At 53.1% G+C, this 142,664-nt stretch overlaps 1 protein-coding gene across 2 annotated transcripts; it reads right to left on the bottom strand.

Moving 5' to 3' along the window:
• Positions 1–47,079: 47,079 nt before the first annotated feature.
• BMP7 (bone morphogenetic protein 7) lies at positions 47,080–130,582 on the bottom strand. 2 transcript variants are annotated; one of them, XM_045808424.2, is made up of 7 exons: positions 129,652–130,582; positions 98,074–98,266; positions 71,095–71,243; positions 57,670–57,867; positions 52,366–52,442; positions 50,827–50,937; positions 47,080–47,498 (listed from the first exon to the last, which is right to left on the bottom strand). In XM_045808424.2, the coding sequence occupies exons 1-7, from the start codon at positions 130,067–130,069 to the stop codon at positions 47,349–47,351; spliced, it is 1,296 nt and encodes a 431-aa protein (XP_045664380.1). In that variant the 5' UTR covers positions 130,070–130,582; the 3' UTR covers positions 47,080–47,348. The 2 variants fall into 2 exon arrangements, with proteins under 2 accessions (XP_045664380.1, XP_045664381.1); XM_045808425.2 differs by lacking the exon at positions 57,670–57,867.
• Positions 130,583–142,664: the final 12,082 nt, after the last annotated feature.

The raw sequence follows: 142,664 nt of genomic DNA, 5'->3' as shown, positions 1-142,664 counted from the left end.
GTGGCACGCACACAAATTCGTCCGTTTATTCAGTGAGCATTTATGAAGCACCCACTGTGTGCTAGTCACTGAGCCTATCACTGAGGGGTGATGGAGATGAAGACAAACAGGGTCACCCTTCATGGAGCTCCCAGTCCATAAACACTAAACCAAAGAAAAACTAATTCATTAATTAATCCATTCAACCAATACGTTTTTTAGAGGGGGGAGGGGCAGAGGGAGAGAGAATCTTAAGCAGATTAAGCATGCCCAGCGCAGAGCCCGACCTGGGGCTCGATCTCACAACCCTGAGATCATGACCTGAGCCGAAATCAAGAGTGGGACGCTTAGCGGACCGAGTCACCCAGGTGCCCCTCCACCAATATTCATTAAAGGCCCTATTGCTAGACCCTATGCAAGGCTCTACTGAATGGGACAGACCCGGTTCCCGTACCCGAGCAGTGTCCACTCTATCTTGGAAGACGGTTGCTGAAGCACGAGATGGCCAGGAGGATTGGATAGGAAGAAGGACCAGCCAGGATGGGGGTGCTGACAAAAGGGAAGGGGGTGTGAACCCGTGACCCCCAGCTGCATAACGAACCACTCCAAAACTGAGTGACTTAAAACGACAACCACTTATTGTTTCTCAGAAGTGTATAGGTCAGCTGGAAAGTTCTGCTGGTCTAGGACGGTCTCCACTGATCGAGGCTGGGACTGAACTTGTGTCCCTGGTCAGCTGCAGAGAGAGGTTGAGGGCTAGCCGTTCTAAAATGACCCCAGGCACATTAATGGAGGGGGCTGGGGTGGGGAGGGACTGGACCCCACGTCTCTCCTTCCCCAGCCAGCCAACCCGGCCTGTTTCCCAGCAGTGGGGGCACAGCGGACCGGGTGGAATGGAAGTGTGCACAGCCTCCCATGGCCCAGGGTTGGAATGGGGACAGCATCTCTTCTGCCAGAGGCTCTTGTAAAAGCAAGCCACACGTCAGCTAGATTCCAGGAGGGCGGCACAGACCCCTCCCTTTGGTGGGAGGCACGACGCTGTCCCGGTGCAAAGAGGGACGCATTTCAAAATCGAGCGCAAGGAGGACAAATGCAGAACCCGTGGGGTACGTCTGTCTCTCTCCGCACCTCTAGTCTGTGGGAAGGTTTCCCCTCATTCAAGTCTCCCTGCCACCGCCTTTTGCGTCATCCTTTCTTGTTCCTGCCCAGGTCCCCTTTGCGGGGCGAACCTGCCTCTGCAGAGCCCTGCCAGGCTCGTGCGGCCCCAACGCAGGAGACTCCTGGCCACCGGGGCCAGCGCGCTGCTGACTCAAAGGGAGCCAGTGCATTCCTTGGCTTGGCTCTTCATTTTCCACCCACCGAGTCATAAAATCTCCCGTGAAAATGGCCAGGAAACTCCCCCCGCCCCCGGTAGCCCTTTCACAGAGCCAGTTTCTGGGTTGGCCTGACCAGCGAGGATCTTTCTAGATTTGCAGTAAAACCTGACCTTTGGTTCAACCCGCTGTCATGAGTGCGTGAGGCTGACAAAGGCCCAGCGTGGTCCCCAGAGCTGCTCTGGGGCGAGGCCTCCAGCCCGGGGCCGGCCCTTCCCTGTGATCTCAGTGCCCCCTCCCAGTCCCCACAGAGCCCGCAGGGGCGGCAGTTCGGGAAACAGACTGCACTCTTCTGGAAGGCGGGCAGTGGACATGCTGGGGGTGGAGGGGGGGGCAGAGCCTGCTGGGCTGGACAGCCATTCGGGGCCAGCCGGGCTTCTGGAAGGCCTGCTGGGGGGCTTGGGTGGGGCCTGAGGGCCTTCAAGCCCTTCTGGTGGGTCCCCTGCGATGTGGCTGTTAGGAGGGAGGCCCCTCGTGTCAGAGCCCCGGGGCTCGCTGCCGGCCACCCAGCAGCTCTGGGAGTCGAGCAAGTGGCTTCGCCTCTCTGAGAACAGATGGGTCATCATCCGCAAGAAGGGGTGAAGACCACCCAGTGTCCGGGTCCCTGTGAGGAGGAAGGAAGAGGCACGTGGGAGTGCTCGGCACATACTCGCTCTAATTGCTCTCAGCGGCTTGGGGTGCATGTCGGTGACTTGGAAGGGGGGGGAGCTGCCCCCAGCCCGGCCATGAGAGAGCTTGTGTCCTGGCTCCGGGTCGGGTACTGGGACACTCGGGAGACACGCCCTGGAAAAGAGGGCTCATCCGCTCTATCGGGGAGGACAACGGGCCAAGAGAGGCCGCGGGCTGTGCCCGAGGCCACCCAACGAGAGCGTGGCACCTCGGCTGTGAACCACGCAGCACCCCCGGCCGCCCCCCAGGGGCTGGGCACTGGGCCGGCCGCTCGGCCCACACTCCACCTGCATTATCTCATCTGGTTGTCTCTGCGGCCTCCTCCCTGCAGATGGGGAGAGGGGGGCCCCCCTGCAAGGATCGGCCACCCTGGCGCCTGGGCCCCTGATGTCTCTAGTCACGGGACTCAGGGCTGAGCGGTCGGCAAGGCCAACGGGGGATAGACTTTGAGGGTCGGGGCTGCTCTGCTCCTGCAAACAGAACCCACTCTCCATTGAGAGAAAATCCCCGGACAATGGCTGCTCCTCTTTAGGGGGCCCCTGGGCTCCAAGCTGGCCCTCCGGAAAGAGCCAGAGGCCTCCAGAAGACAGCTGGCTTCTGCCCAGCACCTCCTCAGATGTAGTGAGAGTCGCAGGAGCAGGAACGACAGCCGGCTGGCGGCGAGCTGCCGAGAGCTTGACCTAGTGCGCCTGCTGCATCGTGCCACCTCCCCGACCTCAGCCACCGCAGCGAGATAACGTTCCTCATGCCCATTTTACAGAGGGGGAAACTGAGGCCACCAGAGGCTAGGTGGCGGGCTCCAGGTCCGCCAGCTAGGAGGACCACCCAGGCCCTAGGCCCTCACATCCCTCCCCCTGCATGGCGCTGCTGATGAGAAGGCTTTCAGGGTGCATCACTCGGAGCTGGGGATGCAGATTAAGCAAATCGGAGTGGGGCTGTCAGGCAGGGGGGTGCACTGCTGGGAGCACGAGCTCGAAACCGGGCTGGCTGGGGTCCTGTGAGCTCCACGCGTAGCTCCTGGGGGCCACCCGTGTGACCTCGAGGGCAGCAGGGGAGGAGCACCCCCCACACTGGGACACCCCAACAGCTTCTGTTACATCTTTACTGCTAAAAATAAAATATTACTTTCTGATTATAAGAATTATGCATTTACACTGGAAAAGCAGTTCAATCAGACGCTAACAGGTACAAAAGCAATTTTAAATGCTTCTATGTGCCACCGTTTGGTGTCTCTCTCCCTCTACCTATTTATATATTTTTATAATACATGTGGAAAGGCACACATATAAATACATTTGTAATACAAAACTGAGCTCCTACTTTCTTTATTGTTTAATAATTTGCATTTTTACTGATATTATTTATAGAAATACAGCTCGAAGTTCAAACTGCCTGACATCACCAATATCCAGGTGTGCTTATCTGTCAAACGGCAATGCCATATCGTTGGACCAGACACATCCCTGGTTTTCAACGACTGGCTAGTGTTCCATTTTGTGACTATGCTACTTTTCTTTGCTTTCTTCTTCTCTTTTTTTAATGTTCCCCATCACTAGGCATTTGTGGTATTTTGATTTCGGATCTATTCTGAGCCCCACTACACTGAATTTTTTTTTATACCATCTTTGTGTGTCAGCCCCATTAGTTCCAGAGCTTTCTTTAACCACGTGCCTCTGCTGGGGCCACCAGAAAGCAAGGATCAGCCAGGGCACAAAGTGATTCTAGAATTTGAGTGAGTTCCTGCTGCTCTCAAGGAGAGTTTGGGGATTCTGACCCCTTCACTCCCAGCCGGGGATCAATCGCACACAGCAGGTGACCCAGCTAGGGCACTCTTGCCTGACCCAGGCCTCCAGGAAGCTGAGTGTTTAATCCTTGTCCGGGAAGGGGCAGTTTCCCGTGTGCCAGGGAAAAGCAGGCGCTGGCAGCCCTGAAGGTTAAGTTCCAAGGCTCCTGGATTGATGGCTCCCTCTCAGGACCCCTCCAGGCTGCACGTAAACAGGGGCTCTTCACAAGCGGAACTTCCCGGTGCCTCTGCCCCTACACTGCCCCCTCCCTGCCCTGCTTCCCTGAACCGCCAGCACCTGCAATCATTGCAAACGTGATCTGGCCCCGGAGGAGGGTCCTAAAGACCAAGCCGCCAAAGGCCAGCTGTCGGGACGGGAGGATACGCTGCTTCCCATCCAGCTGGGCTCCATCACAGCCTGGGAGAGGTTCCCACACACCCCCATACACACCTTTCACCCTGAGCTGTGGGGGTGCTGAGAAGCCAGCAGTGGCTGAGCAAGGCGGGGCTTGCTGCCTCCGATGGAGCCCATCATTCCAGTGGTTTCTGAGCAGGGACCCTGTTAATCGGAGGACTTTGGGTTCAGAGTGCCTTCGGGGGCTTTGGGTAAGAGAAGGCAAGACCTGAGCTGGAGGGGGGGCTCTGCAGAACTTAGGGAGAAGAATTTGGAGCTGGGGACGGGGACGATCAAGGCAGGAGGGGTGGAGGCCAAGATGGACAGGGATGGGCAGGCAAGGCAGGTGCTGACCATCCACGTGCAGGATCCGACACCCACTTACCCGAAACCCAAAGATGGACACAGGCGGGGCAGCACCTGGGGGGCATCCTGGTCACCCCACATGGCTTCTTATTAGAGACATGAATCTGTATCCAAAATGAACAGAATTTACATTCTCACAGAGAGCTCGTGTACGCCTCCTAATGATCCTGGACAAGCCCCATCATGAGTCAGGCACAAATGTCATGCCCCAGAAGGAAATGTGATGCTCTTTTTCCGTAACTCCACCCGCGGCTTCCTGGTGCCCCTCACTCAGTGGGTGCAGGAGCTCTGCATCTGCCCTGGATGCACCAGTCTGAGGCCACGTGTGCATTCCCGAGGCCCTGGGGGGGGGCGCTGTCAGACCTGGGGGCACACGGGGTCGCCGGCCGTCATCACCGCAGACCGGCGCCCACCGGGATGGATGACGTCCTGCCCGTCCTGGGTCACAGGCTCTCGAAGGCAGCATTGGCAGCAGCCTTCACCCCGTGCGTCCAGACTCCAGTCTCTCCAAAGTCGCTCTGTCCTCCACTACTTTTTGCACCTTCACCGGAGATGCAGGGGTGAAGACAGCTCTCCACCCTCAGGCAGAGGCAGGCACTTCTCACCTGCTCCGTGCATGGTGGGGACTCTCCAGGGGCTGCCCCGCACTGGGTCCCACCCAGAGAGCGCTGCTCAGTCCTCCTCTGGCCTCAAATCTCACCCGGACACCTCTCCAGGCCTCTGGTTCTTTGTTTTTAAACTGGGGGACTTGGAGCACCTCCAGGAGGCAGAGGGCGGCCGCAGAGCCTTCGGAGTGGCTTCCCACCGTCAGGTCAGGTCCTGCCCTTCCATGTCCTCACTTTCTGTCGCCTCCAGACGGGGACCAAGGACACTGGCTCATGCACACTGTATTCTTCGTACTTGGATTTCTGTTAGGGTGAAAGCTCTGAAGAAATCTTGTTTCAGATAAGGTTTTGCAAATGGTTCCATTTACTGTTGACATTTTAGAAGCCGAAGTGGCCAACCCATAGGCAGGTGATAATCGCTTTAGGAAAAATAAAGGTCTGAAATACTGCTTTGCACATAGAACCCAGGCACAGTTGTGTTTTCCCATGACAAAATAATAGGAGTTTTGATTAAGCTACTAGAAACTCCCCACAAGTTTTTGAATCCATACTTGAAAAGCAGATTCAACCGGCTGACATTCTGTTAAAGTGAGTATTCACAGCTCCATTTGCCCAGTGGGGCTCGCGATCCCACGCGAGTATCTCAGCTAATGGCCGCTCCATTCTTGCAGTTGCCCAGGCCCAGAACTTAAAGTTATTCTTGATATTCTCCTTCTCTACACCCCATATCCAATTAGCAAATCCTGCCAAGTCTTCCTTCAAAATATATCCCACAGAATGAGTTTGCAATTAGGAAATGTCATTTGATGGGAGCCAGGATGAAGCTGGGGGCTCCTCTCAAATGGCTTCTCACCCACCAAGGACTTTCTGTTCCTTTCCCTTGTGCATAAGCTGGAATGTCTTGGTTGTAAGTGACAAGTACCTTGATTTGGCTTAAGAAAAGAGTATTGGCTCATGTGTTTGAAAAATGGAAGGGTAAGTCGGCAGGGAAGACTGGATCAGGAGCTTACATACCATCAACAAGATCCATTTTCTCTCTCTCTCTCTATTTTATCGCTCCACTCTCTGCCATGTTGGCTCTCTTCTCAGGCTCTTCCCTCATAGCAACAAAATGGCTGCCAGCAGCTCTAGATCCTACATCCTCTTCAAGCTCTTGCTTCCAGCAGAATAGCCCCTGAATCACGGGCTCTGCTTGGGCAGGACCCACGTCCCACGGCCAATCCCCATACGCAAGGAGCATGTGAAGCCACAGCCATGTGCTCAGGCTTTAGAAGGAGGGGCAGACAATAAGCTTTGCTCAGATCCTGTGAACCGAGATTGGGGGAGGTTGGGTCTGCAGAAGGAAAGTGAGACGCAGTTACGGCAGGGAGGGTCCAGGGAGGAGGTCACCGAACATCAGACGGCAATCACACCGAGGACACCGCCTACCTGCCTTGGAATAAGAAACAAGAGGCTCCCCCATCCCCAGAGGCCATCTCAGTGCAGAACTGGAGACATTCCTGAGAACTGCTTTTTCAGAGATGCAGAGATAATTCCTAGGCCTGTCACCTGCCCGGGAATCCTGCTTCCCAGCAAAGGCGACTGTAATTTCAGCCTGTCAAGAAGGTCTCGTGATAAGCAGGAGAGAAAAACAGTGGCCGTGACAAGGAGCTGAAGTGTTTCTCCACAAGCCCTCCTGCACCTCGACGCGACAGGAGAGCGATTCTTTGGCAGTCTGCTCCCGACACGAGCGTCTCCCGGTATTTGCTCCCAGCAAATCTACCCGAGAGCGGCAACATCTTGTCCCTCCCGAGGGATGCTGGGATGTGGTGCACACGCAGGGCAGTTGGTTTCGTGTGTGTGTGTGTGTGTGTGTGTGTGTCTGTCTGTCTGGGGTTCCAGGGTGCTGTGTGGCTGAAGAGAGAGGAGAACGGTGGGATTATGTAAGGACAAGAGGCAGTGCAGACAAATAGCCTGCAAATTCAACGTCACAAGGTTTGTGTGTCTCTTCGAGGGGCACAGAGTGGGGGACCCTGCGAGTTCACCACACCTGGGCTCCAGTCCAGTTATTCTCTGCAAATCAGGGGTTCGAGGGGAGGGTCACATGGTGTAGACGATGGAAAATCCTCAGGCCAGTGCCTGACACACTGTGTGTGCTCAGGAAACGGTCTGATTTTTTTTTTTAATCGTCCTTGTGCTGAGAGTTAGATTTATGAAGATGAAAACGGTTCTGCCCTGGCTGCACCTTGACCGCCCCCAAATTAATTCAAAATGATACACTTGCCAGACACTTGGGAATGAAAAACTGAACAATGGACAAGAAACGGGATCAGAAAGGTGGGACAAACGTGGCCACAACCCACCTAGAAAAGCCATCAGTCCATGTGAAGAAGAGACAAAATGGGCCGGTGGGGAGAGGGATGGGTTTGGCATGTTTCCGGGTGGGTAGAGGGGAGGCTTGGATCCGCTGAGGGGTGCCAAGGAAGGAGGGGGGCGGAGAGCATTTGAGAAGTGAGCTCATGAGTTGTGAATTGGATACTTGTCCGCGTTGTGTCGAGATGCCCGTGGACGTGAGAATGCCGCGTGGGGCCCAGCTGCTGTTAGGGGTACACTGCTGATCCCTTTTTAGGGTACACGGAGCAGGGATGCCTTCAGGTTACCTCAGATGCTGGGCATCTCTTTTCAAGATACCAATGAAGTAAGAATTCAGAGAAGAATCTTAAAAGCCAGGCATCAGAGTAAGAAGCTTCCTTGGGATTCCAGATAACACTAGGTCCCAGTTCTATAGCTTCCCACACAAAAATGGGCTTGTCATGACCCTACTTTAAGGGGTCACCATGGTGAGTCAGCCACAGAATTGCTCTTTTGAATGCTCCTCTTTTGAGCTCCCTGAGAGAGATGAGCTGATGGTGTGGCCGTCACCACCAGCACTGCCTGCCCCAGGTGGGCACAGCTGTCCTGGCCAGGCCCCTGGTAGCTTCTTTGGGGATAATCCCTCAGGCCTGCAGTAGGCGCCATGATGTGTCTCGGGCTGTTGGGGGTACCAATGGCTGATCACTCCTAGCTGTGTCGCTCTCCAGGAATTGCCGTCAGCCTCTGACAGTTATAACCCCCATGGTCAGGCTCCTTCTTGCGTGTCCAGTGTCCAGTGACTGGGTGGAGAGAAGGTAGAAAGGCCCAGGCCCATCGCCCTGTTCCTGAGCCCTCTGCAGGGAAGCCCGTCCCAGAGCTCCCCCTGGGGTCAATGAGGCCTTCCTTGAGAACACAGGGCAACCCAGTCCACCTTCTCCTCCCCAAACTTGGCCTGCGAACCTCCTGAGAGGTTCTGAGGCACTAATTTGGCTTCCTCAGAAACCCAATCCATGAGTTTAGGGAGAGAGGAGTGGGGTTGCCAGAGTTAGCAAAGAAAAATTCAGGATTCCCACCTAAACATGGATTTCGGATCAACAGTGAACAACGTGTTAGTATAAATATGTCCCCTGAGATATCTGGGACACATTCATACTTTAACACTATTTCTTGTTGATCTGAAGGTCAAACATTCTGGATTTTATCTGGCAACCTTAGAGGGACTGTGGAGTCTAGAACATGGTGTCCAGGTCCGTCCGAGTGGGCCAGGGGCTGTGGAACATTCAGGGCATCCCAGACTCACATTCAACATGCAGGTCAGTTTGGGTTTCTTTTGTGAGAAATACAATGACTCAAATGTGACCCTATTTTTGCTTAACAAATAGTACAGGTAATAACCACCATATTGAGGTGGTTGACTGTCTGAGACCGTGTGACTGACTGTCTGAGACCACGTATCAAGCACTTGAAAGCCGTTAACCCCTCTCTGAACACATCTAAACTGCACAACAAATTTTTGAAGTGAATGTATCAGGATCAAATCCAAAATGAGTGACAGAAAACCCAAGCTATGGGTAGTTTAGGTAAAATTTAAAAATTCCAAGGTAAACTGTGGAACTCCCACCCCTTCCCTCTTGGTCTACCCTGTATGTGGCCTCCATTTCCAAGGTCACCCTCATAAGTCAATATGGCTGCTGGAAATCCAGCCATTACATAAAATTCCAGCCAGCAAGAAGGAAGAAGCAACAAAGTAGGGCACACGCCCTCCCTACAGACACTCTCTATGCATAAGCATATTGGTTTATGCCCCCTTTAACAGAACACGGTCACAGGGCTTTGGTTTAAAAAAAAAAAAAAAGCTGCAAAATACAGCTTCTATTTGAGCCGGCTATAGGTCTAGGTAAGAATCAGGAGTTTTCTTGCTAAGGGAGAAGGGAGGAAGCAAAGTGAGAGATAATTAGCAGATTTTGCCACAAATAAATGCTATTTTTATTCCCATTTTTTGGATGGAATTGAGGCTCAGGAAGATAAAATAACTTACCCAAGGTCACTCAACTGACAGCCTGCCCCCAGAGCCTGCATCTGCAATAACCACGATCATATAATTCAATTTAATTTTACTTCATACAGGACAATGATGCAAGCAGGATCTGATCATTGGCAAACCCTGTTCTTTAGAATATAACATTCAAACAAATCATGGACACACAAATCTTAGTACTTTGCAAAACACTCGAGTGATTGTGGCAAATGCATAAAACCAGGGGCAAAAATGACACACACTGAGATATGAAAAAGGGAAGACCGTCTTCGCACAGCCCAGCAGACCTGCCATGTCCCATAGGTCAGGATAACGAGGGTGATCGAAAGGGAATAGCAAACATGGTGAGGTGGCTGTGGTCTGGGCCGGCGGTGCTTGAAATCAGCATGAATATAGGTTGGAGCCCTTGGGTGGGAGTGAACACTGAGTGGGGCTCTGTGGGTTTAAGAAATACAGTTCAACAACATCCTGCAATGTCTTTGAACTCTTGGGTCTCAGGGAAGTGGCCTTGGGAATGAAAAACGGCTCCAAGAGAAATATTGTTTGTATCGTACGGTTGTAAAGTCACTAGCCCTCCCCCGTCCCGAAGCAGAGGAAGGGAAATTTGAACCGTGTAATTTAGAAGCTGGGCTGCACGTGGGAGGGCCTGACTCCCAGGGGAAAGCCGCCTGCGGCCTCCTCAGGCAGGTCTCAAGGCAGAGCAGCTCGAACTGTTAGGAGAAATGTTCTCTGACTCCACAACCTGCTGGGCTTTAGTTGCTCACAAAATCACGATTTCATAGGATGCAAAAAGTTAAATAGAACTTCGAGACCATCTTGGCCTCTGAATTCAGTGGGGTCTCATCTTGCTCATTTCCGAGCAAGCGCTAACGTTCAAGCTGGATTGAATGAGATGGTTGCTGTGCTGCGATCCATTGGTTATGTCTGCTGTGGGCACAGAATGGTACAGGGGGAGTCCATGTGCCTTATGTTTTCTGACCCCGAACTTGGCAAAGTCTTTCGTTTTACAGAGGAGGTAAATGAGCCGCTCTGAGGGAAAGCAAATTGCTCTGAGCCTTCTGGTAGCTGAGTGGGAATGAGAGGTGCCTTCTTCTCCTGAATTCTATTCCCATCTTCCTTTTACCATTCACATCTGAGGTTGGCGACTGGAACCTTCTCCAGAGCAATTCTAAATGGGGATCCACACTCCACTCAAAGAGGAATCTCTGTCCTTCCAAGACAATCCATTTCATTTTTCCTTGATTTACATTCAGGTCTGAGCATGGCTCCATTAGAAGATAGAGATTTCCGGTTTTGGTATCAACCTGCACTCCCCTGGGCAGTAGTAAGAGTAATCCTGTGTGCTGCTGGAAAAATAATTTCCAAATCACAGTGGCTAAAACAGTATGACAGACTAAAGTAAGGGTCCCTCAAAGATGACCACGTCCTAGTTCCCAGAACCTGTGAATATGATATTTAAACGGCAAAAAGGATTCTGTAGATATGAACAAATTAAAAACCTTGAAACGGGGAGATTACCCTAGATGATCTGGGTGGGCCCAAGGGTCCTCATCAGAGGGAGGCGTGAGGGTCAGAGTCACAGCAGATGTGACAATGCGTAAAGAGAGAGATTTGAAGACGCTGTGTTTCTGGCTTTGCAGACGGAGGAAGGAGCCAGGGCAGGAGGGCGCCTCCGGAAGCTGGAAAAGACACGGAAGTAGATTCTCCCCTAGAGCCTCTGGGAGGAACGCACACCAACCAAAACCTTCAGTATAGGATTTTTGATCTCCAGAACTGTGAAATAATAAATTCGGGTTGTTTGAAGCCATTGTGTTTGGGGTAACTTGTTACCACAGCCATTGGGAACGAATCCATGCAGGAAAAGTATACTTTTTTTTTTTTAAAGATTTTATTTATTTATTTGACAGAGATAGAGACAGCCAGCGAGAGAGGGAACACAAGCAGGGGGAGTGGGAGAGGAAGAAGCAGGCTCACAGCAGAGGAGCCCGATGTGGGGCTCGATCCCAGAATGCCAGGATCACGCCCTGAGCCGAAGGCAGATGCTTAACCGCTGTGCCACCCAGGCGCCCCGGAAAAGTATACTTTTTGCTCCTATTTGAACACAAGAAGGGAGGCAATCTTTCCAGGTGGCTCTCCACCAAGTCGTGATCAGGCCTTCAGGACCCTCCCATCGTGAGGCTTTGTGGCCCCCAGGGCCCATGTGCCAAGAGAGAAGGTGAGGACGGATGTCCTGCAGGACATCAGGTGCCAGGCATGGACTTGCCCTCCACTTGCATTGGGCAAACCAGTCACACCCGAGCACCCAGCTGCCTGTGTTTCCTGGGGGTTCGATGAGTATGTGGCCCTGTCTTTGTGCTCACCCATCTCCTTCCCCCTCCTTGCAGTCACCCTTCTCCTAATATTGAGGTCTTGGAGCGTCATGCAAATTTAGCTCTGGTCCCAGTTTGCCACTCAATAACTGTAAGCAACTCAGTGGGCCTCTCTGACCCACTGTGTCCTCATCCATAAAATGGCAGTTGGTTGGGGGGGGCAGGATTATTATTGCAATTGTGAATATATTATATAATTATTATAGATATATCATTATACAGGTCTAAATGTTAAATGCGATGATGGGGTACAGAATAAAACAGTTTCCAGAGGTTCTCAGGCTGGGGGCATCCTTAGAATTACATGCAGAATTTTAAAGCCACAGACACTGGGCGCCTCCAGGTGGAGGGCTCACCACGTGTGGGGATTCTGCGGCTGGATTATTACTGCTCAGTTCAAAAGAAGTGTCAGGAGCTTCATAGCCACTCTCCAGAAAGGACTCGATATCTGTCATGGAAGACACGACCTTACCGTGCCCAGAAGCACCCGCATTGTCAATCTGAGCTCGAGCCTTGAAAACATCACGCTCAGTGAAAGAAGCCAGACACACAAGGCCACACAGTAGAGGATTCAGTTTCTACGAAATGTCCAGAAGAGGTAAGAAGACAAGTCTTCTAGAGGGTTCAGTCTGCTCTTTCTCTGGAGCTAAGGGAAGCCAGCTCCCCTGAGCTGTGCAGAGGGGCGGGAGGAGGGAAGGTGGCAGGGGGAGGGTTTTGTACGGGCAGAGCACACACGGGGTGTGCATTCACAGCGAGACGTTAGCGCTACTCCCCCCGGTGAAGGGCTCGTCATCACGCTGCCAAAAGCCAGGCTCCAGGCTAACCTGTGACCTCAAAGGTGTTTCTATTCCCTCAAACACTCTCTTTTGATCACCCCCCTAGAGCTGCCTCTCTTCCAAGGCTTGAAGATAAACTGTTATTTTTATGGGGTCAGTTTTACTCCCACCAGGAAAAAAAACAAATGCATGACTTTGTGCTTTGGGAAATCTGTGCATTTCTCAGAGCTACGCCTCCCTTTCGCCTAAAGACGACGTTCCTGCGCTGTAAGGATCTGCCGTCCACCTTCCACCCGAGCAAAGGCTTCCTCTCCCCGCCGGCTCCAGCGGCCCTGCTCCCCCGTGCACCGTTTCTTGTTCGGGGATCACTCACAGGAACGGAAAGCAGCAAGCCGGATTCTGGGTGTATCCCCCCTGGACCCACGTGCAGGGAAAGGATAGGACATCGCTTTTTGAACTGAAGAGAAACTTCCAGAAATCTAGAAGATACAGGTCTGGAAACAGTGATGATTGCACATCTGTTTATACCAGAAAGAAAACGGAGACAGTCAAATGTCGAATGCCATAGTGTCGCAGCCTTTATGAGCCCATACTCTGCAGCCTTGACAATGGATGTTGAGAAAGTGTATCCTTGAACCCGGAAAGACATTTGTTTTACATCCAAAGGGAGGTGGCTGAGGGATTAATGAAGAAGACTCTAGCCAATGTTGCTGGGGCCCCACCCATTTTCCCCTGGGCCTTCACACTTCCCAGGCATGTGACATCCCGCCACGCCCTCACCCCCGCCCCAGCTTCCAAGGCTAGCACCTGCATGCCCTCCTGGAATCACCTTCACGCAATGACTGATGGGAGGGCAGGTGGATAGTGACGCAGTGTTCCAGAGATCCCGGCAAGACTACCCCCCAGGGGCCCCCAGCAGGAACCGCTCACTTCCGCCCAGGACATGGGCGGGAACAATGCCGTTCCTGTTAGTTTCCTACCGCTCCCCAATCAAATTACCACCAAATTAATGGCTGAAACTGCAATCATTTATTATTGGCAAGCTGCTGCCCCTTCCGCGGGTCCGAGAGCCTCCACTTGGGGCTCACGAGGCCGAAATCCGGGTGTTGGCGGGACCGTGCTCTGTGCCCAGGGATCCCGGGAAGAATCTGCTTCCAGGCTCGCCTGGGTTGCTGGCCAACTCAGTTCCGTGGCGGTGGGGCTGAGGTATCCATCCACCCCCTGATGGCTGACAGCCAGGGACAGGTCTGTGCTCCTCGACGCTGCCTATGTTCCTTCTCGTGCTTTCCACCTGGCCCCTTCTAGCAACAGTGGGTCAAGCCCCTCCTGCTTCAGAAGTCTGTCTTCTCATCTGCCACATTTCTGACTCCAACCAGAGAAAGTTCTCTGCTTTTAGGGGCTCATGGGATTAAAGTAAGCCCGCCACCTGGAACCTTAATGGGGTCTCCAAAGTCCAGTTTGCCAGGTAACGTATCAGACTCATGGGTTCCAGGGATTGGAATAGGGGCATGCTCTCTGGGGGCCCTCTGCCCTTGACAGCACTGTCTCACGACGCGATTCGCCGTCTCCTGTCTCGACTCCAAGGATTCTCCACTCAGGGCCTCTGTGCCGAGACCAGGAGGCAGAGGAGTCGGGCCGGCAGGACTTGATAGCAAAGACTTTCCTGCCTGATAAGAGCAAGGGGTGGGAGAAGAGCCTGCCTTATTCTCCTGCCCGGAAAACCACCGGGAGATAGCACCGAGCGTGGGGAGGGCCGGCCGGTAGGAGCCCAGGAGGCCGCTGCTGACGCGAAGGTGTCAAACCAGCCCCGGGACCATCCGTCTCCGGATGATCAGCCAGATTACTAAATCGGCCGTTTAAGCTACGTGGAGATGAGCGTTCTGGTCTCGGCGGATGAAAGCCCTATCCCTCCCCACCCCGCTCACCGTGGACTCGGCGGTGGTTGTCACTTGCTCTGACCGGTGAGCCCTGGTGGATGTGACGTAGCGGTGGCATGTTCGGCTTGGTTCCCGTGTGCGGGATCACCTGCCGCCCCTTCAGCCCGGGCCTCGGAGCGGACACACCTGGGGCTGTGATCCCAAGTCCTGTACCCCGGCCAGGCAGGCCCTCAGCCCGAAGCACAGACCCCAGCAGAGCCCAGCCTACGTCAGCCAGACCACGATCGAGCCCTCCTGTCATGCAAGCCACCGGGCTTCGGGACGGTGTGCCGTGTGGCTACGGTGTCACCTGTGATTAACGAACGTGCCAGAGGTGCGCACCCTTCCCTTCCCCCAGGACCCCCAAAGTGAGGTAGAGGTGGGTGACAGAACTTCCTGTTACTTTGGGGATCCGAGAGTACAGAAAGCGCATGCCGACCATTCGTAAAGGAGGGTCCAGGGAACTGGACGGCTCCCAGCATTTTCCCAAGACACACAAAGGCGCCGCTGTACAAGAAACGTCTGGTGGGTGTGCTTGGGGGCCTCACAGACTGTCTTCAGCTCAGGGCTCCACGGTGTCCAAAGAGAGCTCCCTGCGGGCCCTGGGGCTGCTGTGCCGGGTGTGGCCCCGGGACCCAGCCCCCTTGCAGAGGCTTTGCTCCCAAGATACAGAGGGGGCCGGTGCGGCTGGTGAGCACTGAGGGGAAGGAGCCGGGCTCGGCAGGTGCTCCGGGAGTCAGGGGAGAGGCCAGACCAGAAACCCCAGGCACATCCGGGGCCACGTGGTCCCCCTAAGCAACATTCCAGAGAAAGGAGGAGCCCAAATCCCTCAAGTTAGGTTTCTGCCACCTGGCACAGGCGCCTTGAAAGGGACATTAACTTCAGTTGGAATGACAGCCCCTGCTCGTCAGAGACAGAAGACCGAAGTGCACAGCCACTCCAGACAGAGAACTGATTTAGTCCCTAGGGAAAGTGGCCAGCTTGCTTCAACTTTGTGTCTCCTTCCCACTGGGCGAAACCAGGGTTGGCAAACTAGGGCCTGTGGGCCAAATCCAACCTACTGCCTGTTTTTGTGAATAAAGTTTTATTGGAACAGCCTTGCCCGTTGGTTTACATACTGTCCAGGGCTACAAAGGCAGGATTGAGAAGATGCGAAGGTGAAAATATTCATTATCTGCCTTTTGCAGAAAAAGGTTGTTAATCCCTGCAACAAAACGTCCCTGCCTTTCTTACCAGCTCTGCATTCGAAATCCCCACCTATGGAACTCCACTGCCATCGCAGTAACTCAGCAGAGGCTTGGGAACGATCCGTAGCATTAACAGGAATAAAACTGGCTTTATAAAAGGAAACCAAACCCTTCAGCGGGCCAGGGAGCTATTTCCCACATACCACAAAATTCTTCAGACTTCCCCCTCCAATTAGCCAACGGGATGTATCAGGGGCCTGCCTGGATCGCATGGGGCTCGTACCCATTCCTGTCCAAGAAAAATGACTTTTCCTCTTACAGTTTGCACCCCACCCCCTCCCCAGTGCTCCTTACGGTCCTTCCTCACCCCAGTGTTCCGAGGGAGAGGCCGGAATGAGAAGTCCCGGGGTTTGAGCTGCTCTGGCCAGACCCCACCCAGCCCTGCGGATGCCAGCAGAAATGCGATGTTGGTCTCTATTCATCACAGACAGAATCTGCAACTTGAGCCTCGTGCACCAGAAATGAATGGAAAAAGTGCAACCTGACCACAAAAGTATTATTTTATAAATAAGGCCCTTCAGTAGTGGCTAATTGGATACACATTTTGCAAGATTTGGGGAACATTAAAACTATCATACGCACGTTGACTGGCTGGGTTTGTATTTCAGCAGTGACCATTTTCCACGCAATGTCAGGCCCCAGGTTGCAAATTCTAGCTCAGAGACTTTATTTTTCCCTTAAGGATGTCACTTCTCCACCCCCACCCTTCAAAAAAAAAAAAAAAGCAGGTTGATTTACTGTGTATTTAACAGCTTCATAAATCACTCAACATGCTTGAATCTCATCAAAATTCTGCCAGAAATGATTTTCCCTGAAGCAGACGGCCTGTTTGGGAAACTAATGTGGCATACTTTAATTTCCACCAAATTTCGATGAGCTCCTACTGTGTGTCAGCCCACACCTAGCCTGGAAGGAACCCAGGGGAGCTGTGTCCAATTCCTGGCTCTGTATCCCAGAGGAAGCGAACCCTGCAAACGCCTGAGCTGGGAGCTATTCAGGGAGACAGGCACGAAGCTACGAAGTTCGAAGCTCGTGAGATGCAGGTCACGCCGCCATTTGTCCCGAGGCAGCTGAAAATTCACATACTTCTCATGGGAACAGAAGATCAAATCCAAGCCAGGCACTGAGTGCCGTCTGCCCTGTGCTAGTTATTGCTCTGCGGGTGGCACGGGGACAGTGAAGGGACTCGGGTTCCCCTACAGGGCGTGGACTGGAAGGAGGGGTGGCATTGCGGGGGAGGCCAGAAACAGCACCCGAGTTGTCTCGTTGATTCCTCAGAATGACTCCATGAAGGTAGGCACAGTTATGATACCCAGTTCACAGGTGAGAAGAGCAAGTGTCTCGGGTTTCTCAACGTTTCCATCAAAATGCTCCCGGTAGAGCAGGGAGAGGAACATAGAAGCTGGGGACCTGGACGGGTTTCCCAAATCTACCTACTGCAAAAGTGGCATTTCTTTGAAGTTTCTTTTTTTTTTTTATTTGATTTGATGTTTACACTCTGTTCTGTAATATAGTTTCTTTTAATATAAAAATGGTTTTAGTTGTCTATCAGTGAAAGCCCACAAACTTTCGAAAGAACTTCTAAAGCAATTACTTTCCCAGAGGATGTTCCTCATTTCTTCTGGACTTTTCTGACTCCTTTACCCACTGACTGTACCTGGAGGCTAAATGTACTTCAATTTAAGAAGCTCGGCGGGAGAATAGGGCTTGTGAACCAGAGGCCTTAGGGCCCTTTGGTTTTGTTTGGCTTATGTAGTATTTTCAGTTCTTCACCAAAATAAATAAATAATCCAGATTTCCAGGTTCTCTTGAAACATGGTCCTCAAACAGCCATCGTGTGGCCCTGAGTAGTGGCAGTCCCTTCTGGGTGCACCTGGGTTCTGCAGGGTGCCGCAGTCCCCACCACTCCCTAGTGTCTTATACCTAGACTATGTCACTGGTTTATATGCTCATTTGGACCCTGGAGGCATTGAGGAGGTGTTATTCTCTTGGAATGACTGGTATTTGGGGTACAAAATGCTGATCCTCCCTGGAAAGGCAGAGAGGGCCACAACAGGAGGAAAGGGAAGTCCATGCATGAAGAGCCTTGCAGAAGCTTGTCAACATAGACGGAGGAGGAAAAAAGCCCAAATGATGTTCAGCGAAGCCTTTTTATTTTCCACTCTACCTGTGAGGCTGCTTGAAGTGATGGATTAGAGAAGCTCATTTCCTTTGGTTGGGAAAAAAAGAAAAGAAAAAGAAAGAAAGGAAGAAAGAAAGAAAGAAAACCAGAATGCAAAAGAAAAAGGCAGTGTTTAATAAAACACGGAGGAATGACGCAATGGGGCTCGGAACCCTCGGGCGGAGCTGTTAATTGCTTCCTTCCCCGGGATGCTGGTCAGCCCCTCTCTGGTGGACTTGGATGTGTTTGTCAAAGAAAGTATCAACCCCCCATAACTCTCCGAAATGATACAATACATCACTTGAAAGTAAGCTAGGATCAACACGTTGTTAACTGTTTGATCTCGCAAGTCAGAATTAATGATAGGTATTTTGCACAAAGAGAAAAAAATGAATGTTAAAAGCCTATTTATGTTAACTCAAGACATCCCTGCAGCATCGGGGTTGACTTGGAGGCGATTTCCTGCGGCACAGCTGTTCCACGTTTGTTCGTCTGCGGGTGGGTGGCAGCAACTGTAATGAGAGCCAGATTGAGGGTGCAGGAGCTGAAAGCAAGGGGGGCAGGAACCCTCAAATAGAAAATCCCAGTGACCGACTGGAAAAAGGGGGCCCCGCACGAGAATGCAGAGCGAACCCCTTCAGAACTTTGGGGAGAGTAGGGGATCAGTTTCTTGACCTGAAAAATGGACTTCATGCATTCATTCTGAAAATACTTACAGAGCCTGGGCTGTGCACGGGGATCCAGTGGGGGGCAGAGTGGGTCCCTATCCTCGTGGACCTTACATTAACCAATAAGGAAATAGATAAACAAGAAAACTCCCAAGTCATGACGAATGGAGTAAGATGTGCCCCAAAGGGACCAAGAGGAGTGATCAGGAAAGGCCTCTCTGAAAAGGTGACACTGTGGTTGAGCCCTGAATGAAGTGAAGATGGGGTAAGCTAGGCAAACACTCTAGAACAGAATGTTCCAGCAGAGGCCGTAGCCCGTGCAAAGGCCAGGAGGCAGGAACAGGCATCGGGGCGTTCAAGCTGCTGCCAAGTGGCTCATGTGGTGGAACTAAGGGAGGGAGGAGGGGGCTAGAGAAACAGGGACAAGAGTGTGAGGTTCCAGAGGCAGAGTCTGGCTGCTGTTCTGAGTGTGAAGGCCCCATTTGAATAGTTTGGATAGAAGAATCATGAGATCCGATTTTCATTAAAAAAATCTCTGTGGCTCTGGGTAGAGAACGGGTGGCTGGGACGTGGCGGGGAGGGGTGGTGGTGATGCAATCAGGGGGACTGGGTACAGGTACCCGCGTTGTCCAGGCAGCCCAGGGCCAGCACATGTTGAGCCAGGCTGGAATCAGGGGGAGGCGCAACGTTTAAGATGGAGGGGAGCGACTGCCAAAAATCTGAGGAGTCAAGATGACTAAAGACACCATCGGTATTACTGATTTTTGCTTCTTCCTTAGGTTCTGGGCTGGGCTGGCACAGCCCTGGGACTGATCTTGTCTTTAATTAAAGTTTTAATATTTTGTTCATCATGGATTTTTTTTACATTACTTTTGATTTTTTTTTTTTAACAGTGCATCAAAACACTGTCCATCTGGATGACTGCAGTTTGGGTGCCCCTCAGTCCCAACCGCACGCCTGCACGGAGCGGTCAACAAATGTTAGCAATCCCCGTCCTTGCGGCGGTTACTTGGCTTACCAGCAAGTATGGAAAATCTCACCGGGCTACCAGGAGAGGCAGGGGCACGGTGGCTTCTGGAAGCTTCCCATTCTCCCCAGTCCCCCCAAGTTTATGACTGAGGTGGAAACGAGCAAAGCCATGTTGGTCCAGAGTCCCTGGGCTGTGAGCAGCCGGATGCACTCGCCTGGAGCTCAGGCAGAGGGGAGATCTGGGGGAGCGAACCTGCCGGGCAGCTGGACCTGTGCTGGCCGCACATGAGTCCTCACCTGGGGAGCTTCACAGTTATTTGGACGCTCGGGCCACACCCGAGACCAGTCAGTGAGAACCCGGCCCCCGGGTAATTCCAACTTCCAAACAGGAATTGAGAAGGGGAGTCTGAGCATTCAGGCCTTTGTGAGGGGGTCTGTGGACCTCCACTCTTCTACTTCCATTCAGGAAAGATTCAAGGGGTGTCTTGGGGGTACGAGGGCCTGTCCAGGCTTGGCTGAGAGGAGACAGAGCTAGGAGGAGAGGCAGACGCACTACGGTGGCCACCGGGGAGGCTTTCAGCTCTAGCTCCCCAGCTCTGGGTCTCTCAGTTCAAACTGCAGAAAGCGAGGCTCTGATTGGACCAGTGGAGGGTCACATGTTGCCCCTGAGCCAATCAGCTATGGCTACCCAGGCGGGCTCTGCGGCACAAACATGGCTGCCAGGGGGGCACCCTGTTGGGTGGGAATTCTCTGAAAAGAGAGATGTGATTTGGGGAAGGGTGACTGCTCCGAATATCTTTTTACAACACCATTCCCTGCTTTTTGGGGAGCTGGAGATTAGGATTTAGGAAAGGCTGGGGAAGTTTAGAAAAAGCTATTATCTGAGAGGTGAAGGGGGAAGCGGAAGCAGCTCTGAGCCCCAACATCCCACAGAGAGCCGCCTTCTTGGACGAGCGAGTCCGCTTCTCCCGTGCTCCTTTCTCCTTTCTCACTGTGACTACAAGGGCCTTGCTTGGAGCCCGGGTAATTTCCCGGGCCCAGGAGATTTGCGGTCCCTGCTCAGAGAGAGGAGGGACTTTCTGGAGAGCCCCAGGGAGCTTGGGAGGACTTCCCAGCCGGGCTGTCCACCCAACAGCCCCCATGTGCAGAGCTGCAGCGGGCCACCACTGTCACACCTCCGCGTCCTGAGGCCAGAGGACTGCGAGGACGCCCTGCGCCAAAGCACGGCGCCAGTCAGCCAGTCTCGTCTGTCTCTGGTGGTCCACACCAAGTCTGGTATCAAAGATGGTCTTGACTGGATCCGTCCTGTCTTGTGTTCATAATAATGTTTTTATATTGCCAAGGATTGTCACCTGCAGGAGTTTATTTCGATGTTTCGCAGAGGCTGTTCCAGACATCTTTGGCTGTGTGTGCGATGGTTCTAAGTAACACACAGAAACCACTCTTTTTCTTTTATGTATCTACTTTGAACTGTATTAGAAAGAACCTAGCAAGCCTAGCAAACACATGACTTAGAGGTGATCGCTGACCTTGAGACTAAAATGGGTATTTCAAGGAGAGGAAAGAGGAGGGGGCAGAGTTGTTGCATAAAGTGTCGGACGATAATATGGTTATTTTACAGGGACAGGTAAAAATCGTGGACGGGAGCGAGGGAGGTTTGCGGCTCACTCGTCCAGTTGATGGCCACAGCTCTGGAGAATCCCTTTGACGTGTGCTATGGTCTCCAGGTGACAAAGGACGAGGCAGAGGGAGGGCGATGAGAAATACAGCACACCTATGGTGATGAACAGCCAGGGGCCGAACGCTGGATTTTTTTAAACTCTTGGTTCAAAAGTCTTGTCACCTCCACCGAACTGAGAAGTCATCTATCACCCTAAAATGTGATTTTTACAAACTCCCCCCAATATAGTGTTTCTCAACACTCCTAAAAGCAGAGGGAAAAAAAAAACCCAATAAAGTGTGCTGTCACTTTGTTCCCGTTTTTCCTTCTAGGGCAGTGTTTCTCAACCAGGGTTGATGTGACTCCCAGGGAACATTTGGCAATGTCCAAAGACATTTGTGGTTGTCACGGAGGAGGGTGGGGTGAGCTGAGCAAGCTGTGGGTAGAGGCCGAGGGGGCTGCATAAAATCCTGCCACGCACAGGACAGCGAAGGACTCAGCTCAAATGTCAGACGTGCCAAGGTTAAGAAACCCTGGGCTATAAAAATGATGACCCATCTCTCTCCACGAAATCAAATCTCAGCCGGAAGGATTAGAAATCTGCCTCTCCGTTGCATTCCTGAAGTTTGCCCAGAAATTAACTTTTTTGCGGGGCTAAAAAACAGAGAAAAATATTATACGAGTGGCAATCATATAATAATATCTTTGATAGCAGGAAACGTGTATAGGCCCTTCATGTCGTGCCACATCCTGACCCGATGACTTTGCAAGCAGGCGTCACACCCCCCTCCTCGGGTACGTGCAGAGGACGGTCGGAAGGAGGCCCTGCAGCCTCTGCCTCAGAGGCGGGGTTCGACCCCAGCCATCAGTGCTCCTCACTCCACTGTTACCCACAACAGCAGGTGGCCTAAATGGTGAGATTATATATTTTCTATGGGACGCACTTTAATGATTTTCATGATTAAGTGGGGAAAAAATGCCACACGAAGCTTTTATTTTTCCTGAGCTGGTCTTCGTGAAGAAAGAGGACACACCGCTGTGCCAGTTATTCCCTTTATTGTGGTTACTTCCTCAGCAATTTCCCTGTTTGGCCTCAATTTCCTTTTAGTCCTCAAGTGCCACGTAAACTAGATCGGAGGGGTTCGCGGAGAGGGCTTCTGTTGAGCCCAGGACACACTGTGGGCTCCTCGGAGCGAGAGTCTCAGGTCTGATGGTATGAAGAAAAGTTCTAGAACCATGCCAGTCAAGCGCTTCCTTCCGGGGAGCTGAATTCTTATTATTAATTCTCCTTATTACAGGCCGGGCATTCTGCAAACACCTCATGGGTGTGTCTTCATGTCAGACCCAGCTCTTTGGGGGTGCATATTGTTTGTTTTGGGGTTTTATTGAGGTGAAATTCCTATAACAACATTCAGCGCTTCCGCCATTATGAAGTGTGCGATTTGGTGGTTTTCATGCCTTCGTGATTTTGTGGGTCAGCACTATCTCATTCCAGAACATTCTCGTCACTCCCAAAAAAGAAGCCTCAGACCCATGAAACAGTCGCTCCCCATTTCTCCTCCCCCAGCCCCGGGCAACAGTGAATCCACTTATTGTCTTTAGGGACTTGCCAGTTCTAGACATTTCCTATCAATTGAATCATCGAATTTGTGGCCTCTTGTGTCTGACTTCTTTCACTTAGCGTTGTGTTTTCGAGGTTTATCCGTGTTGCAGCAGGTGTCAATCCTTCCGCATTTTTGTGGCTGAATACTATTCCACTGCATAGACCACAGTTTGCTTATCCATTCATCTGTTGAGGGGTGTTTTGGTTGTTTTCCCTGTTGGGTTATTGTGGATAACGCTGCTATAAACCTTCACGTACGTTTTTGTTTGAACGCTTGCTTGAATTCTTTTGGGTACATTGTCCAGAATTGCTGGTCATCGGTAACTGTGTTAGACCCAGTGGCCAGCCCGCTCTAAAGAGCTGGGAGAAATTGGAGTCACGGTGTGCACTTGCCCCATGTCTCAGTAGTAAGCATTGGGGCTGGGATTTGAACACAAGCCACAGGGCTGTGCCCTCTGGCCTCCTCTGCCCATCATAAATGAGGCTCGGGAGAAACTACAGATGAATCACATGGCACAAATCCTTATGTATTTATTTTAAATTTTGTATTTTTCAGTGGAATTTTATTTCATTGTGAAAGTCGTGTGTGAGCATTGCAGCACCCCGAATGATTTTTCAAAGCAAGTATGTTAAAAAACACACGCTTGATGGTCCGCATGCTTTAAGCAGCTCTCACTTTTGAGCTTCTTTCCATCATCAGTAAGTATTGTGTGATGCCACGTGCCGACAGAGAGACACTCGGGTTTGATCGTTTTATTTAATTTTTTTTAAAGGTTTTATTTATTTATTTGACAGAGAGAGAGAGGGAGGGAGGGAGCATAAGCATGGGGAGTGGCAGGCGGAGGAAGAGGGAGAAGCAGGCTCCCCCGCCAAGCAGGGCTCGATCTTGGGACCCTGGGATCATGGCCTGAGCAGAAGGCAGACACTTCACCAGCTGGGCCACCCAGGCGCCCCCAGGTTTCATCGTTTTGACCTTTATGCAGGAGGGACTGCTCCTTGGTGGCCAAGGGCTATACCATTCCCACAGACATGAGTGATGGGGACCCTCGGGGCCTGAGCCAAGCCACCAGGGAAGCTCTGTGCCCTCCGCAGCCACTGAGGCCTGGCCCACAGCCCTGGCAGTGACCCCCCCGCCAGTAGCACCAGCGCCCCCGTGAGGGCCACACCATCCGACCCACATTTCATTCTCAGGAAAACGGCTCTTTTTCCCTCCCTTTTTTTAGACGAGGAGACAGAACCGCAGACAGGTGAAAGGCCTTGCTGAGTAGAAAGGTGGGGGCTGATCTGGGAGTCAGTCCAGCTCTTTCTGACCCGAAGGCAGAGAGCCGTCCGCGGTGCATACGCTCTGCCCTGACGCGCATTAGCGTGTTCGATTCACGACAGTCCCAAGAGCAGATACTTTCGTTACCCCGGTTTTGTAGGCAGGGAAACTGAGGCTCAGAAACAAGGAGTGATTTAACTGAGCTCATTTGGTTAAAGATAGAGCTGGGCTTGAACTCCAGTGCCAGATCTGAGTCTCTTTTTATTATGAGGAAGTGTTTTCTCGCAATTCAGGTGTTTATGAAATGCCTCCTTGCCATTCTGTCTCAGCGTTAAAAGCTTCTAGGTTTCCACCTTGATTGGCTGGAGGGCCTTCGGCGTCACACAGGCAGGGCTCGGTTTCAAATGCCAGCTCTGGGCAAGTTGCTTAATGAGAAGTCAAACGAGAGAAATTAAGGCATATCTATTCCATGGAGAAATGATAAAGAAATAACCAACTTGTCCAAAGAGCTTATTGTGTGCCAAAAAGCTGGCCAAGCCCTTTCTACGTGTTAATTAACTTAATTCTCGCAACGACCCTTTGATCTAGGTTCTGTTTTTATTCCTACTTCATAGACGTGGAAGCTGAGGCACAGAGAGGTTAAGTGACTTGCCTGAGGTCACCCAGCTCCCAACTGCCAAGGCTGGAATTTGCAATCCAGGCAGCTTGGCTCTAGAGCCTGTGCTCTCGGCCACCGCAGCTTCAAATCGTGCTGGGAAACTCCATCGACCAGCATGGAAAACTCCATGAGTTCAGCTTAAAAAGTAGGTCACAAATCAGCACAGATGGGCTTGTTTATTTTAAATTTATATGTAACACTATGTTTTTCGAGTGCAGACTGTATGCTGGGTGCTGAGGCCAGGACCTGGAGTGTATTGTTTAGCTTAATTTCCAAGCAGCCCTGGAGGAAGGCACTCCTCTGGACATATTCAGATGCAAATTTGAAGACTCAGAAGGGTTCAGTCACGCAGCAATGGTCACACAGCCCCGGAAATAGAAGCCAGGATTCAAACCCTCATGCTCGGCCTCCAGAATGGACCCACAAGGACGCGCTCACGACTGCTGGTCATGCAGCCCACTGCCGGGAGCTCTGTGCGCCCTCTGCCCCGGCCTGTGGCTGGCGGCTGTGATCTGCGGGTGCGCACTGAAGCCCTGCACGATCCCCCGCTCTGCAAGGTGCTTTTCAGAAGATTTAACAACACGCAGTTGGAGGATGGTGCTGGCTGTCCCCACTGGGCTGATGCTGCTTCTTCGGACAATGAACTGGCGGGGAAGGGGGGTCTGGGGTCATGGAAGGGGCAGTCGGGGGGCTCAAAGCAATGCTTTTTGCCAACTCGCAGCTTTTTGCGGCAGCCCTGCTGAACGCTGGCCCTGTTCTTTTCCCCGGACAGCTGGCTCTGTGCCAGGGCTTCCTGCGTCTTCCCAGGAGCTGCCTCCGAGCCCTGGCTCCCCAGCCCCTCCGCAGGCAGATCCCCAAGCAGGAATCCAGAACCTGGAAGATGCTGGGCCCATGTACCACTTTGGAGAAGTGGCAGAGGGGACACGGAGTGGGGACGGCCCAGATGCCCACCCCTCCATGTGCAGGCCAGATGCAGGACGGGAAGCAGAAGCCACATCAAAGTGGAAGGCTCCCAGGCTGGAGTGGGAGGAGACCAGGGAAGCGTACAGCATGGTGATAAAATCCCAAGCCCTCGTGGCCACCACCATGTGTAGGCGCAGAGCCGGGGCCAGAGCGGGAGGCCCGGGCCAGCCCCCAGCCAGGATGACACTGAGAATCGGGGCTCCCTGCGTCTCGGAGCTGAGAACGTGGGCTGGTTTGCCAGCAAGGCCAGTGAACGGGTGGGGCCCGGCCCAGCAGAGTTTTGGAGCCAGGGCTGTGGACCCAGAGGGTGTGGGTGGGAATCCCAGCTTGACTGATCGCTAGGATTATACGCTTACAGCAGTTATTTAGCCTCTCTGGGCCTCGGGTTTCCATCTAGAAAATGGGCAGAATACCTTAACTACCTTATGGGGTCGTGGAGAGGATCTGAGGGGTTTCGCACAACACATGACAGGTAGGCAGGGCTCTGGGAGTCAGCGCCCCCAGGCGAGAGCCCTCAGCTACGACGGACTGAGCTGGTGGGTAAACACTCCAGTTTCCATGTGGCTCTGAAGTGCAAGCCCCACGCTGTCCCTGGAGTCCCCAGCAAGATAGGGGCTCAGCTACCCACTGCCATATGCCGTCCCTGTGTTGGTGACCTCCCCTCCCCGCCTGCCTTTCCCACTCCCGTGGCTCCCACGCACCACTGCTCTCCTCACCAGGTCCCTGCCATCACCGTCTCAGGGTGGGCTCTGGGGAGAGCTAAGTGCACGACATGCACCACAGCCAATGTCACCAACTCTCCATGCTGTGAGGCAGACCTGAGTTCAAATCCTGCACTGGTACTTGCACGCCAAGACCCGGGACAAGCGACGCAGGGTCTCTGAGCTGTCCCTGCTCGTCTCTGAAATGCGCACCATAACGGCAGCTGCCGTCTGGGTTCGTTTCAAGACGGTATGTGCTACAGGTCGTGTGTCTGGTATAGACCCTGGTACATCGCCACCGCTCGGTAAATGCTAGCCGTGAAGATTATAGTCAGGTAGACGTGGGGCAGCTTTCTGGGCGAGAGAGCTACGAAGTCACAAGGTCCCTGTCTGGTTTAAGGCTCTGCTTGTCACCGTCTTGAAATCCACAGTGATTTTTGCATTGGACCCTGCAAATGAGGTCGCCATCCCTGCGAGACCTCGTCGGGCCTCGGTTTCCTCGTCTGTAAGGTGGGGGGGGTGACAACAGAGTGAACCCCGCCCCGCAGCAGTGAGGTGGGGCAGAATGTGGGTCTACAGAAGTGCTTTGCTAATAGCAGACAAATAACCCAATTAAAACAGCGGAAAAAGATCTGAAAAGACATCTCTCCAATGAAGACGTAGAAATGGCCAAAAGCCCCTGAAAAGACGCTCCACATCCCTCGTCATCAGGGAAATGCAAACCAGCGATTGCACTCAGGGTATAGCCAAGAGAAACGAAAACATGTCCACATAAAAACTTGCACGTGGGTATTTACTGCGGCGTGATTCACAGCAGCCCGAAGTGGAAACAACCCGGTTACCCACCGACTGATGAGTGGGTGAACTGCGGTCTATCCTACGATGGAACATTATTCAGCCGTAAAAGTGAGGGGAGTGGAGGTACCTGACTGCGGCATGGATGAGCCCTGAAAGCGTGACGTGTGGTGGAAGAGACCAGAAGCAGACCGCTTCCTGTGATGGCACTTAGGAGAAATGTCTAGAAGAGGGGACCCCATAGACCCACTGAGGCAGATTAGTGGTTGCCAGGGGCCGAGGGGGACAGAACGGGGGAGTGGCTGCTGACGAGTCTGAGCTTTCTCTTGGGGGTGAGGAAAACACTCTAAGAGCCGCTGGGATGGGTGCACAGCTGCGAATACACTAGAAACACCGACCTGTGTATCTCCGGTGGCTGAGTTGTCTGTACGGGATATTTTGGTATATTTTTGCAAATTCCAGAGTGCTGGACAATGGCTGTTATGATGATCACAGCACAGTGCCCTGCCTGCACACATGTGCACACCCACACCCACGCCCATGCACGCACATGCACGCACACACGCATGCTCGCGGTCCTGGCTGTGAGTGTGCCAGACCTGCGCCACTTCCCTGCTGTGTTCTCCATGTTTATGCTTCCTCCTTAGGAAAACACATCCACGCCAAGTCCTCCGGGGAGAGGCCTTGAATAAATATACCAACCAGGAGGAAGCCCTCCCTCCTGCTGCTTACTCGGTTCTGCATTCCGAAGCAGACACAGAGGTCACAAAGAGTACCCGGTGGGACATGTGACGTGGGCCCTCCAGACCCTCCTTAGCACTTTCTGACCTTGCCAAGGAGGTGAAGAGCTCCCTTGCCTTGTTTCAAGCTGCAGATGACAGAGGGCTCAGGACAGTGGTGCCCAGATGCAGGGCTCCCCAGAGCAGTCAGCATTCAAATGAAGTTGTGGCGACTCATGTGGGGTTGTCTCCCCTCCTCCTCTCCCTCTTTCTCTCTCTTTCCCTTCTTTCACCTTCTCTCTCCCTGCAGTGCTTGTGTGTGTGTGTGTGTCGCTCTCTGACCCTCTGATTCCCTCCCTGTCTCTCCCGGTTTCTCCCTTCATCCTCACGTTTATCACCTCATAGCTGCAAAACGGCAGCTGAGCCTCCAGACATCACGCCCACATTCCAGGCAGAAAGCAAAGGCAGAAGGAACATTAATCAATGCCTCAAGATATTTTACCAGATATTTGTGACGGGCATTCAGATTGGTGCATGTTTGAAGGCTCCTTCATTTACCTAAACGCCCCAGAATCACCACTAAAAAGAGTTTGATATTTTGCTTGCTCAATGTTCTCCTCTGTTCCATGCTCTAAATTACACAGCCCAGGTTGTTCCTGGCAGTGGAGGACTGACAGGACCAGGGGGCCTAGGAGGCAGGAGGCACGGGGGGAGGGGGACTAGCTTAGCTTGGGAAGTCTTGGCGGTTGTGTGGGTTCCGGTCCCTCCGTCCTGTGGACTCCCACCACACCTGCGCTTACCCCAACCATACCAAATCTTTTAGTTCGTTGTTCATTCTTTCTCCCACTCCCTCATCGATCCTTTCCTTCATTTCCACGAGAACTGTGGGCCTGACAGATTATGTCAGTCTCCCCCTGGGGCTGTGAGCTTGAGTTCCTCCAGGACAGGGGCTGGGGTCGGGGTGGGGGTGCCCCGCATGCTGCATGTTTATCAGACAAATGAAGGGATGTGGGAACTGTGCCACGATGCATCCAGAGAAGGACCCTGGCTGGGAAGAGCTCAGGTGAGCAGAACTCTCTGAGCCAGAGGAGACGGAGAGAATGAACCTCACCTTTCTCCTTGACCCCTTGATGTGGGACCGTTGCCGCGACGCCCTGGTCGGTCTGGCTCTCCTCCTCGGCGACCCACACAGCTTGAGTGGACCTCCCTTCAGTGCTTGGGCTCTTACAGAGCGTGGAGCATCACCCCCAGGGACGGAGGCAGGTGGAGATGCTTCCAGGAGATTGGCCGGGCTCCACCCTCTCCCAGACCCGCCCAGCAGGTCCTTGCAAGTTCTGGGCCGGTTGTGGGGTACAGACACGTCAGTGCCGGGGGAGCAGGATCTGGTTAAATGGGCAGGCTGCTTAGTTGAGCTCCAATTAGTCATGGTCTCACTTAGCTGAGGCTGGCCTCAGCTCTGCTCTTCCTCGTGCCCTCTCTCTCAGGCGGTGGCACCCCACAGCAGGGTGGGGGTAATTTCTGCCGGCAGAGTCAGGTGGGTCCCTCGAAGAACGGCAAAATCAGCCTGATCATTATAATCACACCGAAGGTAACAGCCGTCATTGCGCCCCGATGACACCACAGTATCATAATAGGCCGAGCACCTGGTGGTGTTTTTCTTTTGACTCTTCGCAACAGCCCTATGAAGTAGATGCTATAATTATACCCATTTTGCAGATAAGGAAACCGAGGCTCCAGGAGGCCCAACAACACAGGCAGCAAGCAGGTGGAGCTGGCACGGAGCTGCAGGGGCTCCGCCATCCAGGCGCACACCTTGGCCTTCCCTCCCCCAGCTCCTGGTCTGCTGCCCCCGCCCCCTATTGGCCCTCCAGCAACTGGCTTGTACTGGGCTTCCTTTCCTCTTCATGCAAATTAATTTCCTCTAAGGTGGGAGTGACTGCTAAGCTCCACTCAGCATAGCAGCATCTGCCTTTTTATTTTAAGTGCTAGTTCTTCCAAACACATGCTTAGTCTGAATGTGGAGAAGCCTCAACCAAGCAAAAGGGCCCTCCCAGATGCCTGCTCCTGTGGGGCGGACTGGGGCTGCTGAGGGACCTCTGCTGCTCCCCTTCCATCTCCCAACCCTACTGCAGCAGACGCAGTAAGAACGTCACCTCCAGGCCTGCCCTTGGCCGTGAGTAAGTCTTTCCAGACTCTTCCTTGGCGGCCATTAACCTCCAGCCCTCACGACCAGACTGTTCTCTGTCCTTCCAGGTCTTGTTTGGACTGGAACAATTTAAAATGCTTTCTTCTAATTACAGAGGTAGAGCGGGCGGGGGCTGTGCCGCCGGGAGGCCGGTGGACTTGCACGTCTCGGCTGTAGCCGGCAATTTCAGTAATGATAGTCATGCATGCCGGTTATCTTTGGGGTTTCCAGAAATACAGGGACTTTTCCAGACACTCATGAGTGTCTGTGATATGAGTGATTCGGTCTGCACCCTTCTCTGGGGCTGCGAGGCCTCACTCCTGGCTGTTCGGGGAGCACTGAACTCAGATGCGTGCAGACACTCAGAGGCGACAGCTGGAGAAGGACAGTGTCTCAGGATGAAGGGATCTCCTGGGATGTAGGCTTTTGAGTTTCAAAACCAAGAAAGTCCTGGGCAAATCAGGGTGAGTTGGTCACCCCATTCCTACTGAACTCAGGGAATCGAATACGTGTGTTTTCCTTTGTTCCATCCAGAGCCCCGGCTGTAAAGGTAACACGTTTTTAAATAAAGGTATAACCCTAAAGAACAATAAGGATGGGGGGGCAACAGCAGAGGAAGGATGCCTGCAAAGGTCTTGGGATGGAAACCAAATGAACGAAGACAACCCACTCAGCCCAGCAGGAAAGCTGTCCCTGAGATGCATGGGGTGGGCGGAAGGCAGGCAATGACAAGAGGCCCAGAAAATTAGGCTCCTGGATCTAGCCCCTCTCTGGAAGGAGGTGGGAGGTCTACCCCACAGAGAGAAGAAACGCGGGACTCTCCACAAACAGGGATGCCAGCAGGGAGAAGATGGAGCGACCCTGTGGTGAAAGCAGGGCACTTAAGTGCAAGTCAGTGTGGGGAACGGGGAGGCCTCGCCCTTCACCCGCCACAAGGACTGCCTCCACATCAGACCCGGAAACCAAAACACACACGCAGGAAACAACCAAACACAGAGGAAACAAAGACAATGCAGAGAGAAGAAACGCTCTTGAGAAGAAAACCAAAAAGCACGGTTGATATCCTCACAGAGATAAAAGATTGAATTTATACAAGAAAGAAATGTGATTTTTTTAAAGGAACCTTTAGAGAAGCAAGAATGTCCTCTTGTAAAACTGTAATGAGAGAGTCAATACAATAATTGAGAGATAAAATTAAAAAAAAAAATCCCAAAACTTGGCATTAAAACCCTGGAGATGGAGAAGTAGAAATCAGAGGCTCCATGGTGGGACCTGGCTCACAACTAGCAAGAGTTCTAGAAAGAGGAGCTAGGATGGAGGGAGAAATTACCGTCACATTAACAATTCTTGGAAAACTGGAGATAAAATGACACTCTAAGTTTTCCCAGACAAAGAGGGGGAAAGTTCATATACAAATAAACAGGAATCAGAATAGCCCCAAACTTCTTGACAGCAGTCCTGGAAATGTTGCAACTCTGAAGGGCATGAGCCAAGCCTTACTAGGTCTTCAAAAGTCTGGAGGAAAATTATTCTCAAATGAGACATTTTATATTGAGCTCAATTATCGAAGTGTGAGATAGAATGATGTTTTTAGATATTAGAAGTTTCAAAAAGTTGCCTCCCGTGTATCTCATCCCAGCAGCTCCTGGAAGACTTGTTCCAGCCATACAACAGCATAAACTGTGAAAGATGAAGGCATGGGATCCAGGAATTGGGGGCCCACCACAGGGGGGAGGCGAGAGTTCATCCCTGGGTGGTGTGAGGAGAAGTTCCAGCCATGAAACAGGCCTGGAAGCCAGTGAGAAGGAACCAGGAATAACTGAAAAACCAAAACAAAAAGAAAGTCACCCAATAGATTACTTGATGTGTTTGTGTTGAAAAAGAATTTAGAATTCTTTTGAAGAGTGGAAGAAAGACGTAGTTAAAGGCACAAAGAAAACTGAGCAGATTATATTCTAGAGGCAATCATAAACTTCAGGAAAAACAAAAGGTTGTGCAGGAAAGGAAATGATGCCATAATATACTACATGCCATGGAGGTAAACAGTGTTTCCGTGGCCATAATTACAAAAACACTAAGCATTCATTTCACCAAAAATTGGGATCAATTGATCAACAGGATATGGGAGAGAAGTCTATATATGGAGATAGTGTAAGGCGTTCAGTCCTCATGTTCTGTACGAGAGCTCAGTGAATAATGTTTAAAATAGGAAATCAAGAAAGAACAGTATGAGCATATTTTTTAGAAATAAAAAGGTATATGAGAAGAAAGAGTCAAAAGAGTAAAAAAAAAAAGTGGTTTCTTCTAGAAGGACTAATGTCCACATTGCAAGTGTTCATCAGGCCCAGTGCGATAAAGTTCAGAGTGGTGGATACCCTTCTATATCCCCACTGAGAGCAGGAGCCAGTGCCGGAGTGGGAGCTAGACACAGCTGCTCTTCATTATAAACTTGTATCCAGTTTAACTTTTTATTTACCTCTGTATAAATAGATATTAAATGTAAAAAGCAACAAAAGCACAGTTTTCTACGGGAAGAACACGTAATACGAGGAATTCCTTGGTGTACCCATCTGCGAAACGGGGGCGTGGTGGCCTGCTTTCAAGAACAGCTGGATTCGGCAGCTCACGTGATGTCACCACGGGCTGGGGCGGGGGACTTCAGTCAGTTCTCCGGGGACTTTCTCAGTCATAGCACCAAAATTCCCACCCTCTGAGGAAACCGGTCCGTCCCAGGCAAAACCAGGACGGCTGGTCACCCGAGCAAGGGCCCGGTGCTTCTGTTTCTCTGGTCTGCCTTCCCCAGGATTAGCGTCACGCTCCCCTCCCACGGGGCGGCCCCTCAAATATTTGTGTGGTCGTCCCATCCCAGGTGCCTGGGCCATGAACTTCACTGTGCCTTTTCACCAACCGCGACTCCGATTTTATTTTTAATCTTCCTATTTTTCATATGTTTTAGCTTTCTGTTAAGCCTCCCACACAACCTTTTTTTGGGAAGCAGTCCATCTATAAATCCTAAATAAATAAACACATCACTCTCCTTTCCACAGCTGTCCTGGCGAGAGCGGCGCTCGGGGTGGACCTGCCAGGCTTCCCGTGGGCGGGGGCTGCCGCAGCGAAGTGCATTCTTTCCCCTGAAGGATCAGGTTTGCTCACCCAGAGTGGTCAGTGGGCAGGGGCACGGCCAGCACCCCTCTTCACGCTGCGCTTGGTAGAAGACCAGTGAGGTCACTTGTTTTTAATTCATCCACATTCAGGTTTGGGCAAGCAGCCGTTTCCCTGGATTCTGGTTCAAGTTCTCGGATGGGGGGCTCCCGCGTTGGTGATGTTCAAGGCCGGAATGGGGCCGAAGGTCAGAGCAGGATCTGAAGTGCGACCGACCTGGGTTTGCTCCTGGCTGTGTGACTATAGCGAATGACTTGCTCTCTCTGGGTCCAAATCCTTTTCCCTGGGGCCATTTCCAAGCCTGCCAAGCACCTCTGTGTGAGTAGTGATGAAGGGGTCTTCTCGGTAGATGTGGCCCTCCACACGTTCTTGGGGGCCGGTCACAGCGTCTCTCCTGCGGGGTGGACTGGGACAGTGAGCGGCCCCAGTGCCCGGGTTAGGAACTGGTGGAGAGATGTCCCCCTCCTGTCTCTGGTCCTAGCCCTGCCTCGGAAGAGTTCTGTGCGGTTGGGCATCCTCCTCACAAAAACAGATTCAAAACAGAAAATTCAAATCTGAACTGAGTAACTCACAGGGCTGTGCAGAACGAGAGACGGACAGATCAGCCGCTGGCGAGGACGTTGAGCCACCGGGACAGTCCCGGGCTGCTGGGGACGACTTAGGGTTCAGCCACCCTGGACAACTGTTGGCAGAATCGACTCCAGCACACAGTTCACGAATCCTTGTCCCAGCTCTGCCGTTCCCTTCCTCGGACGGATCTGACCGAGGCACGGGCGTATGTTCCCCAAAAGGCATACATGCTAGGGTGTTCCTAGCAGCAGCTCCTCCCTCAGCAGAAGCTGCAGCCGCCACGTGCCCACCCGCAGAAGGCTGGGTGAACGAGTTCGCTCCGCTCACAGAATGACATAGGATACAGCCGGGAAAAGAACAGACAACAACTAAACGCAGCATTATCGACACAGTGTTCAGGAAGGGAGGCCGGACGCACGAGAACGGGTTTCATTCTATTTTGTTTGCAGAACTTTTTGTGACAGGCAAAACCAATTTGGGCGGGGGGTGAGAATGGGGGCAATGGTTACGCTGGGAGGCGGGGACCTCTTGGAAGAGGACTCTTGAGGCCATGACGCTATTTTCTGGATTTATTCCCAGGGCAGAGACCATCGCTCGGGGTTCGCTTGGTGAATATTCACTCTTGCAGGTTTGTGCCCTCTTCTGCGTGGATGTCGTCTTTCGGTAGAAAACCCAGAATAAATGCAGTGTATGACCTTGACTGTGTGTCCCTTGTCGGGGGGGGGGGGGACTGGGCTGATGGGAACTCCCCTTGGCAACCTGTCTCAGCTGGAATGTCACCTTATTAGAGGAGCGGTCTCTGAAAACCTGTCCTGATGCGGCCAGAGTCCCTCCATGCCCCCCACCCCCATGATTGTCCCTTTGTCCCCAGCCGCTGTTTCTCTTGTGAGCCACTTTCCGTGGTTGGTGGGCTGTCCCTTGCTGGTTTGGGGCATCAGTGATGGTGTCTTCCCTGTGTCACCGCCCAGCCTGCCAGCGTGTCTTTCTCCCTGCTGCATGCTCGTCGTCTGGGACGGTGCTGGGCACGGAGTCAGAGCGACGTCCTGGCGGGTGTCGGGTGTGTTGACGGGACTAGTCAGACATTTATCAACAGACCAGAGGAATGGAAATGTGGGTAAGCATTTTACGTCCAGTGGGAGGAGAAGGTTGGATTTCTGTGCGATGTTTCACCTCTTCCTGTGAGCTGCTGTTTGTTTCCACGTCTAAGACGAGGAGTAATCCGTGTTCACCGCGGGAGCATTCCGACGCTGAGCCGCAGGCAGCCAATGGTTTCAGGCCGGCGCTCAAGGCAGGCGCCCGCGGCCGTCGGCAGGGACGGGAGGTCACAGCTGGGCAAGGGCTGGAAGAGATGCCGTCCGGGGTGAGTCCACCGAGCCTCCCCGGTGCCCAGCGGCCGCACTCTGGCTGAGGACGCGTGGTGAGGAGCAGTGAGAGGTGTCTGCGCACGCGGGACTCCACGGGTGTCACGGACCCCGTGTGCTAGACTCTGCCACCAATGTCATCCCTGCACAATCAGGCCTCCAGCCCCCTGGGCTATTTATACCCCTGGAATGTCACCAGGCTGGCTGGGAAGCAAAGACCCTTGCGGTACATTAAGCCCACAGCCGTGGCCCCATCTCAGCCCTGGACTTCCGAGAAGACCCGCTCAGCGTTATCAGCAGGCCCACTCCGAAGATAAGGCGCCTCCGCTCGGCCCCACTAATGGTATTATTTTAGGGACCACTCAGAAGGACAGGATGGGATGGGGCACAGGCGTCTGTCATCCTGTCCTTCATCAACACGCTCCCCAAGAGCAGAACAAAGACCAGCGCTTGTGTGGAGAAGCCACGCTCCCCGGAAGGCAGCTGGGGGAGAAATACGCTCAGGGTGATTATTTCCGTCCCCTTCCTAGCACCTCTGGGCAGCCCGTCCGCCCACAGGCCCAGGCGGGGCACGGGGCTCGGGGTAAAGCCTCCGCTCTCCAGCTCCGGGCTAGATGGACTGTGTAAGAGGACTTCTGCTGAAACCTCCTAAAATAGACAAATCCCGGATCTGGCTTCGGTTACAGGGTCGGAGCTCAAATATGTAATTTTTCTGTTGGCTTAAACAATTGAAACCATTTTTATTCAGCATGTCTATAACTTAATTAAGTTAGAAATGCACTATTGAGGGTCAAGTACAAAGGTACAGGCCTCCGAACAAATTGTGGTCCAGTTTCCACCCCGCCCCCCACCGCCCACTTCCACCTTGGTCCCCGCCGTTCTCCCCACCCCCACCTGACACACGCACCAACTGTTCTTGGGAATTATGTCATCTTTTACTCGGAGGGGTTACTTAATGCCGCCAATTTGGGAGGGCAAGGTCAGATGCATCGTTCCCAATTCCCCCAGCCACTCTGTCACAGAGTGGGAAAAGCAGAGAAGACAGCCACGGGTCCGGGACAGGAGTCAGCGAGAAGGTTCACCCAGGGCACACTTGAGAAAACTTCTCCCTGATGATCCCAAAATGCGGCCCAAGGTGCCCATCCGGTGAGGCTGACTGAGAGACCCCTGGCCCTAGCCTTGATCTGAAAGGGAGGGACACGGGGGGGCAGGGTTAAGGCCTCCCCAAGTTCGTGCAGCTCCTGGGGCAAACCCCATCTGATTCCAAGCCTGTGAATGACAGTAATGACATATATTCCTCAAACAAGTCAAGGAAGCTCCACTATGTGCCAAGCCCTGGGCTGGGCACTGGGGACAACACAGAGACCAAAACAGACAAAAGTCCTTGCCATGAGTAGGGCTCCTGCATCAGGTGAGCGGGGGGAAGAACTGATGAAGCTTAAGGAACAGCCTGCAACTGTCTGGAGGCACAGCATTGCTGGCTGGGGCTGGAGCCAGTGCAAAGGCCCTGAGGCAGGGCACGCCTAGGCTGTTGGGAAGGGCAAGGAGGGTGTGCAGCTGTAGCAGAGGACGTACTGGGAGAGGAGATGGGGTGAGGTGTGGGAGGCTGGATAATGTCCCCTCAACGCTGTCCACATCCTAATCCCTGGAATCTGTGAATACGGTACTTGGCGTAGATGACACCTGCTACTTTGTCGACTGTTTTCACTACAACGCTTCTGACACCAAATGTGGTGGTGAAGCGGGGGAGTCCCCCAGACGAACCAAGACTTCAAATCTTCGGACACCACCTGGGTGTCCTATGATTCACAGCAATTCTGACACTCCTTACCTGGAGCTTGGGCAGACCCCGGAGTTAAGGGCTCACCGGCAGACCACCCCCACGTCAGACACGGGCTGTAAGTCCAACTGGCTAGAAATTGGGGGTTTCCACAACCCCTCCTCAGTTTTGATCATTAGCTAAAGCAGCTCATGGAACTCACGAGTTACTTACGGCTATCAGTGAGTTCTAAAGGATACGGGTCAGGAACGAGCAGCCCAATGGAAGAGAGGCCCAGGACCAAGTATGGGGGAAGAGAGGGACGCAGAGCTTCCAGGCCCTCTCCAGCACACCACCCTCCCAGCAATCCCCCATCCCCACCCCATGATCACCAGTCAGGAAGCTCCCCAAACCCCGTTTTTCAGGGGTTTTTATGGATGTTCCATTAAATAGGGAGGATTGGGTAAACATTGGCCAATGGTGATTAACTCAATCTCCAGCCCATCTCGCCTCCCGGGGGTCAGGGGATTGGGCTGGACATTCCAACCCTCTAATCCCAGGGTCCGTCCCTCTGGTTCAGGCAAGAGTCACCTCATTGGCATAAACTCAGGTGTGGTTGGAGGGAGCTAGTTATGGGAACCAGACGACATCTCGAAATCCCCTTCTTTCCATCCCTCAGGACATTCCAAGGGTTTTAGAAGCTCTGTGCCAGGAACTGGGAACAAAGACCAAATATTTATTAATTTTTTTATCATATCGCACCTCGCACTGGGGATTTTGCAGGTGTGGTTAAGGATGTGGAGATGGGGAGATCATCCTGGATGATGGGGGCGAGCCCAACATCACCCCGAGGGTCCCTGTGAGGGAAGGAGGCGGATCGGAGAAAGATGTGAGGGGATTTGAACACGTCCCCCCCTTGGCTGCTCCAAGGCCAGGGGCAGGGGCTGCAAGCCGAGGGGTGACGGCAGGGGGGCCCTAGGAGCTGGAGAAGGTGGGCGCCCTCCAGGCTCTGGAAGGAACCAGCCCTCTCCCGAGGCCTGAGCCCCAGAATGGCAGGGGTCAGGTTTGTGCTGCTGTAAGGCCCTGAGCTGGGGGTCGCTTGTGACAGCGGTCCCGGGAAACCGAGGGCGGGGCAGGTGCTGTGGGCCCTTCTGGTTGTTACTCGCAGCAGGGCGGGGCTCAGGGAGGGCTCTGAGCACAGGTCTCTTGTTGAACAGGGTGACTCTGGCTATGCCAGTGAGCCAGGCCCTGAGGTAAGTGCCCGGCTTACATCCTCTCCTTTAATGCTCCCAATGTCCCTAAGAGGTTATTATCACTGTGCCCATTTTACAGAAGAGGAAGCCGGGGCTTCGGGGAACTATGTGGTTCCTATGTGGTGCTTCGAGGCGAGCCAGCTTGCAAGAGGCTCACATTCGTCCTTTAACGGGACATACAGGGCCCTTCATCCAATGGCCCCACCGGCTAGAGGAGTTTTCCTTCAACTGTCCCCTGAAATAAATGCGCAGCTGTCTACTGCCACCCTGCCACCCTCCCCCCCCCCCGCCTCCCGCAGGTGCTCACGGCCCTCCCGACGAGGCAGGCCTGCACCACCCATGCCACGGGCTGGACAGCACGGGGATTCTCTAGAAGGCAGGAGGGAGCTCCCGCCCCTTAACCTCTCCCCCGAGCTGCCAGGCTCCTGCCTTGTTCGGCTTGACTTCAGTTTCTCTCCATCGGTGCCTCTCGACCGGGAGCATTGCGTTCCCAGGGGACATTTGGCAATGTCTGGGGACAAAAGTGGCTGTCACAACTTGGGGGATACTACTGGCATCTGGAGGACACGGCCCAGGGATGCGGCCAAGCACCCTACGGTGTCCAGGATGCCCCGCAACAGAGAATGGCCCACCCCACTGGCAGTGGTGCCCAGGCTGAGAATCACCCTCCGCCCATCACACGTCTGCCGGCCTCGTGTCTCTCCCTGGGGGTCTGCACGCAGCCCTGCAGGCATGGGGCGGTACCCATGGGGTTTCTGTACACTGTGCCTGCACACCCTTGTTACAGCCCCTTTCTCATGTGCTCCTCCAGTGGTCTTGATTTGAGTGCCTTCTGTTCCCCTCTGGGCCCCACACTGATCCCTACCCAACGCTCACCGTTGTCAGCCCCTTCCCTTGGTTGTTTATTTGCTCTCCTGCTCTCTCTGCCCGTGATGTGCTAAGCACATGGGGCCCTCAATTCCCCGTGGCTCATGGTATATCGTCGGTGCCCAGAACACTGGCCGCCGTGCGTCAGGGCTCTAAATGCACTTACGGAACAACAGATGTGGCGGGGACCCGACCGGACCCGGGTCTGACGCCAAAGTCTTTTCTCCTCACCAGGCACAGGACGGCCCGGCGGGGGACTGGGGGGCCCCTGCTTAAAAAGGCAAGAAGAATTGCAGGACAGTGACGACAGCCCATCCAACCCAACGAGGGGCCATTCAGAGCACAGAGCCCCGGGTGGCTGCCTCGGACGCACGGCCCATGCGGCTGGCCCTGGGAGGGGAGGGGAGTTTGCACCGTCTTGCAGTGCCCATCACCGGTGCTGCGACAAGATCTGTGGCCACAACTCAGGACGCAAAGCACTTCAAGGATGGCCAGCTCCGGGCCTCGCGCGCTGTGGAGTCAGGGGGCTGGAGCCCCTGCCCCCTGGGCCGCCTCCTGGGCCTGATAGCCGCAAGTCAGAGGCAGGGAGAGGGCTGCCGGAGCAGACGCCACCCCCCCAGGCCAGGTGCACTGCGCCTCCGTCCAAACAGCTGTCGCAACTCCAAAGGCTTTGGAGAGCTCTGTGTTTTTCCTCTTCTATTTTTATTTTCTCAAATCTAAGACCAAGAGAGGCCAGGGCCAGAGTTCTGAAGCCGTCTGAGCCAGGGCGAATTGATCCGCAGGCTCAGGGAACCGTGTCTGGAAGAGGTCACTGCAAGTATCCTTGGAAGGGATGGACAGGCTTCAGCCTGAGGGTGCGGCCGAGTCCCTGTAAGGACTGGGTCCCCTGAGAGAGGGTCTGTCCTGCCAGCAGAGGCCCCCTGACTCAGGGCTGGGGCAGGGCTGCCTCTGCCCGGCCCCGTCCTGGAAGGGCTGCTTTCCTTGACCTCCCCCTCCGATAAACAGCGCCCCCTGGAGGTGTGCAGGGCGCGTTCACCAGCATCCAGCAAACACGTCATGGTTTCCTCCTCCCTAAGCGGGAAGGGCAGTTAGCGTGTGGCTCTCAGGCTTGTCCCCGAGCATTCCGTGAGCTCAAGCGTAAAGCACGTCATGTGCCTTGGGCGGGGGCCCTGGCCCAGAGGGAACACTCCAGAGCTCATACTGTGTTTTGCAAAGATCCAGACAGGGCAGTCCATCGTCCTTCCCAGGCACATATGAGAGTAGCTGAGGTGATGAGTGACTTTACAAAGAATTTAGGGACTGCAGGTAATGATTCTGGGCACAACTTGAATTGTGCCATTCATTGCGCGTGCCTCCCCTTCCCAGTGGGAGGACCCTATGTTCAGCTCTAGTCATTGCTCTCCCGTGTGCCTGGTACTTGCAGGGCGCGCCTGTGTCTGTGGTGCCTCTAATATCCTCTGTAACCCTAGGCGTGTAGTGGAGCTTAGGCGAGGCACAAGGGAAAATGCTGACATAGACCCCCAGATTTCTGCCCAACATATAATGATCACTCCCAAGGATGAAGGTATTTTGCACGTGCAATTAGGGCCCCTAACCAACTGACTTTGAGTTAATCAAAGGGAGATTATCCTGGGTGGGTCTGACCTAATCAGGTGAATTTTTAAGCGAAGAGAGATCCTCCTGCTGCCTTTGAAGAATGAAGGGGCCATGTTATGAGAGGTCCACTTATAAAGGAGCTGAGAGTGGCCTCGAGGAGCTGAGAGTAACCCATGGCTGATAGCCAGCAAGAAAATGGGGCCCTTGGTCCTACCACAGCAAGGAATTGATTTTGGCCAACAACCTAAATGAACCTGAAAGAAGACTGAAGCTCCAGGTAAAAAGGCAGCCACTGACACATTGACCGTAGCCTTGTGAGCTCCTGAGCAGAGAGCCTAGCTACACCTTGCCCACACTTCTGATCCACAGAAGGGGTAAGATAATAAACGGGTGATGATTTAAGCCAACAAATTTTGGCAATGGTTATGTAGCAATAGAAAACTAATACAAATAGCTACTTGCTATTTAGGATGCTCCAGCATCCCTAAAATTCTGAGAGAGATAGGACCCTGACTGCTGATTTTTGACTATGGACATTGCCACCGAGAATAAAAGACTGTAGTTTCCAGTTTCCTCTACAGCTAGGTGTGGCCATGTGACTGTATTTTTGTTAATTGAAGGTGAGTGGGTATTTTGTGTCTACTCTTTAGGATGGCTGCTTGAAGGGAGCATTCAGCCTAGAATATGGATATAATGGCTGGTGCTCCAGCAGCCATGTTGGACCATGAGATGTATTGTGAGGATGGAAGCCATGAATTAGGATGACAGAGCAGAAAGGCAGAAAAAGACTAGATCCCAAATGGTACAGTGGAGCTGCCATCCTGACCTTGGACAGCTGACTTGCAGACTTCTTTGAAATGAGAAAGAAATATTAATCTTGTTTAAGCCACTGTTATGTGGGTTTCTTTGTTGTTTACCATGGAGGCTAATCCAAAATAATCTAGGTGGGCACCATACCCTCTTGCAGATGAGGAAACCGAGGTCACAGAGAAGGTAGAGGGTTGCCCACAGCTAAGGTCCCACGGCCAACTAAGTAACTGATCGCGGGGCCCTCTGCCCAACGCACACTGCCTCTGACTTGGCATGAGAATGCTCTTCCATCCCAAACAGGTATTTGCAAGAAAGCAGCAGAGGTCTTCCTCCAGAGCAGGTGAGGGAGTGTCCTCTCAGCGGCCCCAGCAATGAATTGAGCAGGTGTCACTTCTCACCCCAGACACCAGGGGGGAGTGGCATCAGTGCTCCCCCCACCTCCAGCCCTGCAGATGATGAGGAGGGAGAGGCTCAACTGGGGCCTCGGAGCCATTGTACATGCTAATCCTTCAGGCAGAAATGCTCTTCCTTACAGTAACTCCATTGCCTTTCACGGGCCTGCTCTGTCCTTCCTTCTGGGTCTCAGCTGAAAGGGCCCCTTTGGAACCCTTCCTTGACCGTTCCGTCTGAGGAGCTCGGCTGCCAACCCCTCACTTCCTTCCCCTGCTCACTGTTTTCTTCCTAATACACATCATTACCTGCCACTAAATCGCTCACCGTCAGTGCCAGCTTGGCCATCAGGCACCACGGATACAGCGCCCAGGGCTCGTGGTACCGTCAGGGGCCCACAAAATGGCTTAACGTCTTTTAAGATGGTTAAGAAGGTAAGAAATGAATGGGATTCAGCCTGATTGATATTTGTCCTTGTTCCAACACAGTCATAAAACCGAATTTGCATTCTTTTGCATGAAGGGAGGGGTCCGCACAGCCATGCTGGGGTGCCAGGTATGTTTCCTGTGCTCCCCAGATGCCAGCGTCGTGGGGCGGATGCCTCACCCTGTCCCCCAGCTCCAGGGCCCGTGGCAGCGCTGGCATGCAGCCAACCCAGGAGTTAGTGCATGAACAGGTGAGTGAAGGAATGCTTCTGGCCAACGAGGAAGGTCGGGCTTCCTCCAAGGGATCCCCGCTCCTATAAAGGGCACCGTGGTTTGGCTGCCCTCGACGGTGGTCATCCCTGCGTATGGTCTGCCGGCTCCCCCAGGGTCGACCCGGCCTGGATGCCTGTGCCGCATCGGCCCCCTGGAGGACAGTCACTCCGACAGTGTGTAGGCAAAGGGTGGGAATTGGGGGAGAGCTGGGGTTGGGCTCCCAAACCCCTTCTCCAGCCATGGGATAGCGCAGAAAGCTGCAGCTCTCACGCCATCAGCGCCCACGGCCCAAGGCACGTTGTGAGGACCTACTGAGGCTGGCTAGAAAGCTCTGTTAGGCCCCAAAACTCTGTGGCAGGAGAGGGGGATGAGGCCTTGTGAGAAGGATGGGAGCTTCACTGTAACGGATTGAATGGTGGCCTCAGAGAAGATATATCCACATCCTAGTCCCTGGGACCCGTGACTGTATTTGGAAAAAAGGTCTTGCAAAAAGGATGTTGAAATGAGATCATCCTGGATTATCCCGCAAATCCTAAAGCCGATCACAAGTGTCCTTCTAAGAGACAGGCACAGGTAAGACTCACAGATAAAGGCCACGTGAAGACAGAGCAGAGACTGGATTGAGAACAGCCACAACCCACGGAGGCCAGCAGCCCCGAAGGCCGGGAGACGCATGCGAGGAGTCTTCCCGAAGCCTCTGCACGGGGCCTAGCTCTACAGACACCCGGATTTGTGACTTCTGGCCTCGGAACTGTGAGAATCCATTTCTGCTGTTTTAGGCCACCCCTCTGCAGTGACCAGTTACAGCCAGGCAACGAATATACTCACCTTCTCCAAAAGATCTGAACAGATGGACTCAAAATGTACGTGTGAGAATTCTCCGAGCAGATGGCCTCCGTGACCACTGCTAACCTCCCCACCCCCAAGGTCCCAGGGAGGCCCACACAGCCTCTGTCACTGGCAGGCAGGGGAGGACTCACAGGGAAGGCCGCCGGCCCCAGCCAGGGAGGGGGCTTTGTGTCTAGCCGTGGGCTCCCAACGGGCCTCGGGCAGCTTGGAAGCAGGAGGGAGACCCAAGGCCTGTGGTGGCGGGCCGGGAGGTTGGTATGGGTTCAGGGACTGACACCTGGGATTGGGGGACCTTGGGAGGGTTGGGGCTGGGCGTCAGGAACCCCGCTTTCACCAGCAGCCCCAGCAGATTTCAGCTCCGGTGAGCTCAGGGGAGCCCAGGCGCTGGGGTTCAAATTCCAGACCCAGGCCTTATTAGCTGGGGACTTTGAGTAAACGCCTTCACTTCTCTGCGCCCGCTCAGCACGGCCAGCGGGGACATCAGGCCAAGCCGGGGGAGCCATGCGACCCGAGGAAGGAGCATGAAGAGCAGGCTTGGGAGAGCGGGCAATGAAAAACTGCTCCAAGGGGAAAACGAGCAAGAGCAGTGGAAAGCAGGAAGTGAAACGTGAAGGCAAAAGATGAGGCCACAGGTGGTGCTGCAGCCACAAACACACCTGCCCACAGGGGCCTGGGCAGGTGCCAGACCGGGGGGAGCGGTGAGCCGGGGATGAAGACGTGTGTCCTCTCTGCTTCTTCCTGAAGGTGTGGCCCCCTCTGCCCTGCTTTTACCTGCTTGCTTGTACATGGGTACAAATCGCAGCTCTCTGCAACTACTAAACCAGCAACTGACGTTCACCCCTTCGTGAGAGAGGCAATTGGGAGTAGTGGCGACTATGGCAACAACTGCTCTTTGGCGCCAGCCGAGTTTCCATGCAGGAATGCGGCCCAGGGCAGCCAGATCTGCCCATTTCTCAAGGGAAGCCAGAATTGGGGATTTTTTTCCACCTCCCCCCCCACCTTTTGGTTCTCAAAAACATGTTGGCCATGAATTCACTTTTTGAAGATGTCTAAACACCATGCGGAGGGGAGAAGACACGTCTGCAGGCCGCATCTGGCCCTCCAGTTTGTGGCTCTGGTCTTGGGCCTGGAAATAGAACAAAAGCTAACTTGCGCATCAGGACAGTGACAGGAGGGTTTGGAAATCACAGAGGCTGGAGCTTGTTAGGAGCGGCTGCTTCATTGGAGGCAACGGGGAAGAGCGAACAGTCTGGCCAAGGAACAGCTGGGGTTCTAACATCCATCAGGTGACCTCAGTGTGCATTTCAAAGCGAGAAGGAACCTGAGCTCTTGTTCCACGCTGCACGGCTCGGTGCTGCTCTGTGCGCAGTGAGGCGGTGGGCCCCTGGCGGCCTCCACCGGGCCCCCAGGGGTCCCTCCAACAGCTTGAGCCGGGAGCCAACAGCAGCCCCCAAACCGCTGAAATAATTTGCCCTGGACAATATTGGCTCTGGGGCCTGGGCTGCCTTAGTTTTGGGTATACACTCCCCCCACCCACCTTTTTTTTTTTTTTTCTTTCTTGTGCCTCTATTTTATTGGGATGACTAAATCTTTAAACTATGTCAGCAGTAAACACAGCTAATTTACCCCCTGCCTCTTTGAAACAGCTGTTGACAGCTGCACTGTAATTCAATCAAGGATCTTTGTAGTGGAGCCTACCAAATTCCCATTTGTTGTTGGGTTCCATCTCTCCTGCCTGGAGCCCCACACAGCTGTGCCAAATATTGACGAGCGCCCCTTTCTCCCCAGGACCTGGATGATAAACAGTGTGTTAACGGTGGGGGCCAAGGCAGCGAGATCTTAGCAAACCGAGAGAACTCCAATGTCCAAGAGTTGAGAGAAAAAACAGCACACACAGACATACACAGCCCCAAGAATCAGAACCAAATGTCTCCTTTTATTGAAAAGTCAAAACCCTTTTATTTTGTCTATTTATACAGAAAATTCGCTGAAGACTGCTCTGTGCAACAGCTGAGGGTACATTGGTCTGACCGTTAATAAATAGTCTTAAATAAGAAAACAAACAGGCTGGGGGAAGCGAGCTCATCATCCCGAACAAGGGACTGAAGGAGGGTGTAAAATGAGCTTCCAATGGACATAAATAATTTCTTTGTTTTGTAACAACTATTTACATGTTTCAATGTACAAAGGATGCTAGCCAGAAACCAGGTGGGGCTTAAGTGGTAAGAAAACTTGCACCAAGAGGGAACCACACAGATATCCCCAGACCTGCCAACAGATAAAACGAAGTACGGCAAAAACAGTGACTCTTCCCCATTGACCAGGCTGACTGGAGGTTGCAGCCTAAGCTACTGAAGACGAAAAATAAAAGAAAATAAAAACAGGGCCCCAGTGTTTCTAGGAACCAACTTAATCAAGGTGGAGAAATGATTCCCTGCTGGAGCAGGTTCTAGGGGCACAGGCCTCACCTGGATAACCCTGCTCTTTGTTCACAGACAGCCCAGAGCTCCGCAAAGCCTGTGTTGCAGCTAGAGGCTGGGTGCATAGCATTTAAGGGACCCGCTGGCCAAGGCAAGTGAGACTCATGCCAAGAGCCACATCAGAGACAGCACCTTTGAAACACAATGCTCAATTAGGACATCACTCTCAAAGCAGCTTTTAGATCCTTCCATCTGAGATTCTTATCCAGCACACTCTGCATCTAGCAGATCTCCACCATGCCATCTGCTCCTTACCTCAAGGAGCCGATTGTTTGCAGAGCCCTCAGTAGGGGTCTCCAAATTTGAACATGTGGCTATAGTGGCCCTGGTTGGAACCCAGAATCCAGAATGCTGCTGCCAATCAGTGACCAACAGGGGTAGTACCCCCACCCACCCCACCCCTATCTAGAGCGAGGTTTCATTGGCACTTCTTTAAATAGGGCCATGTTAGCTAGAGTTCAGGGTCAAGTTGCCGGTTCTCTCCTGAATGCTGTCCCTTCTACCCTGTCATTCCACATTGATTTTCTACTACTAGGAGAGCCGGAAAACCAATTCCGAGTGTCGGCCAGCGCTTCACACACCTATTTTAATTTCTGCCACCACACACCCAGCGGAAGGATGGGACAAATTTTTCCTTTAAGGTCAACACGCCCCCTCCTTCGAGCAGAAATTTGCCCTCTCCCTTCCCGGTCAAATCTTGGATTTGGGGAAGTCTATGTAAACAGCGGGCCTCTGCAAGCCTCAGAATGAAACCAGAATGGAACGGAGAGGGGGCCTCCCCTGCCTCCGCTGGCCACAGTTCTGTTTATGAAATCAGAGTAAACCAAGAAATGGGGATAAATTGTTTAGGAAAATATATCTGTAACATCCTAACCATTTTCATTCATTCGTTTTATTGTGACATTTATTACAGGAACTTCCGTGTCAATTTTCCTTGCGCACAGACATAAACGTGCCCACCCCTCGCCGTGCCCCCTTCCTCCCGCTGCTGGGTGGCCTGGCTGGAGGGCACTCCTAATTACCCCTGGGAACGCGGCAGTGCACGGCTGAGACTTCACAGCCAATGGTCGTGGCTGGGCAATTTTTCTTTATATATATATATATATATATATTTTTTTTTTTTTTTTTCCTTTAGGTTTTGCCTGCAGCAGCACGTAGGATCTTGTCCATAGGAGGCCGATGAAAACCTGATCAAAAGGCATTTGCCTCTCAAATTCCTTAATCCTCCTACACCCTTAAGGTTGGGGATGGGGACAGGTCTCGGGAAAGGCGGTCACTGTGCTGGGCGGCGGGAGGCACTGGGCGGTGGGAGACCAAGGATCCCGGAACAGTGTGGCGCTGGAGGGTCTGACCTCCAGGAGGCGCTAGTGACAGCCACAGGCTCGGACGACCATGTTTCTGTATTTCTTCAAGATGACGTTGGAGCTGTCGTCGAAGTAGAGGACAGAGATGGCGTTCAGCTGAGTGGGGGCACAGCATGGCTTGGGCACCGTTTCGGGGTTGATGAAGTGGACCTGGAACACACAGCGAACGGCAGCAGTGGTGAGAAGCAGTGGGTCCCTGCTCCCCAGCCTCCTCATTTCTATAAGCAACGCCAGCTGCTTGGGCAAAATGACGGTACCTGCGCGACACTCCCCCCACCCCCGCCCCGGGGGGTGACCGCACGTGCCCAGGACGCGCAACCTCTGTTGCACAGACCAGGGAACCAGAGCACAGAGGTGTCCACAGCACAAAGCTGGGAAGTCAGGGGCCAGGTGGTTCTCTGCCACCCGGCTGTCCTGGGCATTGCGGAGTGGTTACCGGTTTCTCTGTGCTCCACCCACAAGAAGCCAGAGGCACTCAACCCCCAACCACGACCACCAAAAACGTCTCCAGACACTGTCAAATGTCAAATGTGGGAGGCAGATATATTCCAAGAGGAGAACACCTGGGATAGACAGAGTGGGCCAGCAGGCCAAATCCTGTCCTGCCGCCTGGTTTTGTTTTGTTAATAAAGTTTTATTAGCACCTGGCCACGCCCACTGGTTCCGTAGTATCGAGGGCTGCCTCTCCGCTACAACGGCCGAGTTTAGGAGCTGCAACAGAGGCCTTGTGACACACAAAGCTAAAAATATTTACCGTCTGGCCTTTTTCAGAAAAAAGCGGCTGACCTCTGGGCTAGACCTGTCCTGTCCAAGAAAAATACAATGCCAAGTCGCACGTGTAATTTAAAATGTCCTAGCGGCCACGTTTGAAAAGACGGAAAAGAAATAGGTAAAATTAAATACTGTATTTCATTTAACCCAATATTTCAAACATGTTATCGTTTCAACACACATGTACCATAAAGCAGCTTTTTTTTTTTTTTTTTTTTGGCACTAAGTCTTCAAAACCTAGCGGGTATTTTAGATGGACAAAGCACCTTGATTCAGACTGGCCATCTTTCAAGTGCTCAAGTGCCACGTGGTTACTGTATTGGACGGTGCAGGGCTAAATTATACTAGAAGATTCTGCCTCCTGAGCAGGAAAACTAGGAGGATAAAATCGGGCAAACACTTGGTTGGACACCCATGAGAAAGAAGGTCTAGAAGGGGAGGAATGAAGGAAGAAGCCGGCTAGCCGTTCAGGTTTACTGCTCCTTCTTGCTCGTGGGATTCTATGCACCTTACAGGGGACGTGGGCTGGGGGCAAACAAACTCCGACGCCCGAAGGGGCCACGCAGGCACCCCTGGACGAGCAAAGGAGGCGAGGGTAAGACAAGAGGGGATAGTGAGGGTTGGGGCAAACCGGAGGGCGGATGCTGCCAGCTGACCGTGGCCAGCCGAAGCCAGAGCAGCTGGGTGTGCCGCGTGTCCGGGACAGGCCGCAGATTTAGGTCGGCTTTGTTTGGGTGTGAAATTTCCAGGTTTCCAACACACCGCGCGTGCCAAGTGAAAACACTCTGGAAGCCTCCAGCCTGTGACCTCTGACATAAGACAGCACACTTAGTAGCTTTTTATTATGGACGATTTCAAACCTTACAAATCTAACCCTTCCCCCACCTCCTCCACCCTTGAATAATTTGAAAGCAAATCCCAGACATCAGCTCATTTCCTCTGTTTTTCACCAGGACTCCCAGAAGGCGAGGATTCCCCCCCCCCCTTTTTTTTTACTTGCTTCAGAGGTAGAATTTAGTGATTCATCAGTTGCATAGAACACCCAGTGCTCATTCTGCCAAGTGCCCTCCTTCATGCCCATCCCCCACTTACCCCATCCCCCCACCCACCGCCCCTCCAGCAACCCTCAGTTTGTTTCCTAGAGCTCAGCGTCTTTTATGGCTTGCCTTCCTCTCAATTTTCATCTTATTTTACATTTCCTTCCCTTCCCCCTTTTTAAACAGGCCCACGGAACCTCTTTTCAGTATAATCAGACTGCTCGTTCTGACCGCAGAGCTCCCTCGTGACACGCGGGCTGAGTGTGTATTCAGGGGACAGCCAGGCTCCCACTGCATGGGCCATGAAGCAGGGGTCGGAGGGTAGAGGTGTGCCCCTGGCAGCCTGGGAGACCGCCCCCCAGCACCTCCTAGGGGTGTCAGGGCAGGACACTGGGGGGCACACGGGCAGAGGAGAACAGGCCCAGGCCAAGGAACAGGTTGGGGGCACTATTGGTTTCCAGCCCAAGGACTTCCAATCCCGAGCAGGACTTCAGAGTTTACCTTTGGGGAAGGAAGGGCCTTGGAAAAGCAGGGCTATGAGAGAAGCCTTCCTTGAAGGGCAGAGCGTGGCCCGAATGAAAAGAATAGGAGAACTTCTTCTCTAAAACATAACATATGGGGCAGGAACAAGTTTGCCACGAAATAAAAGAAGCCAAAAGCTTCCAAACAACCAGAACTGTAGGACAGAGGGGATGGCCCTGGGTGGTGAGCTGTCACGAGGAGGTAAAGGCCCTGATAATGTTCGTGGGAGGGAGCCAGATAACCAAGATCCCCGAGCCTCAGATTCTAAGCCGAAGAACCAAGTTCCTAATTTTCATCACTCATACTGTTTTTGGTATAGTAGTAAAAGTCCCTTCTACCAAGGGTCAGCAGGGCTGGGCACCCTGTTAGGAGCTTATCTTCCTATCACAGTTGAATCCTCCAAGGACCCCATGGAAGTTCAGCCAGAAATGGCCCCTGCCCCGCCTCATCTCTCTGTCCCGTCTGCTGGCTTCCTGCCGCTTTCTCCTCTCACACATCCTCCTTGGCTCACCTGACTGCTTTTCTTCCGGGAAACTGAGGCCCCAAGGGCAGGAACCAGGTCTGTGCTGTTCCCTGCAGGGTCCTCAGCTCCCAGTGCGGGGTCTACCTGCAGGAGATGCCCTAGGATGGCTGAACCCCAAAGTTCAGGCTAGGAGGCAAAGACTGAGCTAGGGGAGGGGACAGGCTCTCAAGCTGGCCTGAACCCAGGGAAGCCCAGACTTTGGGGGCTGGGAGTGGGGATGCCTATGGATGCCGGGGGTGGGGACGCCTATGGACGCCAAACAGACGTGCGGAAAACCAAGAACAGTCGCCGAGACAGAAGCAGGGCCAGGGCACAGTGACCATTATCCAAGACACCTTTAGGAGCCCATGAACCTGTCCTCATTTCTTTCTGAATTAGGAGAAATCGTTAGGGCCGGGAATTACACATCTTCATGCCAATGCTGTTATAAACTATGATTTTTAATCTTTTTTCTTTTTTATGGACGAAGGGGCCTACGCCAGGAGGAGTGCCCAAGCCCCGCGAAAGTCAGGGCCCCAGCCCGGAGGGGTGTGAGGTAGGGCCCCAGCCCGGAGGGGTGTGAGGTAGGGCCCAGCGGCCCCGCCCCCCGGCTGAGTACGCCCGGGGGCACGCGGGCTACACTCACCAGTGTCTGCACGATGGCGTGGTTCGTGGCGTTCATGTAGGAGTTCAGAGGAAACGAGCACTCGCCCTCACAGTAGTAAGCGGCATAGCCTTCCGGAGCGATGATCCAGTCCTGCGGGAGGGACAGTGTGAGCCCCATACGGCCTTTCCTGCCCAAGCTCCTTCCTGCGGGCCAGACTCTGCTCCCAGAGGACAAAGAGGAGGCCCACACCACCCTGAGCAGCTGGGGGTCCCGCAGAAGCAGGAGAAACGGAGGACACGCCATCACAGTCCCCCACAGAAGGCAAAAGGAGGGAAGGACCAAGATGGGCTGGGCTGGGCCCGGAACGGATGCTTGCATGGCCCTGCTGGGAGGGGGTCCGGAGACGTGTGATTGGGCGGGTGGTCAACTCTAGCACTACGGGGTGGCTACACGTTGGCAGTTTGCTTTAAATAAAAGCTCCGCGCCTCAGGTCACCGACACGGGAGAGAGACTACTACCCCGCAACGCTGGGAACCGAATGACTGTCCGCGCCTGGGGCAGGCGTGCGGCTCTTGGTGAAGGATGCGCATGGCCACGCCTGCCTTAAGGCGGGTTAGCACAGGAGTACCATTCTAGCAATACGTACACCCCTCACGGACTCGGGCTCGTGCACTCTTCCCACAGAGGAGCTGGAGTCTGGGGCTCGGTTCCAGTACCCGGATGCAGGCCCGGCCGGCGCCCCGCGGAGCACAGAGCCGCAGGAGGGCTCCGCGCGGGCTGTGCGCTACGCTCGGGCACGATCCCCAGGGAAGAATCTGGGCTCCCCCACAGGACCACAAGCTCGCTGAGGAGTGAACAACAAAACCAGTGGCCTTGGTGATCTCAACGCCCCGTTTGGGATATCTGAGCTCCGTGAGGACAGGTGCAGGGTAACGTGCTGTATCTCCAGGGCCTGGACGAGTGCCCAGAATGTCACAGATGCTCATTAACAGTCATTAGATGGTATGACCCTCATGCCTGTCCTAGGACTCCTCCCCTGCCCTTCGCCCCATTCCATCCAAATGGTTCCGGAAGGAGCCGTCCTAGTCCTGTGACATGATCTCATCCCCCAAACAGCCGACTGGCGCAGGATCGGGCACCTGCCCCGAGCTGGGCCAATCCACCCCTGCCCTGGGAATCTGAATCACTGAAGGGGGAAGGGCAGAGGGTGGGAGGCGGCCCTGCAGGCAGCTGGGTTCCAGCACGTGGGCTCCACCACGTCCGAGAGAAGCAGCCAGCCGCAGGGTGCAAATGGAGCTCCGTGGAGAATGAGGCTCGGAGTCCAAAGTGTTTGGGTTCCTGGTTCTCGCTTGAGGCTCCACCACATTTCTGCTCTTGCGTGTAATGAGGCATCCCTGTGTCCTTATCCTGACTTCTCTACCCTAGTTAGGACACTTGATTCTGGACACTTCATCTGGAGTCGATGAGAAACGTGACTCACTGCACACACGGGACACAGCCCCGCTGCCTTGCAGGGAGCACGGGGACGCCCACACCAGAGCGCCCACCATCAGGGCCCATCCGGCCACCTGTCCTTACCTGCCAGCCCAGATCGCGGAAGCTGACGTACAGCTCATGCTTCTTGCACACCTGCCTCTGGTCGCGGTTGCTGTTTTCTGCATTGGCGGGAGACAGGGGCGTGGGGCGGGGGAGAGGAAACACACACACATATTAAGGTTTCCTCAGTCTAAGGCAGTGGTGTAAGCACAGACGAGCTCTGCCGGAAGGTGACCTTTCTGACACAAAAGCCATTTGAGTACCTGTAGCCTTAAAATTCATTTCCCTCCCTAGCAAACAGCTTCCATAAGAAGCACCAATATCCCCATCCCTCTTGCACCATCTTAGCTCCTAGCACTCTCTGGATCCTTCTGGGGACATTGACCTTTTTGTACACATGTGTTGTCTGGAGGCTGACCTCTGCCCGGATTCCGTGTAGGAATCTAACTGGAGCCACGTGCCACCATGCTGGTTGCGGGAGTCTGCTCAAACGGGTCTGCCTCCGGCTGAGCTTACCTGCTGAGGCCAGCCCACCTCGCGATGCTCACCCCTCTTCAAGGGCAAGAGGGGGCACAGACAGGGCCTGGGACAAACTCCCCACCACCAGGAAGAAATGAGAGGGTGGGAAGTCAAATCCCACTGACCTCCCAGAGAAACACACTACTGAGGTTTCTCTGAGGAGCAAAAACCATGCACTGGGGTTTTCCAGAAGTATGTAGTGTTTGTAGGCATTTGGGTTAGGGCTTGAGCACTTGTAAACACGTAGAAAGCTCTGCCCCCCTCTGTCTCTCACACACACATAGATACACACACACACACACACACACACACACACACACACACACACACACTCTGGTGTTCCTGCACAATCTTCCATTCTGCAGCTATGGGGATTTGTTGTTGTTGTTGTTGTTGTTTGTTTTCCCTTACCCATGACTTGTCTTTCCTCCACCTAAAACTTTCTAGGGATTTCTATCATGTTTAGAGCAATGTCTCAACTCTGCCCTTGGCCTGTATGGCCCTATGTGGCCCTGATTCCTAAGCCACAGCCTTTTTTCTGAGCTGTGGAGGTACTGCCAAACCTGTTCCTACCTCAGGGCCTTTGCACTTGCCTTTTCATCTACCTGAAATGCTCCTTTTAGAAATCTTTGTATGTCTGGCTCTACTTGATATTTAAGCCTCACCTCGAATGTTGCCTCTTCATAAAGGTCTTGTGAGGTCACCATTAGGTCCCCAGAGCCCAGTGTCCACCAACATTTGTGTAATTAACGCACAAATAAAGACGTCGATGCCTTAGCTTCTGTCTACTGCTGAGGCCTCAGTGTCCCAGAAGGTAATGAACACCAGGAGGATGAGGAACACAAGAAGAGGGGAGGAACAGAAGGTGAGGAACACAAGGAGAACTCCTTGCAGGATGGAGAGGAAAGCCCAGGAGATGATCCGGGGTTGCTGCTCGCCTGACCTGCACTTGGGAGCCATCCAGATGCACCCTGTTCCCCCCTGTCTGGTCAGCTCTCTCAGATGGCCAGGTGAGTGGCCCTCCTGGTGGCCTCAGGGGCCCATGGCAACCCCAGCCCTTGTCAGTGACGGGTACAGAACCTAGGACTGAGCTTACCAGCTCCTATTTCACACTTGGAGTGAGGATTGGTTCAGATAAGAGCAAATGACCCCATCCAAGCCATCAGAGAAGAGCCCCAAGAAATCTATCAGACCATTTGTAATACTGTCCAGAATGTACTGAGCAGAAGTCCAAAGATGGCCTCCCACGCTGTGGCAATGCCCGGGGCAACATCACTGTGCAGCCTCCTTCTCCCCCTTCACTGTAGGAGGGTGGAAGGTAGAAGGGAGGGAGGAGGCCCATCCCTCAGCACAGTGATACATGAACCAGCCTGAACAAGACAGAGGACCAAACACGTTAGTTTGGGACAGGGACATGGCAAAGAAGCTTTGCGTCAAGCACCAACATTGCTGGCTGCTTGATGTCCTGAGTAAAAAAGGATCCAAAGCTTTGTGAGGCTCAGTGAGAAGGTGCCACCATTGATTAGTAATGTCTGCCATGAGCAGAGGAAGGATGGGTATTGGCCTGAGTGCCACTCTTCCCAACCCTGTCTTAAAGCAAAGCAATGATATCTGGCTTCACGTTGAAACCCAAGGCCCCAACAGACCAAGGCTGCGAGCAGCTTGTGAGGCCAGTTGTGGGTGTAAGTAGAGGCTGGGCACTGGCCCTGCCACCAGAGACCTGGCCACCTGCCCTGCACCTCCAGCCTCCTTCGATTGTGGGGCTGCTCTGGGAGAAAAGGGCCAGAGTCCTGCTTCCCGACGACCTCGTATTAGCAGAAAGACTAGGACAGGGAAGAAGAGATGCTTGTGAAGGAGACTCCCAGCTCGCCTGTCCCTCTGGTCCGGCTCCCCAAACCCACGCAGCCACTTCACCCGCCTCGACCAGCCCCTGCCTGAGCAGCTCACAGGTTACAACCCCCAGATCATTTGGGGAAGATGCCTAGTTCCCAGGGGGTTGAGTGCAAACGTGGGTGGGGAGAAGAAAGTGGGATCCAGTCTCTCAACCCCAAGCCACACCCCCTAAGAGCAGGTGAAGGCTCTGGGGCGGGTGATCAGCCTACAGGGAAGAAAGCTGTGTAGCGGACAGCGGGCCGGAGTGCGTGTCCTTCCCACACATAAAGGCCTGCCGCGTGAGAGGATTCAGCAGGACTCCCAGCCGCCACATGAGGTAAAGCTCTTCAGAAGGGTGTGTGTTGTGTGTGTGTGTGTATACACACGTTCGGACATTCTGCTTTACCAAGCCTGGGGTGGGGCCCAGGCCGTGGTATTTTTTTTAAACTGAATTTCCAGGAAGGGTTGAGATGAACAGCAAAAAGCGCCAGGAAGTAGAAAGTCCCAGGATGGAGGCAGATTCCAGGCAAGCTAGAAAGGCTGCCGTGTGAGGGAGTGAGAGCCCCGTCCCAGAGGTTATGTAAGTGGAATGTTTGGTGGGCATGCAGGGGGGGAAATTGGGTGTCGAATTCTAAGACTTTGAGGCCAGGCAGACCTCCAAGATGCTGGAGTCTGTGGGCATGGAATGTGCCAGCACGTCCTGCCTGGCTTAATGGCAAGACTTCTAACACGTGTCCCTCCTCTGACCCTTCCTGAGCACCCCACTCTGCTCCTCGCCATTCTCAATGCAGCCAGAAGGACCATCTGATCACCCCTGCCCCCACACCAGAGCTTCAAACTACAAAGGCTTCCAGATTTGTTTTGGATGAAGTTCACACTTAAGATGTGACTTAAGAGGACCCTTGATCTGGCTCACCTTGCCAGCCCCACCCTCCCCTTGTCCTACGGCCTCCTTCTCCCCTCAAAGGAGCCCTGCCGCCTCCCGCCCTAGGCCTCTGTGCCTGTGGGTCCCACTCCCTGGATCGCTCCGGTCGAGCCGACCCAGCCAGACCTCAGGGGCACCTGCTGGTCGCTGAGCTCTTAGCGGGGCAGTCTCCATTGCAGCCCCCTCCCCTGGGATCGTCAGTCCCCTAGTCACCATCCCCTGCCTCTCAGGCCTGTTAGTAAGTGACAGCCACCTCCAGCCTGGCCCAGACCCCGAGGGTGGACCATGGCTGGGCTTTTCCCATAGGACCCCAGCTCCTAGAGCCAGCACAGAGGAGGTCTCCACTGCAAATTAAGGGGTTCAGTTGGATTTTCGTTCGGAAGCCTTACAGAGCCTTCCGAGAAGCCTAAAAAAAGAATGGATCCACCAGCCAGCGAAGAAGCCCTCCAGAATCCCTGCACACAAGCTCCAGAGCCGCTGAAGCCCACGGGGTCCGGAAACCCTGCTCTGAAAACTTCACCAAGCACAACGACCATTCCTTCCTTCGCCTTCAAAAAGGAAAATGAACAGAAATGTAAAAACTGGTTACATGAAGCCAAGTTAGCTGATGACAATATAAGGCTAGTCTGGGGGTGGGGGCCGCTTGGCTGCCGTGTGCCCCCCGCGTGCCTCTCCAGGCCGGCCCCGGGGCCCAGGAGCAGGCAGAGCTGATGAGCTCGGCTCAGAGCTTCCGACGTGGCCGGCAGCCTGATTCCTGCTGCAGACCCTGCCCGGCCTGGCAGCCCACCCGGAGCTCGGAGACGGCGCGTGGGCACGTGGAGTAAACCACTCTGCACAGGGGGTCCGCGTCCTGCAGCTGCTGTAACGAACGCTCACAAACACGGCGGCTGCAAACACCACCAGCTTAGTACCTTCCAGCTCTGTAGTGCAGAAGTCCAACACGGGCTAAATTCAAGGTGTCGGTGGGGCCGTGTTCCTTCTGGAGGCTCAGGGGGGAAATCCACTCCCTCGTCCCTCCCAGCTTCTAAAAGCCATCTGCCTTCTCGGCTTGTGTGTCGTACCCTGCCTCTGTCTTCAAAGCCAGCGACATCATACCTCCCGCCCTTCTCTGGGCTCACACCTCTCTGACCACAGCGAGGAGGGATTCTTCCCCCGTAAGGACCCCTGTGATTACAGCGGGATGCTGGGCCCACCTGGACCAGGCCAGCTTATCTCCCTATTTTAAGGTCAGCTGATTAGCAGCCTGAATTCTATTGGCAGCCTGGGCCCCCTTTGCCACGTAAAGTAACGGATTCACTGGTTCTGGATATGAAGACATGGATATCTGGGGAGCAGAGGGAGCACCCCTCAGATGGCAACACAGAGGGCCATGGTGAGGGGACAGGGCAGGTGGTTTCTTTCAGCCCCAAGCTGGGCCCCTAGGATCTGGGTGGTCATTTCCGCAGTCCGTGGGGAAAATGGTTTGCCACTGAAGTTCATTTATTTGCAACTTTCTTTTTGGTCTGGAGGAACATCGAGGTGCATCTTTCCAGAGGCGGCCTCAACATGCAGGAGAACGTACGTGGGACAGGTCAGGGTGTGGGCACACGGGCCACAGGCGTCCACAGTGCTGAAGAGGCCGGTCCAGGCCCGCCCAGCCCCCCAAATCATCCCAGCAACCCCAGACCACCAGATGCCAGCAACATCCCATTGCCTGGTCAGCCCGGAGGGAAAAGGACCATGTCCCCCAAGGCTGGCACAAAGGCAGGCCCAAGCGGGGCTCAGCAAATGCCCGGTGAATTGTCAGAAGACCCTTAACAGGATCGCTGGGGGCACCAGCGCTCAGCAGGTGGATGCTTCCTGGCAAAACCAAACAGGCTCAAATCCCAGGGATGCCACTTACTTGCTCTGTGTACTTGGGGTTTGCTTCCTGCTGTGATGGCTCGAGGATCATTTGCTGGGCACAGGAATGGATTTTGAGTCATACCCCTACTGGGGTTGTACTGTGGGTTCCTGGGGTTGGTGCATTGACCCTCCCGCCCCAGGCATACCTGCCACCTTGGCCACCCGCAAGGCTTCCTGGCTCTTGGACGTCTTAGAGCGGTTCTGGCTGCGCTGCTTGCCCCCCGTGGAGCGGGTGCTGCGAATGTGGACCTCCGTGGCCTTGAAGAAGGCCACCATGAAGGGCTGCTTGTTCTGGGGTCCGTGCCGCCCGATCAGGCCCGCCAACTTGGGGTTGATGCTCTGCCCTAGACCGGAAGCAGCCAAATGCACAGAAGATCGATTAGGGGAGAAGCGGTTTGTGGGGAGGGGCTGCGTGGGCGTGATTTCATCTGCGCCTTGCAGTTCTCTCATGCACCTGCTGTCTGTCCATCCAGCAAGTACTTACACAGCATTTACTCTGTGCCAGGTTGTTCCGGAGCTTGGCGTGCATGCAGGGGATGGGGGGTTGGGGGGGCACGCAGGGAGCACAGACCGCCGTAGCTCACGGTGGTATGTGTGCAGGGAGAAAAACGGAGCGGGGCCAGGTAGGAGTGGGGCTGAGGTTTGCAGGGCTCTGGCTACTGGAAGTTCTACTTACATTTCATTGGCTTGGGAGTGACAGGACAGGATTTGGACCCAGGCTGCATAACCGGGACAGAAATGCGTAACCCCCAGTTAGGTCAGAGGGGTCAGAGGCCAATGAACGCGGTGCTTCTGGAGGCCCTGGGCCCATCCGCATCTGGAATTAACTTCACCTGGAGACCCCCAGACGGGCCCAAGTCAGGAAACCCAGCCTCCCGGGGACCAGATCGGCACCAGGGGGTTCGCTTTGGTTTTTTAACAGCTCATGTTTAAAAGAGCAAACGTCCCCCATCCACCACTGTTTTACCTTCACCCCCTTGAATGTTCGGCTTTCCTGCATTCCTTAGCAAGGGTTTCCTCGAGTTCATGCATTTATAATTCGAACGATTCTATAAAAGAAGCCATTAAAGCTGAGCCCCTAGGAATTGTATCTTGCCCCCACCCCCACCTGGAAGGCTTTTAGGGCAAAATAAAAATGCCTCGCCTGAAAACCTGATGCTGTTCCAGATACAGTAAATCCAAGGGCCGCGAGCGGGCCGTGCGGTACCGAGGGAGGGTGTCTGACTGGCCCACAGCCTCAGCGGAGCAATGAGTGGATGGGGGAAAGAAGAGGAACTTCAAGGGGTTTAAACCCACATCTGCCACTGACCACCTTGTGTGGGCCAAGAGAAGTAACGTTGGATGCTGGGCCCTCAACTGCCTCATCTGTAAAATAGGGATGATGCCATTTGTCTCACCCACACCCGCTTTTCTTGGTACCCAACCCAATTTTCATTTCAGCCTCTGTGCCTTAGTGGACCCCACCCTGACCACAAAGGTGGGCCTGTGGTCTAACGGACAACCACTAATCCTCCAGCTGCAGTGACTGGCTCAAGGACGGGCACAGGACCCAAGGCAACCAATGAATGGAAGAGAGGTACCCTGGAAGTTTCTGGAAAAGAAATGTCCCACTTTAGCATCCAAAAGCAACCTTCTCTTTCCCCAGACAAAACTGAGTGAGGAGGAATGGATGGAGGCGCAGAAGTGGCCACCAGCTAGAGACCATGCACGAGAGGATTACATTTTCAAACGGGGCTGATCTGGTGGAAGGAAGAGCAGAGAGACAGAAGCAGAATCTCTAGTGACGTTGCTGAGCCACTGGATCAAACCAGTCCTGAAGCTCCTTTCTTGCCCCAACCACCAAGATGAACAAACCCCTGTGATTGTTTAGTCTAAGGTGCACGCACGTGTGTCTACAAAAATACATGGTGCAATTCCTCATAATTGGGACGGTACTGTTACTGCTGTTTCATATAAATCTGGCCTTTACGCAATATACCGGGGACATCTTTCCACATCAATGAAACACACTGACCTCACCCCTTGCGGCCACAGAGGAGCCTCGCATCTGGAAAGGCCTTTAGCGCATCCTCTCCCACTGACAGACACCGAGGTTGTATGTCCCAGGCTTGAACAACCTGGGTGTCATTGATCCATTAGTGTATTCGGCAACTACTGATGAACACCTACTGTGTGCCCAGCTCAGTGTGAGGTGCAGGCACAGCAGTGAGCACAGCAGCCTCCCAACCCCCACCCCCGGGAGGGAGACAAGCTCAGGGATACAGAAGTTCGTGACCTATGCTGGTGATGGCCATGAAGCAACTAGGACTGGGTTGGGGGCAGGGACAAGGGGGACTGGTCAGGGAAGGCTTCTTAGCCACGGGAGTCCTGGGGGAGGAACGTTCCCCGAGGAAGGAGCGGCAAGTGCCAAGTCCAGGAGACAGGAACACATGCAGTGTGTTTGAAGAACAGGGACGAGGGGAGTGGGGCCAGAAAGAGGGAGGGAGGGGGGCCGGTGATGAGGCTGGGTCACTGGGGGCCTTCGTGGGGGCTCTGGCTCACATTCTAGGTATGACAGCAGCCACAGAGGGTCTGGAGAGGGGGACACGACCAGCTTTCTGTGGTGAGAGGCCCACTCAGGCTGGTGTGGGGGGCAGATGGTGTCCAGAAACGAGCTCCCTCCCACCAGGCTCTCCTCTAGACCCCCACACTTTGGGCAGCCTCTCTGGGTCCTGCCCACGTTTTGCTGCCCTCCCACGAGCTCCGCAATTCAGGGTAGGGGGGTCCCCTCCACCCACTGCCCCAGCACAGGACACAGCACGTTCACCAGACAGATGGTGGCAACACGGTGGCTGGTCCCCGGCCCCCGGCACTCAGGCTGTCGGGGGACACTGGAGTTTTGCAGGGCTGTCCCAGGAGCACCCCTCCTGCAGAGTCCTGACAACCACAACTGTGTCCAGGTGGCAAGCCACGGGTTTGCACATGCCCTCCTGATAGCAAGAGCCACTCCTGGACAGACACACAAAGGTAAATCCTTGCAGTCGTTTTTAACTACAAAATGCTACAGGCAATGTGGCATTTTGTCCAGACAGGGGACCAGGCACCTAAATAATTCACTCATCTTTTTACAAATATTCATGGTGCACAGGACAGGGCGTGGCCCTGCTCTGTACCCTGGGGGTTATACCTACAGCCCAGGGAAGGAAGCGCAGAACCAGATAGTGTGATCACATCTGGGAGAGAAGAAATTTAAAGCATGTACAAGCATATGTGAATATGTACACGCATAAAGTTCATCTTTGCTTGGACATCCCCCCAAAAAGGGCTGAGAAGGGTTCTACTGGAGGAGGACATGTGGATTGTCTGGCAGAAGAATTCCATTTCATTTTATGATACCACAGGGTATTGGCTGTACTTGGCACGTGTAAAGGCAAGTATCTGTTTTGATGGGGTGTATCTAAATGTCCCGGGTGAGTATTGCTGGATAGAGAGCCAGGCCACGTGCATCAGGCAGAGGGCTGGAGGCAGGAGAAGCGACTGATCGGGACAGGGAGGGATGAGAAACATAATACTTTAACCATAAGGTCTGTATCTGCAGGGAAGTTGGAAAGGATGTATAGTCTAGCGAAGAGTTAATAGGTTAAAAAAAAACCCACATGAAGATTTGTCCAAGAACAGGGTTGCCACACTTTGCAAATAAAAACACAGGATGCCTGGTTGAATTTGAATTTCAGAGAAATGAATAATGTTGGCAGTATGGGGGATATACTTACAGGAAGTAATTATTTGTTGTTTATCTGAAATTCAAATTTAACTGGGTGTCCTGTATTTTAATCTGCCCAGAGGTGCTCCTCAAGTGAGGAGAGAAAGGTCTTCCCAAAGTAGCATTAGATCTGACACCCCTGCTGGCTATAGCAATACGTGATGGATGAGGCATCTGGTCTACCCGGTAGGCAGGTGTGTGGGCTCAGGGCGATGGCTTCACTGCTTTCTTCTTTAGAACACATGGCTTGCCTCTTTGTGGGATGTTTTACTGCTGTTTTTGTTTTGGGTGTTTTTTTTTTTATTTTAGTTAAATGAACATCTTGTATACAGATGTGTGAGTCTTCACAAATGTATAGACTGATGTGATCACCACTTCGATCAAGACGCAGAACGGCTCCCGTGCCCTCCCCCAGAACTCCCCTGTGCGGCCTTTTATCTCAGTGCATCGAAACTGGGAATGCCTCTGCTTCCTGGGGACACGTGTCAAGGTCTGGAGACATCTTGGGGTTTTACGACTCAAGGGAGGTGTTTCTCCATCTAGTGGGTAGAGGTCAGGGATGGTGTTAAACATTATACGGTACTCAGGATGACCGCCCCTCCCCCAACAGAGAAAGAGCAAGCCCCACACGTCAACAGTGCCAAGGGAGAGGAACTCTACCTTCTAGACCTGCTCCTGCTCCACTTTCAGCCTCTGGCAACTACTGACGGGTTCTCAGCCCCATAGCTTTGCATTTTCTTGACATTTCACGTATGTGGACTCCCACTGTCTTCTGCTTCATCTTACTTCCATCTGGATGTCTTTGAGATTTGCCTTTGGGGTTGCATGTTCCAGTCGCTCATCTCCCTATTGCTGAGTACTAGTCCACAGTATGGATTTGACCTGGTTGCTGAGTACTGATCCACAGTATGGACTTGACCTGGTTGCTGAGTACTGGTCCACAGTACGGATTTGATCCAGTCGCTGAGTAGTATTCCATGGTATGGATCTGACCTGGCTTGTTGATCCATTCACCTGGTGGAGGACACCTAGGGGCTTCCGGCTCGGATGGTCATGAATATGACAAACATCCACCAACAGGGTTTGCATGAACCTACGTTGTCCTTGCTGTGATGGAAAGCAGAAGCGAAATCCTTTGTGCTGCTCATTTCCCATAGCCTTGGCACATTCCACACGTCCACCTGTTCCTGAATCATCACACTTGCCATTTGAAGAGGCCGGCAAAGCTGTCTGAGCAGGCTCTGCTCCCACTCCAGAGCTGAGTGGAGAAGGCCCAATCCGAGGAGCGCTCAGTGAGGCAAAAGCAGCTCACTGCTGATGCACGCGCCATGCCCAGCCCCTTTGTCCCTGGCCTTCTTCCACACGAGGAGGCTGCCAACAGTCCCGTCCCAGTCGTACATACAGCTCCTTCTAGGATGGCTGCTGCAGGATTCTCAGAGATGTTCTCCTCCCTAAAAAGGCAGGTAAAAGGAAAGAAGATCCTTTATCTAGCCCACCCGCTTCCTTCCTCCATGCTTGAGGATGTGGAGGCCGCCATCTTGTAAAGTGTGACGTGATGAGCCTCAGGACACGACATGGGGCCAGGAGGGAAAAGATCTTGACTGTTGCTGATTCTGTAACCCAGGGGTTGGCAAACTACAGCCTGTAGGCCAAATCCAGCCTACTGCCTGCTTTTGCAAATAAAGTTTTATTGGAACACCACCTTGCACATTGGTGCACACATGTACCACGTGCTTTCATGTTCTAATGCCACAGTTAAGGTGCCGTGACAGACTACTGACCCACAAGGCCTCGGACATTTACCATCTGCTACTTTATACGAAAACTTTGCTGACCTCTGCTCTAACCAACCCTGGGTCCACACACTTCCAGACTTGTAAAGGAAACCACCGTAACTGCCCGAGATAAGGCACTCTTATTGCCTATTATTTGCACATCAAAGTATTCCTGATGGAGTTGGTTCTATCCATTGTTGGCTCACAATAAAGACGAGGAGCAACTGTTATGAGCGTTTGCTCTTCGCCAGGCGCTGAGCTGCCCCTCAGGTAGGCCTCCCGACCCCACGTTTACAGATGGGGAAGCTGGCTCGAAGCTGTGAACTCAACCACCAAACCATCGCTGAGTCCAGGTGGATGGAAACACAGGAAGGACGAGATTGCTCAGGTGTGAATGTGGGCAACCAACAGAGCCCCAGACGGTAGGAAGGGCTCCCCAAGGCACGAGGAGGAAGGTCTTCTAAGGCGTGAGCTGGGTGGGCAGTGGTGTGGATGCAGGACTCTGGGCGTGGGGCACAGGGATGAGCCAGTGCCTCAGGCCACCGCTGGCGGGTCCTGGAGCGGCATGAGCAGAGCCAGCAGGCCCAGCCTAGGGGAAGCTCCCCAGGAAGAGGCCTGGAGCCCAAATGGGGCACCTCAGGAGAGGAGAGAGCACAGCCCAATCACAGAGAAGGAGATGTCTTGGTTTTCTTGTGGCTCCTTTTCCAGGCCTAGAGCCACTGGATCCCCTGCGGAGGCCCGCAGCAGCAGAATGCTCTTCGCCAATTGTGCAAAACACATGAATTCTAGCCACTTGTCTCCATGGACCCAGGTGCAAGTGACAGGTGAGAATGTAGTTAACACATGTGACATCTGCCTGGCCCCAGTGACCCAATGTTGTCCCAGCCACTGCTGCCCACCCAGCCCGGGAAGGCCCCATCCCAGCCTCCGGGTCATCAAGGCCTCCTCCTGTCTCTCACTCGACTTCTGAACAAACAGGATGTGAAGCAATCGCAAGGGCGAAGGCACCTCGGAGCCAGCTGCGCTGTGGGCGGGATCGCTCGCCAACCGCGGCTTTACGGGGCTTAGTCTCCACAGCTGCCGTGGGCGAATGGCTCACCTCCCGCTCCCGTCCTGGCCGCCGCGGCCAAGCTGGGACAGCAGACGCCCTCGATCCTTTAAATGCCTTGCAATCCCATTCAATCCCATCGGGGATGGTGCCGAAGAGGGGCACGTGCTCTCGCGCCCGAGCAGAGAAGCCTGAGGCTCCCTTTGCGCACAGACATCCCAAACCCACGTGTGTCGGACTTCAGGAAGCAGACACGGGGCGGGCAGGGGGAGAAGGGGCCCCCCTCGTCTGAGAGCAGCAGCAGCCGGAGGCAAGGAGGCCTGAGGTGGCAGATGAGGCCACCAGATTGTCTTTTTGGGTTGGAGAGGTACGGCTTTCTGACGTCGCCCTCCCGAGCCTCCGAGTGACTTCTTCTCTGGACAAGGGAGAGGAGGAGGACCCTATAAACTGGGACAAAAGGCTGAAGTCCTTGTCTTGGAAGCAAATGACCAGGTGTTTCCACGTCTGCAAGGACAGAAGTGTCTCCAGGCCAAAGCAGCGTTTTCGTCTGCCCGTGGCTTTGGGACAGAAGGTGGCAGTGGAAAAACCATGTGTATGGATCTGGAGAGCAGCTGGAAACCCTCCTGAGAATCTCAGAATGTGTCTTGACAGCCTCCTCCCTGACCTTCAGCATACGGTCTCATCACCATCCACCTTCCGATGAGAACGCAGGCGATGCGACAGCAAAATCCTTCGGAGCCTAGCCCCAGTGCCTACAGCAATCCCAGGCTCATCAAATGTTTGTGGAGTGAAGAAACGTGTTTCCAGTGCAGGCGGAGAGGCTCTCGACTGTAGGAAGCTCGTTCTAACAACCAGGTGCTGGGGCAGGGAGAGGCTGGCATCATTCCCCGGCTGGGACACGGGACGTGGGGCCATCCTGTCCGCAGGCACGGTGCCCAGGCCCACTTTTAGGGGTCCATGAAAATGTTTTAATGTCTCTTAAAATCAGAAGACACATAAATTTTTGAGGGTCACAGAAAATGTTTTCGTTTTTAATCCAGCCAAGGTTCTGTTCATCTTTATACCATCGTGGCCATAAAACATCATTTTTGCTATTTTTTTTTTAAGGAGGGAGGCGCGCACAAGAGTCAAATGCAGCCCTGGGTCACTTCGGTTGGACCTGCAGGAAGCCCACTGTCCTCTGGGTTCTTTCTCAAACCCTTTCCTTCCCAGGCAGGAAGCAGGACACTGTCGGGTCCTGGGCTGTCTGTCGCCAGGGCCCAGCCGTGTACCCGGCAGGCACTCACGGACTACACACTCCCCAAGCCTGGTCCCTGCTGACCACATTCCTATGAAGGCATTCCAGCAAAGAGTGAGGTTAGGGGGCTGGAGTCAGAACCGGCGGCAAAGCCCAGGTCTACCCAGGGAACTGAGTGACTACAGGCAAGTGACTCCCCCTTCTCGGCCTCGGTTTCCTCATCTGCTAATGTGCTGATGCTAACAGCCGCGCTCCCTGGGCAGGTCACCGCGAGCACAAGGCTCGTCGACGGCAACCGTGACGATAATATTGAGTGTGCAGGAGCATGGATGGGGTGCCAGGCCCAGGGCTCAGCATTGCACAGGAATTCGCTCCTCTGCCTGACCGTTATCACGCCCGTGGAACAGAAGAAGCGATAAGGCATCAAGAGGCTGGACCCGCTGCCTAACATGACACAAGGCTGCCTGAGGGACAGGGACTGGGCCACTGGCTCCAGGGTCCGTGTGGGAGCTGCTGGCCTGTCCCTGTTCTGCACGGGAGCCCCGAGCTGGCAGCCTGGCCCGCAGTGAGGGTTGAGCCCTCACCGGCACCGTGGGGACAGCCCCCTTGTCAGCTGGCTAGCCCTCCTCTCTGGGGGAGCCAGAACGAGTCAGCACCCCTCCATTCGTGCCTCCTCCCCTCTCCCACCCAGCCTGGAGCAGGGAGCACCGCCTGTACGGCTTGGGGGCGGCTGCCTCTCCTCCTGTCTTCTGTACAAAGGGAAAGACAAGCAGACGCCAGCCCTCCTTCCCACAGCGTCCTGTCCTCGGATGAGACAATGCTCCCCAGTTGGCTCCCGATGAGCCACAGGTGCCCGGAGCGTTTATGGGCTTCTCCCCCGCACGGCAGGCTGCTGAACAGCAGCCCAGCTGTGCTGCTCCCAGGGGCACTGACAGGGGGGCGCAGCTGCAGGGACAGGGAACAGACGCTCACTTCCTGGGTGGTCTCAGGAGGGATTTGGAGACCCGGTGGGCTGGAGGCTCATCTCGCACCCAACGTAAAGCTTCTCAAAGAAGATCTGTGACGTCTGTGCCTCGCTAGAACGGAAGAAAGCTCACCCGTGTAACTATCAACATGCCCATTGTAGGGGTGTGAAAACGGAGGCCTCTGAGAGGGGATAGGCTCCATATTCCGGCAGCCACCTAGTGGCTGCAAGATGCTGCTGGGTCTGGACAAGGATTAGACACTGTACCGGGCTTGGTGCCCCTTCTCCTTTCCTCCCAGAGCGGGGGCATGGGTGCCACCGCCCTGGATTCGGCTTGCCCAGGTGCGGTAGGAGGCAGCAGAGCTCACTGAGTTTAGGTTAATGCCAGCAGGAGCTCCCGGGGAGGGACCCGGCTGCTTCTACGGGCAACGCAGCTGCGGTGCACCCGCAAATGGAGCCCGGCTCTGCGGACTCCCCAGCAGGCTCTGCTGGTCTTTCGCGGGTGCAGGCATTTAACACGATGGGGTGCTCAGCCAGAGTATCATCTTATCAGCACATACCCCAAAACACGGGGCAGGACTTCGCCAGCATGTCAGCCCGCGGCCAGGCCCCCAGTTACTCAGGGAGCTCGTAAGAAAAGGCAGCTTCCTGGGCCCAATCCTCAGGACTCAGCATCAGTGGGTCTGGGGTGGGGCCTGGGAATCAGTACGTTCAACATGCCCTCCGGGGGATTCTGAGGGACTCCGGGGTCGGAGGGCAAGCAACTACATAGCCAGGAGCCCGTGGTTTCAGAAACGCTGGGCTCACTTGCTTCTCATCTCACTGGCACAAAGATCCCGAAACTCGTACCCCCAGTTAGCCATTGTACACTTTATCCCTCTCCAACGGTCTGAGCGGGTGGTCCTTCCCCGACCCAGGCCACTAGGCCAAACTTGCCTCCTGGGCATGCACAGTGCCTGGACAGAGCAGCCAAATCCCTGGGTGGTGGCACCCGTGTCCAGCTCCAGGCACCCCATCCGGGAGGGGGCAGGAGGGGAGGAGACGGGCCCTGAGTCATGCATACAGCTTCTGATCCTTGCCTGGACCCTGGGCATACGAGCACAAGGCTATCCTCCCCATAGATGGAGCGTGGTTACCAGGTGGCCACCAGAATATGGAGCTGCACACCTGTCAGGGGCCTCCTTTGCCGTGGGGAGCGTACTGGCAGCAGCTGCTCTTTGGCCCCATAGTGGGAATTACAAGAGACTACAGCATCAAGCACGGACTCTGGGCTCCGCTGCTGCCCCAAGTTGAACAATTAAGCTCTTCACTTGCATGAGCTCATCGGATCCTCACCACCACCCTGGAAGGTGGAAACTATTATTAACCCCACTTTCCAGATGAGGGACATGCAGTGACTCACCCTGGATCGTGTGGGTAGAAGCAGTAGAGGTGGGGTTTGAACCTGGTGAGTCTGCTCTCCTGAGCCCAAGCTTTAACCATCAGGCTGTGCCATCTCGATGAGTGCTAAGCCTTACCTGCATTCTGGAGGGAAGCAGAAGCTGGAGGAAGTAAAGGCACAAAGCTCCAGGTTTTGGGAGAGAAAGATGATGGCAAGCCTGACACTAGGGGAACTCGGTTGGGTGTCACTTAAGAGAAAAACCAAACGTGGGCCACCCCAAGCCAGAAGGGCAGACAGGGCAGAGAAGCACAGGTCCCACCAAGGTCAAGTTGGAAGATCTAGACAATATCCACAAGTCCAGCGAAATGGTCACTCTGAAGAAAGGCATCAAATCTACAGTAGCCCCGTTTTTACTTCACCTCCAATATGGTCCTCAGGAGCTTATAAGTAAAAAAGAAGAGCTGAATGACTCTATTGTCACATAAGTTTAGAATTCCTCTATGCTCTATTCCCCTCAGGAAATTCACAATGGACATTTGTAAAAGAAAGGTTCTGATAAGTCCTGCAGAGAAACCTGCTTGGTTTATCCAACCCAGACCTTCTCACACTTAAATGATCATGAATGCTTCCCCTTACCCTGGGACACCCATCAACCCTTCATGGGACACAGTTTGAGAGGTTCTGCCATACAACAAGGATTGCACACTTTGTCTATAAACAATCATCTGAAAATAATAAATCTTTTCAACTTTGTGGACCACAGAGTCTCTGTCACAACTACTTAACTCTGCTGTGATAGCATAAAAGCAGGCCTAGACAATATGTAAATGAGTGAGTGTGGCTGTGTACTAATAAAAGTTTATGGGCACCAAAATGTGAATTTCATATTATTTTACATATCATGAGATCATCTTGTTCTTTTGATATTCCTCCCCCATTTAAAAATGTGAAAACTATTTTCAGCTCACAGGCCACAGAAAAACAGGACGCAGGCTGGATTTGGTCCACCGGGCATATAGTTTGCCAACCCGACAGAGAGCACTCTAGCAGTTCCAGGACCCCCCGCCCCTCCACCTTTAAGTGTCATGGAGAGGGGAAGGAGGAAGGGAGGGAGGTTGAGGGCTCCATCAGTAGAAAGAAGACCAGCCTGGAAACAAGACAAGCATGGTCCTAAACTCTGCCATGCCTCCCACATGGCACATGGCTTCAGGTAAGTCTGACTGAGGGGGCAGCCCCAGACCAAAGGAGTGGCCTCTGATAGGGAAGAAAAGAGGCAAAGCCCAGCAGCAATAAAACAAAAGGTTAGACAATTTAGCTACATCGTCTAAATCCATCTGGTACAATCTGGCATTAACCACAGTAAAAAAGAAAAACGAAAAGCTGGCAAATTATTTGCAGCTCAAATCACAAAGGGCCAGATGTCCTTAGAATATAAAGAAGAAAAAGACCAACGCTCTGTCAGAGCAACGCACAGAGGGAATGAATGCACGGCGCACAGGAGTTAACGGCAGGCAGTGCACCGGAGAAAGGGATCGGCCTCATAGAGCAGAGAGAAAAACAAAGCAAAACTACAAGAGCCCATCTGTCATCTCTCTGATCAGCCAAGATGGACAAGTTTGGGAACGTGTACCGTCAACGAAGGGGAAGGAGGTGCCCTCATGTACCACCGATGGGGGTGGGAATGGACTGCGCCCCAAGGAGGGCAGAATGACAATATCTATCCAAACTACAAACAGACAACGCCCCTTTCGGGAATTTATCCCAGAGCTACACTCAAGTGGACAGCGACGTCTGCACTGAGGTTTCCCCTGCAGCCGTGTTCGTAAGCGCAAAGGACCCGAAAACACCTACACGCTCCTCCCAGGGGGCCTGGATAAGTCACTGTGGGTAATAGGAGCAGTAATAACCACACCAACACCATTAATACCAAAAGCAACAGCCCCGGTTTAGGGCGTGCGTCCTAGGCAACGGGTCTAGACTCAGCCTCTGCTTCTCAACGCACAGCCCAGGACCAGCAGCCTCTGCAGCAGCCTCCCCTCCACTCCAGACCTGTTGAATCAGAATCTGCATTTTAACAAGACACCCAGGGGATTCCTACACACACTAGGGCACTATTTTAAAATTCCTTCTGTCTTAACGCCCCCTGTGGCCCCGTGTGTCGGCGAAGAGGCGGCTCTGGAAGGTTAGGGAAGTTGTTAAAGTCACACGGCGAATGAGTGGCAGAGCTCACGCACTTCACATATACACGAAAACATGACAGTCCCTGAACAAATAGGGCCGCTCGTCCTTGGCTGCAAAGGGCCAACCTTCAGGGTAAGTTGTCGGATGAAGGAAAGCAAGGCAGACAACACCGTACGTACTATACCACTACTTGCGGGAGGAAAAGAAATAAAAGCAAAGCAGAATCTACATGTTGTTGCTTAAACCCCCAGAGGACGTCTCCGGAAAGACAGCCAGGAACATGGGGACAGCAGCGGCCTCTGGGACGGAAGCGGGCGCTGAGGCGGCGGCCCCGGGACAGCCGCACCGTGTGCATCTGTAACTTGCCTTCTGAGCCACTGGCCAGTATTACCTATTCTAAAATAAATGTGTTTCTAGTTTGGGGGTTTCTTCCTGAAAGCTGGTGTAAGGAAGAAGCTACCCACCCCAAAGCTATCCACACTTAGTAAGAAACACGCTTTGGGGAAGACGTGGGCGCGAGCAGCCCCGCCCTAGATACCACTCGCCTCTGTCCGCCCCGTCAGAGCAGGTGGATGCCCGGCAGAGAGTGAGTGGGAAGCACGGGGGGACGTAGGCCAACGTGGATTCTCTGAGTATTTGGGACTCAGAACCACATTCGGGGTCACTTGGAAGGGGCTTCATGGCTTCCTTGAACCAGTGCCGCGGTCCTTAATGAGGGGCAGTCTTGCTCTGCAGGGAACATTTGGTCACATCTGGACGCATTTTTGGGATTTCCTACTGGCATCCAGGGGGTAGAGGCCAGGGATCCTGTTAGACATCCTGCCATGCACGGGACACCTGGGATGTGCTATGTCTCCAGGTTGGGGTGCCTGGGTCAGCACGTCTCAGATGGTTACATGTTCAGCCCTCACCTGGAGCTCCAGTTAAAGTGCTGGTTCTAACGTAGCAGGCCTGGGATAGGCCAGAGTCTGCATTTCCAAGAGGATGCCAACCCTGCTGCTGTGGGACCTGACTCTGGGCAAGAATGCCGCCCCCAGCCCAGCGGTGGCCAACTGTAATCATCTCTTGCAAAGGGGGTAGGTGCTACTTTTGCCTGGGATCGAAAGGCTGGACAGGGAGTACTAGTTGGTGGGGCCTCGGGGGCCCTGTTTTGATGGAAGTAAGCATGAGCTTGCTGAGCTCCTCCATGAATCCAGGAGCACAGGCTGCGTCGGAAGCAGTGGGGTGGTGGCCGGAGACCTACCGTCCAAGGTCTCCACGCAGAGCTGCAGGCCCAGGTTGTGCCGTGGGTTGACCACCCAGTGGTTGCTGGTGGCGGTGATGTCAAACACGAGCCAGCCCTCCTCCGAGGCCCAGAGGGTGCGGCTGTCCAGCAGGAACAGGTCTGACTCCCTGCAAGAGAAGAGGAGAGACACAGGCTCCAGGTCAGCAGGTCACGGCTCAGTCACCCTGTCACCAGCCAGCTGCTGCTGGAGAGGAAGACCATGTGGAGTAGGGGAGGCAGGAGGAGGGCCACCGGGCCCCCAAAAGTGGGTGCATCCGAGCAAGAGCCAGGCCTGGAGACACCTGAGTAGCTGTGATGGGAAAAGGGAGTGCGTTAGTGGTGTAAAGATACACATAGGGGACAGGGAGCTGCTCCGAGGCACACTCACCCGTCACACTTGTTAGGGGGCACGCCAATGGGACAAGGTACAGGAAGGCAGGAATTTACAGCCTCTGTGTTGCTGGGAGTCTCAGGGAACAGAAGCCCACATTTGTTAGATTACTCCCCGTGTGCCAGGCACTGGCCCAAGTATTCTACACACATCACCTCATTCACCTCTCATGACCCTACGGCGTAGTGAGAGTATCATCTCCATGGGCCGTGGTGAGACCATGACCTGCCCCAGGTCGTTTAGCCAGGAGGTTACTGAGTTGGGGTGTGAGCTCAGGCAACTGAGCACCGTACAGATGCTCTTCATGTCCATGCCAGGCAACCTCTTCACAAGCCCACCGAGTATTAGGACGTGAACTCCTAGACTGATACTATTAATAGAGATAACCCTTTAATCCTCTCTTCCTCACATTTTGCAGTAGCAAAATGGGTAAAACTACAACTGACGTTGCAGTGGATGGAAGATGGATGGGTGGGGGGATGGGTGAATGGGTAGCTGGATGGACGGATGGATAGAAGGATGGACAGATGGATGATGGATAGATGGATGGATAAGTGGATGGGTGGATGGAAGGATGGATGGGTGAATGGGTAGCTGGATGGACGGATGGATAGAAGGATGGACGGATGGATGATGGATAGATGGATGGATAAGTGGATGGGTGGCTGGAAGGATGGATGGGTGGATGGAAGGATGGACGGACGGATGATGGATAGATGGATGGGTGGGTGGATGGGTGGCTGGAAGGATGGATGGGTGAATGGGTAGCTGGATGGACGGATGGATAGAAGGATGGACGGATGGATGATGGATAGATGGATGGGTGGGTGGATGGGTGGCTGGAAGGATGGATGGGTGAATGGGTAGCTGGATGGACGGATGGATAGAAGGATGGACGGATGGATGATGGATAGATGGATGGGTGGGTGGATGGGTGGCTGGAAGGATGGATGGGTGAATGGGTAGCTGGATGGATGGATGGATGGATAGAAGGATGGACGGACAGATGATGGATAGATGGATGGGTGGGTGGATGGGTGGCTGGAAGGATGGATGGGTGAATGGGTAGCTGGATGGACGGATGGATAGAAGGATGGACGGACGGATGATGGATAGATGGATGGGTAAGTGGATGGGTGGCTGGAAGGATGGATGGGTGAATGGGTAGCTGGATGGACGGATGGATAGAAGGATGGACGGACGGATGATGGATAGATGGATGGGTGGGTGGATGGGTGGCTGGAACGATGGATGGGTGAATGGGTAGATGGGTGGGTGGATAGGTTGGTGAATTTTTACTTTCACGGTAGAATTCTAGTATATAAGGTCTCATAACATCTTGTGCAGTTTTACTTATAAACATTCAAAGTCTCAATCTTTTGAGTCCTTCAATAATCAGTTAAACTATTTGAGCCCCCACATTGTGCCAGACGCTGGGGTACCATGGTGAACAATGCCTAACCAGCCCCTGCCCCAGGGCGTTGACAATCCCCGGCATACCTGGAGTGATCTAATTTTCCTGGGAATTAAGGTGAATTTTCTCTGACTCTTGAGCACTTACCACGTGCCAGGCTTGGGGCTGAAATGCCTGACCAGCTTCATGTCAGCCCTGAGTCCTTACGACGACTCTGTGAGGTGCATAATATTATGGTGTAGACCCCAAAACCGAGGCTCGGAAAGGCACCGCTGTTTGCCCGGGGCTGCTGGGGGTCACTGTGTGCTAAGACAGAGCCACGGCAGGATTGAAGTCCAGTGAGATGGCCTATAAGCCCAAGCTGCAACCCCACAGGAATGCAGTTCTTCTGGATACGACCTTTGCTCAGGTGCGACTATCATCATTTCAGAACCTTTGGCAAATCAAATTTATGGTAATCTAAGCCATTAAGCCATCGGCTGGAGCCAAGGAGCAGACGTCCCCCTTCATTGAGGCACACTTCTCTTACTGGCCCCGTCTCCGATTCTCCTACCAACAATCATCCCGATTCATGGATGACTCCACATTTGTGAGGTCGCCGAACTGTAATTCTGCTGCCTGCCATACACATTGGCATTTACCAGTCACCTTCATGTGTGCAAGACTCGTGAGAAGGCACACGGAAAATAAATCAGTAATTTTAGCCAGTGTCTCAAATTTACTTTAACTCAGAAGCCACTGGAAATGTATGGGGAGAGTCATGGGTCACGCAGAGAGGCATACACAGGGATGGAGAAGCAGCCTTGGATGGAGACAGGAGCCCAGGCAGGTGTGAGGATGCGGGGCTGTCTCACGGGCGCAGCTGTCAAAGGCAGGAACTTGAGTCCTATTTCTCTCTAGGCATTGCTCCATCCCGAAGTCTGAGAGCAGAGACCCGAGCTGGCTTAGTCAAGGGGGTGCCCAGCCCTTGGCTATGGGAGGGCAGGGCACTCCACAGGGATGGGACAGAATCACTGGGACCACAGGCTAGAAAGAGGGGTTATCTGCATCCATGTCCCCCAAAATCTCACTTCTTACACGGTATTCAACAAAGACCAGAACCTGATGGAGAAAATACCGAATTATATTATGCAACGTGTGTGAATGAACCATGACCGGGGATCTCCTGGCCAATGAAATGCAGCCATGGTACAGGACAGCGCACTGTCCCCTCGGCAGCCAAGCTGAAGCCCCTGTGGAGCTCACTCCCCTCTCCGGTACAGAGATGACAAAGGCAACGATGGGTTTCTAGAGCCACACAGGACGCTGCAGACCCTCACTTGGACCGTCGTGTCCCAACGAAATAATAACGAGACGGTCTTTCATGACCACGTCGCTTCCACCTCTTCCCAGGCCCCTGAACAGGCAGTTCCAGAACTGATCTGGGGGATGTCCACGCAGATTTTCAACGTACAAGCCGAGCTTCCCGCTGTCGTCATCGTCGGTTTGCCTGGCAGACTCGCCTGGCTGCGGAGCGCCGCCAACAGTGTCAATGAACCAGTCAGCTGTTCTCAACAAGTAACAGAGAAGAAACACCTCTCCAAATCCAAGCAGCTCCCCGGCTCACACAAGCTCCCCGGGCCCTCGTAGGAAGCGTCCACACCACAGCACAGAAGTCGCAAACCTGGGTGGTGACTTTGCTGGAAAATGTTATTTGCAGGAAAATGTGACCAGATATCTGGATAAGCCCTTACGGGCAGTAAAACAACGAAGAGTAACTTGGGGCCTTCGAACCATGAATGCTTTGCCAAACGATACTGAACATTCTTATTACAGGCCGTGACACTGAGCGCCAGATGTTCGCGGCCAGCGTTGACTCATCCCGTGAATCAGCGGGAGCGCGCCGACTCCCCTCCCCCAGGCCAGGGCCTGCGGTCTCTTCCAGGCCTGCTTGGAACCGAGCCGCAGCCGAAGGCCCGGGGGGCAGCAGAGCCCTGGCGAGGCGGGAAGAGCGGGATGCGAACACAGGCTTTGCTTCTGCACCCGAGGTCCGGGCTTGAGGGTGGCCCACAGGAGGACGACAACGGAGAAACGACTCTGCAACCGAGTCTGCGGGGACAGGTGGGGAGAGCGGGCTCTTCTAGGTGTCACCTTGGGCGTCTCATCAGAGCACAGTGGTTCTCACACTGGGGAGGACCTCTGGGACGTGCCATTTACCTTGAACACGTTGGTCTCCCTGACCCAGCCTGGGTGCGAGCAGAGCCAGGAAAGGCTCAAGGTGAAGGTCCCCCGAGAAGCCCGACAGCACTCCCCCACCCTCAGCCTTGCTGGAAATCCGGGTGCTCCCCTCGCGTCTATTCTCTGGAGCCCCCGATGGTTAAGACCATTGTTCCCATTTTACAGATGAGGACAGTGGGCTCCAGAGAAGTGAAGCCAACCGTCCGCACTCAGTGACCTTGTCAGGGACAGAACCGGGCACAGCACTGGAAGTGTGACCCCAGAACTTGAGCACGTGAGCCCTGTCACTTCCTTAACTCGCCTCTCACCAAAGGACAAGAGACTCAGGAGGTGGTTGGATCCTGCGTGATGCATCTTCCTGTCACAACGCTGTGTGGAGCAGAGAAAATACTAGATAGGTGTGAGATCTGGGTGGTGGGGAAAGGAGGAGAATAGGTCGAGCCCGCTGATTCCTGGGCCTCAATTTCCTCTTCTGTAAAATGGGGATAATGCCACCTTCTTCAGCAAGTGGGGAGACCCAAGTGAAGACCAGCTTGGCAGCAAACTCTCCAGGCTCCCTGGGGCATCTCTAGTGACACGAGGCACGTGGGAACCGGTGCATATCCCCTGCTAGATCTGTCTCGGCCCCCCCATTATGTGACTTCCCCAGATCCACAAGTCAATAGACTACCTTTCCCTTCAAAGAATGTTCACTTTGACACCAAAGTTCGTCTGACAAGTATAGCAGGATGTTTAGATTGTAGACTTTCTGCCACTAGGGCCACCCACAATTCCTCCCATCTCGGTACCCACATGCAGCTCTCCCATAAATCAGTGGAGTCTGTTCCCCACTTCTGAAGTCTGGGCTGACCTTGCAACTTGATGTGACCAATAGGACCCGGTGGAAGTGAGGCCCAGCAGTTCTGTTTTTGCTCTCTGGGAAGCTAGCCGTGGATCAAGAAATCGGACTGCTGTGCTAGAGAGAGACCATGTGGAAGGGGCATAGGCCATGGGGGAAGAGGGTCGAGAAAAGACAGAGAGAGAAGCCAAGCCAGCCCCCAGCTGAGCCCAGCTTCATCAGTGACCACAGCAGACGCTGTAGAAAGTACAAGAACCTTCCAGCTGAGCCCAACCCCAATTCCTGAGCAACAAAATGACTGTTGATTTAGCCACCGTGTTGGGGGTAGTCTGTCCCGCACAGAGACAGAACCCAAACCATGGTAACACCGTTTATTACAGAAAAACTGAAAACCATCTACTAAGAGACACTGGTAAAACATGGTGGCACGTACAAGCTTCCATACAAATCAACACTTCTTAACAAAGGGTATCAAGCGAAAAGGTGTTAGAATGTGCAGCACGTACATTTCTGGAGAAATACAAAATGCTAATAATGGTGAAAAAAAGAAATGGAAAATTTGAGCCACACAACATGCATTAAGAATTGAAACAGGAATGAAAAGCCTTTCTCACCCCCAATGCCCAAATGGCTTTGTATGGTGTTTTTACCAAAATCACCGAATTATCAACAGACGATTCCTGCTCATACAAATTGGTCAAGAAAATGGGAGAGGACAAGGTGGGAAAAGCTAGTCTGCCATGGACTCGAACAATGGACCAGGCCAACGTGAACAGACATCTCTATAAAGATACATGAATGGCCAGTGAGCCCATGAAAGGAAGACCAACATCGTCAATCACCAGGGAAACACAACTCAGAACCACAGTAAGATAGCATTTCGCACCCACCAGGATGGCTAAGGCCAAAACAGACAGTAACAAGTGTTGACGAGGGTGCATAGTAACTAGACCGCTCATACGCTTCTCATGGGAATGGGAAATGGTGCAGGGGCTTTGGACAACAGTCTGGCAGCTTTCCAAAAGGCGAAACACAGAGCTACCATTTGGGGTAATTTTACTATCCAACAGAAAAATAAAAAATAGATCCCTGCAAAATCTTTTTTTTTTTTTTAAAGATTTTATTTATTTATTCAACAGAGATAGAGACAGCCAGCAAGAGAGGGAACACAAGCAGGGGGAGTGGGAGAGGAAGAAGCAGGCTCACAGCAGAAGAGCCTGATGTGGGGCTCAATCCCATCACGCCGGGATCACGCCCTGAGCCGAAGGCAGACGCTTAACCACTGTGCCACCCAGGCGCCCCCCCCCCCCGCAAAATCTTATACACAGATGTTCATGGCAGCATTATTCATGGTAGCCCTGAAAAGTGGAAACAATGCAGATATCCGTCCACTGAGAAATGGATAAACAAAGTATGGCAAACCCACACAGCGAGACATTATTTGGCAGTAAGAAGGGATGAGGCGCTAACACCTGCTACTATATGGACGAACTCTGAAATCATTATGTTGAGTAGAAGAAAGCAGGCACAAGACCACATATGGTGTGATTCCATTTACATGAAATGTCCAGAGAAGCAAATTTCCAGAGACAGAAGGCTTAGTGGTTGCCAGTGGCTGGGAGGGGGCGAGCGGGGGGAGGGTGGGTGCTAATGGGCACCGGGTTTCCTTTCGGGCTAATGAAATGTGGAAGAGTGGTGATGGTCACATAGCTCAGAATAGACTAAAACCACTGACCTGTACCCTCTACAAGGGTGAACTGTATACTATGTGAATTGTATCTCAATAAAGCTCTATTTTTTTAAAAGGATAAAGCTAACTGAAGCCTAAAATATAGCACATAGAGCCATTATGCTAATAATATGTTGTCCCCTCTGCGTGTGTTCACCCATAGCCTCCCAGCTCAGCGGGCACCTTCTGTTTCTGAAAGAAGCAAGATCACCGTGGGATACCCCATTCCCATGCTCTACCCGGTCTGCATTAGGACCCCAGGTGAGGTGGTTGGCCCGGCTCTCAGCCCCCTTCCACGGGTGTGGACGACATGCCCACTCCTCCAGGCTCACAGAGGGGCAGCCGAGCTGGGATGCAAACGTGGCCTCACTTCACCTTCTCCTGCTGTTCCCGATGAAAGCAGCAGCAGCGAGACCCCAAAGGTCAACGGCTCCCTCCTGAAACCCAGGTTGCCCTGAAGCCCTGCTCTCTCTGAGGCATGAACCGTCGGTGACCCCAACATCATGGCACGGAGGGGGGTTAATATTTAACCACCAGCCTGGGAACAGGGTGTTGCTGGGGCCTGTGGCCTCCTCCTACCGGGGACAACCCTGAGAACAGGCTGAAATCTACACCACAGAGAGAAGCAGGAGGACCGCACGCCACCACGAGAGCTGGTTTCCAGCGCCTCACAGCCCACCTCCCCTGGAAAGTTCCACCACGCTGGAAAAGTGGGTATTTTTACATCTCCAACGTGGGAAGGTAGAAAGTCCTTTTTTTGCCCTCTGGCTGCTTAGAAACTATTCAGAGACTGTGATCTCAAGGGCTTCACCACAACCCACTCCCAGAGTGGGATGAGCCTGTGTGGGATGTGGGGTGCCCCCCCCCCCGGACCAGGGCCTCAGGGAGGTCAGCACACTACACAAACATAGCCCCAGACAGAGCAGCCCTGGAACTGGCAAACCGGCCAGGTTGGAAGTCTGAGGGTTTCTCTGGACTGCTGCACTCCAGGCAGGAGCAGGGGTCACAGGAAACAGAGACCCCAGCCGCCCCCAGTGCCCCTGCCTCATCACTGCAGAGAGCCCCCATTCTGCAGCCATGTGGGGACAACACCTCCTCCCACCTCCTGTCAGAGGGTGCCAGTGGTCTGGGGTCTTAAGAGCTGAACGGGGCCTTGGAAATCTATTCCTGCTGCTTTCATTTTCAGCTCAGAAGGCCAGACCTTGTGCACCAGCTACCGGTGGCCACATGGGGATAGCCAATTCTGGGCCTCCGTCTCGGGCAGTACGATGGAAAACACTCTTGCTATCCTAGCCTGAGACCCAGCTCGACAGTCCCCCCCACTCCTTGGGGTCCCTCAGACACAGCCACATGGGGATAGCCAATTCTGAGCCTCCATCCCGGGCAGTACGATGGAAAACACTCTTGCCATCCTAGCCTGAGACCCAGCTTGACAGTCCCCCCCACTCCCCGGGGTCCCTCAGACACAGCCCATCACCTTCAGGGAGCACACGTGGCTGGGGTTTGGAAGGGCCACATCTGGAGGCACCCAGGGTCTCTGCGGGAGGCCGGGGTGGCAGCTAGGGGCCCCAGCACCCCAACACTGAGGCCTGGGGAGCTCCTGTGCCACCAAGTTCGAGTGGCATTCTCTCACCTGGTGCTCCCTCCTCCAACGGGGTACATTTGGTCACGACCCCCGCTTTATAGACGAGACAGTGGAGGTGCTGATGAGTTAAGAAAGTGTCCTCAGCCAGTGAGCAGCAGGCCCCAGACAGGAAGTGACATGGAGCCACCCTTCCCATTGGACTCCCAGCCAGGAATCCTCCCAGTGGCTAGAGGGCATGGAGAGAATCCAGGAGAATGTGGCTGGCCCCGTGCCAAGTGACCCCCATCAAAGACAGAGAACTGAATTTCAGGTTATGTGGTGGGCAGAATAACACACACACGCACACCCCGGAAGTCCACATCCTAATCCCCAGAACCTGTGACTTGTCGAGGCGAGGGGGGCTCTGCAGATGTCATCACCAGGTCCCCATAAGGCAAAGAGGCCGACCGGAGACAGAGGTGTGAGGACAGCAAGCAGAGTCACAGAGACGTGACTGCTAGCCAGAGGCCGGGGAATGGGGGTGGCATCTGGAAGCTATAAAAGACAAGACAACAGATTCTCCCCCAAAGCGTCCAGAAGGAGCGCAGCCCTGAGCACCTTCCTAGTAACTCAGTGACGTCCATTGAGAACTTCTGACCTCCGCAGACATAGCATAGCAAACGGGTGAGTCTCAAGTCACTCCGTTTGTGGTCATTTGTCACAGCAGCCGAAGGAAGGAATGGAGTTTCGTTCCTGAAACCAGCCCTGAACACCCCACCCCCACACCGTCTCAGGCACTCCGTGAGGAGGCAGAGACAGAGCTCTGGCCCCAGATGAGCAGAATGCATCACACAGTGAAGGCTGTTAGACCCCGATCCGGGGGCGTGAGGAGAGGAAGGAGTCCTCTGGGGCAGCAGAGGAAGGAAAAGCACTCAAGTGTCTCCTGAGGCAGGTCAGACGGATGGGCAGAGCTAATGCAGCCAGGAGGGTGGAAAGGCATTCCAGCAGAGGGAACAGAGTGTGCAAAGCAAGAGAGAGGCGAGGAGAGTCGGCAGCCATGGGAAGGTTCTGGTCTGAAGAGAACTGGGAAGCTGGGAAGAGTCTCCGGCAGGGTTACCAGCAGACTCCCCTCCGTCACCCCTGCTCTGAACCTCACCTCCACCCTCTGGCTCTCTGGAACACTGCAGGGCTGGGCGCTTTAAAACTCCATATGCTGTGAACTGCTGCGGGGCCTCAAGAACATGCCTCGGAAGACAGAGAGTAAGAGCGAGCGCGGTGGGGACCCCCAAGCTTCCCTGGGCTGACGTGATGTCACGGAGAGGGAGCAGGCATGCTGCTGCTCGGCTCAGGATGAGTCAGGCTGAGAAGCCAGCAGCCCCCGTGCACCTGGAGTCCAACCAGCACGCAAACACCAGGCCCGCAGGGGAGCCGGGAAGGAGATCAAAGGGCCCACAGAGGAAGTCGGGCGTGGTGCGAGGGGAGTGCCCCTCCAGAGCCCCGGACTGGGGAGGACCCAGCCCAGGTCCCCAGCACCCCACCTGGGGCTCCAGGGAATGCCCTGCCCTTCTACCAAGTCACCCAAACAGTCCCTGGCATCCCTGGGACAGGAAGATGAAGTCGGGGAGGTCCGAGGCTTTTTTTAAACACACTTTCTTTAAGACTACGCATATCCAGGAAGGCTAAAATTAAGTCATTTGGGAGGAAGGTGGAAAAATACACAAAGAAGCATGATACCCTCCGCCCCCTGCCAGAGCATGAGTCGCCAGCCCACGGTTTCCCCACCCCAGGACCATCTGTCTGTCTGTCTGTCTCTCTCCCTCCTCCCTTCCTGCCCCTGCCCCTCGCCTGGGCATTCACAGGACAGTCAACAACACTCCTGCCCACAGTCCGGGAGGCCCCATGTTGTCAAAAGTCAGGAAGCAAATCAGCAGCCATTAAGGTCAGGGCCTCAGTTTCCCCTTCTGCAAGAGGAAAGGTTTGGAGTTTACCAAAGTCTTGAAAACTGCCTCCATTAATCGAATACCCAAGAGGGGAAAATGAGAGGGTGAAAATGGAAAAGGCTCTGTATTCAAATAAAGGTGGAATGCACCTCATCACCGCTCCTTGAGAAATATAATGAGCACTAGCTCTTTAAAGGCTCTGAGAAGTCCTGCTGCAAAGAAATGTCTACTCCAGCTTTGGCATGTAATAAAGAGCCTCTCAAACCTGTGTATACATATGGGTCATGGGGGCAGGAAGTGGATAAGGAGGAGCACAGCAAAAATAGAAGGTTCTCCCCTGTCAGGGATGTAGCAACCGGCAGGAAAAAACCATCAGGTCTGAGTGGAGCCCAGGATCCTCTCTTTGAAGAAGCCCCCAGGTTGGTCCTTGGGTCACACTTAGAGTGGGCAGTGATGTAGGTATTATAACACAAGGCTTTGGGTCTTAGGGTCTTAGGAAAGTTAAATCCCAGTGGAGTGACCCTGGGCAAGCCAACCTCCGTCCTTTAGGTTCTTTTATTTATAAAGTGGGTTAACTATGAGGATTGTTCTCAAAATGGATTAAATGGGATGATACAGCCATGAGGCCAAGCCAGTGCCCAAGGCTCACGGCACCAGGTTGGAGCAGACCTCAAAGTCAATGTGAATCTTCCCCTTCCCCTGCCGCCAGATCTAAACTGCCCCAGCCCCAAAGCAAGGAGCTCACAACCATGTTCGGACCCTCACGCAAGATGCAACGATCTCAGAACAGGCCTGGCTCCATGACACCAGGAGAGCTTGCTGATTCCCACGATACCTGAGAGGCGGGTGCTGTTGTCCCTTTCCACAGGTGGGAGGCTGAGGCTCAGGGAAGCCAGGAGCGCTTCTGGTGGTGGAGGGAGAACTGCACCTGCAGGAACCCCGGGGGGTCCTACTCCCACACTCTCTGACCTGACCTCCCCTGTCCCCAGCAACCTGCGAGGCCTTTCAGAACCTCATATCTCAGTAGATAACGGCCCTGCCTTCAACCCTTTATTAGCTCTTAGAATACAAAGCCCAAACTCCTTAAGATGTTCCCCCTGCCTCCTCGACACCCCCTGTCACCCCACATTCCTCCTGCCCGGCCCCCACTGCTTCAGCCACCCCTGCCGCCCTTCAGGCTCTCGTCTGTGCGGGACCACAGCCTACCATAGGCCTCCGTGCATGCTGTGGCTGCCATCCGCAACACTGTTCCCCATCTTTTTATGTCCATCACACCTGTTCCTCCTTCAGCTCCCCCACGGAAGCTTCCAACGACGCCCCGAGGGGCACGTTGTCATTAGACATGCTCAGAGCCTCTCCTTTCCAGCGCTCAGGCTGGTGTTTAAATTTGTTTACACAGTTCTTTGGGTTTTCCTCTTTCCCTACCAGATTTTGAGCTCCTAGGCCACAAGAATCAGGCCTGACTGCTGGCCACGGGCATAGCCCCAGCACCTAACACAGTGTGGCACATAGTAGGTCTCAAGTATCTGTTGAGTGAATGTGCTAGTGCCTGCAGAGTACTCCTACCAGCCCATGGATCATGTTCTGTAGTCTGTGTAAGTTAAAAAGGAAAAGCAAAAAAAATTTTTTTTTCAAATGACTCTAGTGTTTTCAGCAACGGATTCACCCCCAGTTTCTGGGGCCTCGGCCCACTGCCCTCCTATCCCGGTGCCCACTGAAGGTGCCTGGTCCCACCCACCAGTCAGTCCCAGGCTCTGCACAGCCCACCCTCCAGGCCTGCCTGTTCCTCGGGGGGCTGCCGGATGACCCAAGCAGAACCCGCACAGGAAGCTGCCGAGGGTGTGGACTTCACCTCCTCTATGCCTGTGCCCTCATCACCTCCAGCACCAGCTCCTTTATCGGTATGTGTCCGGGGGAACCAGGAGGACACAGGAAGCCGCAGCTGGGAAGAAAGCCAAGTGCAAATTTACTTTTGGACCTGACTCTTGTTCCCCTTTGCCTCAGGTTCTAGGGTTTGGGGCCCTGAGTTTCTGGAAACTGGAGGCCCTGTCATTCCGTTCAACCAAGGCACAAACCACACCGACCCCAAATGACAAGAGGTGAGCCGCGCTGATGATGTGAGTCACCGAAAGGCCTCGGGGGGCCCCCCCAGAGAAACCAGGCCTGGTGGGGAGCGCTGTGGGGCTTCGGAGGTGGCCCTGGAAACCCTGCGGGCTGGGCGGCTGCGAGCATCTGGCATCGAGGAGGCGGGCGGGCGAGACGCCACGGACGGCAGACTCATCTGAGCCTTTCCTTGGTTGCCCCATTTCCTCCAGCCTCCAGCGTCAGACCGAAATAGAATGAGGCCACTGCTGTCCCTTTCACGCACGCTCAAGGAATAAACAAACCAACACAAACACAGCTTTCAGGCTGGGTCATCTGCCCTACCTTTCTTTCTTTCTTTTTTTTTTTAAAGAACCACAGGCTGTCTTAAGATTCTAAACCCAGAGGCATAGACGTCAAGTGAAGCAGGCAGACGACGGTGAAGGGAAGGGAGCCTCGCAGCGGGGTTTGCGGACAGAAACAGGGATCACGGTCGCCAAATTCAAGGTTTTCTGAAACGAAGGTCAGGTCAGAGCACCTCAGTGCAGGGTGGGACGGGTGTCTCGGACTTCCCTCCGACTGCAGATCCTTAAACGGAAGAGCGGTGGCCAGAGAGAAGGCTCAGGAAACAGCTCGCCGCACCTCACACCACTGAGGCTGCCGACGGCCCTGCCAGCTGGACACCCCGTCGTATCTTCCGTCGTATTTCGGGGACCCCCCAGAGGCAGATCCTGAGTCAAGGACGTAAACGCAAGTAGCCTGCGAGGTGCCCCCCAGGAACCACCGGACATGAGAGAGAACACGAGGCAGGGATGGAAAATAGCCCAGCAGGACACTGTGAGCATCTGCGGCTCAGACCCTCTGGGCCCCCAGGACACAGCGCGAACGCCGCTCCGCGTGGGGCTTCCCAAGGCGACAGAGGCTGCGGAATTTATGTACCAGTCCCTGACAGCCAGCAATGGAGGGCTGCTCCTGGGGGCCTTGGCTCCTCTGGGGGCTGCAGACATTCCCGGGGTCAGACAAGACCCTCGGGCAGCAGAGGCCAGTGCTGGGCAGAAGCACTGGGTCTGCGGCCACCTCACTGAGGAGGGACGGAGGCTCTGTCCGAGGCCACAGCTGGTGAGGCCAACACGGCAGGAGTCATCCCCCTGAGGTGGGTAGCAGGGGCTGGAGGAGAAACTGCTTCCAAGACTCAGGGCAGGGACACCCACCACCCAAGACGCCCGTGGCCTTGGTGTCAGCGAGAGGAGACAGTGACGAAGAGGAAGGCGGCAGCTCCCTTTATTGCCCAGGAAGCAAGACTGTGGGGGTCACAGTTCTCCAAGGAATTCAGGGTCCGGAGATGCACCCCAGGCCCCCTGATGGGAAAGGGATCCGAAGCAGGACTCTGTGGGCAAAAGCTTTCCAAGGAGAATCCCCATTTCCTTTCCTTTGACAATAGATTTCTCCAGAGACTCCTGGTTCTGGCTCTTAGTCCTACCCAACTCACATACCCCCCTGCCCCCCCCCCCACGCCCTCCACCTGTGGGCCCAATCCCTAAGTCAAAGGTTGAGTGCAAATGCCTAACACACATCGAGGGGAAAAAAGAAGTCTGCTTTTGGACCTAGGTATCCTCTTTAAAGAGTCCCTAATTAGGCCCTAAGGAAGGGTCAGAAAAGGAAATCCTATTCCTTAAAAGGCGCTTATAATCTAGTCTTCACTCAAGAAGCAAAAAAACCATTTGCTCTATGCCAGGCGCTGGAGGGATGGTGGCTGAAAGCCCCAAAGGCTACAAGATGCTCCAGGCTGAGGACCTAGTGATCTTGACTCCCAGCTGTCCAGGTTCAAAAGACAGTGAGCGCCCACGATGGGCGATTTGAGCTAGATTTTAAAGTAGGCAGGGTCGTGGGGGCACCTGGCTGCCTCACTCGGGAGCGCACACAGCTCTCGATCTCGGGGTCGTGAGTTTGAGCCCCACACCAGGTGTAGCGATGACTTAAATAAATAAACTTTAAAAAATACAAAGAAATTATAAAACTACAAAGAGTCAGATTAAAAAAAAAATACTAATGAAGTAGATAGGGTTGAGACAGACCAGCAGGAGTGGGGAGAGGGTTAGGCACAGTCTGTGAAAAGCTGGTTGAAGGGCAAGGTCATCAGAAACAAGCAAAGTCTAAGAAACTCATAGGAAGAGGTGCCTCAGGAGACCTGACAAGGAAAAGTCCTGCGGTGTCCCGGATGGGAAACTGCAATAAAAGACAATAAAAGGAGTCTGGATAAATCACTGACCTTAGTCACTGATAATAACGCATCGACATGGGTTCATTTTTTATAGAATGAATTCTACTATTACATTTAAAAAATACACCATAATAATGTCAGATGGTAATGGGGGAAGCTGGGTACAGTGAGTGTGGGAATTCTCTGTACTATCTACTCAATATTTCTATGTCTAAAATCTTCTAAAAAAAAGTCTAATAAAAAGTAAATTATATTTTTTTAAAAAGCAGGTTTTGGGGTGTAGGTGTGGGAATTAAACTAGAGTAGACTGGACAGACAGGGAGATGGGGTGAGAAAAGCAGGGGCTGGAAAACAAGATGTTTCCAGAGCAAAGGGGCTTGCAAATGCCAACCTGGCCACACAAGGGGGCACATGTGAATGTGTGTGTGTCTGTGTATATGTCTATGTGTTTTGTGTGTCTGTGTGCATGACTGTGTGTATCTGTGTATGTGCATGTCTGTGCGCGTCTCTGGACGGGTGTGCCTGTGTGCGTCTGTGTGTGTCTGTGTGCGTCTGTGACTGTGTGCAGGTCTGTGTACAGGAGGCAGCTGAGGAATGAGGCTGGAGCTGAACTGTGGAAGGCATGTCCCTGCACTAAAATATTGGGATTTCAAGGTATAGACACAAGGTATTCAAATGAATATAGATATCAACAGATATCCGTACCCAGAGAGCCGGCAGGGCCACCTCCACGGGCATGTCACCTGTGCTGTCACTCACGGTCGCACACACAGAAGGACTCTGTGCACGGTTTCATGCTCTGCCACCACTGTCTTGAAACCTAATACATTTTTAGCAAGTAGACCCACATTTTTTTTTCGCACTTGGTCTCACAAATGATGCGGCCAATCCCAGGTGCTTGTTTTTAACAATTAATAAGAACAGCTACGTCCTGTATGATTCCAACTATAGGACATTCTGGAAAGGCAAAATTAGACGATAAAAAAAACAGGAGTCGTCAGGGTATGGGGGAGGGGAGGGATGAACAGGCGGAGCCCAGAGGATTGTTAGGGCAGTGAACGTATTCAGGATGACATTATAATGGACACAAGTCATTATACATTTATCCACGCCCACAGAATGGACACCAGCAAGAGTGAACCCCAGTGTCAACTAAAGGCGTGGGGAGATGATGACATGTCCATGCGGGCTCATCCATGGTAACAGTGGTCCCGCTCTGGCTGGAGATGTTGACAATGGGAGACGCGGTACATGTGTGGGGCCAGGGCGTATAAGAGGAAACCTCTGTACCTTCTCCTCAGTTTTGCAGTAAACCTAAAGTTTCTCTAAAATAAGATTTAAAAAAAATAAAAAGAATACACATGAAGACTTCTAGTCTCGACACCTGAACTGTCGGGATTAGAAATGAGAATCTGTTTCTCTCTCTCTCTTTTTTTTAAAGATTTATTTATTTTAGAGAAAGAGTGAGAGTGAGTGGGGGGAGGGGCAGAGGGAGCGAGAGAATCCTGAAGCAGACTCCCTGCTGAGCACAGAGCCCAACAGAGGGCTCGATCCCAGGACCCTGAGATCATGACCTGAGCAGCAGTCAAGAGTCAGCCGCTTAACCGACTGAGCCACGCAGGCGCCCCTCCGGGCTTCTCTCGGAACCTGCTCCCACGTGGTGCTGATGACACCTCGGTTTGGGCCGCACCATCCCAGACCATGGGACCAATAGAACCCCGTAAGCAGGTGCATGGCAGGCACTAAGTGGTGTTTTCAGGGGTGGACAGCCGATGCGAGAGGAGCAGGAAGGTAGGAAGGAGACAGGGGTGGTGACGAAGTTCCTATTCGGAGCACGCGTCAGATCCACAGCACCCCGAGGCCTGTCCAGAACCCCGGCATCTCAGACCCTCCCATGTGGCTCCACAGCGCCCAGGAGCTTCCCTCCCAGATGTCAGCACCCACTTCACCCAGCATCCAGGGTGGAAAGGCCTGGGGACTGACATCCCTCTCCTCCACTCCAGTGCTTCTCCCTCAGGGGCCGTGCTGCCCTCAGGGGACATGTGACAGCAACTGGAGATGTTTTGGGGTGTTGACACTTGGCGGTGACATCTCACGGGTAGAGACCAGGGATGCTGCTGAATGCCCTGCAGGGCCCGGGATGGCCCAGCTCACACGGTGATCCGCGGTGACGTCATGGCGTCAGTCTTGCCAAGCCTGAGAAACCCAGCGTTCAACCCTACTGATGGAGATGGCGGCATAAACACTTCAGCCCCTTGTGCCCTGACTGGGGGCGGGGGGTGCGACTCTGTCCCCAAAGCCCCTGCAGGAGGAGGGAGCCAAAGTCATCCTACCAAGACTCTAGGTGGCCTGGCTGCCTGCCTTTGCCCACCCACTTCCTGGTGCTCCTTCCTTTGCTGGAAACGTTTTCTAATTACTCACTTGCACACATCACCCTCGTCTTGAAGTGAGCGTCCAGGAAACCTGACCTGAGACCAGTGGCCAGCGGGCGTCACTCCACAGCAACTCACTCAGCCAGCAGTGGCTGTCTCACCACCTGGAGCCCTGCTGAGAATCAGGCAGGAGGGAGTGCCGCGATCCATTAGTAATGCCTGCCCTGGATCCCGGAGGGGGAATGCCGGCCGGCCGGGTGTCGGCTTTCCTTCCTCCATTCCTGGAGTGGCAAAATGGAAAGCCATGGGCATTGTGGGCGGGGAGGGGGGGGGTGCTGGGAGAAGAAAATGGTGCTGACAGCCTGGCAAGTAGACAAAGGAAGGAAGAACCAGTGTTTGCAAGAGCCTTGAGCATTTGCCCAGACGCCTCCTTCCACCATGAACTTGAAACAGCCGAGGACTTCCACAGACACAGTTGATTCCTTTCAAACATCATCTTCCCGGTAAGCCTGCCTTCCCCATCCTCACTGAGTTCATATTTGAGCAGGCCCTTTTCTTCCCAGCTATAGATGACCACTCATGACCAAAATGAAAAATATTAATTCTCTTTGTCTCCTGCCAAAAAGGCTAAAGCAATTACAGGCGCTGATATGAAACACAGATGTTAATACGTTTGGAAAAACAGGCTCCTATAGGCGAGCAGAGGTCCAAGTATGAAGTGCTTTTGGAATTAAAGTGCCAGATCAAGTTATACAGACAGCCCCCAATGCGAAAGCCATTCTCCCGAAATCCATTCCAATGTAGGAAACCCAGGGCCACGGCACACACACTGACATTTCCCCTATTTGCAGACGAGAACCAATCCACCCTTGGGTACCCACTGGCACACAGCTCTAAATAATATAATTATAATCATCACAGGGAACCTTCCCTAAGATCGAAAAGTATTATAATTACAGGCAATTTTCACTTTTTTGGAAATTGGGCTCCAATGCTGAAGAAAGATTGCAAACAAGGCCTTCTCAAGTTTCAGTTCTGAAAGAGAGAACACGCTGGAAGGTTTGCGGGGACGGACCAGTCCGAGGCTGGAGTTGCTGGGAGGAGCTGGGAGAGTGCGAGGCCAGACTGGGCCTCCTTGGGCAGCACTCACTCAGACAACAGGGCTGTCCCTTGTGTCTTCATGCCAGGCCCTGCCTCGGAGCTGGGGACACCTGTAGGCAGGAGGCAGCCATGGTCCCATGATTCAGGAACCCATGTCCTAGGAGAAGGCCAGACACACTTTCCTCCACTCACACAGACAGGTTTTACTGAGCGCCTGCTGTGTGCCAGGCTCCAGGTACAAAGAATAGGACAATGGGGGGTGCCTGGGTGGCTTAGCTGTTAAGCGTCTGCCTTCGGCTCAGGTCATGATCCCAGGGTCCTGGGATCAAGCCCCATATCGGGCTCCCTGCTTGGCAGGAAGCCTGTTTCTCCCTTTTACACTCCCCTTGCTTGTGTTCCCTCTCTCGCTGTCTCTGTCTGTCAAATAAATAAATAAAATCTTAAAAAAAAAAAAAAGAATAGGACAGTGGGCAAAATACAGCCAACTCCCGCCCTCACAAAGCACCTCTCCCTGCTCTGTGGCTGGGCAACTGTCATGGTCTCTGCAGTTCCCACTCAGATCTTCAGGGAGGCTCAACCAGGGTCCCTGACCCACCCAGCTTCCAAGTAGTGGAACAGGATGGATCCAGGCGTCTCCAAAGCCCCTGCTTCCCCTTTACATGACGCAGGATTGTGGAATAGGCTGGACCGGTCTTTTGTCTTCTCTGCCTCAGTTTCCTTTCCCCCACTATTACCCGATTCCTAGGATTGGCATGAAGGGAAAGGAAGATGTGTATCTGCCAGCCAAGGAAGAAAAACAGATGGGACTGGAGACAGATACAAGTGTCCTTTCCTTAATCTCTAACCTGGTGTGGTACCTCAGTTTCCCTGTCTGTGAAATGAGGTGGGTGGTGGTACCTCCCTTGGCGGAGCTGTGATGGGAAGGACTACAGACTGCTGCATGGTAAGTACTCAAGGCAACTGGCTCTGTCACCATGGCTGTTGGAGAAGTCCTGTCTCTTCCCTCCGTTCAGAGAGGTGTCTTCCAGAGGGGAGGGCAAAGGTCACGCACTGTGCAATGGAAGGCATCAGCCAAATGGATGCAGATGGACAAGCAGCAGCCCTTACTCGCAGGCAGGTCTGCAAGGAGACCATTTCATGGGGACATATGCTCACCTTGACCTTAGCAATCAGGCGTGAAACCCACCCGGAGGGATCAGAAGGGGGCAGGGGTGGAGGAGTGCCCCTTGGTGGAATCATTCATGTCCCCTCGCAGAAAGACGGCTGGACCTGTCCACTCACCTCGGGAACCCTGCTTGCCACTCAGCTGCACAGTGCACAGCCCTCGAGCCCCTGGGAGGGGAGCAGGACAGAAGTCTGCACCCCCATGGAACGGATGAAGAGACTCATGCAAGGTCCCTCAGATACTCAAAGGAACAAGAAGGACAGGGAGCAAGTCCACTCTGGGCAACTTCAAAAAATATCAGTGTCATGGTGACACCAGGACCAATTACATCAGCATTCGACAGGTGGGAACCCAGCACTCCAATTGTTACTTATTACCTGGTTTTGCATTCCACCTCTAGCGTGTGACCTCAGGAGGGCCATCTGACCACTCTGTGTGCCCCATTGGTCCCGTCCACAAAACGGGAGAATATGGACTTCTTGAGATCATCGCGAAGAGTAAGGGAGGATGCGGGCAGTAGCTTGCTAAGCACTGACCTGGTCAGTCGCAGGCACGGAACCTGTCGTCATTGATTCCCCACCAACCCTACTCTCCTCACAAACCCAGGCTTGGGATGAATTATGGAAGGAAACAAAAGCACAAAGATCAGAAAGACCACCAAGGCCCACCAGCCAGCCTCAGCCTGCAGGATCGGAAGCCAATGGTGCTAATTGGACTGGACACAACAACCTGTCCCAACAGGCTGTCCCCAGGGGGAACCAAGAGGCATCAGGGGCCTCTGTTCCTGCCCAAGCAGCTCCGAGCTGGGACTTGACAAAGGCGCTTAGGAAACGTGCCAACGTGTCCTTGACCAGGCTGCCCCGGGCATGCTCTCCCCTGACCTTCCAGAACATCCGGTGGTGCCCAGGCAGCCAGCTGCTCCTTCCCTGCCCTTTGAAAAGGCTACTAGGGAGCTGAATCGGCCCCTCCTGAGGAAGCAGCTCCAAACCAGAGCTCCCGCCCTGGGGCTGAGGTGTAGTGGCGAGACGTGCAAGCCAGGAGACGGGGAACCAGGCACGTAGGCCTTCAGGAGCAGCAGAAAGGCTTCCGGAAGCTTCCGGAAGCCTCTGGAGCCAGAGCCCGAGGGGATCCCCACCCTCAGCCAGCCCCTTCCCTGTGCCGCTGAGACTGTCAGGCAGGGTCTGGACCATACTTTGGGCTCAGTCCTGTGGAGAAAAACAGTCATCTCTGAGAAACCAGGCTAAAGGGAACATGGGAGTCTGTCCCCTTCGGTCTCTCAGTCATATAAGATGGCTCGCAGATGAGAGAGAAGAGAGCTCCTGGTCACCTGTCCACAGCCTGCAAGCTATACAAAAATACCCAGCCCCACCCCCAGACTCTGACGTATCGGGAGTTAAAAATGCCCCCCGGCCCCACCCCGGGTGATTCTAACCCACAGCCGAGGGTGAGAACCAGGGCTTGGGAATCACAATCACCGTTTGAGCCCCAAGGGAGAAGCACCATGGTGCTGCCTTGGCCCGAGGACGTGGGCCCTGGGATCCCAGACACCCTAGTTCAAGTCCCAGCTCTGCCACTTTCTAGCTGCGTGACCTCAGGTAAGTTACTTCCTCTCCCTGAGCCAGTCTCTGCACCTGGAAAATGGGGATACCAAGTTTTCCAAGGATCATTTCCAAGGCACATAAGGAAGCGGAAGTGCCCGGTACACATTCACATCCAGAAAGCACCAGATGACAAGCCTAGAGCAGAGGGTGGGGATAGGCTCTGGTGTGTGACCGTGTCCCTCTGCCCAGACATGCTCACAGTGATTAAAGTCAGAAAAAAGTCACACTTGCTACCAAGTCCTTAACCTTTACTTAGCATGAGGGAGACTGGGGAAGGGTCCAGCGATCTGCGCCCGGGAGCCATCAATGCTCTCCCACTAAGACCATTTCTGCACCCAGCACCCACGCACCCTCTCCCCCGTTTCCCTGGATGGAAATCAGGAGGGCATCCCCTGGGAGCTTGTCAGAAATGCAGCAGCTCAGCCCCCCACCCAGAAGGTAGATTCTACTGCCTTTTCACCAGACCCCTAGGAACCGTAAGGACAAGGGAGCTGCTGGGCTTCCTTCTCGAGAGGAAGACGTCAGAGCTGTGGCAGGGGTCAATGTTCCGGGAGAGTTGAGGACACTGCGGAGGAGACCCAGGATGTCCCCTCCATGAAAGGAGCTGGGAGCATTGGGGGGTCCCGGGGAGGGCCACAGGGGCTGACAGAGCCACCCTCGGCAACAAAGGGGCACATGCTTGCCTCCTTCCTCTCCTCGCCTGCCGGCTGCCTTGGCAAACAGCCCCTCGGCCCCCAATTCCAGCCTGTCATGGGGACAGCTCCTTCTTCCTCAGTGACTCAGGCTGCGGCTGAGCCAACCTTGGCCCTGGAGAACCACTCTGAGGTCACCCTCCTGGCAACCAAAGTCCCTGAGACTGACCGAGGGACCTTTTTCATCCAGCTGCCAGCATCATCTAGACCTTGAGCAGGTTCTGCTGGGCTAGGGGGCCTGTGGCTCCCCCCACCCCAGGGATAACTCACAGAGCACCTGGGTCCCCCACAGACGGGGCAGCCCTGGGGGAGCAAGCTTGGAACCTGCAGTGGGAGGGCGAGGACGGAAAATGCCCAGTCCAGTCTCCATGAATGAATGTGGTTAACTAACGCGATCCCCTGTAAAGCCAGGCCCCAGCCAGTCCAGCCTGAGTCGTGGGGTTCAGCGAAGGAGGGAAGGCTCTGATCCCTTGTCCCCCCAGCTCCACTCCCAGCAAGGCCACTGAAGCCAAGGCCCCCAGCCCTAGACCTGCCTCACAGCCCCACTTGTCCCACAGCCCGCCAAGGGCAGCTCCGGCGGCCTCTCCAGCTGTCTGGGGCCACGCTGCGAGCAGGGCCCAAGGGCTGTGGAAGGCCTCCAGCTCGGCTCATTATCGGAATTTAATCTGGATTCCGAGAGATCAAGAGGCCTTGGTGGAAAGTGGCTGCCACAAGGGGAGAGATGCTGAGATAGCCAGCTAATCCCCTGCACCCCAGGGCTTCCTGGAGCTCAGGCAGAGGCTCGCCCGAGAGCCAGATGTCCCAGCTCCACACAGCTGGGCGGCTGGCAGCAGCAAGACCCCAGACCCCTCAGCAGAGGGAGCAGGCTGGCCACACAGCTGGGTGGCAGGGACAGGATCTGGGCTCCTCTGGGGATCAGATCAGCGGCAGGCCTTCAGCCTGAAGATGATGAGTGTCCCCTCCCCCGCTCCCAGAGTTGGGGAAATGCAAACAAGGGCCCCACCTCCACACAAGCTTAGGCCTTCATCCCATTGGAGACTGCAAAATGAGACATTCAGCAGATATGGGGGGAAAGCACGGCTGCAGCCCAAACCTGGAGCCCCCCACCCCCATCTTCCTTTAAAATTCTCTGCATTCCCTGTGATGATAATGATCATGGTGAAAAAGGTGGTGGTGGGGATGATGGTGGCAGTGATGGTGGTGATGGTGTTGATGGTGTTGATGGTGTTGATGGTGGTGGTGATGATGGTGGGGATGATGGTGGTGGGGATGATGGTGGTGATGGTGTTGATGGTGTTAATGGTGTTGATGGTGGTGGTGATGATGGTGGTGATGATGGTGGTGGTGATGACGGTGATGGTGGTGGTGGTGGTGATGGTGGTGGTGATGGTGATGATGATGGTGGTGGTGATGGTGATGACGATGGTGGTGCTGATGGTGGTGCTGGTGATGGTGGTGCTGATGGTGGTGCTGATGATGGTGATGATGATGGTGGTGGTGATGGTGGTGGTGGTGATGGTGGTGATGGTGATGGTGGTGGTGATGGTGATGATGCAGGTGATGGCACTGATGGTGTTAGTGGTGTTGATGGTGGTCATGGTGGTGGTGATGGTGGTGATACTAATAACAGTGAACCTTTACTGAGCACTTACTATGTGCTAAGTAAGTATATTAACCCACTCTATCCTCACCACAGCCCCGGGAGGTAGATGCAATTATTACCCCCATTGCACAGAGGAGGAACCTGAGGCTCCAAGGTCACTCACTGCTTCCCAAGGCCACGCTGGTATGCAGTGTCAGGATTTGAATCCACACTCTTAATAGCCGGGTTATCCCACCTGGGGAATTACACAATAGAATCACTTTGCTTCTGGATTAAAAAACAAAACAACCCACTCAGAAAAAAATATATAAATAATTAAAAATTTTTTTTGACCTTTTAACTTCTGGAGAATGAAGGCCTTGCCTCCTTTCAAGGACAGAAAGGAAAGTTAGAAATCTAAAGACAGCAGCCCCTTCCTCTCCCTCCACTCCCTGCCTCTTTCATATACTGTCACCTCTCTGCCTGCATGTGAGCTCCTGGAGGGCAGAGCTGTGGGTCTGGTTACTTCCGCCGGTGCCCGGCACACAGAGGGACTCAGACATTTGCTAACAAGGGACCTGGTCTCCCGGCAAGCTAAATGCCCCCAGGGTCAGGAAGGCTCGCAGCCCCAGAGATGGCCTGTGGCCAAGCTGCTTCCTGGGGACAACCTATTATGACCACCCTTGCCACCTGCCAGAGAGCCGCAGACAGCTGTCCTGCCCATCCCTCTTCCAACCACAGTGACTCAGGCCTTCTCGCCTCCCTGAGGGCCTCCAGATCCACCCCATGGAGCTAAGACAGGGTCGGGGAGGCAGCAGCCTCAAACCGTGACGGGACACGTGCCCACAATGCCAGCAGGCTGACACAGGCAGAAAGACAAGCAGCTGCTGGCAGCCTGGGGGGAAGCCCAGGCTCGTGTTTCATTAAGCAAGGACCAAGTGGCTCACCCAGTCTGGGTATCATCACGTCCCTCTGTCCTCCCTACGACCCATGCTTGTCCCCGCCTTAGGACCACGGCCTTTGCCGTTCTCCTGCCACTCGCCCCGTCCCAGCCCACGCCCCATTGCCAGATCCTTCTTGTCATTCAAACACCCCCAACTCAACATGGCCATCCATGACCACTCGATTGCTTTATGAGGCCAGCTAGCCTGTTTCCTGGCTTCCTGGTTTCCTGCCCATCTTCTTCAGCCCCTGATATGGGTTGGAGTGTGTCCCCTAAAAAGATATGCTCAAGTCCCACCCCCGGTACCTGTGAGTGGGACCTTACTTGGAAAGAGGGTCTCTGCAGATTAACTTCATTAGCTAAGTAAGATGAGGTCACCCTAGAGCAGGGAGGGCCCCTAGGTTGAGATGACAGGTTTCCTTCTAAGAAGAGAGAGGAGCACAGGAGGAGGTCCCATGAAGACGCAGAGCCACGTGGCAACAGAACAAGAGAGTGGACGGACAGATTAGCTGGAAGCCAAGAGCGCCGACAACGGACAGACACCCCAGCTGGAAAAGGCAGGAAGCTGGAAAAGGCAGGAAGGACCCCCGCTCCCACCCCACCATGGTTTCAGAGGCAGCACTGCCCAGATGACACCTTGACTCTGACCTCCGAGCCTCCAGAACTGTATGAGAGCACATTTCTACTGTTTTAAGCCACACATCTCGTGGTACTTTGCAAAGCCCAGAAAGCCAGCCCTTTCCTCAGCCACCATGTCAGATGAGGCCCCTGTCCCCACAGTCCAGTTCCAAAGCCTGGCCTGTGGGTGCTCAGGGGGGTGGGATAAACTCATCGCCGGGCTCACACGTCTCTCTCCAAACGCAGTGGCCTCGGACTCCCACAAAGGAGGGCCCGTGCCTGTCACACCAGGCTTGCCGGTCTCCGTCTCGGGGCTCTGCCCAGTGCAGGGACCAGTGGGTGGCGACATCCCAGCCAACCCTGGGGACACTGCAGTGGCAGGGGCAGGCAAACGCATGCCTACCTAGGAACGCAGGAAACTCAGAAAGAGCCGCACCGGTGACACCAGCCAACCCTTGCATTCTCTTCAGCCAAACCCACTCGGAGCGGCCACATTCCTGAGGTGAAGCCTCTTGCCCCGAGACTTCTGAGGCAGGTGTGGGGAGCCTGCCAGGAGGGGTGCGGAGGGAACAGGGCTCGGCATGTGCACAAGTGGGCCGATGGAGTGCTATTGACGGATTGCCTCTGGGTACCTGCCTGGCCTCCTACGAATCAGCCTTCAGGAGAAAAGTCGAACAAAATATGTTCGGGAGTCCTGGGGGATCTGTCAGAGTCCAGAGCAAACGCGTGTCACACCCCCAAAATGAACTCGATGCTTCTTCCTATAATCGGGTCTGGGGGGCAGGGCACAGATGCCGGGGTTCACTGGGGCACTGGAGTGCCTATAGTAGGATTAGGAGGTGACTGCCAAGACTGCGTGCCATGTCCCCCACACCACACCCTCCTTCCCGGTACCCTTGCCTCTGGGAGGGTCTGCCGGCCTCTCTATAAGGTGAGTAGGGCCGTGCATGCAAGGGGGGCTCTAAAGTGCAAATGCAGTCAGCACTAAGATACCATCTGCCGCCCATCAGACTGACAAAGACCAAAACAGTTTGATCAGAGATGTTGTGAGCACATGGGAAATCAGCCTTCCCTTAGGTTGTTGGTATAAACTGACACAACCTCCAAGGACAGCCGTCCAGCAAAATCGATCAGTTACCGACTCGCGCTCCCTCGGACCCCACAATTCTATTTCCAGAGTTGTATCTGATAGACACGCGGCAGTGTGCAACAACGACGTGTCACCCGCCTGAGAATCCAGCAGGGCGGAGAGCCTCAAGGAATGGGGAGCAGAGGCTGCCTGGGGCATGGGCCCCTGGGCTCAGAGCCGCAGGGAGCCTGCCTGCTCACTGTAGCTGCTTTCTCCTGTGAACGTGACAACATGAGTTGTCTTACCGATGCAAAAATCTCTTTCCGAAAGAAATACTTTTTGTACGCCCAGGGCTCACGTCCTAAGTTGGCCACTTTCTCCCTGGGTGGTGGCAGGCAGATGACACATCCTTTGCTTTCAGCTCGTAACTCTCCCCGGAACTCTCCCAGTGTCCCAGGAGTGGCCACCTCACAGGGTTACCGTGAGCACAGAACCAGGCAACAAATGCAAAACGGTGGAAACCCCAGAAAGAGAGGCTTGGTTTTCTCGGTGTTTAAAATGACCACCAGGACTTGGTGGAGCTCGTGTAGGAGGTGGTGACAGCTTCTCTGTCCCCAGGGTGGTAACGGGTCCCTGTTCCTGCCGCAAACGCTGGGACGGTCCATCAGGAGGCGCCCACAGCACCTTCCCGCCACCAGTCACTGAGGAATGGCATCCAGCGATGCCAGGAGTTGGCCAGCCTGAGCCAGCCCATGAGCCAGCCCCTGGGCAGCCCCTGGGCAGCACAGAGGTCACAGTCACCTCTGGAAGGCACCGTGTGCTCGCTCGATTGCTCTGGACCATCTCTGAGCCTCCTGAGCTCTCAAGAGACCTCGAAAGGATCTCATGACAGTCAAATCTTTCGACATAAGATCTGGGTTCCCGACCTCGTGATTCTTAGAAGGCTGAGTTCTTTCTCTGCCTGTTTATTTCTGGGTTGGGGTTTCCATCCCATTTTATTACAAATGGCCGCCTTCACCGGTTGCCTGATGTCATTGCTGGGTTTCACAGCGAGCAACGGGAGATAGGTACACCCTCAAAAAATGTTTCTTCCTCTTCCCTATCCCCATCCCCTCTGGGCCCCTGAGCACACGCCTGACCCAGACCACCCACAAACACCCATATGGGCACACCTGGCCGTCCCCCCTCCTAACTCCGTTTGCTGATGGGGAGAGTTTTAAGAAATAGCAACACACACCATAAACTTCCTTAAAAAAAAGAGGTGCAGTGTAGAGCCTGGCACGGGGTTGGCGGCCCCCGATGGAAGCGGCCCCGCCCCGCCCCTGCCCCAGGCCCACCCCGCGCTCTGGCCACCGCCCCCGGCTCCTTTGCAGCTGCAGGCAGCTCAGCACCCTCCCAGGCACCTGTCCCAGCACCCACCTGGCCAAGTGCTCCTGCAGCACCTGGTAAACGCTGATCCGGAACGTCTCGTTGTCGAAGCGCTCCCGGATGTAGTCCTTGTAGATCCGGAACTCGGCTGCGGTCACGGCTTCCCCTTCCGGGATCTTGGACAGATCAAACCGGAACTCGCGATGGTGGTAGCGCGGGTGGAAGAACTCTTTGTCGTGCTCCACTGGAGAGGGAAGAAAGCACACACCCGCACGAGCGCTCATCAGTCACCGGCTTGCACTGTCCCGGCGCAGAGTCCGAGCACGCCTGCGGCCAGAGACCCCCGTGCTAACTGCCCCGAGAGGCACAGCTGCGGGCCGTGTGGTCACCTTGAACAACGACAGCAGTAACTCTGCATCAACCCGCTGGGCAGAGTGGGGCACTGACCCAGCCGCCCCAGAGGCCCTGGACAGACTGCGGTTCATGGGCGCTCAGGCCTGGGTTCAAATCCAAGGTCAGACATGAACTCACTAGCAGGCCTGCAGGAGGTACCAGGTAATCTATCTGGACCTCCCTTTCCTCATCTAAAAATGGGGATAGTATTCCTGCATGGGTTGTTGGGAGAGCTGAGTAACCTAACAGCAGCAGCTTAGCCTCTGGGAGGGCTCAACAACGGCGAGCTGTTAGGAGTGTAGACAGACCTCACTCTGCCTGTCACAGGGTCCCTGAGGCCCGGTGGTGTTCAGCCCTGTCTGCAGGTGGGAATCATCGTGCAGGGTTTGAAAAAATATTGATGCCCTGTGACAGTGTGAGCTGGTAAATATTTAGGAACTGGCTCTCCGGGACCTTATCTGTCGTGTTTGCCAATTTCCATCTTGGCAGATTTCCAGCTACCGACCTGAAATCACTGAAGATGGAGGTGGGAGACTGACACGAGGGGCTCCAGCACCCTGCCGTGCTCGCCCCCTTTGAGCCAACTGACTCAGTATCTTTGGGGAGGGGGCCCAGAAACCCGTACTTCTTAAAGCACCCCAGATGTTTCTAACAGCCACCAGGGTTTCCAACTACAGCCTTAGACTAAAAGCAGAAAGAGCAGTGAATGGCAAGGTGGGGGATGTGGCCTTTTAAAATGACTTCTGGGGGTGCCTGGGTGGCTCAGTCGTTAAGTGTCTCCCTTCGGCTCAGGGTGTGATCCCGGAGTCCTGCTTCTCCCTCTCCCACTCCCCCTGCTTGTGTTCGCTCTCTCGCTGGCTCTCTCTCTCTCTGTCAAATAAATAAATAAATAAATAAAATCTTTAAAAAATAAAATAAAATAAAATGACTTCTGGATAAAATAAGGCAAAGGCCTCAAGTCTTCTCCTTTATACCGGCAGTGAGACGAGACTAAGAGATTATGCCCATTTCATGAAAACTAAATGCTGAAATGGACATAAGCCCAAAAAGAGTGTTTCTGGGAGTAGGATTCCCAAGGATCATGCATCCCCTGGTCCAAAATGGAACAGGGATGAAACTGGGAGTCATCAAGTGCTGGAAAGATGCAGAATGGCCAAGTTCAGGCATCTGCAGATACCTTTCTTCTCCTCGGAGACAGAGCCCCATTTCCACTTCCTGCCTGGGAGTGGGGTGGGGGGACCAGAGACACAGGGAAAATAGAGGAGAAACATGCCCAGCTTCATCTCCAGCTTCGGCTTCCTAGGCCCTAGAGGCTCTCAGGCTGGGTCAGGGCTGCCTAGCGGCAGGCAGGACACAAACGCCTTTGAGGAAAAAGGTTCCCAACACTGGCAGCCCAAAGGCCCTTCCTACAGGCCTTCATTTATTTATTTTTTATTTTTTTAAAAAGATTTTATTTATTTATTTGACAGAGAGAAAGAGCACAAGCAGGAGGAATGGGAGAGGGAGAAGCAGGCTCTTGCTGAGCAGGGAGCCCAACGCAGGGCTCGATCCCAGGATCCTGGGATCATGACCTGAGCCAAAGGCAGACACTTAACCAACTGATCCACGCAGGCGCCCCAGGTCTTCATTTAAAAAAAAAAAAAAAAAAAAAAGCTGTTTTAACCCTTAATAATAGTTCTAAAAGACACTGTGATGAGGGCAGGAGTATTGAATTACCACTCATCAGGCTGTTCCCTGTTGGGTAGAGGGGGCAGATGAAATCCTCAAGGCCAGGGGACTCTGGCTGGGCGCAGCAGTGACCCTGCCTCGGGAGAGATCTCAGGAAGGTGACCTCTGAACTTCAGCTGCTGGAATCTTGGGCCACACGTGGAGAGCTGGCTACAGGAATGATCTCTCCAGAAACCATCCCGTGGTCCCTGCAGACCTGTCCTTGCTCTGTCCTTGACCCTTCAGCCGGAGCACTTGCCTTTGGACCCAGTCTAGGGGAAAGGCTGAGCTGGGGGACAAAGAATGCTGATGGGGGCATGACCAGGCCCCCACTCTGATTTAGGCAGAAGGCGGGCAGGGAAGGGGTCTCTGTGGCTGCCTCTAGGAAGTACAGCCCATGGGGAATCCAGTGAGCCTCAGGAGGGGGCCTCAAAGCAATGGGGCAGAGTGAAGAACCTGGCCTCTGTCACTGTGGGATGCCCAGAGCCAGGCCCCTGTCATCCTTCTAGCCTATTTAACCTTCAGGCCACCCTAGGAGATGAGCACAATGCCACGTTGGCAGGCGACGTACCTAAGACCAAGAGGTGCTCAGTGGCCCGCCCCGGGCCAGACAGCTGGGCCTCAGACCCAGGCCCCACCAAATCTCAGCCACGCATCTCAGTGGCCGAGCCAGCAGCTCTGCAGGAGCCGTTCTCAGGCTTGTCGGGAGCTTCCTCCCTGCATGGCAGCACGCATACGCAAACTGCGGGTGTCGGTTCTGCGCCTTGTCACAGGGAACCTCCCTGTGGGGCCCCCTCCCACATCAAGAAACAGAACGTCGCCAGCACCCCCATCCTCTCCCCCAGCTTCTCAAGCCTCAGGTTGGTTTTGCTCATTTCAGAATATCATAAACAGGAAATAATACGGTACACATTCTTTTGTACGTGGCTTCTTTAATTTGTAGTATTCCTGTGGTTCACCCACGTGCCTGTGGGTGTCCATCCACCCTTGGTGCTGTATAATATCCCACGCCGGGATGACACCACGACTCACATATCCTTCCGCAGTTCATAGGCATTCGGGTCATTTCCAGTTTGGGGCTCTCAGAGCAGTGCATTCTGGTACCCGTGTTCCCTGTGTCCTGGTGAAGGTGGGGAGGCACGCCCAGAAGTGGAATTGTGTGTGTTCACCTACAGTCATATCACTGAGCTGTTCTCCCCAAGCATCGCCCTGGGAGCCCTTTACAGAGTGTGCTGGGAGGAGGGGGAGAAACACAACTCCATCCTATTAAGGAGACGGGCACATTCCGGGGGCCCCTCAAGGGTTTTTTTGCAGGGGACTGGCTGGGGCGGTAAGGCAGCCACCCCTGGAGAGCAGCCCCCCACCCCAGCGAGCAGTCCCATCTGTGCATCCATGCAGCCCCCAGCCGGGCCCCCTCACTGAGTGAGCTGCCAGTGAACACGGCCGAGCTGCCCCCCAGCCCTGCCACCCCACCCGACCTGAGGTCACCGAAGACCATCTCGTGACTAAATGGAAAGGCTGTTTTATGGCCATGATCTTGCCAGACTTCCAGGTAATAGCATGCAACACTTCGTTCTTCCTATCTTCGAACACCTTGTCTTCCTGTGGCTCCTTTCACTGTGAACTGCTAGCTTTTTCCCCAACTTTCTGGCCACTCCTTGAAACATCCTCTTAGACAGTCTCATTAAAGTCCCTGGAACTCTGGAAGAAGACGGGATCATTCCACAGGCCACCCCCCTCCCCACATGCTGATAGGCCGCACAAAGTCTACATTTCCAACCATCTGCCTCAGTCCTCCCCCAGTGGGGTGCAGAAACCCCCCGTGTACAATGAAGAGGGCTAAGGAACCCAGAAGTACAAAAAGGCATGTTCATGGAGCCCTTGCTCTGGGTTGGGTCCTGCTCTGAGCACTCTCAGCCCGGTAAGGCGGGATTGATCCCCATTTCACACATGAGGAACCTGAGGCGTGGGGAGGCAGGTGACTTGCCCAAGGTCACAAGTTTAGTGAGTGGCTGGGCTCCAAAGCTTACGCTCTTGACCTTTACACCTTCTGGAGCCAGGGGCGCTCAGCTCGAATCCGTGTCCTTACCAGCTCTGTGGTCTTGGCCAGTTACTTAACCTCTGCGTGCCTCCCCTCGCCCCAGGATAATGACAATGGCCCTTTCTCTGTACAGAGTCAGCACTTAACAGCAATGTGAGTTCACCTTTGCCATTGTCAGGGGGCCTCTCAAACAATGAGGCAGGAGAATGCCTATCAGTACAGAAGAAGCCTTATGCACGGGTGGGTATCTGTATAGTTTGGCTACGACAACTGTATTTGAAAAATATCGCAGTCAGACCAAACACTAAAGAAATGTTTGAAGGAGCACGACATCAACACAGGTGCAACCATTAAAGTCACACCCAGTGAAAAAGGAAAACACCGATACATAATCACAAGAATAAACCTGTTGCAGCAGGTGGATATGTAACTTCTTAACTGTATAAAATAAAATGTATCTTAACTGTTAACACAGCTAAGATACAGGGTTATAAGGTTTCTTTTGTTAAAAAGGTCATATGCATAGTGTTCAGCTACATTTCTTGCAAACATTTGCAGGCTCTCCGGGACAGCTTTCCGTGTGGATTGCCTTCATTAATTATTTTAAGACAATGAGCAGTATGAACCACGTCGACCTTCTGCTCTTCCTGAAACCACATCACCATGGGCTCTAAAAATAATTTTGTCATTTATCAAAGACAGTCATTTCTTAAAAAGAGCCGTTCATAATTCAAAGTCCAAACCAAATTCCAAATCTCATCTCTCCGAGGCTTCCATCTTATACAGAAGCCACTCCACGCCACGGAATCCACACCATTTCAAGCTCAGGGGTCAAGGCGATTCAACTGTCACCACTAAAGCAGATAGAAGCATGTACTTTTAGGGAGAAAATACAGCTTTACACTTCTTTCTTACATTACCATACCTGATTACCCAGGACTTGGGTTTTTAAATAACTGTCTAGAGTTGGTATCTCCCTTTGTCCATAAACAGCAGCTTTCTAAAGGCAACCCAGACCCTAGGAATCCAGCTTTTTCTGCACCGCCCTTAACATTCCAGCACCCCACCGGCTAAGAGAGCTCACAGGCATTAACGAAGACTTTCATCTTCAAAAGATTAAAAGGGCCCAAATCCCCGAGACCAAAAGATAAGTCCAAAGAAAATGGATTCCGGAAAACACCATCCTGACAGCAACCAGCCCCGTGACTGTCCCCAAAGCCGATTCTAGTGTCCTTTTACAAAAGCCTGGAATAATAACCCCAAAGCTGGTCCTGGGAGGGGTCATTCTGGGTTGGAGGGTGTCCATAAAGGGTAGAGGCAGGTGGGAGCCGGAAGCCACCCACCTGGGCGTCCCCTCTCATGACCCACGGATACACCAGGGGAGACCCCTCTGCCCCATGTACAAGCCTGTTCCCCTGCTTCCCCCAGAGGAGTTCTGCCTCCTCTCAGTATCTGGGCTCCTCCTCCCACTGACATTACACAAAAGGGACAGGCATACCTCTCACTAAGTTAGTGTCCTCTGAACAAAGGGGTATGATATCCAACGGAACTTGCCCTATAGACCAAGGCCAGCATGTATTTAAACAGTACCTAAGCGTAGGTATTGAGAGCCATGCTTTGTAGAATTGTATTTAATGCTGAAAAACGAGGGGCATGGAACCCCCAATATATTTATACTTATGTCCATACATAATAATACACCCTAGAATACAATAAATTCTTCCAAGTGCAAGAAAACAGACTGAGAAGGTATCATACTTCCCTCGCCCGCCCGCTGGGTGGGCAAAGTGGCTGCAAGGACCGCTCACTGTGATGTCACAAGTGGGTGCTGTGACTGTACCATCTCTTTCTCTTGGAAAGCCTCACTGGGCCTGTCCCAGTCAAGCCATGTGGTCCTAAGGGAGCTGCCATCCTGTCCCATGACCCCTTTCTGCAGAGTTGAGGGATGGGAGAGAAAAAGCCCCAAGCTGGGCCAAACATGGGATGTTTTTTATTTTCCTGGAACCTGGTGGGAAAGAGCCCCTGTTTGTCTTTTCTGCCTTGAACTCTAAGGCTGTAAGTCAGCACTGCGGGCAGCCCCGCGCCACTGCTGTGCAGAGGAAGCTGGTCTCTGAGAAGGAAGATGCCAGGCAGGGGGCGCAGACATCAGCCTTGAGGAGGAAGCCTTTCAGGTGTGATCCTTTGGTCTGGTGATGCCCATCCTTCCTGAAGTTTGGGGTTTCAGTTCTTCCAGTCTGTGACTTCTGTGGAGACCCCTCAAACAAGCCCCCTTTAAGTTAACTGCAGTCAGCTTTTGCAACTTGACAGTTCGCAACCTCCCATTTGCAACCAAAGCAGTTCTGCACAAAATCAGCATGAGCCCAGTTATATTCCACACCCAGAAGTGGACGGGCGGGGAAACGCCCAGGTAAGAGTGGTTATCTCCACGTGACCATTTCCTATGAAAGCCGCATTCTTTAGACTTGGATAATTTCCAAACAAAGATGACCCCTCGATCTAGCTCCATACAAGCAGGAGCACTGACCGACCCAATCGTGAACCCCCAGTGCCCGCACAGCCTGACACATAGCAGGGCTCCATAAGTCTATTGGATTGAATATATTACTCTTCGTGCAATTTCCTTCTAGTGTTTAAATAGCATGCAGAGAGTAAAGCATACAGATCACAAGTGTTCCCAAAGCTCGATTCCCTTTCTCAACACAAACACACCCAGAGCGGAAAATAGTACCTTCATTCCTCGGACCAAAGATATCTCCACGGGCCCCCTCGTGGACACCAGCCCCTCCTCCCCAAAGGTGACCGACCATCCCAATGCCCGCCACCGCGGACGCAGTCTGCCTGCTGGGTGCTCACCCTTCTGTGTCTGAGTCGCTGTGGTTGCGGGTAGTGCTGAATCATTCCTTTCCAATGCCGTATAGAACCCTGTTGCGTGAACAGGCCACAGTCCTTTCTTGGATAGGCCTTTGGATAGTTTCCAGTTTGGGACTGTTGTAAACCGTGCTATGAGGAACGTCCTTGTCCACGCCTTTTGGTGAACACTTTCTGTTGGGTAAACACGTTGAAGCAGGACTGCTGGTCAGAGGGCAGGAGCGTGGCTATCTTTAGTACATGCATCTGACTGTTTCCATGTCAAGAATTCAGGGGTAACAGGGAATGGGGCCCAAGGAGACACAGTCCCTAAAGGGACAGTTCAATTTAGTTTATTTTAGGAAACCCCAGTGCCTTTGTTTAGGTATGAGGGAGTTCTTCATGGGAAAGATGTTGAATGCAGTCTTGAGGAAGGATGGAGGTTGACCAGCCCCGGAGAAAAGGCAGAGGAAACAGACTGGTCCAAAGAGCTCCAGTTATGAACCTCTTTCATGAGGATGAGGCTCTGAGAACCAAGTGAACCAACCAAAGTTCACAATATAACCAGAAGCTAGAACTGAGCTCTCAAAGACCCATGACTGCTTAAGACCCCATGTCCCAGAACCTCCCCCCATCCTGATTTAATTCCAAAACTTCCAACCCAGGCTTCCTTTCTTTCCTACAGGGATGCAATTCATCCAGAAGGTTCTGGCACATGCCAGAATTCACTGGAGCTGACTGTGACCAAGGCAGCTGTCGGAAGGCAATTTATGGCCCCGCAGCTTTGGGGATGTGAACCTCGATGATGGCTCTTCATTCATTCAAAGATTTACATGGCGAGATGAAGGAGCTTGAAAAAAGCTGCTAGGGGCATGCCATAAATTGGAAGCTCTGGAAAACGGACCAGACATGCCCAACTACTCTAACAGGAAAATGTTCTCTCGGGAACACAAGGGTTGACCTACTCTGCTGCACAGCTGATACAGAAGAGAGGACACTGTCCTAAACCCACAGGAAAGGAATATCACAGAAGAGTCTAAAACGATCCATGCTCCCAAGAATATACCTCCATGTGTCCTCACACCCCAGCGTGCTCGTTCGACAAGCACTTCTTGACCACCCCAGCGAGGTGCGAGAGCCCTCCGTCCTTTTGCGGTGGGACAAAGATGGATAAAAGCCCAGTCAGACTGCAGCTCTGGGGATGCCTGGGTGGCTCAGTTGGTTAAGTATCTCCCAGGGTCCTGGGATCAAGTCCCACATCAGGCTGCTTGCTCAGTAGGAAGCCTGCTTCTCCCTCTGCCTGCTGCTCCCCCTGCTTGTGTATTCTCTTTCTCTCTCTCTGGCAAATAAATAAATAAAATCTTCAAAAAAAAAAAAAGAGAGAGAGAGAGAGAGAGAGAGAGAGAGAGAGATTGCAGCTCTGTCACCTGCCTGACCCCTGAGCTGGCTAATGGCTACCGTTTTTTCAATTGGATTCTTAACTGTGGTACAATATGCAAAAGATTTACCATCTTAACCATTTTGTGTATCGTTCAGTCATGTTAAATACATTCACAGTGCTGTGCAACCAATATCCAGAACTCTTTTAATCTTGCAAAACTGGAAGATGCATTAAACAAGGCCCCCCGTTCTCTACCCCCAGCCCCTGGCACCCACAATTCTGCTTTCTGTCTCTATGAATTCGACTCCTCTAGGGACCTTCTACCAAAGGAATTTACAGTACTGGTCTTTTCGTGTCTGGCTTATTTCACGGAGCAGCGTGTCCTCCAGGTTCATCCACATGGGAGCAGGAGTCAGGATTCCCTTCCTTTTCAAGGCTGAATCGTATTCCATCGTGCATACAGACCGTGTTTTGTTTATCTGTTAATCTCTTGATGGACACTCAGGTTGCCTCTACCTTTTGGTTACTGTAGATAACACTCCTATGAACGTGGTGAGGCAAATATCTCCTTAAAGTCCTGCTGCTTTCAACTCTTATGGGTATGAATCTAGAAGTGGGACTGCTGGACCATATGGTCATTCTATTTTTAATCTGTTTTCCCCAGAGGCTGCACCATTTTACAGCCCCCCAATGGTACTCAAGGCTCCAATATTTCCACATCCTCCCCAAAAAGTGTTGACCTGTTATTTTGTGATGTTTGGTGTGGTTTTGAGAGTAGCCACCTGAACGGGAGTGAGGGGGACAGTCGCAATTATAGAGGCCCTCCCACTGTCCTGGATGTCTCATCACATGCGTCACACACAGCATCTCACTGAATCCTTATAAAAATCCTACTCTGAGGTAGGCACATGAATCGTGTCCATTTTACAGATGGGGACACTGAGGCTCCGAGACATAACGTCACTTCCCCATGGCCACACGGCTGGTCTGAACACCTACACGGTCTTCACCGCGCAGCCATGCTGACTCTCTCCCTGACACTGGACACCGCTGCCAACTTCCTAGCCATGGAGATAATCAAATAAGACAACTCGAAGTCGCGAAAGCTCTTGGCACCCACGTGAACGCAGCAGTGATCTCCTTCAAAGCTGCACTCAGAGAGTGAGGAGGTCCACGTTCGACTCAGGTCCCTCTCTGCTTTGTAAGTTTTGCTCCTGCCCAAGGCCAGAGTTGCACTGGAGAGAGGGTGACAGCTTGAAGACGGCATAGCATTAATCTGTCTCCCCATCCTCCCCCTCCAGCCCCCCATATCGGGGTGGGGGGCAGGGCCCTGCCTGGCGGAGGGCACACAAGCAGCATTGTCTCCCTGCCCCTGGACTGCTGCTTCAACTCTCGAACTTTCCACCAAATACTTGGGCTGCCAACAAGACCACCTGGAGTCCCAGCGCCGGGCGCTCCGAGAGGGTCTTCGGAGACACTGCCTCCTTGTTAGATGTCCAGAGACGCAGGCGCGGAGGCGAGGCGGCTGGCAGGCCAGGCATTTGTCATCGGTGCCGCGGCACAGATGTGGGGTGGGGGTGGGGCAGGGGAATTACTGTACCACAAGATTAAACACTTCAGTGTCAGCATGTGCGCAGAATTGCTCGAACAATGTTATCATTGTGAATTGAATGGACCAAAGGGTTTAGGGGATGGGGTGGAGAGAGGGAAAAAAGATGGGTTTAATTATCTCTAGGGCTGAAGCCAGTTGTTTGCCTAAAAAGACCCAGACGCTGGTAGAGCTGAAAAGAAAAATGGGCTGTAAGCATATGTCGACCTCTCTGCCATCAACCGAGGCAGCCATCCCTCCTTCATGGGCGCCCCATCTCCGTGGAGGGAGGAACCCTGCCCCCAGGGATCCCTGGGTCCCAATCCCATCCTCGACCAGCTGCAAATAAGGGAAAAGAATGGAAACTAGCTACTATTCTCAGTTCAACTAGTAATTCTCAACCAGGGATGATTCTGGCCTCCCCCCCAAACCCCACCAAGGGATATTGGGTAATGCCTGGATTCATTTTTGTTTGCTGCAGCTTGGGGGGGGGTGTGCTACTGGCGTCTAGTGGGTGGAGGCCAGGCACATTGCTAAACATCCTGAAAAGCACAGGGCAGCCCCCCGCCCACAGGGAATGGTCCAGCCCCAACTGTCAGTCACGCCAACTTGAGAATCCCTGAGCAAACAGACAGATAAACCTCAAGAGTCTGGGAACCTGGGTTTTGGCCCCATCTGGGCTCTCAGTGAGGTGGGTGGGACCCCAGGCTCACGGGGCCTCGGTTCTTTCCTCTGTAACAAAGGGATGGATTTAACTGGTCTTGCCCCCTCCCTGCGCTTCTATTAGGTTGTACCATAGAAAGTTGCTAACATACTACTAATTTTGACCTATAGATGGTTCAGCCTCATACCTCCAAACCTGGACGCCACATCTGTGCCTCTGGTATGACAGCCACGAACCACATATGTCTACTGAGCGCTTGAGACGCGGCTGGGGTGGCTGGGAAGGGAATGTTTCCATTTATTCTGGTGTAATTAATCTGAATCTAAATGGCCACATGAAGTTAGTGGCTCCTGTATTGGACAGCACAGACACAGAACCTTTCCATCGTGGCAGAAAGGTCTATCGAAACTTAGAGCAATGCTCTATCGTATCCGTGTGCTGGCTTCTTAGAGCAACAAGATGACAGGCAGAGCTTATTGCAAACCAGAGTCTGAATACAGGTTCTCAGAGGCACAAGGGGAGGGGGGACAAGGGGAAGGCGGAAGCCCCTTCCCCCCTCCCCCTCCCCCCACCAAAGACATCCCCATTGTGAGAACTGCCATGGAAGCAGGGAGCATTTAATCCTGGGGCTGCGCGTGAGGCCTCGATGGAGGCTGGTGGCTCCGTGGCTCTCGGTTCTGTCTGTGAACAGGCATGACGATCCCCTGCTCTGGTCACAGGACCACCGGGAACCTGTCACTTGGTAAGTGACACCGCACTGGATAATCATCAGACATGCCAAGTTCAGGAACACGGACCAGGGGCTCTGCTCCCGGCACCCCAGCCCCTTCCCTCCTGCTGAGCTGGGCTCCGCGTGATGGTCACAGCCCCACAGAGCCCCACAGAGTCTCTTAACGTCCCCTCCCCACCAGCCCATTCCGTTTCCCCCCTAGAACTTAACTGCTCGGATTATTGTACTGATTGGCCTGCTGACCTGTCTATGACCTGTCTTCTCTCCTGGATTTTAACCCCAGGAGTACACACACTGAGCAAGGGCACCGAACAAAGCAGGTTTCAACCGTGGCGCGAGGCCGGGGTGTGAGTACTGGCTCCACTCCCACCGGGGGGCTTAGCAAGTCACTTCTCATCTGTAAAATGGGAGGATGAAAATACTTACTTCATCGGGTCACTGTTGGATTGAAACAGACCAGGGATTTGCAAACTCCAGAGTGCTCCAGAATCATCTGGGAGCTCGTTAACACAGAGACCACTGGGCTGACAATCAGCACTTTTAATTCAGGGGGTCTGGGATGGAGCCTAAGAACCGGCATTTCTAACACATTCGCAGGAGATGCTGGCAGTCTGGGGACCCCACTTTGAGAACCGTTAGCATAGAGGCTGTCTGTGGCATGCAGGCACACAGGGAGGTCCTGAACGATGTTAGCTGTCACTATTTTGTGGTTCTCCACTGTTCCATCTGCTGTACCCACTTGCCTGGCACTTGGCAGGGTCTCAAGTATCTTAGTGAAGAGTCTCCAGAAACTTCCCCCACGGAGCCCTTGCCTCACTCAGCTCAAGAAGCAGTAGCAAGCTGGGGCTCGGGTGGGCCATGGGCCCTGACGGCCTGGGCTGGAACACGGGCTCTGCCGATCGCCAGCAGGGACTCAGGACAAGTTAACCCATCTCTGGGAGGCTCAGCTTCCCCCTTCTATAAAGTGGAGACAGGAAGGGGCCTCCAGTTATGGGCCCTTCTGAGAATTCGAGGACGCAGAGCCGGCCCAGAGCAGATCCCAGGAGCGGCCGGCGGTGGGGAGAGGAGCTGCTGCGGGACAGGAGGGTGCCTCTCCAGACCTTCCCCCAGAGCAGCCAGAGACTCCTGGGTCAGCTGGGCAGGCACAGCTGGTTTAAGGTATTTTAGAAGCAAATCAAATCAAATGAGAATTTATAATCCTTCCTGAGGTCTGGGTTCCATCAACCCAAACTCATTAGGCCCTGGCCGTGCAGGTGCAGCTCAGAAAGAGATTGTGCCGCATTTCCTTCGTGCTGGGCTCCCGTCTCCCTTTCAAAATAAGAGTCTCTCCAAAGCCCTGTACTCCCAAAACACCGCAGAGCTATCTGCACTCCTGCATACAGGATGGTGTGAAGGGTGCAAAGCCTGCCTCAGGGGCTGGTGGGGGAGGGGGGCTGGAAAACAGCAATCCTCGACAGCCTGACCCATTTGATAGTCACATTTGTGAGTTATTTTTAAGTTCATTTATTTTTAAGTAATCTCTGCACCCAACGAGGGGCTCAAACTCATGACTCTGAGATCAAGAGTCGCAGGCTTTATCGACTGAGCCAGCCAGGCGCCCCGATATTCCTATTTTCAACAAGCTGAACTTGGAGTCTCAAGCTGAATTACCAAAACATCCTCAAAACTGCACTGTTGTCCTCTGAACCCGTTTCTGGCAAGGGAAGGAGAATCCACCATCAAACCAAAGAATGGCTTTGAAAGCCGTGGCACGTGATCAGTAGAGGTGTGAACGGCTTGCAAAGCGAGTCTCCGGCTGACACGAAACAGTGAGTGCTAAATGGGGTCATAGTACAAATCACTGGAAATGATGAGTAGTGATTTCAGAGAATTCCTATATGATTAAATTTATAGAAAGCTTAAAGACAGGCGAGAACTAATCTAGGCCACTGGAAGTAAGGACAGCGGTCACCCTTCGGGAAGAGCGCCGGGGGGTCTGGGAGCCGATCGTGTTCTAGGTCTTGGTTCGTGCGCCGTTCTGTACCCATTGACACATCAATAAACAGTGTTCGTAGTAAATGTTGGCTGGTTTTACCCACCTTCAGCTCAACACAGGAAGTATTTGTCACCATATCTGCTCTACTGTAAGACGTGTGATCAATGTCATGGCAGCTCTTGGGCGAAAAGCACCTTTATCAGTTTTAAGACATTTTGGCTTCAGAAGCAGGGATCATCAAAGAAATGGGGGATGATGCCGAAAGCAGACGGTTATGTGGCCTCCTCCTGCCCTCGCAGATGACCTGCCCATTAGCAAAGCTGTTTACTAACCTGCTCCACACCCATCTTTCCAGCCTGAGGAGCACTTTAGGGTCAAGTTTAAGAGTCAGGGCTCAGCAAGCAGACCTCCAAATTTAAATTCACTTCCTGGCTGTGTATCCTGGGCCAGTGACTTACTTCTCTGTGCTCGGTTTTCTGGTCTATAAAATAGGGAGGATAAGAATGGCCCCCACCTGAAATGGTTGCCATGAAATTTCATTAAGTTAATTTAGGTAAAGAGAATGAAGGATGCTTGGCACACAGTAAGCCTCTGACAAATGTTACCTACTTAAATTATTATCATGATGGCTAACACAGCTCTAACTGAATAGTTGTTATACCCCCAAGCCCCCGACCCAGCCACAAGGGACTAGAACCTGACTCCCAGCAACCTTATTTATATAGCGTGATCCACCTTCTAGACCCAAATGATGCATGCATGAACATGTGATTCAAGGTACCTAAGAGTGTCTCCCCAGAAATTTTACTTGGGTGCAGTAGGTCAATCATGTCATCAAGAACCCGAGTTTCTTCTGTTTCTTTGCTCTGCCATTGTCTGCATGTTGATACTTAATCCTTAGGCCTATTGCCTCATGGTCAAAAGATGGCTGCCATGACTCCAAACATCACATCTTCACAGAACCACATTCAAGGCAGGAAAAAAAAGAAGAGTACAGAGAGTTCTGTTTGCTCAGCTGTCATTCATCTGAAAGCAAAATATTTTTCAGAAGAACCACCTCCTATCCCATTCCTCCCCTAGCAAATTTCCTCTTGTGTCTCACTGGTTAGGACAGCATCCTGTGGCCATTCCAACCTGCTATGGAAGTTGGGAAAGCAAGTATGTGGCTAGCCAGATAGTTGTAATTACAGTGTGCAGTGGGTGGCCTTTTTTCTCCCAATCAGCAGGGGAACAGAGGAACCCAGTGAGGCAGAGAAGCAGGAGGGGCTGTTCAATGACAGATGAGGGATGCAGAGAGAATACTACTTGGGTTTTCTACGGACCTGCAAGTTACGGGATGTTCTTTCCTCAGGCTTGAGGATGCATTGATTTCCTTCTTCTCTTTCTTTCTTTCTTTCTTTCTTTCTTTCTTTCTTTCTTTCCTTTTTTTTTTTTTATCATTTAAGCTAATTTGAATAGATTTATTTTGCCTGCAACCGAAGAATTCTGTTACATGTCCTTTTCTTGACACCACACACACACTGCCCAAAAATAATCCCTGAAAATACCTTCTACCTCCCTTTCCTCTGATCATCAATTCTAACTGGTGAACCTAAGGGTGCACTCAGACCCTCGCACCTTACTCTCCTGCAAACCAGCAGAAGCGACCGAGGTGCCCAGAGCCCACCTCCTGGAAAGAGTTGCTTCAGGCGCTCAGCATACACACCAGATTCCACCAGGACAGGCAGGTCTTCCGTCCAAGCAGCTCTCCACCCTTGGCTAGCAAACAATGGGACACAGATTCTTACGATGCTTTGAGTATCTTGTTCTATTTGTCCTCTACCCTGAGGGAAACGGGAGCCACCTGTCCTACAAGCAGAACTCAGACCAAGCCCCAGCCTGGCCTCTGCTTCCTCCCAGGACACAATGACTCCTGACCTTCTCGGGTCTTTTCAAACACTTTGGCCCCTTGTCTAAGGAGATCAGGAGGGTTGAACTGATAGTTTGATTTCCGAAAACAATCGGCTGTTGCCTAAAGTCCTATGAGGACTACAGTTGTACTGACTTATAGGTTTGAGTTTAGAAAGAAGTTCAAGTCTCTCCATGGGCTGCAGAGGGTCCGAACTCATGTCAGCATGCCACCAACCTTCCGCTTACATACAAGCGCCACACTATTATTTGGAGAGCAGAAACTAGCTTAGGGCCTCCATCTGTCACGCAGAGGAGCACAATCCCGTGTGCAAATAACTTACATAAATCCAACTATATAGTACATAGGCAACGACAACAAAGAGAAACGATTTAAATAATTCGAATGTGGCTACCCAACAACCACTTCCAATCCACTTTTCCCTCACCCACCTCCAACTGTGCGGCCAGAGGCCAGTTTCATACCTTCCCACTCTCCCTGGCAGAAAGAGCTGGCCTTATGAACCAGCTGAGCTCATGGGACTTAAGGAGTTTTCTAGAGACTTATAGGAAATGAAGAGCTAAGCAAGTAAGGAGAGCTCTTTGAGCCCACCCCCCTTCTCCTGCCTTGAACATGAGATTGTGTGAGGATGTGACGTCTGGGGCTCTAGCAGCCATCTTGTAACTGTGAGGTAACAGGCATGAGGAATTCGAGCATGGTGAAGGTCAGGTATACATTTCATGTACACCTGAATGATATCACTGGGCTGCTACCCCAAACTTGGAATCACCTCCCTGAATTCTTGCTGTTATGGGAGATAATATGTTTTTAATGCTGAAGCCACTGTTAGGCAGGTGTTCTGTGACTTAGAGCAAGTCCTAAATGAGACATCATTCTTCTCCACTGAAGCAGTGAGCAGGCATTGGGAGGCATATACCTCGCAGCATCTGCTGTCCTTGAGGGTGATGCTAGTGGTTAGACATAAGTATTTGGGTCCACTATGGGCTGTGAACCTCAACCAAGCATTTCACCTCATGTGCAGGGGAAGCAGCAGCAATGTGCCTCACCACAGAAGGAGAACGGGCTCCAGGTCTTTGCACACACAGAGTGTGTCTATCTCCAGCATGGCTGCTTAAGGGATTTCAAGGGTAATTTTCACTCTGCTCAACTTCTGTCCACTGCCTTCAGCCTGGCTCCCACGGAACAGGTGATTGCAACATCACACTTTTTTTCAAATGCCCAGGCCTCTTGTCAAAATCTGTAACGGGGGGGGGGGGGGACCTGAGTAGCTCTGTGGTTGAGCGTCTGGCTCTTGATTTCGGCTCAGGTCATGATCTCAGGGTGTGGGATCAACCCAACCCCGCGTTGGGTTCCAGCTCAGTGGGAAGTCTGCTTGAGGATTCTCTCTCTCTCTCCCTCTGCCTCTCCCCCAACTCGTGCTCTCTCTCCTTCTCTTCTCTCTTTCTCTCAAATAAAAAAAAATAAATCTTTGGGGGCACCTGGGTGGCTCAGTCATTAAGCACCCGCCTTTGGCTCAGGTCATGATCTCAGGGTCCTGGGATTGGGCCCCGGTTGGGCTCCCTGCTCAGCGGGGAGTCTGCTTCTCCCTCTGCCCCTCCCCCAACTCATGCTCACTCTCTCTCTCTCTCCTCTCAAATAAATAAAATCTTAAAATAAATAAATAAATCTTTTTTAAAAAATCTGTAATGAGAGTTGAGTAAAAAAACATAAAAATAATTTTTAAAATGTGAAGTCACCTAGAGCAATGCAGTTTTGGATATGAGGGCCCAGGCGGGGTTGGGAGAAGGAGTCACAGGCACCCCCAGAGAGCTGCAGCTGGCAGCCCGGTCAGCACATCAGGGGCTAGCCCATCACCATGTTCACAGAAGGACCTAGAAGAGACTCTGCAGGAGACAGGGCTCCAAAGGCAGCCCCAGGAGGGGTCCCCGTTTGCTGAGAGCTCCCTGTGACTATCTGGCGGGGTCCCACAGGCTCTGAGCTCTGAGCCACCCCATCTTACAGGGAAACTGCTAGGGACTGAATTGTGCCCCCCAAATTCACCTGCTGTAGCCCTAACCCCAAAACGATGCAATTAAGAGATGGGTCTTCAGGAGATACGAGGTTTAGACGCGATCATGAGGGTAGGGGCCCCCTGCGGGAGTTAGTGTCCCCACAAGAAGGGGAAGGGATGGGAGCTCTGGCTCCCAGCGTTGTGAGGATGCTTGCAGCGGGTCGTCTACAAGCCAGGGTGACAGACGGAACCCAACCAGGCCGGCAGGCTCATGTCGGACCTCCAGCCTCCAGCACTGGGGAAAATAAATGTCTGTGCTTTAAGCCCCCAGTGTAGGGCACTCTGTTCTGGCCCAAGCTGACTAAGGCAGAAACTGAGGCCCTGAGCACTGGCATGTTTCCAGTGACCCGCCTGAGGTCACACACCACGGGGCTGGGACTCGAGGCTGGACAGACCTGCTGTCCCCAAAGCTGGACAAACGACTGGTCATCCCTGACCTCCCCTTTCTTCACACGAAGTAACAGAGGTGGGAATCGTGCTAACGGCTGGTGTGGGTAGGACCTCACTTAAGATGGAGAAATGTCAGGTGTTCATATCAAAAAATGAGGGGACACAGGAAATGCCATCCCACGAAGTCTGACATCAAGGGCGTTCAGAAAAAAAATAAAAAAATAAAACACAGGTACAATTTGACCGTGAGTTTTTCACTAATTGATTAAGAGAAGGCCAGCCCACAGTCAGGTGGGTACATCTAAGGGGTCGTTTGTGCCTCAAGCTGGTGGGACACATGTGGAGCTGGGTCTGCTGGTGCTTCAGTGTTTCCTTAAAACTCTGCATCGATAAATACCGACTGGAACCAGCAAGGGGCAACTTTCTCGTGTAACGGGATTCGTCAGAAGAAAACCAGCTCCCTGGTTTGTCTCGTGTCCCGTGAACAGTCGAGGTTCCCGCCTCACCAGGGGCTATCACAGTGAAGGCCGGACCACCGTCCACGCCAGCCCGGCAGACACACGCACACCCCGCTGTCACCCCCAGGACGAGCTGGCGGCGTGTCCCCCTGCCTGGGACGCCCAGACGAGCTGCATCCACGGCTGGCACAGGCAGGTCCACGGGTTGGCCTGGCAAGTGGCCACGCCACTGGCGGCAGCTACCGCTCCTGGGCCTCATGCCCCGCGGGCACCGTGTGCAGCTCCCCTCCCGCCTCCACACAGGGGACTCCCCCCGGCTGCCCAGGAGCCAGGCACGAACGCCTATTAACCCAGAGGAGGAAACCGACACCCAGACTATAATCACCCGCCCAAGGTCGCGAAGCTAACAAGGGGCAGAAGTGGGATTTAGACGCATATGGTCCGACCCCAGAGCCGGTCTTAACTACCACCTGAGATGTTTAAGGAGAATTTTTTTTTTTTTTGAAGTGGAACATGGGGAGGAGGCTATGAGGAGCAGGCCCCTTTAGGAAGAGCCTAACTGCGCCCTACAGCACCTTGGTAGGGATTGTCGACGCACTCCTCACAGTACGGAGCCAGAGCCGAGAAGCCATCAGAGGATCAATCTGTTTAATCAGGGTTTCCTCAAGCTGGGAGGAGCCCCTCTGCACGTCCAGGAGGAGCCCCTCTGCACGTCCAGGAGGACACAGGGTGCATTGTGTCACCGGTCATCTGCATAGGGACAAGGGGGCAGGTAAAACTCAGGCTTTTTAAATTTTTATCCCCTTCCCTGGTAGAGGGTATGGACAGTCAAAAGCAGAGGTTGGCAAACTTCTTTTCTTTTTTTTTTTTAAGATTTTATTTAATTTTGAGAGAGAGAGAGAGAGAGAGGGAGAGAGAAAACGAGCGGCGGGGGAGGGGCAGAAGGAGAGGGAGAAGCAGACTCCCCACTAAGCAGGGAGCCCTGATGCGGGACTCGATCCCAGGATCCTGGGATCATGACCTGAGCCAAAGGCAGACGCTTAACCGACTGAGCCACCCGGGCGCCCCGGCAAACTTCTATAACCCTCCAGGAAGGAAGTTTTCCAAGGCTCCGGAGAACATAGGCTCTGTGGCAGTGACCCCACTCCCGCTGCAGGGGGACAGCAGATGCAGACGACACATCAACGAGCACGTCCCAGTCAGGGCTTACAGACACTGGAATCTGAACTTCATCTACCTTTCAAATGTCATGACATATTCTTCTTCTTTTGATCATTTATCACCCTTTTGAAAATTACATAAAAACCATTCTTGCTTCCAGGCTGTGCAAAAACAGACAAATGTTCGGATTTGGCCCGTGGGCTGGGGTCTAAAGCCAGCAGCTTTCCCTGCTGGAAGCAGCTCTTGCACTAGCTCTGGTGACCCTGGCGCTTCTCTGCTGCCTGCCCCCGCCCGCCCCCCCAAAGTTACCTGCCGACGGAGACCAGGTAAGAGAGGTTTTTACCCTAATTCCTCCTGAGGGGCAAAAAAAGAAGCACCACTTTTAAGGGTGTGTTTAATAACCTTTTAGTATCACAGGGCAAAAAGCACTGTTAAGACTATTTTGGTTCCCGGGAGATGATGCTAACTTTGTAGAGACGTGACCTCCATCTCCGTCCCTAGAGCGTTGCAAACCCAGGCAGCGCTGCGTTCCCAGGAGAGGGCTCACATTTTGATTGCGATCTGTGTTCCTTTCAACCGGAAAATAATCCATCAGTCTAGAAATGCTGGCTTCCCCCAGTCACTACCATGGGCCAATGGGTTTGAAGCAAAGGCTCTCAAATCAATTTCCAACTTTGAGGAAAGTTACGCTAAACCAGTGGTTCGCCACTGGGGGCAATTTTGCTCCCCGCCCCCCTTCACCCCAGGGCGGGGAGAGGGGGCACTGGCAATGTCGGCAAACATTCTTGGCTATCACAGCGTTGGCTCGGGGTGTCCCTGGCATCTGGTGGGTAGGGGCCTGGGATACTGCCCAACATCCTGTAATACACAAGACGGCTCTCACAACGGAGAACTGGTCTGGCAAAAAACGTAATAGTGCCAAGGCTGGGAAACCCTCCCCTAAATCTACCTAAAAAAGGCATTTCCCAGTTCTTAGGCTATTTGAGCCACAAGAGACCGAGAGATTTCTGGGCCCCCCCTTTCGCATCCCCCCCTCCCCACCACGTATATTAAGACAATGAGGAGCTCAGGGTTCAAGTTGGTATAAGGCAAGTCGCTTCATTTATTGTTTCCTCCTAAAGGAAATGACCAACTGGTGCCTCTACCCTATAAACGTTTACTAGCCCTGGAAGGTTCTGAGGCCCCACTGCCATTTTTAAGGGCTTCTCTCTCAACAAATGTTAGGTCAAGTCAGTCAGACAGGGGAACCCGAGAAAGGGGAAGATGGTGGGGGGCATTTTACAAAGTTCAGGACTGGGAGGAAACCCGAGAGACCTAACACGACTTCCCCGCCCTGTCTCTCATGCTCGTGAACGAGTGTCTGCTTCACACCGGGCATCTTATGAGCAGGGGCAGAAAGAGTTTTAAAGGTCTCGGGGCACGGCTGTTCGGGGTTTTCATTGGCCAGCTGAGCCCCCGTCGTGCTAGTGGGTCTAGAGATTGATGAGTTATTGGCCCTCGGGGCATGAGACCCTGAACACACTCCAACACTGGGTCTCCTGGAGGCTTTCCCGGTTCCTTGGGGCTTGGGAAAAAATGTAACCACAAAGAAGCACACAAAGGAAAGTGTAACAAATATTCGGGTACCCACAACTGAGAATTAACAAGAGTTAATATCCTGGTTGTTCCCTTGGTGATAAACTTTTTCTTTTAAAATACCTTTAGATTTACAGAAACGTTGCAGAGACGGTGCAGAGTTCCAGAGCACCCTCACCAGCTTCCCCCCGTGCCAACATCCCCCAGAACCATGGGACACTTGTCAAAGCGAAGAAATGAACATCAGTGTTCATTTCTACTTACTAGTAAATAAACTCCAGATTGTTTTTCAATTTGCACCAGTTTTTCCACGGCTGTCCATGTTCTGTTCCAAGATCTAATCCAGGATACCACATCGTACTTCCTAATGGTTTCTTATTAAGAGAAAGAAAACCTGAAGGGAACAGTCAGTTTACTTAAAATTTCTCCCCAATCGCATTCCGCCCCCCGCCTCCATAGGGGCAGCTGGTGTGAGTCCTGCGGCCCGTGTTATGTTACCCTGGTGTGACTACATATGTATGGGCCCATGAACGACATATAACGTTATCTGGTGCCCTCCTGAGTGCGTGTGTTTTGACACAGTGACAAATGGTTACACCCAAACATTCTTCTGCAACTTGCTTTCTCCCTCTTGACATTGTTGTGAATCGGTATTGATACATAAGAAAGAAGTCCTTCCCTTCCCTTCTGGTTTATTACAAATCTATTTCTCCAATACCCTGCTCACAGACATTTAGACTGTGGGTGATTTCATACTATTACGAACTAGGCAGTATTTATTCTGGTACATCCATGGTCTTTTCTATAGTGCCCTGAGGCATTGCTATTAAAATACCAATCTCGAGCTGCCTCTGGAATTTCCCCATCAGAGGAGTGTGGGGTGCATGCAGGAGCCCCAGTACATGGTACTCGGGACCCTGGGCCCTGACAATTGTTTGAAGTCATAGAGATGGAGGAGGAGGAGTTATCGTAAGCAGGATGGATAGTGAAAGAGAAAGGTATGCTCTGCTCATCTCTACATTCAGCTTCAGCGCACCAAGCCACAAGGTCAAGGGCTCGGTGTGGGTTTTGGTGGCCTCAACACCACTCTCCTTGTGTGTCCCTCCACCCCCATTCACATACCTCCATGGGGCCAGGCAGAAAGACTGTATGGCTTTACATTCAGCAAGAGCAGGATTCAAATGTCAACCCCACCACTTCCTAACTTTGCAAATTTGGTCCCCTTCAGTCTCCTCCTCCCTAAAATGGGAATGAAACCACTTGCTTTGCAGAATGCTTAGAGAATTAAATGAGAAGCCCAATAAAGAAGGGTATCATAAATCCATTACTGCTACAGAAAGATCTCAACCCTCCCGCTTTATCACTCTGATTTATTTCAGTGATGCATTTCGGTAATGAAGGACTCTCTGAGTTCAGTTTCTGGATTCAGCCACGCTGGATTCCGCCTGGACTGGGAATTGCCTCTGAGGCCCAGGAAGAAAAGGCAGCAGCCCCATTCAGGGCCAGACTTCACGGTGGGGCAATCGCCTCCATGACCCACACAAACACCAGCCAGGACAAGCACCTCTCCAGCCAGAACCACAGGCAGCCTCCTTAATTCTCTAGGTAGGGAACCAGGCTAAGGCTGAAGCGTGCGTTTGCTGAAAGACAAGAAGCAAGTCATTTTACAAGTGGGACTAGAGAGACATGGTTATTCTTGTTGAACCATGTGAATACCTCAGTGATGCAGAAACTTCTAGAAACATTGGTCTCCCAAATGGGGTGTGAGCACTTAGGGGAGGCTAGAGGGATCCATTGGGATATGGGGAAAAAAATATTACAATCATAATTAAGTAAATTTCAAGGACTGATGGACATCAGGGAAGGTGGAAATTAATAGCCGAGCTTTGACAAAAGTCTCTGCATAATTGGTGGAAGAGATTGAAAAGAGAGGGTCTTGTTGCAGCCAACAATCGCTTTGTTCTATTTGCATGTTCTTCCCAGGAGATGGCCTTCCTGCCGCAGCGCACCAGGCATTGGCGCCATTTCCCGGGCTCCTTCTGGCACTTCCCTCGGCAAGCTCCGGTTTGTGGTTTCCGGCCCACCTTCGGTCAGGTGTCACCACCTGACTAGCTCTGACCAATGAAACGTGAGCAGAAGTCGGACATTCACCTCCAGGTGGAAATTTTAAAAGCCCGGGCACAATTCATAGAGCCTTTCCCTCTGACATGGTAATGATGACATTCGAGACGATGTCAGCCCCATCAGCCAGACCACCTGACCAAAGTGCAGAGTCCCCTACCAACCCACGATGGAGTCATAACTTAATACAAGAGAACAAACCTCTGTGGGTTTACCCCACCAAGACTGGGGAGTCTCTGTTATCATGTGACAACTTCATTTATGCCAAACAGACAAATGAATGAAAATCATCAAAATGTGGGCCCAGACCTCTAGCTCGCTGATCCCAAACTGTTGAACCATGATTTTGAAAGATCAAATTCTATCACATAACATTAACTAATTTGTGAGAGCAAACTTAAACGTGTCTTGTTCACTGAAAGCGTCATTTCGTATTAATGAATAATGATCAATTAGTTAAAATGTGTATTAATGAACATCAGAGTTGTATATTTTTTATCTTTAGTGCCTCCCCCTTAAATGTATATTTTAGTCTACGTTTTATAAGGTAAAAACAAAACAAAACAACTATACTAAAACAGTAGGATTTATTTCTGTTTAGGGTATGGACCCAGAAATTTACTGGCGGTGGCGGGGACGTGAAATCAAAAAAGCATTTAGAAGATGCTGCCTCAGGACGCCTTCAACTCATCCATGCGCCCGAGCAGCCAATATCCGAGCGCTGTGCTATGGGAATTTGGTGAGGCAGTGAAAGAACAGGATAGTAAGAATGTCTCAAAAAACAGTCAAGAAAGGAGTCCTTTATCAAAGGCCAAACACAAGTCATTGAAACCACAGGGTAACTCGTTGGCCTGTGTTGGCAATGTTAGCTTGCCGGCCAGATGAGCGCTGGGACCACGACAGAACCAGTCTAAGCCAACTATCATGCTCCATGTTTAGATTTTTTTTTTTTTTCCAAACTACATAAAAGCAAGAGAGAGGCTGGCATTACAAGACAGTACAGGCCTAACTCCGTACAGGCTTAAAAACATGCATGTCCTCGATTTTGGAAACAGTGCAAGTTTTTATTCACAGCCAAATTTAATTAAGCCAGACAACAAAAGATTGGAACTTGAAAGCTACTCTGGGGAGATAAAGATGTGAAAGAATAACACGTGACCTCAAAGATGCAGGGAAACCTAATACTCGCCGAGTCAGATTTTTCAAACAGTACAGAAAGAGCTGAAGGGAATTTGCGGGAAGCCTTGAGTGATTAAGCCCACCCCTCGTCTAGGGGCCCTAGAGAAGTTCCCTTTCATCCCCGGGTCTCCAGAGGCTTCTCAACGCACTGGATCCACACAGGGTTTTCTGTGGCCCCACCCCAGTCAGGGGAGTGGGGGGCAGCCTTGCACCTGCTCCAGTAAAGAGGGGGGAGGCTGGGCTGTTCTGTTAATGAATGCTTTGGGCTTGTCACTCCCTTGAAGGAAAGACAATTTGTACTTTGACCATCTTCCAGAAGGGGTGGGAAGAAATACTTCAGTCATGTGCTTTTTTAAAATTAAAACTTATTTTGGAATAATTTTTGACTTAGAGAGAAGTTGCAAGGATAGTACAGAAAGTTCCCAGATACCCCTCTCTCAAGTTTCACTTTGCCTAGTAATAAAATTTTTAAGTAGCCATAGATGCTAAAAGCAGGAGAAAGAGTCAGCATTATACTCTATCCTCAAATAAGTTTGGTGTTCTCATTCAAATTTCAATGATCTCTGAAAGAAGGAAACGTGTGTGCAAACACACACACACATTTTGGGGGCCATTTTCCAGACATCTTTAAAATCACATGGGTGACAATCTCAATATTTTAAGATTAAGCATTTAAAAACTGCTATTTGGGGGCGCCCAAGGGGCTCAGTCTGTTAAGGGTCGGACTCTTGGTTTCGGATCAGGCCGTGATCTCAAGGTCCTGAGATGAGCCCCCATTCAGCTGCACTAAGCAGGGAGTCTGCTTGAGATTTTCTCTCCTCTCTCCCTCTGCCCCTCCCGCCCTGCGGTCTGTCTCTCTCAGTCTCTCAAATAAATAAAATAAATCTTTAAAAACTGGTATTTGGACTGATACAGCAAAGTGAGTAGTGAGGCGGTCACCACAATCAAAACAAGAGCTACCATCTATCACACACCTACTGTGTGCCAGCCTCTACGCATGCGTGATGTGATTTTGTCTCCATGAGGATACGTGAAGGAGGGGAGTATTATCCACCTTTATAAAGTGAGGAGGCCAACTCAGAGATGTTAAGAAACTTGTTCAAGGTCACACAGCTAATATGCACCCATAGTGGAAACAGACACATGGGTTTAAGCTGTGTCGAAAGAGAATCACTGTGGATGCCGGTCCATTCTCCCTCGCCAAGTCACACCCTCGGCTGTCACCGAGAACTTCCGTTACACGGCAGTGAAGCCCCCCAACCCCCCACTCCATATATCACCCAGAATTAGCTGCAAAGTGTCAGGAAACTTGGCCAGGCAGCCCCAAGCATCAGCGAGGGCTGGAAGCCTTCACTGTGAAGCCCTTTATAGAAAGCCGCAGTTGGCAGCCCCCTCTCCTGCATGGGAACAAATTAACATTGGCATTCCAAACACAGGAAAGGAAGGAAATTGGAAACACAGTTTATACTTGGCCAGCCCTTTGAAATACTGTACCATGCTACCGACATCAATTAATGGAAAGCAGGGTTGTGCTGAGAGGCTCTGGTTTGGAAATGCATTAACACACGTTAAACATGTTTGTACAGGAACCAGATTATAAGCACCCTGGCTCCAGGACAATAAAGCAATTACCCTAAAACTGGCGCTCTCAGAGTTGTCATTAATTCAACCCACTCCACGCGGATCAGCAAAGGCTTTGCGCGGCTCCCAACAATGCCTTCTGCCACAAATGTTGAAAGGACACATCGCACATGCTTCCCTGAGTTGCACGTAAGTGTCAAACTCCATGCGCTCCTCCTCTCCCCCCAAATCGTAAACACGCTCCTTTGGAGAGGGGAAAAATACAGAGCGGCAGCCGCGGTGTTGGTCCGCGCACTGCCCTTCCACGCTGGGTTCGGGCAATCTCTCATCGGGGAAGGTTAACTACAAGATATCTGTTACATATTAAGAAATACCAAGTCACATTTTTGTCAAATATTATTTGTCAAATGCCAGTTGCTGCAAAACACAGAATTCAATTGCAGCTGAACACACAGCTAATACCAAACGGTTCACATAATAGCCGTGGTCGTACATGCAATCGTTGCAGTGAAAGAATCCCCCCCTTCCTCTATAAACTGTTTCAGGAATTGGAAAGAAAAGCATCTGAAGGTCTGGAATAAATAAAGTACTGTGCCTTGAGCTGCCCCGTACAGAAGACCCAGCATGGCTGGGAGCAAGGACTAGAAACGACCAAAAAGGCAAGTGCCCGCTTCACGATTTTGTAAGAACGCTCAAGAGGCAAGACTGTAGACGACGTGGGCGAATCCGAACGTTTCTGGCTCGCAATGAAAGAATCGGCTCGGCTCGTTTCTACAAAGACCAGCCTCCCCAGGCATCCCGCCCACGGACGTGCCCACCTGCGCGCGCGGCGGCCGGGCTCCCAGGGACCCGCACCCCTGGTGCCACCGCCCCGCTCCCGCGCCCGGGTGACGTCACCCCGCAACGCCACGCTGCTCTGGGATCCATCAAGTTCCAGCAATTTGGGTGTGTAAAGCTAAATGTGTTATCATTTTCACCACAAATTAACAGTTTCTATGTAAATATTGGTATTTCCTCACCCCATGAAGGCGAGAGGAGGCAAAACGGCACCGGCGCATTTGATTTAAACTAATTAAAAGCAGAGGGTCATGCAATTCAATATATTGATTTTACCAGTGGGACTTAAGTCTTTTATAATAAGTGCACACAGCTGCAGCGCTCTCCCACCACCACGTTTTAAAGGCTTATCCTCGCATTCCTTCTGACAATAACATGACAGGTCCCACACATCCCTGCCTGTGCCCTAACCCCGGCAACACCGCCAGAGTGCATTAAGGCGAAGGGTTGCAGCAGCCTGCCAAAAACAGTGTGTCGACAGCCCCCAGCTAGGTCTGAAGAGTGATTGCAAAAAAATTAACATGGCCAGCCATTCGGGCTCTCCATTCTCAATATTCCTCTGGCAAAATGGATGGGCAGGCTGGGGAGGGTGGGGACTGGGGGAGCGTTAGGACACTCTGATTCTTGCAAGGGGCCAAATATGACCTTACCCAATAGGGAAAAAAGATATTAAAGCGATAGGGGTGATCAATCAAGTGAGATGGGACTCTCCCCGGAATGAAGTCATCACTTGCCTCAGTTCAGCGGACATGTGATATTCGCTCACATCGCAGGCATTCCGGCGGTCAGGGGATCCGACACCAGCTGTGTTTATCTCGCGGAGGTTTCATGGTCCTACTACGCAATGAAAGGCCCCCGAGCCCCGGCTCGCAAGCCCTTTCTTCTCTCTGGGCATTCACAGAATCATCCCATTACTGCCCAGAAATTGATCTTTACCTGGGCCACCTCCCTTATACCTTGGATGGACCACTCCACAACCAAATGAGGGCCTTTGGGATAGAAACCAAAAATAACCCCGGAGGCTGGCATCCAGGGCTTGGCCTTAACCTGCTTTGCTTCCAGAAGGGAAATACAAAGAAGATCAAAAAAGTTCAAATCTGGGTCACATATATCCTTGGGAAAAGGGGGGTGGGGGGGGAGAAGATCTTTGATTTAAGAACCAGGAAAATGAGGTTTAAAAGAAGTGATTTTGAAAGGGTTGCTAAAAACACAGCTGTTGGTGCACTCCTATAGCAAAGGCATTCTGCAGCAAGCAAGCAAGCAAGCAAGCAGGGGAAAAGCCTGTGTGACATCTATATTAACCTCTGGCTGCTTACCAGTGAGGGCCGTTGCTTCAAGTGCTGGAATGTGGAACAGCCCCTTCCAAATTTTAACACAAGCCAGGTTACAGCTGCAAATGCCTGCAGCCCATGCTCCTTTCACGAAGCACTCCCTGAAGGAAATTTTTAAACTGTAACAGAATCTTTTTCTAATACTCGACAGTGGTAGGGCCTGTTCTTAAGGGGCAAGAGGAGAGATCTTAATGCCAAACACTTGTCAACAAAAAGGACAGCCAGATGGTATAAAGCAAAAACTACACAGCCTTCTCCCTGCTCTTCGGCTACACTAACAAAAGCCACTTTTATACACTGAGTCCAGCAATGACCGGTTTCCAACTTTTTATTTTATTTTTAATTTAGCTTCGAAGATTAAAACACATTTGGTTCTTTCATAACCCGGGCCAGAGAGGAACATGCATCACACACCCCTAATGCCAGCCGGCTTCTTTTTGAAGATTCCAAAAGGAGCTGCTGGATTTCTCCAGAGGGGGGAAAAATGGTAGGGGGCTCTGGCGGATTCGGTCTGCAGAACTCACATTGCCTGGGGACAATTTCAGAGAGGGTAGCCTGTTTTGAATTCCAAAATTAAGTCTACACAGAGGAGTCAGGGGCTTGTTAATCCAAACCAGTTTGCAAATCTCGCCATTGAACCGAAGGGCCCCAGCTGAGAAGATGTGGGTCTCCCTCCATAGCTCAGCTAGCATCGCACGGGGCTTCATGGGACAGGCTGGTCTTTGTCATAAGGTGGGGTCTGAAGTCCTCATTCTCAGCATCTGGTTTTGTCCTACATTCTCCTCTAGCTCCCTTTCTAGTTTAGATCCCTCTCAGCCTGGCAGAAAGCTTGAATTCCAAGGAGAACGACTTATAGGAACAAAAACCAGTTTGGCTGCAGACAGAAGGAGGAATCAACACACCAGGTCTGCAAAAGCCTTCAGAATCCGGTCAGAGGTCCCCCAAGCACGGCAGGACAGCAGCGGTATGCAGTGGAGGGAGAAGGGGGGCCGTGGAGAAAGTCAGCAGTCCCCCAAAGTCGCCCCAGGGCCCCCGAGGGTTACCAAGTAATGATCTGATATGGACGAATGGCATTTTCTTATTATTGGAGAAAGTGTGAGACTAAATGCACCTTTAGAAAACTTTGTGTGTTACAGATCAATTGTGATTTGCAGTCCAAGGAAAAACAGTGTGCTTCCTCAGCAAACTCAGCTTCCAGATTAGTCTCCTACACACTCCCCTCCACCCCCCCCTGCCACCCCCAGGCCCCTCCTATGGAGAAATTTCCGAGCCCTGCACAGAATGGAAGGGACAGGCCGTGTGCTCCTCCTGTGCTGTTGCTGAGCAGAAATGAAAAGCCACCCTTAAATCATCTACAGGAGGAGTCTTGCCAAACTGCAGGCCAGGTCTTCACCCAACTAATTACCTGGAGTTTTAGGGACAGCGAGGGAAAGAAAACAAGGTCAGCGCACTCTGTGAAAAGCCACTGTGCCATCTAATTTGGAGTGATGTTCCAGAAAGCAAGACCTGAGAAAGTCAGGACTGTCCCACAAAGCCCAAAGCCAGCCTGACTGATTAAGAGGCTCAGACAAGCCGGTCTTTGTCCTTTCAAGATGAAAGAAATGGGGCTAACGGGTTGAAAGGTGTGTGTACAGCCAGAGGAGGAGAACCACCCAGCTGTGGCCTTCCCAAACAAGTCCCGGCTTGCTCCCACCACCGAGGGGGAGCAAACAGCCCTGCCCCAAGGTTCCCAGAGGCGCCCAGTCAGCAACTTCCTCGCGCTCTGGGGTGGGGGGAAGCCCTGACCACGTTGCTGGTCCATAGAAACACGGTGCTTTTCTGTGCTGGGTTAGCAGAAGCCAGGGCTTTCAAATGCCTTTTTAATGACCCCAGCCTGGCTCTGAAGGCCACCACTGGGACCTGCTGCATTCACTGGGAGTCACGGGTACCCAACAGAACAGAAGATATCATAAATCCCTCACCAAAGAAAGGGCCTGGCCCAGGCTAACCACTGGCTTCAGGAGGGCTATGAAACCCTGCTTTAATTTACATATATATATATATATATATATATATATATATATATATGTATATATATTTGGAATTTTTCTTTAGTATCTGGTATAGGTCATAAATACACACTGCAAAAAAAAAACAAAAAACAAAAACAAAAAACAAAAACAAAAAAACCTTACACAGACAAAAGTGCAGACAATGAAAAATAAGAAATCAGACCCCAGCTCGCACTCCTAAGCCTCTGCCCCAGTCCTGCCCCGCCCCCCAGTAAAATCTATTTCCAGTTCACGGTGTCTTCTTCCAGTGGGAACAGATGATATACAAGCACATACGTAACCTCACTGATCTGCACCCTGCTTTTTTCCACCTCATACATCTTGGAGATTGTTCTAAATCGGGACATACGGAGCTGCCTCCTTCTAACTGGCTGCTTAGTATAATTTAAACTTTCTTGAAGTTATTTAGGCATCTAAACCTCCCACCCCTTGCTTGCTGAAACTCGTTGCACTATTTGATTTTTGGCTATTATTAAGGGCAGACAATGGCGACCCGGGAACTCGCGGACCTTATCTGGAGCTGGAAGCATTGGGATGGATCCTCGCTTCCCCGCGCCTCCACCCACGCCCCACGCCCCCAGAGGGGGGCTTCAGGATCCTGGCGCTGTTGACACGGCGCCCGTGGGCATGAGTTTGCCGTCTTGACTCCGTTCGGATTTTCGCAGCAAGTTACACACGTAGAATGAAATCGGCTCAGGAAACAGCGCTATCGGGGCGTGTTATCTCGGAAACCAAATATTTGATCATCAGTCCTACAGCGCGCTGCCGGGGGTCAGTTTGAGCAAGTCTGGTGAATGTGCGTGCACGAAGGGAGGAGGAGCCACCGCGCCCCCGCCGTAGCGCCAGCCTCCGGTCCCCAGGGCCCCTGCGGCTCCGGTAGTGAACTAGGTCCTCCATCCGCCCCCAGCAGCGTCCGCTCCGAGATCCCGCGCCACTCAATCGCCAAAAAGCCATGGTTTGCGCGCCACACGTGATAAACGCTGAAAATGGATTCTGCCCGCCTGGGACCTATCATTAAATATTTAAAATAGAAAGCTCGCAATGGCACCGTTTATTTCCCAGCTCCCGCCAGGGGAGCTGAGAGCCAGGAGGGCGCCGGGTCGCAAGGAGAGGGGCCCGGAGACACCGGCGGCGCGCGGCACGCTGAGGCGGGCGCACCGCGAGGGGACAGGTAGGGGTGGCCAGGGCGGGGAAGGGTGCGCGACGCCTGCGATGCCAGGTCCAGACCGGGCTGAGAGGGGCCCCGAAAGGGCGGGAAGGCAGCTTCGCCCAGCAGGGCCCTTTAAATCCAGGTAGCAGGGGCCGCGCGGGCCCGGCACAGCTCACATGACCCAGCCCCGCGCTTTGAACTGAGCCGCGGCCGGCCAGGCGCCTCCAGCCCCAGAGGTGCGGCCGCCGACTTAAGCCGGAGGGGGCTTCGGACCAGCCCTTTCCTCCGCCAAACTCCCACAGGCCAAATGAGCCCGGTTCGCGCTACCTGGGGCGCGCACAGCTTGGGGTCCCCTGGGACCGGGGGTAGGAGACCCTCGGCCAGGCACTGCGGTTTTGCGAACTGCCGGGAGGGTAAAGATAGGCGGGCTGGATGTAGGAAGCGGCCCCCTCCCCGTCCCAGAGCGCTTCCTGACCGAGACGCTCCCCCCTCCCTCCTGCCCTCACTCACCGAGGTTGACGAAGCTCATGACCATGTCGGCGTCGGTGAGGAAGTGGCTATCTTGCAGGCTGGCCAGAGGGGGGCCCTGGGTACTGAAGACGGCCTTGTAGGGGTAGGAGAAGCCCTGGCCGTCGGGCCCGCCGCCCTCCTCCACCGCCATGGCATTGTACAGGTCCAGCATGAACATGGGCGCCGAGTTGTGCTTGCCCTGGAGGTGGGGGCGCGGGCGATGGGGCAAGCCCAAGATAGAGAGGATCTCGCGCTGCATCTCCCGCCGCTCCTGGCTGCGGAGGCGCCGGTGAATGAAGCTCGAGTGAACCTCGTTGTCCAGGCTGAAGTCGGCCAGGGCGGAGCGCAGCAGGAACAGGGGCGCCCAGAGCGCCACGAAGCTGTGGGGCGCCGCCGCGCGCAGCGAGCGCACGTGCATCGCGCCGGCTCTACGCGCGACCCGGGCTCCGGGCACCCGGCACCTGGGCCCGCGCCGCCCCAGGTGGCGGAGGGGGGCAGGCGGCCGTCCACGCCGCTCGGTCACTTGCTGCAGACGGGCCCCGCTGCGCCCGCGCCAGACATGGCCCCTCCCCAGCCGGCTGCGCTCTGCCCGGACCCCCGCCCCCTGCTCGGCGCTAGCCCCGGGGCCCCTCGCCCGGCACTGGCCCGGGCGCACCGCGGGGCTTGGAAACCGGCAGGAGCGAGCGAGCGAGCGAGCAAGGAGGCGGGCGCGGGTGGGAGGAGCAGCCAGCAAACCTAGGAGCCGGGCGAGCGAGCGCCGGGGAGGCAGCGAGGCGGCGGGCGAACGAGCGCTCCTTCCTCCCGCTCCGCTCGCGCTCTCGCCCTCGGGCGGCGGCGACCCACTCTCTTCCGAACTCTGGTGCCGACAGCAGGGACCCCGAGCTGCTCTCCCAGCCGTGTGCGCCCTTGATCGCACGAGAGGCCGCCACGGGAGCCCCAGACTAATAAGCGCTGGGGCCTGGGAGGAGGAGGAGTAGGACGGGCTTCCAGGGGCCCCTCCCGCGCCCGCGGCCTCCCACCTGCCCTCGGCCCCGCCCTCCCCCCAGCTGCGCCCAATGGGTTCATTCATTCCATCTAGTGCACTCTACAAATATTTACCGAATGCCCACGGGGTGCCCAGCGCCCGGCCGAGCGCCGCGGGGATGCGGAGGGAGGAATACGAGCCGGCCCTGCTTCTCGGGACTCGAAGTCGGGACAGGGAGGAGGCCTGAGCGGCACCCGTGGGATTCGTTTCGCGCTGAGGTGGAAGAAGCCGGCAGAGTGCGGAAGCAGCGCAGCAATCGGAGAAGGCTTCCCGGAGGAGGTGACCTCAAGTCCCTCTCGTGCCTCAGCTCCATCACCTTCCCGTTTACTCCAGCCGCGCGGATCCCTCCGCGCCTCTCAGAACCTACCGCTAGCTTGTCTTTGCACGTGCCATTCCCTCTGCCTGGAATTCTCTCCCTTCCGTTTAATCCCTCCCACCCCCATCTGTGCCTAGTCCGATGGTCAACCCTCCACCTCCCGGTGCCACTTGGGTGCCACTTCCTCCCAGACCAGGAGAGATAAGGTCGCCTCCCCTCCTCACCCCGGCGCACGTTTGTTTTATTTGCTTTAACTTCCCTCACCGGCTGGAATTACTGTTAGAGTTTTTCGTGCCTTCCTTACTATCTTGTGTCCCCCACCGGAAACGGAGCCCCCCTGGGAGGGGGGGCGGGGCAGGCCGGGTTTTTCTGTCTCCTGTGTACCCGCAGCGCTCTGAACCCAGGTCCTCGTAGCCGCTGCAGCTGCACAATCAGTATTTGTAGAAATGACTGAAATTGTGCGGACCTCCTCCTGTTGTGGGCCCGGCTTACTTCCAGGCACTCATCAGCCTGAACCTACGTACCCTGTCCCCTACCCCACTCCTGCGTCTGCCCTTCCCCATCAGCCCCTGGCTGGCTGTGTCTGAGGAGCCCGCAGCGCCACTTGCCTTCAATATACCTGTGAGGGGCTGTGCCTGAGACCTCCCCAGACGGCTTCTCCGTCTTCCCTCCCAGCGTTCATTCATCCCGGGGGCTTGCTGAGCCGCTTGCAGCCCAGCACACACCGGGCACGGACACAGGCGGACTGACATCTTGGAGCATGCTTTGAGACCTTCAGTGAATTACTGCTCTTCAGGAACCCCATTTCTTCATCTGTAAAAATGGGAGCAAAACTGCTTTTCACCCAGAATGCAAGTAAGGCCGTGGGTACAAGTCCAACCTTGCCTCCTTCCTCTCCTAGGTCTGCCTCGCAGAGGCAAATCCACAAGCTAGGGGGGTCCCAGAGGATGGGCTAGATGGAGGGGCACCACGGAAGTTTGGGATGAAAGGTGAAGGCCCGAGTTGGGAAGACAAGTGTTGGCAAGGGCAGTCTGACTAAGCCTTGCGTGGGGACAGGAGAAATCTCCAGGACTAGAGTTTTCTGGAGCAGAGATGGTTTGGCCATGCCTCCCTCTGGGGGCTTTTGGACAAGATGGCAGCCTGAGGGGCCACTTGGGTGGATATGCAAGGCCAGAGGCCAGGTGAGGAGGAGAGAGGTGCGAGGCTTGCAGATCATAGCCATTCCTCTCACATCCTCCAGCCCTGTGACTGAGGCCCCCGGCTTCCAGATGGAACAGGTTCTGAGACCCCTGGCCCAGGGGGCCTGGAGGGGTGGCAGTGCGCTCCCTCGATTCTCTCAGGGAAGGAGGTGGTGCACTCAGCAGCTGGAGCCTGGCAAGAGGGTCGAGGAGGAAAGACCCGGATGGGCATCATGGTGGGTGGAAAGCTAACACAGGGACCTGTGGGGGCAATCAGAGGCGTGCTGGCTGGCCTCCCATTTCCACCACTGAGGGTGCGAACTACATCATCTTGGCCTGTGATAGAGATGGGTTAAGTCAACAGGGTGAGGGAGTAGGAGGTGGGAGGTGGGAGTTGGGAAGGGGAGCTCCTGGAGGAGACACCATTGACCTGAGTCCTGGAAGGATGACGAGGAGACAGCTCTTCAGGGAAAGACAGCCTAGGCAGAGTGACCAGCAGGTGCACAGGCCCTGCAGAAGGAGGAACAGACACGAGGCTTTGCAGCCACTGAGCTGCCCGGTGCCCGGGGCTGGCCCTTTAGGGGCAAATCATTGCAACTGCTACACCCACTCCCAACAGCGCCCACTCCCAACAGCGGCTGGGATGAAGGAGGTTGCTTTCTTCCAGAAAGCAGCAGCCTTCTGTGGTTTTTAATCCACTCTCAAGTCTTTTGGGGGGATTTTGACAGGCATTGGAGGCTGGGGGCGGGGCAGCAGGTACCTGCGCTACCAATTTACATATGAAAACAACTAGTTGGTCAGCATCTACCCTGTCCCCCCTCAACCGCAGGAAGGCCCTGAAGCAAGGATTATAGTCCCCCCCCCATCCCACCTGAGCCCTTGAGAGCCTGGCACCCAGCAGGTGCTCAAGAAATACCCCTTGAGTAAATAGCGATAAGCACAGCCAATAGATAAAGAGCACATTGGCTGAGGACTTACTATGCAGGCGCCAGGCTGAGGCGTCTCCCAGACCCCTCACCCAGGGCCCTTCCTCTGGGATGCCATCTCTTCTCATGCAAGATGGAGAGAAAACATGTTCTCCATATCCAAGACCTGGGCAAGATAAGGTTCCCTCCGAATACCCACAACCTCATTTAGGCTTATCTTTCCTGTAATCCATGCTGGGGGGAAGGGGGGTCTCTATTTCCCCTGCTTGCTCACTCACAGGAGTGCCCAGCACTGCACCAGGCCCTCAGGGAAGGCTGGCTTGATTACTGAAAGCCTGAAGGAATGAATGCAAACACACAGGTGAGAAATATCTGGCTGGGAGGTGCCTGGGTAGCAAAGTCATTCTGGGATCGAGCCCCGCATCAGGCTCCTCCGCTGGGAGCCTGCTTCTTCCTCTCCCACTCCCCCTGCTTGTGTTCCCTCTCTCGCTGGCTGTCTCTCTGTCAAACAAATAAATAAAATCTTAAAAAAGAAATATCTGGCTGGGAATACATCAGATGCTGCTCGGAGAGCTGAGGACACCAGCAAACTCTTCGAAATTGTTTACAGAAAGTCTGGTGGGCGCCAGCAGCCTGGCCCTGGGAGTCTCTCCATCTGGTTTCGTACCCCAGGCCTGCCACTTGCACTTGTGTCTCAGATTTAAACTCTCTGAGCCTCAGTTCCCCCATCTGTATAATGGGAGCCTACTAGCATCCATCTCCTAGGGTCACTTGTCTCCTAGGGTTGCCGGGAGGATTTGGAAGTGAAATCAATTCATGTCAAGTGCTTTGCAAGGTGCCTGAGGCACAGAGAAAGCATTTGATAAATGTGTGTTACCATCTGGATGAAAAGGAAAATATGTTAACAGGAAAGCCCTCTAAGTTAAAAATAACAACACAGTTCTTCATGATGGTCTGCTTTTTGGCCAAGCAGAGAAGAGCACGTTTATCCTGACTATGAGAGATCCAGAGCAGGGGTGAGAGCAGGAGAGCAGAGGGGAGCCTAGAGATGAAAGGGTGGTGCTTGCATTCTGACCCCCTCCTTGTCCCCCAGCAGCCCTCCCTTGCCATCCAGGGCCCAGAACTTTCCTGGGACCTATCTCATTTCCCAGCAGCCAGCGTCCCAGCCCCCACCCCAGTTGTGGTTCCCCGAGCTGGGCACCCAGCGCTGGACTCCCTGGCTGGCCGTAACCCGATCTGCCCTAGTCTGCTCCACACCTGGGGCCGGCTTCGCCTGGCTGAAAGACAGCCTGGAAACGTGAGGGGTATCATTGTGTCTGGCCAGCCCAGCCGAGCATCCACACCCCGCGCTTGCCGGCCTCCCAGCACCAGGCAAGGAGTTTTCATTTCATACATCATCAGTCACATCTTGCCGAAGTGATTTTGACCAAGTCAGCATGTGTCTCGAAGGCAATAAAAAAGAACGGAATCCTGCTGACGCTCGCATTCGGCAGGAGGTAGGGAGCTAGTCTTCACCATTGTACCAGCTGCCCCGGAGGAAGTTCAGCGGGCCAAGGGGCTCCCTGGGGGCACCCTCCCAGCCAACGCCGTTCAGGAGCTGTTGCCCCTGTCCACCCACCCAGCCAAGGCCTGATGACCTGGGCCTCAGACACCAGCACGGAACAGGAGGCCAAAGCCTCCTTGTGCACAGGCTTTTAAATCCTCGCGTGCAAATCCTTGTGTGTGTGTGCACTTACCCTGGAGAGGAAATTATTTTAGCACCCCTGAAATGTTGCTTTCCATGCAGATCTCTCATCACACTGGGGATTCAGACTCAAACTTGCTTACTCTGGGGCTTCCTTTCCACGATTTTTTAAACAGAGGGTAAAATGCTAAATGGCGTCTATCAGTCTTAAGTACCTGCGGCAGTAGCCACAGTTCCAAATGGAAAACACAGACACACACACACACACACACAGACACACACAGACACACACAGACACACACAGACACACACACACAGACACACACAGACACACACACAGACACACACACACACACACAGACACACACACACACACACAGACACACACACACACACACACACACACACACTACAGAGAAAGCTGATCTCTGGATCTCCCAAACAGCCAGGAGGAAGCTTCGGTTTTGTTTCTTACTATCATGGCTCTTACTTCTTCCTCAATTGGAGGAGCCGGTTTTGAGCATTTACTATTCTTGGTTCAGCTTCGGAAGGAGCCCTTTCCTCCTTCTCAGATGTGAATAGGAGCAGCTGATGGGTTTGAAGCCGGGCACCTGCTACACCCTCCACTGCCCAAGCTCATGTCACCCTCCAACATCGCCGTCCAACGTGCAGGGGGCTGTTCAACCTCTCAGACCACGGAGTAGACCGAGATTCTGACAGCAACTTGCCCAATGCGATGGATCCGTTACCCAAAGCTACATCTGTCTACACAGCCCGGGCTCTTAAACACCTGGTGGTTTAGTGATCTGGGAGCAGATCGTTTTTCCCCCTCGCTTGATCCGAGAGCAACACTTCTCCATCCCGGCTGTGCACACGAATTCCCGGGGAGCAGTCAAAAATGCAGATGCCCACACAGTTGGTCCGGGTGGGCTGCGCTTCCACACGGTTCGCCAGGGGGAGGGGGTGCTGACGTGGCTTGTCTGAGCAAATCTCTACATTTCTGAAGTTACAACTAATTTTCCTCCTCTTCCCGCTAAAAGAGACCCCGCACAAGACAGACATGACAGCAGGAGGCAGAGGACAGGGGACCCAGGTGTAACAGGCAGGGCTGCGGAGAGGGTGACCTGAAAACCACATTCCCATGGGGCCTGCGGGATGCCATCCAGGAATTATATTCTAGGGGTGCCTGAGTGGCTCAGTCAGTTAGGTGTCTGATTCTTATAGACTCTTGATTTCAGCTCAGGTCATGATCTCAGGGGCATGAGATGGAGCCCTGTGTCGGGCTCTGTGCTGGGCATGGAGCCTACTTGGGATTCTCTCTCCCTCTCCCTCCGCTCTCCCCACCCCCCACTCTCTGTCTAAAGAATACAAACAAACAAACACATTCTAGAAAAAGGAATTGTAGTCTAAGGTTACCACCTAGTCCTAATTTCCAAGAGAAGTTGAAAATCTGTTTGTACATGACAACTCTCGGTGTGTACTGGCAACTAATTGAGTTTAACTGTTAGGCCAAAGGAATTCTGGACTCCATGTGCCTCTGGCCTTATAAAGGGCTCTGCTGGGTTTGGAGGGTGTATCAGGCCTCCCCATCCCCCAAACCAAAGGACCCCCAAGGTCTGTGCATTTCAAAGCAACTCCCTTTAACCCACCATTTGTGGAACATTCTGTGAGCGAGACAGGTGGGAAAGACCTACCACCCTCCCCACAAGACCCTAACCCTCTCCTGAGTCCCTGTCCCACTGACACTCCTGCTATTTGGCCCTGGTAACTGACCTTTCCATAAACTCACCCTCCCCCTAGCTCAGAAAATTCACCCACAAACATCAACATCCAGAATTCTTTCTTGAGGGGTAGGCTTTCCATTGTCGTTGCTTCTAAGTGTCTCCTACCTCCACACTGCACCTGCGAGCCCTTCTTTGTGTCCAGGGAATCTCCCGGCTTGAGAAGCAGAGCCTGCCCCCCAGACAGGAGCTGTACAGCCCTGAGATGCACCGTCCCAGCCTGCTTTGCAACCAGAGCATGTGACCAAGTCCCAGCCCGTCAGATGTTGTTAGTCTGCACTTGGACCACTCTGCAGAGCCATTTGGGGCCATGTTCCTAACTGCAGAGCCCCTCAACCTGGTTCTCTGGCAGCCTTCCTGGAAGGTCTGCGAGCCCCCCAAGATCCTCTGGTGAACTCCTTTCCTGTGGCAGTCAGCCCCAGATGGTTTCTGTTGCCTGCAGCTATGAACCCTGCAGGATATGGCATCAGGGAGCCTGAAAGGAGCTATGGAAATCATGTCAATCTAAAGTTTACAGGCCTTTCCTTTTTTTCAACAGCTGAAACTTTTGATCAAGGAAGCTTTTCACAGATGCTCAACGCAGAAAACAGAGCTTCTGTGGTTAAACAGAGCAAAAAGGGGAGCTAGAGTTGCTACGTTTAACAGACAAAAATGTAGGATGCCCAGTTAGATTTGAATTTCAGATAAACAATGAATAGTTTTTTAGTCTAAGTATATCCCATACTTTATCTGAGACATACTTACACTAAAAATTTATTTCTTTGTTCATCGAAAAAGATGTTTGATAGTTTAAGCCACGGTGTACTGAGTTTCAGTCAATTATAGCCAAAATCCTACAAATGTGTGGTTCACGCCCTTCAGCTTGAAGATAGAGAAATTGAGACCCAGAGAAACACTGTGGGTCCCAAAGTCTCCCAGTGAGTCAGGGCAGAGCTGTCATTCAAATTCGGGCTCCTGGCTCCCAGTATCCTGGAAGCTCTTCACTTAGCCCACGTCATGTGTCTCTCCATCTCTGCTCCTTCTTCCTTCTCTTACTGTTCCTTCTTACTCTTTTACTTCCCTACTCTTAACTCCTTGCTGTGTTCCTGCCCATTTAAAAGAAAAAATTCTTCCTTCTACTTGGCATTTTATCTTTATTGCCTCCCCCCCTTGGTAAACCCTCACTCTAAAATAGGTTAGTCCTGAATCATAGAAAAAGATAATTTGGGAAGATGAACAGATTTGACCTCCTCTTACATATGATGCAAAGAATAACAAGGGTCAGCACTGAAGACACAGCTCTTTGGTGCTGGGCACATTGCAGAGTCTCTCAAATCTTCTGACAGCCCTGAAATTAGATGCTCGGTCTCCCATTTCACAGATGAAGATATTAAGGCACAGAAGTCAAAGAGCTTGGCCAGGACAAAGGGCAATGCCAGCATTCACACCCTGGGCAACCTGCTTCTGACTCCCTTGTTTCTTCCAGCCACGCCTCTCCATAAAGCCAGCCACATCTTTTATTTCCATGGTTCACACGATGACTGACCACTGAGTAAGGTTGCCAGATTTAGCAAATCAAAATATAGGCCACCCAGTTAAATTTGAATTTCCGATAAACGATGACTAATTTTTAAATATAAGTATGTTCCAAATTGTGTGGGGCATGCTTATACATACTTACCACCGCCTGAAATATATAGTTATGTGTCTATTGGTTTATCGTCTCTCCCCCACAGGAAAGCAGGCATGGATTTTGGTCTGATTTGTTCACTCCCCTAAACAGAGCCCAGAAAGTGTCCTGCGCATAGCAGGTGCTCAACAAACATTTGCTGAGTGGGTGAATGACCTCCCTGAGAGCACATCTTGGTTTCTGTCTGGAACATCACCTGACTCAGAATCAGGAGCTGAGATTGTCACCGATAGCCCGTCACTGAGGCAGAGGGATAGTGGGCATGACCCCGAGGGGCTCAGCAGATAGCCCAGTGTCACCAGAGAGATCAGGTGACAAAATGGCTTTGACAATTGGGTCTAGACGAGAACGGCCACCTGTTCGGGTGTTCAGGCGTGGCCAGGGAGAGGCTAAGAACAACAGGTGGGAAGGCTTCTCTGAAAAGGTGATGTCTGAAGAGCCAGGCATGTGACATACAGGGAAAGGCCGCTCCCGGAAGGGGCGACGGCAAGTGCAAAGACCCCGAGGGGAATCCCAAGAGCATCTGGGCTACCTGACTCCAGGAACACCTTCTAACTCCAGCTTTTCCTGGGGCCGGATGGTTCCCTGTGCCCAGATGCCCGGACACCAGCGTCTTCATGACACCACCACATTCTAGGGGTGGCTTGCATGGGTGCTTAATTCTTACGGCCAAAAGAAGCCAGCCCAAACCCCCAGCCTGGGCCACTGTCCTGCTGGAGTCCAGACATGGGCATTGCTGCATGCTCGTCCACTGCTGGGCCGGAGCTCAGCATCCTCATCCGCCAGACCCATCCCTGGCCGGCCACCTCTGAAGAGTGTGCTCCCAGGAAGCTATCTGCAGTTGCGAAACCAGGAAGCATGATGTTCGCAGACATCAAAGAGGTTGCAGAGATTGTGGCCGCCTCAGACCCAGACACCTTCCTGCAGCTGCTGTGTAGATGCCAAGCCTGAGGGTTTTTCTTCAGGGCTCCCATGAATGGGAGAAGCCGCCACCCCACCCCCACCTCCCGGCTGTAATCTGTCCGATGTCCCTCCATGTCTCTGGCATGATGGCCCTGATTTTGTTTTTATGGGGTAATATTCTTTGATTCCCAAATGCCTTGTGGGAACTTGCTGGAGGTTGGGGATAGGAACCAGAGAAACAAAAGGATGATTTAAAGGGCTTCAAAAGCTTCATTATAACCAGAAAATTTAATGAAAGACATTTGGTTGTTTCATTTCCATTTTTGAACAAGGGAAAAAAAAATCAGTTGAGTGTGGCCACACTGAGTCCCTTTTAGAGGTTAGTTCAAGGCATCTGTGACTTCTGAAATCCTTGTTGGCATTCAGCAATAAACAGGCTGAGAAGATAAAGCCGTCTTGTGTTTAAAAACGGGGTCTGTCTCTGAGGCAGAATTTTTATAGATAAAACAACGGAATGTGACTCACAGAGATCATCTTGTGAAAATGGCCCCGTGGGGACACAGATCTCCTCACTCAGGAGCTGAACCCTAAAACATACAGGAAGCTGGGGGGGTGGGGGGCTAGAACATTCTCTGCATCTGGCTTCCGAGGAGCCACCTCCAAGCTCCATTTTCCAGATGAGTGTGGTGGTGCGGATATCCCCTCCGTGCCTCTGCTGTCTCGCTGCCCGGACCGGGACCGCCTTCCCTCTTTCCGTCCATTCATCAACCGAGCGCACGCCGTGCATGCAAAAGGGACTTCCTGGTCGGGTCAGTTTAAGAAATGATGAGCTGGAGAAAGACAAACAGGTTTCTTCACTTCTGAGCTTCTCAGTCTTTAATTAGAGTACAGTGATTCCCTGAGCTGTGACGTTCAGTCGGGAGTGTATCCAGTGCCGGTGACAGGAGCCCAAACCGAAGTGGTACCCGTCAGAGAGAGATCCTGTCCGGGCCACGCCGGGACCGGGGATGCACAGGCGACCTCCTCTTCGTGGCTCTCTTCTCTCCATCTCTCTAGCTCTTTTGATCTGTCTGAATGTTGGCTGCATTATTTCCCACCACAGACTGGCGTCCCCTGCACGGCAGGGGGACACAGCCCCTGATTGTTCCAGATGGACAGTGCTGGCTGGTGACTGTGGTGGAGACGGATGTCCAAAAAAAGGATGTCCAGGTCCTGGGCCAGGATGTGGAGCACCTGAATTTCCTGGTCTAGGTCACCTGCCCACCCCAGAGTCAGGATAGAGGTCCAGGCACTGGGGCCGCCCCACCAGAGACCTACACCATGGGGCAGAACTAGGAACGCCAGTGTATAATTCAGTCTAGGCCTGAGCATCAAGGGGGCAATGCTGTAATCCATGGTCCAAGTCTGAAGGTCCGAGAGTCAGCAGTGTAGGTGTCCAAGAGCAGGAGAAGACGGATGTCCCAGCTCAGCCAGAAACAGAGAATTGGCCCTTCTTCCACACTGTCACAGTATTCAGACCCTCAGTGAATTGGATGACGCCCACCCACATGGATGAGGACAGTCTTCTTTACTCCATCTACCAATTCAAATGCTAATCCCTTCCAGAAACACCCTTCCAGACACACCCAGAAATAATGTTCTACTGGGCATCTCTTAGCCCAGTCAAAGTGACACCTAAAATTAACCATCACAGGGGGTGAGAAGGCTCCACCCCAAACTGCAACAAGCACGTGGTGGGTGAGTTTCAGAACCACTACCCAGGGGCTGAAGGATGATTCAGAGGTCATCCCTGTCCTGGGGGGGAGGAGAGCCGCCGTCGTGACAGCGTGAACACTGTCCTAGCAGAGGAACACTGATCTTCCAACCCGCACTCCGGATGTCCAGGAGCGTCACAGATGGCACGTCTGACTTTACCAACCCTGAATAATGATCACTTCGTAAGACTTCATGGCGTGCCCAGCACTGGACTCGGTGTGTGAGCTGGTAGGACTGCGTTAGGCTGTGTGTAACAGAAACCTGCCCACAATGGCTTGGTCAGAAAAGACATGTGTGTTTCGAACATAGGAAGTGGAGAGGTAGGAAGTCCAAGGCGGATGCAGCTTCCCCGCAAGGACGTTTCTCCTGGTGAGCGCCCTGCTGTCCTTAGCTTGTGGTTTCCACCCTCGTGGTGGCACGGGGGCCAGCTCCGGGCGTGCCATGAATCTTCCAGCATGAGGAATGGAAGGAAGAGGAAGGACAAGGGAACAGCACTTCTCGTCAGCCAGCACAGTGTCACACAGGCACGCTTGGCTGTGACAGAGGCAAACCCGTGAGTATTTCTGGCTGGTACCATGTCAGTTCTGGTAGAAAGGAAGGGGGAGAGAATGGACACTGGGTCAGCAACCAGCATCTACCCCGCACGTCACAAGCCTGACTCGGTTCACCCTCCTGACATCCTCTTGAGGTAGCGAGTGTTTGCATCTAGGCGAGGAACTAGGTCAGGGGTCTGCAAATGATGGTCCCTGCGCCACGGTCCATGGCAGTGCCTGGAGGATGAGAATTACTTGAGAAATGGTAACGAGTCACTGGTATTAGTCTTCATGTCACTCTCTCTCTTTTTTTTTTCCACGTCACTCTCATAATCCACACTCAGGAATTCCATGGGCGATAAAGAAAGACAGGCTCGTGCAGGCTCCTGGTTGCTGGGCGCTGGGAGGGAAACAGCCACGACACTGATCTGGTAGCGAATTCTCTCTGGGGCTTTCATTCGACATGGCACAGAGATGTTTGGGTCCAGCTGTTGCCCTGTAGCTTTCTGGCTAGTGCTTGGGTGTTTGCACAGGAAGGTCCTCCCCAGGCCTCAGAGGTCACATTTTTCCCCCGAGTTGAGTCCCAGATAGTAAGGATGGTTCCTTTGACTCCTTTTGTTTAGAGGTGCTCATGAGCCTGCATGAAAATGGTTGTGAGCTGTGTCAGGCCCTGCACAGGAAGAAAAGCCTACAGCCAGATGGGCTCACCCTTCTGGAAATATGGAAGATGAGTCTCCAGGTCAAACGAGATGAGTTTTCGAACCTAGTCATCCCTAGAAATTTCATCTTTGTCAATACATAAAGTAATAGAATTAAAAACTAATGCAAAAAATCCAAAAATTTAAAAAAAAATTTTTTTAAAGTCTCTCTCAGGTGGTCCATTCCATAGAATAGGTGGCATTGAACTTCTTTGATGTCCTGGAAAACTGGCCACAAAAGTTCCCATCCCCCCACGGCACACAAAAAGCTCCATTTTGGGACAATTCTCCCTGTTTCCGGAAGGTTCTGGAGGTTTACCACAAAGGCCCCTGCCTGTTTGGAGCTTCTCAGCAGCAGAAAATTACTAACCACAAAGCTTTCAGGACAGGCATTTAAAATCAACCCAAAGACACTCCTCTTTCACAGGCTTCTGCCTCCGGATAATTTTTCACAGTCCAATCCCACACCGTTCCTCTCAGACAGGATCAGCATCCAAACCAAGGATTCTTTTAAGAGTTCTGTACGCATTAATATGATCACCTTGA

This window comes from Ursus americanus, chromosome 22 (assembly GCF_024610735.1).
Source record: "Ursus americanus isolate L20-20 chromosome 22, mUrsAme1.1.p, whole genome shotgun sequence".
Taxonomy (NCBI): domain Eukaryota; kingdom Metazoa; phylum Chordata; class Mammalia; order Carnivora; family Ursidae; genus Ursus; species Ursus americanus.
This window is presented reverse-complemented; position numbering and strand designations above follow the sequence as displayed.

Excerpts from the sequence above, each read along its gene's own strand:
- BMP7 (XM_045808424.2), bottom strand. The coding sequence starts at position 130,069 with ATGCACGTGCGCTCGCTGCGCGCGGCGGCGCCCCACAGCTTCGTGGCG. Across the intron at positions 71,244-98,073 it reads CTGCAGGAGCACTTGGCCAG|GGAGTCAGACCTGTTCCTGC; the intron begins GTGGGTGCTGGG and ends CTTCTCTTGCAG. Across the intron at positions 50,938-52,365 it reads TCCGCGATCTGGGCTGGCAG|GACTGGATCATCGCTCCGGA; the intron begins GTAAGGACAGGT and ends TCCCTCCCGCAG.